The 114,114-nt window shown below is 51.0% G+C and overlaps 15 protein-coding genes and 1 pseudogene across 15 annotated transcripts; 11 read left to right on the top strand and 5 right to left on the bottom strand.

Moving 5' to 3' along the window:
* Positions 1-3,647: 3,647 nt before the first annotated feature.
* On the top strand, positions 3,648-15,813 carry LOC34622708 (myosin-8). The gene is made up of 25 exons (XM_026335137.1): positions 3,648-3,834; positions 4,048-4,335; positions 4,513-4,743; positions 5,020-5,214; positions 5,467-5,603; positions 5,861-5,947; positions 6,283-6,472; positions 6,934-7,155; positions 7,388-7,499; positions 7,759-7,976; positions 8,674-8,839; positions 9,010-9,099; positions 9,347-9,556; positions 9,807-9,929; positions 10,238-10,343; positions 10,536-10,634; positions 10,907-11,182; positions 11,681-11,777; positions 11,948-12,083; positions 12,402-12,750; positions 12,895-13,497; positions 13,857-13,970; positions 14,360-14,508; positions 14,794-15,000; positions 15,285-15,813. The coding sequence occupies exons 1-25, from the start codon at positions 3,648-3,650 to the stop codon at positions 15,811-15,813; spliced, it is 5,121 nt and encodes a 1,706-aa protein (XP_026190922.1).
* A 2,362-nt stretch (positions 15,814-18,175) lies between these two features.
* On the bottom strand, positions 18,176-21,582 carry LOC34622707 (homeobox protein engrailed-1). Its single transcript, XM_026335138.1, has 9 exons — positions 21,460-21,582; positions 20,671-21,336; positions 19,894-20,479; positions 19,584-19,648; positions 19,341-19,418; positions 18,937-19,020; positions 18,648-18,725; positions 18,432-18,500; positions 18,176-18,280 (listed from the first exon to the last, which is right to left on the bottom strand). The coding sequence occupies exons 1-9, from the start codon at positions 21,580-21,582 to the stop codon at positions 18,176-18,178; spliced, it is 1,854 nt and encodes a 617-aa protein (XP_026190923.1).
* Positions 21,583-22,383: 801 nt separating this feature from the next.
* LOC34620915 (putative ribosome biogenesis protein C8F11.04) lies at positions 22,384-24,113 on the top strand. The gene is made up of 3 exons (XM_026335139.1): positions 22,384-22,865; positions 22,962-23,231; positions 23,591-24,113. The coding sequence occupies exons 1-3, from the start codon at positions 22,384-22,386 to the stop codon at positions 24,111-24,113; spliced, it is 1,275 nt and encodes a 424-aa protein (XP_026190924.1).
* Positions 24,114-25,073: 960 nt separating this feature from the next.
* Positions 25,074-29,984, top strand: LOC34620916 (acyl-coenzyme A oxidase 4, peroxisomal). Its single transcript, XM_026335140.1, is given in 10 exon segments — positions 25,074-25,260; positions 25,380-25,580; positions 25,723-25,883; positions 26,088-26,297; positions 26,442-26,646; positions 26,768-26,880; positions 27,052-27,243; positions 27,440-27,511; positions 28,601-28,627; positions 29,514-29,984. Coding segments are annotated over 10 exon segments (1,839 nt in total).
* Positions 29,985-31,813: 1,829 nt separating this feature from the next.
* LOC113146780 (RNA polymerase II degradation factor 1-like) lies at positions 31,814-35,753 on the top strand. Its single transcript, XM_026335141.1, has 7 exons — positions 31,814-32,010; positions 32,194-32,294; positions 32,433-32,521; positions 32,576-32,624; positions 32,949-33,259; positions 35,225-35,551; positions 35,652-35,753. The coding sequence occupies exons 1-7, from the start codon at positions 31,814-31,816 to the stop codon at positions 35,751-35,753; spliced, it is 1,176 nt and encodes a 391-aa protein (XP_026190926.1).
* Positions 35,754-38,021: 2,268 nt separating this feature from the next.
* On the top strand, positions 38,022-41,300 carry LOC34620920. The gene is made up of 7 exons (XM_026335142.1): positions 38,022-38,123; positions 38,247-38,499; positions 38,801-38,971; positions 39,370-39,639; positions 40,032-40,525; positions 40,704-40,796; positions 41,031-41,300. The coding sequence occupies exons 1-7, from the start codon at positions 38,022-38,024 to the stop codon at positions 41,298-41,300; spliced, it is 1,653 nt and encodes a 550-aa protein (XP_026190927.1).
* A 1,334-nt stretch (positions 41,301-42,634) lies between these two features.
* On the top strand, positions 42,635-55,261 carry LOC34620921. The gene is made up of 19 exons (XM_026335143.1): positions 42,635-43,931; positions 44,034-44,417; positions 44,973-45,164; positions 45,355-47,439; positions 47,773-48,176; positions 48,357-48,632; positions 48,994-49,148; positions 50,175-50,363; positions 50,545-50,685; positions 50,963-51,213; positions 51,444-51,571; positions 51,853-52,237; positions 52,487-52,605; positions 53,043-53,276; positions 53,469-53,783; positions 53,940-54,182; positions 54,396-54,593; positions 54,781-54,986; positions 55,213-55,261. The coding sequence occupies exons 1-19, from the start codon at positions 42,635-42,637 to the stop codon at positions 55,259-55,261; spliced, it is 7,251 nt and encodes a 2,416-aa protein (XP_026190928.1).
* Positions 55,262-56,224: 963 nt separating this feature from the next.
* On the bottom strand, positions 56,225-59,183 carry LOC34620922 (replication factor C subunit 2). The gene is made up of 12 exons (XM_026335144.1): positions 59,140-59,183; positions 58,933-59,011; positions 58,695-58,774; positions 58,470-58,522; positions 58,271-58,352; positions 58,037-58,174; positions 57,848-57,896; positions 57,457-57,591; positions 57,268-57,324; positions 57,073-57,132; positions 56,792-56,854; positions 56,225-56,353 (listed from the first exon to the last, which is right to left on the bottom strand). The coding sequence occupies exons 1-12, from the start codon at positions 59,181-59,183 to the stop codon at positions 56,225-56,227; spliced, it is 969 nt and encodes a 322-aa protein (XP_026190929.1).
* Positions 59,184-62,880: 3,697 nt separating this feature from the next.
* Positions 62,881-63,970, top strand: LOC113146781 (zinc finger AN1 and C2H2 domain-containing stress-associated protein 11-like). Its single transcript, XM_026335145.1, has 4 exons — positions 62,881-62,976; positions 63,152-63,256; positions 63,376-63,498; positions 63,701-63,970. Exons 1-4 carry the CDS (start codon positions 62,881-62,883, stop codon positions 63,968-63,970), a joined length of 594 nt encoding a protein of 197 aa, XP_026190930.1.
* Positions 63,971-64,723: 753 nt separating this feature from the next.
* On the bottom strand, positions 64,724-67,314 carry LOC34620923 (elongation factor 2). Its single transcript, XM_026335157.1, has 2 exons — positions 66,430-67,314; positions 64,724-66,328 (listed from the first exon to the last, which is right to left on the bottom strand). The coding sequence occupies exons 1-2, from the start codon at positions 67,297-67,299 to the stop codon at positions 64,724-64,726; spliced, it is 2,475 nt and encodes an 824-aa protein (XP_026190942.1). The 5' UTR covers positions 67,300-67,314.
* A 7,057-nt stretch (positions 67,315-74,371) lies between these two features.
* On the top strand, positions 74,372-78,946 carry LOC34620924 (myosin-A). The gene is made up of 15 exons (XM_026335146.1): positions 74,372-74,434; positions 74,627-74,794; positions 74,961-75,422; positions 75,574-75,717; positions 75,848-75,980; positions 76,137-76,268; positions 76,442-76,579; positions 76,787-76,939; positions 77,038-77,123; positions 77,283-77,448; positions 77,543-77,736; positions 77,887-78,038; positions 78,198-78,333; positions 78,524-78,626; positions 78,729-78,946. Exons 1-15 carry the CDS (start codon positions 74,372-74,374, stop codon positions 78,944-78,946), a joined length of 2,448 nt encoding a protein of 815 aa, XP_026190931.1.
* Positions 78,947-80,330: 1,384 nt separating this feature from the next.
* LOC34620925 lies at positions 80,331-82,820 on the bottom strand. Its single transcript, XM_026335147.1, has 5 exons — positions 82,323-82,820; positions 81,542-82,146; positions 81,151-81,398; positions 80,678-80,889; positions 80,331-80,537 (listed from the first exon to the last, which is right to left on the bottom strand). Exons 1-5 carry the CDS (start codon positions 82,818-82,820, stop codon positions 80,331-80,333), a joined length of 1,770 nt encoding a protein of 589 aa, XP_026190932.1.
* A 3,416-nt stretch (positions 82,821-86,236) lies between these two features.
* On the bottom strand, positions 86,237-91,747 carry LOC34620926. Its single transcript, XM_026335148.1, has 6 exons — positions 88,989-91,747; positions 88,443-88,865; positions 87,980-88,066; positions 87,104-87,768; positions 86,862-86,962; positions 86,237-86,386 (listed from the first exon to the last, which is right to left on the bottom strand). The coding sequence occupies exons 1-6, from the start codon at positions 91,745-91,747 to the stop codon at positions 86,237-86,239; spliced, it is 4,185 nt and encodes a 1,394-aa protein (XP_026190933.1).
* Positions 91,748-95,718: 3,971 nt separating this feature from the next.
* LOC34620927 lies at positions 95,719-98,341 on the top strand (annotated as a pseudogene).
* Positions 98,342-100,564: 2,223 nt separating this feature from the next.
* LOC34620928 lies at positions 100,565-103,006 on the top strand. Its single transcript, XM_026335149.1, has 4 exons — positions 100,565-101,729; positions 101,884-102,206; positions 102,534-102,707; positions 102,812-103,006. Exons 1-4 carry the CDS (start codon positions 100,565-100,567, stop codon positions 103,004-103,006), a joined length of 1,857 nt encoding a protein of 618 aa, XP_026190934.1.
* Positions 103,007-105,299: 2,293 nt separating this feature from the next.
* On the top strand, positions 105,300-108,656 carry LOC34620929. Its single transcript, XM_026335150.1, has 2 exons — positions 105,300-105,426; positions 105,523-108,656. The coding sequence occupies exons 1-2, from the start codon at positions 105,300-105,302 to the stop codon at positions 108,654-108,656; spliced, it is 3,261 nt and encodes a 1,086-aa protein (XP_026190935.1).
* Positions 108,657-114,114: the final 5,458 nt, after the last annotated feature.

Below are 114,114 nucleotides of genomic sequence, written 5' to 3' on the forward strand. Positions count from 1 at the left end.
CAATCCAATTGCATGGCTTGATTTCTTCCTTGTGCTCAGTCGGTTTGTACTGCCCCAGCACTCTCGTCTACCCGTAGCTCTTCCCCATCTTTTTGAAGCTAAGTCGCTTCTTTCCCATCCTGGATTGGGCCTGGTTGTCAACGGTCTACCGCCTCCCTTATCAACGGCGGGATTGAATGAACGGCTGGTCCGTGCACGCAAACGTAGGAGGACATATCGAACTATACAAGCTTAGAGTAATAAAAATCAGTGGTTTGTCGTGCTTTTCAAGCCTGGAAATCGGTCCTGGTGGCTCAGCAGGTTCTACGAGATGCACCAGACGGTTATCAAAAACACATGCTTGCGACCAGGCGGCTATAACCGTTTGCAGCTCTCTTGTGAACCAATGCTTTCTCGTTCTACCGATTTTCCCCCCAAAGTTGGAAGCGCCAGATAAGTATCAATTCTGGCTTCATACAAACGTTTGAAAGTTGCCTGAGTTTTCAGAGGCTTTTGCCGAGCAGGCTAGTAATCCGTGTGGAGGCGAAAGACCCACAGAACGACGTAGAAGCGCTGCCCTCCAGGCCTATTGAACGCTTAGGCTGCACTAGGTGAGAGGCTCTCTTAAAATGAGCTGAGCAACTTAGATGAATGATCAGTTGCAGGTTTCATTGGGTGCGGAAGGATTTTGGGCTATGCTTGGTATGCATAGTTGGTAGCCATGCGTAGTGTTCCTCACGTTCCTTAGTATTCTCCTTCCACAGCGCAAGCTGCGGCTGAAACAGCCGGCGGTGACCCATGGTTATCGCTCCAAAAGTGCCGATAACTATTGCAGAGGCGTGATGTACACGGATATGTATGCGCATGCACTCGCAGGAGTGATACTCCTAGATTCTTCCTCAAGGCTCTTTTGGGGCAATGGTTTCGACTGCGCTGCATGCGCCGTGTGTTTTTCATGCACCTGCTGCTTTCTGAAGAGTGGTTATGCTGTCTATCTTGATATCCTTGAAACATTGTACGTACCTTCTGTTTTCGCGAAGCAGAAGGTTCACATATTTCACTGATCTGACAACAGCAAGCCCTTGCGCTGCCGCAATGGTGTTCATTCGGCCCCCAACTCGTTGTTGGCCAGTTCATGTGACGTTTTTGCCGTCAAGTTCACCTTAGCAGCCGATGTACGAATTTGCTTTTCCGTCTGCACAGTTTTCGCATATCTTTGTCTTGGAGTGGCGAAAGAGTGGGAACTGTCCCATTGTCCTGCATGCAGCTGATCTCGACGCAGGTGTATGGAACATGAAGGCGCCCTTCTGAAAAGAGGAGGACGCTGTAGCGGGCAAAGGTACACATAAACACCTATTAGACCAATTATATTAACCTCAGACTCAACCAGCGATCAGTTACTTGGTTTCTGTGTTCGTATATTGATTGTTGCAGTATACTGTTAGCTCAATAAATGCACGCAACGGTTTGTGCATGTCTGCTTGGTGCCATGTGCGGCTACCTACACGACAAGTGGCAAATGCTGCATGGATGTCCGCTAGGTGCGATGTGCAATCCACCGCGAATGCTTGGAGTGTAGGTAGGTGCAGCAGCACGAATCCTAGCTGTTTGTTTTCCCCTATATCTCTAAAATACTTATGGGAGCGGGCAGGGGAAGGCAGGAATCCTACAAGGGCAGTACTCTACGAATTCCTCGTAAGTTTGTGTTGAACCTAGTGTTCTGTATCTCCATGTGCAAATCGTTAATCATGGGTTGCAGTCCCCATATGAGGGGAATGGTTAAGTTAGGTTGCGCAATGCTGCGTCCGCTAAGCACTCCAAGCATTCACGGCGAATCGCACATCGCACCTAGCGGACACCCATGCAACATTTGCGCCTTCTTGTGTAGGGAGAAGCGCTCTGAAGGAGAGTAGATGGTACAAGCGGACAGATAAGCTAGTTGATTGCTTACTAAATCTTTTCTGTATATCAAGTGTAGTAGGGCGTTCATAACTGTAACTTTGCTTGCAGCACTTCCTCTTTCGCACCTTGCCGTGTTTCGCGACGCCATAGTTGGGCACACGCGCTTACGGTACAATGACATGTCACATGCTTTACACAGACCCTGCACTCTACCCAGCTCTATTCAAAAGCTTCACGTTAGCCCGATGGCAAACAAAGTTTTGCCAATCTTGACATGGACGATAGTAGGCGCAGCTTGCTGAGTTCCTTGTACACCACGTGCAACTTGGGTGTCTCCAACCCATGGATGGACCTGCATATATCCGAGACCACAATGCTCTTTGGCTACTAGTCCTTCGGGATAGCACGTAGTGTAGCCTGCATAGCTTGCATACTATTTATGGCCAGTTTATCCAGACATGTAGGCGAATTTCACTGTTCAGCAAGAGCCAATCTAGGACAACGGTACACCTAGTAAGCGATGAAGTTATTTTCCGCACAATATGCTCTAAGATCATTTGTATTAGCTCTTAGCTCTGCCTGAATGGGCATCTTGAAAACCAAAGGAGTCTCGATCCTTTAAGCCCCGCGATGGGCCCTTCCGTGTGAACAACCGATGAAGAGGGACGCTCGAGAGCCCGGTTTAGCTGCAACATCTCAAGTTAAAGCAATGACTGCAACAGTACATTGAATACAATGATTTTAGTTTTGTCTAATGCTAAAATACGACACAAAACTTTCAATTTACCTCCCGCGTTACACCCTGCTGGGGGCCCCCTTCACAGAGCAGTCAAGGGCCATCCAACGACAGCTGTTCAACGCACTGTAAGGCGACCAAACCCGGAACAAGAAGCGATATAGCCTTGGTTAAATCATTCGTTCAAGAGGTAGCACATATCACTAAGTGTGCAATTCCTTCGAGGCCTTTCGCTGTTAACCAATGACTGCACGCTTTGACGCGGTCCCGGGACCAGATCACCTCATCCTTTGCGAGTTGACTGGAAGCAAAGGAAACCTGGACCCTTTAGGCGCTTACATCACTTACGGCGTGCAAGGAAAGCACTACTTTAACGAGGAGTCGTAAAGTTTTGGGAAAAGCTGCTAGCCTGGCATTTCCGAGCTTGAAATTCCATCTATCTTTCGCCTGGAGAACATCGAAAAGTCCCTCATTGCTTCACCGAACTGCAGACCTACCTTCACTGTGGCTGCTTTTCTTGAGCCACGGGAGACAACTGGAAGCAAGAAGACTGCCTCAGCATTCCCTGATCGAGGGCCTTGTCACATTGCTTACCCAGTGAGATGAACCTCACACACCTGTAAAAGCCGAAACAAGGTGCTGGCTAGGACCCCTTCAGGAAAAAGGGGGCGCTGCAGGCAGCTAGAATCCGCATGATGGTCCCCGCATGAACATTGAATTGCCACATCGATTCGTTTGGCCCTTGGAAGGCCACACAGATGGGGGCGTGCGACGGGATTACATATGGCTGTTTACGACAGTTTGACACACGTTTGTTGCCCTAGGTAGGAAAGGCAACGGACAGATCCTCTTCACGAGTCTCCTGACTGTTGCCGCCAATCTCCTCTCCAGGTGGGCGACTGGATCAGCCCGTTCAACAAGCGATAACAGTCCGGCAATCGAGAATATGTAGTCTCCGCTGAACAGCATCATATCTCAGTATAAGGGTTTTGTCGTCAAGAGCTCTGCTGCTGCGGGAGCCTGTGGAGCGATGGCACAGCAATTCTGGGTTCCGCACCCCACCGAGGTGTGGGGGGTGGCGATAGAGGCCTCAGGCGGCAGCTACAAACTCTGGAAGGTTTTCGACTCAGCAACAGATCCAAACAACCTTACTTTTACTGTTGATCCAAAAAACAAATCCCGAATCAATCCGATCGTAGACCCTAAAGGACTTCAAGGCACGTTACACATCACTATCCGCAAGCGGAGTTTCAACAGAGCACCATGAAGAAAGGGGGAGTTGTTACGCCTTCTGCTTCCTGCCTGCAGTAAGGTAGTGCATCTAGAAATATTGAGTCTGTGGGGCTAAGACTACAGCCGTCGTAGGGCGGGTTGCAGGAAACTGTTGCGACTATATGCACTGGTTCAAAAAGTAGTTGTGGGTCTTGCAGGCAAAGAGAATATTTGCGACCTTTCGGACGTATCAGAAGCGTCTCTGCTGCAGACGCTTCGACAGCGGTATAAGGAGTGTCAGATATACACCAATGTTGGGCGCATCGTGCTGTCTCTGAATCCATTTGAATATCTCCCCCTCTATGGAGAGTCAATCATCTCTCAATACTTTCTCTCGGATGACCCGTACAGCCTGCAGCCACACGTCTATCAAGTGTCCGCTGCTGCTTTACAAAATCTAAGGGAGGAAGGGAAGCCCCAGGCAGCGCTAATAACAGGCGAATCAGGCACGTGCCCTAGGATGTTCTGACCATCTAAAGCTGCATATCCTATTCGGTCCAGCACCTGGCAGATCTACTGCTCATGTAGTGAGATGGCTGTGCTCTGGTCTCTAAATAAGCTTCTGCTCTTAGGGAGAAGCCCCCAGCCAAAAGTATGCCCCTTTGCTTTGACACTTTTTGCAGGAGCTGGGAAAACAGAGACCACAAAGCTCATTTTGCAGTTCCTGGCTGTTGCGGGAGGCAGTGAAGGAAGTGCTGGGGTAAACGCAGAGACCGGATCCATACAGCAAAGAGTCTTGGAGGCAAACCCTGTGCTAGAAGCTTTTGGAAATGCCAGCACCAGCAGAAACCCGAACAGCAGCAGATTTGGCAAATGGATCGAAGTCATTTTCAACGATAAATACAGCGTTGTTGGTTAGTATAAGAACTAGGAACAGAATGACTTCACGGGCCTTTGAACTACCATCAATCCTGTCTGCCTACACGCCTTTGCTGAGTCTCCGTTGTTCCTCATTATATTCATTTATGCTTTCTTTCAAAGTTTAAATCACAGTGTTGCAAAAAGAAAGGGATAGTCTGCCATTTCCAGTGCCCTCACAACCTTTGTGTAGCTGGTCGCGGTCTGCTTTTCTGTCAGGGGCCTCGGCACTGCGTCAGCCTAAGCTTTCAATTTTTTTTATCATTCTGCAGGTGCCCGCGTGACTTCGTACTTGTTGGAGGTACCCCGAGTAGTTGGTCACACTGAAGGCGAGAGGTGTTACCACGTGTTTTACCAGATCTTAGAAGGGCTGAAAGACAGTCTTAAGGGACTGCAAGGACAGTATCAGCTTGGAACAGACCCAACGGCGTTCAGCTATTTAGAGCCATATATTCCGAGCAAGACGAGTATGCATACAGTATATCAACAGCTATACTTTAGAGTGCATTGTTTTCCGTTTGCTATGTTAATTTTTCGATACTTGAATCATATACCGGTCCATTAAATGCTCTCTAGAGGCTTTTCTTCCCATATCACCGATATCGCACCTCCAGAAAATACCTATATTACATCACTTAGAGCCGTATTTTTTCCATTGTTCTCTTAGTTCCTCCCTTCGTGTATGCACTGAATCCTTTTTGCTGCCTTTATTTGAACAGTTAAGGACTCAGAAGCCTTAGAGGAGCTGAAGCACGCACTTCAAACTTTGGGGTTCAGCGCTTCGCAACAGAACAACCTCTTCTCCATCGTTGCCGCGATATTGCACCTAGGGAATGTGAAATTCATCGCACACGGGGTGTGGCTAGCAACGACAGTGCTCCAGGCGCCATTAGACGACTGGCTGGGGCTTTTACCTTAATGTGCACCTGGACTGCGTAGGCTGGGCTTAGGTTCACACCGAGATCGTTTTTTCTACACATTGTTTGAACTCGTGGCTGACTAAGTTGGATTTAAAAGTATGGTGCCTGCCTCATTATTCTTTATGCCTTGAGTAGTACTGCGACTTGGATTTGTGGCTAAGGATTCACAGCATTAGTGTTCCGTGTATTGCAGGCTGGCGGTGGAGAAGGCAGTGCGCCAGACCCAAGTACAAAAACTCACATATCGAGTTCATCTTCTCTTTTGGGCGTTTCAGAAGAGGTAATTTCTGTGAAGTAGGACCCACAAGACTCTCTAGCGATGCGAATTAAGAAAACATGCCAAGAAGGATCTGTGTTCTCGTCGCTTCGACGTGCAATTAGAAGCAACTAGCCTTTTTATCGGAACAGAGGCTTTGTGATATAGAATCAGCAACATTTTTCGTGAAGCAAAGGTAGCGTCTTGAGGTGGTTCCTTTCGAGTACTGCACTTCAATCTATAAAAACGGCTACATGCTTATTTGCAGGTGTTCATCCCCTGTTTTTTCTCATACTACATCAAATCTGTGGTTTTAAGACTACAGGCTCTGTGGTATGGTGCTTGTCGTGCTGTTACAGGGTCTGGTGAATCTCTTCATTTACCGCTCCCTGAAAACGGGAAATGAAGTAATAAGAATGGTGCTGAGTCCGGAGAAAGCTCAGGCTGCGCGCGATGGCATTGCCCAGCTTGTCTACAGCTGTCTTTTCTCGTGGCTTATTGCCAGAGTAAATGAAAGTCTGCAGCCAGCACAAGAAACGCTGGTGAGTCGCCTATGAGGTTGGCTAGGCTGAACGGGCACACCTCCTTCGAGTTCTGAGTTTTTAGTTAACTGCAAGAACGGATGAACAGGAAGTGGTAGATAACCGGAAAACACCCTTTGCAACACATTCTTGGGAGTTGGATGGATTAATAATATGACGAGCGGCGCAGACGCCTCACAAGTACAACATATCTCAAAGTCAGCAATAGTGGGCAGAGTCTTATGCATAAAGTTGCCTCAGGAACATTACTTTTTTCTACACGAGAAATGTGACTCTAAAAAGGCAAAAGATGAAACTTCTGATGAAAGAAAAAAATTCGTTATCGAACTTTTTCTCATGGCCAGTGATAATCCCTTTGCTCATTTATGGCCACATCTTACTTATTTTGTGAGCATGTTACGATTGGACTTGTGCTATCCTTCCTTGTTCCTTTACACATCAACATGCGCCTTACACAGAGCAACAAAGGGAACATTGTTGGCATTTTGGATATTGCGGGCTTCGAGAGCTTCAAAACGAACGGCTTCGAGCAGCTCTGTATAAATCTAAGCAACGAGAAATTGCAGCATCACTTCAACCAGGATATTTTCTTGAATGAAATGGAAGATTACCAGAAAGATGGGCTCAAGGACCTTAAAATTGATTTCGTTGACAATGAAGATATTCTCGACCTAATCGAAGGGAAAGGAGGTGGGGAAGGCACTTGGCTGCCTTGAAAGCCCACCGTACTTTTACTCTGTGAACTGCACATTATCAAAACTTTTCTTTCCTTGGGAAGCCTGACTTCCTTCTATGTTCGACTTTTGAAATTACATTATTCCGTTAAAGTTTTTACCAATTTTTATGCCTGTCTCAATTTTTAATTTCCTCTTATCCAATCCCTAAGTGCGGAGTCTTCTTATTCTCCACCTTATGCCTTTAGGAATTTTTGCGGTTTTGGACGAAGAGTTGTTTGTGCCCAAGGGTTCGGAGCAAGGATTCGTGGCGAAACTAGCAAAGAACCGGGCGAGCGACAAGCGCCTAATTCCCAGCAAGTAAACTTAAAAGCATCAGCAACCACCGATTGACACGTGCTCGGCAAAAACTGAGAATTTTGTGTTCGCTTGACTATGCAATATACCCTGAGTACATTTCTCCGAGCAGCAGGATTGCACTTAAGGGGTGCCGATGAAATAGTATTTCAGGAAGCCAAGCAGGTTCATAGTCGCTTATAGGCTAGTTTTATCAAAGCCATGCCTGAATCGATATTTTTACAAGCTAAAAGCTGTGAACACTTCAATTGTGTCTCGTTAGGGCTTCAGGAGCGCTAGCATTTAGTGTGAATCATTATGCTGGGACGGTAACGTACAACGCGGGGTGTTGGCTTCAAAAGAACCAGAGCGCGCTTCCTGCAGAAGCAGTACAGCTGCTGCAGGCTTCTTACAATGAGATAATGGCACAAGCTGTTGGACTTGTGAGTGCGAACAATGCAAGCCAAGCAGGTGGAAAGGGAAAGAGCAGAAGTACTGTAGGTATGCCATTATCAGGAAAGAAACATATACCTGAAAAATGTCTGCGTGAAGAATTACAGCACACGTAATCTGCATTCCTGGACTGGTGGGAGTGTTTTCTGCATCAGTTGTTCGTACAAGCGGTGTTCTAGGCCGTACTGAGCGAGAATTGTTGATTTCTCTCCTTTTGCTATGTGCGCTGTAGCTCTTGAATTCAAGCGCCAGCTAAAGGATTTGATGGGGCGCATTGAGACGACCACTACACATTACGTCAGATGCATAAAACCTAACAAGCAACACCTGCCCCTTAATGTTTGTTCAGAGGATATTCTCAACCAGCTTATTTGCTCAGGTGATCTATTGATATTTTTAAGTGTGAAAATATGTTCTATTTTACCGGTCGTTTCTTCCTCCATACTTTTTCTCCTTGATGCACCAATAGTTATTGCATCCTTTGAATATGACAGCAGAAATGCACAACAACGCTCTAGTATTCCACCCCTTGCAGTGCCCGCTCCACGCTTAACTTTTTATCTGCACCCAATATACATCGATGGTGCTTTTCACTGAGAGATTATGCTACTAGCGCGATACGTGGTAGCGAGGACTGACACTTCCCTGTCGTTACACAGTTTGCTCTGGCCCTGCGCCGATGCAACAATTGAGCTCTATGCGACTCATTATTGGCAGGGATGTCTGTTGTCCTGCATTCTATCAGGTGTCATGGAGGCGGTACGCATAAGAAAGGCGGGATTCGCGCTGCGGTTGCCACATTCGGAATTCGTCTCACGTTACGGAGTGCTGATGGGCAGGCAGGCAAAGACTCTTAAGAATATGCAGCCCAAGCAAGCTGCAGAGGCGCTGGTGAGCCATCGTAGGCATTCGTATCTCTTTTGCATGGTCAGGGTTCAGTTTGCTCTGCAGTTTGCACCAGAAACCCACACACGGTCAAATTAACCCAATTCATTTTTTGGCGGCCCGTCATCAGATAGTAGCAGGAAGCACACTGGTCTTTCTGCCTCGCTGTTTACGCTCAGCTTAACTACATCAAGAGCTCCATGGGGCTGACGAGCGACAGTTGTTTGGCTGGCAATTCAAAAGTTTTCTGCAAAGACACAGTGCAGGAGGCACTCGAGTCTAACCGGTGACAGCTCCTGTTTCTTGCACTCTTATAAAAAATTCGAAAAAATCAATTCCTTGTCTAGCTGTTTAATGTTTACACTTTTGAACGGACGGAAGTACCTACAGAATTCGTCGTTTTCAGCCAGTCACAGCTTATTAAAAGTAGCGACTTATTTACTTTCGGGGACCTTGGTGTTCTATGCTAGGCTTTTAATTTGGTATTTCAATGGGCATATTTGTGTTCACTCACGTGATCCTGTATGCTGCAGGCGAATTTGTTTGGCTTCTCCGGCCATTTTGATCCAATGTCATGTCAGAGGTTTCCTTGCGCGTCGACGGGTGGTGGCTGTGCTGAACCTCAGCCGGCAGTTGCGGCCATTTGGTGAGGCCCTTGGGATTGCCAAACAGCAGGGCGGGTCATTTCTGTCGCCTTCCGCTGTCTTCCCCGATGCACCCGATGCGCTACGGCTTAAACAGAAGTGAGGATAATGAAATGACCCAGCTTTGCAGCAAGCACCGTTGGTGGCAGGCTACGGATATTCCCCAACTGACCAGAAACTCGCATTGTGCTAAGCCGCTTTGTTTTCCCCATTCGATGTTCTTGTGTGGGTGCTTCTGCCCCTCTTTGGTTTTCCTGTTTGCTTTTTTCTCTAGATGTCGCTGCGTGGCCATGTATAGTTGCCTCTATGTTTTGGCTTTTACGGATTCCAAACTATGGGTTTGCCACAGAGCAGCCGAGCTTCTCTCTCTCGTGACACAATGTGAATCTCTTGGTTCGTCCTTGGAACCACCGGCATTAGCTACAGCCAAGCGGGCTTTGAACAAAATGACCGTCGAGGCATCCCTGACGCTGTGAGGCCCTCAGAGAAGACGATCAAAAGTCTTCGTTGTCATGCGCAGATTGCGAAACAGTCATGGGTCACACATGCGCATCAATATAAGCTTGATAGCTGTCTGTGCTGCTCCAGAGCTTATAAAGAAGCATCATGCCCGCGACTCTTACCCTTGGGTGCTTCGTCTTTTTCCCACAGAACACATCCCGACTGAGCAGCCAATGGTATTTGCGTTATTTGCTCTCCACATTCGTGTATTCGATAGCAGCACAGTTTCGTCGGGGCTCCTTATTGTTTGTTCGCGCTGCTTTTGGGCTCGGCTCGCAGGAAACTGGAATCGGAGCTCCAAAGCCTCGTAGAGGACACTAGCCCGCTGGGCGAGCTGCTCATTCAGACACAGGCCAAGGGCATCAATAACACAACTGTAGAATACGTGCGACGCCCAACTTGGTGTCCCTTATCTCCTTCTTGTCATGTTAAATCTTTTCTCAGTCATCCAAAACAATGCCCAGTCATGCGTGGAGACCGCCGCAGTTACCGTCCTTTTTTCACTGGCCATTTGCCTTCCAAGGACTGTTGCTGTTTATATTGTGCTTTTTTACTGTCTGTCCAAATTCTGCTGCAGGCGGAACAGGTCTTCAGCCGCATACAGGCTGAACAGGAGCTGCTGACCGCGCTGGCGCCCGCCATGGAGAGCCGCGACGTTGCATCATTGAGTCAGCTTGTATCTAAAGCGGAGCAGCTAAAGGTACGCACAAGCAGCAGTCTCATAGCGGTTCCTGTGTGAATATCCCCCCGTAGAACCCCTAGAGAGTTTTTGCCTTCTCACATTTCCTTTATTCTGCACTTTCTCCATTCTGCACCGTGTCTTCTCCCAAGCCTTACCCCACCAGTTTGTCAGCTAGCAAGCAGCTCAGTAAGTATCCACACTGGCACTCCTGCATCTTCAGAGATCTCTCCGCTTCCGCCATTGCTGCGTCAACTCTTTGTGCACAGAGCCAAGAGGCACTGCGCGTTAGCGGGCTTAGCGAGTTAGTAGACTGCGCAGTCCAGTTCCTTGCTGCACTCGCTTCAGACAGTGAGAAGGGCCGCGCCCCAAGCCTCTCGACAGTAGAAGTGGAGGCATTTTTGACTAAGATTAGCGATAAGCAAAAACTGCAAACAGCCCGAAGTGCGCAGAGAGAAATTTTGAAACAGGTAAAACCTCAAATATCAAGCCACAGCGGCGAGGAGTTACTGCCTTGTGGGACGCCTCCAACCACCCCAAGTAGAGTTCCTCTCAATTGTTATCCTAAACCAACGTAGACTTCTACTTACGCGACACACAGCTACATACCCAAGAGGAAGGCAGAGGGAGCAGAGGCATGCTGCTACTTCTTTCGTTTTTCCTCTCCTTTGACAGGCTTGGATGTTTGCTTCATTGTGTAAGCTGCTGTTTACTGCCATCAGACTGTGGAGAGCTGTGCCCCGTTGGACGCGCGAATACGAACTTCAAGGATGCGCTCACTGATGCAAGGTAGAGAGTCCGTCAGTGAAAAAGGTACGATTGTTGTGCCATGTATAAACTCGCTTTCACCTACTTATCTTCGACGCGGTTTTTACCTCTGTCTCTAGTTCTTGAGTTCACAAGGCTTACAAGATGTGCAGCCAAGACGTACGCGGTTTAGTCAGCTCCAAAGTGCCACATGAACTGCTTTCCTGATTCCGTTGCGCCTACTATCGCACCTGCATGAGTACTGTTCACACTTCTGTGCAGACAAGGCATCCAAGCCAGTTCGCGTTCGCCCTTGTTTTGAATCTTTAGCTACCTCCGAGTGGACGGAAAGCGAGAGCGAAGAGGAAACTGAGTATCTTCAATTCCTTTTAGGTACGCGAATCAATCATTTGTAACAAGACTCCTCGTCTTCCTGTATTTTGATGGTTCATTGAAGTTTAGCTGTATGCTTAATGCCTTGTCTGCACCTGACATCTAATACATGTTGTCTCTTACGCATTTCTTTCTGCCCATTCTTTCCACCTTGCTCACACTTGCACAAGGGGACAGACAAGCGGAAGCGGGAGTAACTGGACAAGAAGTTTGGCCACAGGCTGTTTACGCAAAAAAGTTCTTGGAGGAATTGACGCAGGCCTCGGCACAATGCGATGCGGAGGCACTACAATTTCTCTTATCCAGGTAAATAGCCGTACAGCAGTGATTCTTTGTAGGTGACGCCGTCGCCAACTGTTGCAGAGAAAAGAGGGAGGACAAGGAGGGCACCAGAGTCACTGTAGCATAAAAGATTTGCAAATAGGGGAAAGTCGTGCGGGTTGTGTACAGAAATCACAGCCACGGTGGAAAATTACCGGGGGTTACAGACCTTGTCCCTCAAAACATGCTGTTGCGCTGGACTCCCTCCATTGGGAGGAGAAGAAAGAGGCAGTAATTCCGGATCTGCTTCCTATTTACACTCCGTCTCCACTTTCCATGTGTGTTTGTGGTGTATCTGCAAAGAGCAAGCGAGGCTGGCATATCTCCTGGTCAACGAGAGGTGCTGATAGCTCACCAACAGTTAAGAAATTTCTCAGATCCCCAGTGGCTTGAGTGCGAGCTGAAGGAGTGTGTCATCCTTCTTTCATGGGGAACCATTTCCCGAGGCGACATCACCCGTTTAACCAACCTCATAGAGCTAGCAAAAACAACTCCAGGAGTTAAGCAGGAGGCTCTGTTGTCTGCTGAGGCAACGCAAAAAGCAGTCACAGAAAATGATATTGGGGGCGTCGTTCAGGATGAGGCCGCAGGATTCAACTCCATCGAAAACTACCCCGAGCTCAGTATCAACATGGAAATCAAAAAGGTCAAGGTAAGAAATCGTTCGATGCTTTCGATCATAAGTAGCAGCCAGTCTCGGGTGACACAACTCCAAGCAGGTAGAAGCACCCGGTCCCTTTCATTTTCCCACAGCCTCAAAGTTCAAGTTGCGTTTTTGATGTACACGATCCCGCAGGGTCAGGGGAAGCTAGAGCGTCTGCTACTCCAACGTGATGTTATACTATCATTTCAGACCGAGGGTCTTACTGAACCCTTGCTGCCCCTCCCATCGCCATTAGACAAGGAGGCCCTCTTGATATTTAAGAAGCTGCAGTGTCTAATGGGGGACAGGTTCTCAATCGGGCATAGTTACGGGGATGAAATTATAAGAACGGTCTTGGCCTGTGAAGAGCTCAAAGATGAGGTCTACGTTCAAGTTTTAAAACAGCTTAGGGGGAATACCAACAGCAAGAGCGTTCTAAAAGGATACAGCTTTCTTGCTACACTCTGCCGGGACTGCCCGCCCTCACTATCTCTTGAGCGCTATGTCCGACAAGCGCTGGAGGCGCATCTCGGTAGGCCTAGGTCTCCAGGATTGCTTTTTCCCTTGGACGAAGATAGTAGGTACACGCATCCAATACCAGCGGCCCCAGAGCATACACCCGCATACCAAAAGCAAGATTCAGAACTTCAAAAGTTTTGCGCTGACGGGCTGAGGGCATTAGAGGCGAATTCGAGCAGCGCCCGACTGCAGCAACCACCTCAGAAAAAGTACAGGAAATCCGTGTTCGAATTTCAGGTGAGGGCATTTGTTTGGTTCGCTAGCCCTCGTTTCCTGCCTGTTTCTCTTTTCCCGTCTTCCTTTCTGCATTCGTTGTGCGTCCATTTAATCTCTGAAGGGCTGTATCCCGAGCGCTTGCTTGTCCATCGTGCATTGGTTCCCATCAGCATTCGCAGCTTTGCATCCCATTAAAAATCACTTCTCGTTACCTCAAATTGCAGTTTTACACCCCTGAGGAATCTTCCCTATGTATGTAGTAACGACTTTGGTCTTCCAATTAACCTTTCAAGCAAGGGAATCGCCTTTGTCAGCTTCTCCATACTTACTTCCGTTCTCTCACGACGTTTCGCGGGTTGCTCCTCCCTGTGCCTTTTTAGGTGCTTCTGTCCGATGGATCAAGACGTCGCGTGCCGCTAGGCCTTCAGGCGAGCGCTGCAGCTCTGTGTTCGGCCACTGCCGCCATGTTGAACATCCATAATGCTGACGAATGGGTATGTCGTGTTTGGAATTATTGGTGAGGTTGTTGCTGTATTTTCGTGTATGTTGGTCTTGACCGAATACGATACGGGGGGCTGTAAACTGATGCATTTGTGGTGACGCGAAGTACAATGTTAATGGAGATTTGCATGTGGATCTAAATCCATAGGCGATCGAAGAGCTGGTGCCGTCATATCTTTTAAGGCCCCTCAAGAATGGAGGGAAAATTGGACCCTATTATAGACTTTTGCACCAAGAAGAACTTGTACTTCCTCTTATTGAAAGTGTAAACAGAGAGGTATGCGTTTCCTTAAGCACTTCTGAGTGCACTGCAGATTGCTGGGCTGTATATGTAACCGATTGGTGTCGCACCATATGTCGGCGTTGGCTGTATGACCTTCAGATCTCCTTGGTATTCCGCCGTCCATATCTCCGTTTGAGAGAGAACATCGCACCGCATCCCCTCCATAGCCGGTTGACCTGTTGTCAGGCCGTTGCTGATTTCCTCAACTACCCACTGGAAGAGCCTCCAGAAATTATCGCGGAGATTGCGTAAGTTCTATAGTTTTACTGGCCCACGATAAGGTTTTTGCTTCCACCGGTTGTATCCACGGTATATGCAAGTTAGCGTGCTAAAGAAGCGTTAACAAGATAATTTTCTGGGAAATGACGCTGCTGGTTGCCCTGCTGTGGGACAAAAATCCATTGACTAACTACAGGATCGATTTAGCGTGCACGTTTGAGCATAGCACATCCTAGCACGTCCTGAACAAAACAAGCAAAACCCCCACAAAAATTTCAGGACCTTTGCTTCCAAATGGGCTGGCGTCTCTGTAGGGCCAAGATTGGTTGGTGCCGTGCCTCCTCTCAGTTGCCAACAGGCCCACCAACAACATCACCAACCGCAGCGGCGACAGGAAGTAAATGGGTAAAATCTATCAAAGAAAACATACCCATCAGGCTGCAGCAACTGCTACCTCCACACCGCTGGGTTGCGCTGTACGAACAGCACGCGGCGGAGCTCGACCCAGACGAAAGCGAATTTCTAAGGATGAGCTCTCTCCTTTCTTCTCTCAAAAAGTTAAAGGCAGGAAAACACTACCTGCAACCCGGCACAGGAAGCACAACGGGGGCAAGCAGCAGGGAGGGAAGCATAAAGCAGAAGAATATGAAGCAGCTACCGTGTACACAGCAGTGTCCAGCACAGGAAATATCTGATGACTTTGATAGTGTTCCCTTTCTAACACATCTACAACAGAGCGAGAAGAGGCTAGATGGAAGCAAAGAGCGCTTCAAAACAGCAGCTTGCCGTGCGTGTGTCATTTTCAGGTATTTGGAGGCCCATTCTTTCTCTGCGATCCTTTAAAGCTGTCTCTGCAGCACTTGTTGTCCGTCCCCCGAGTTTTTAGTGAAATATCTGCGGTAGCTTTTGGATGCACAGAGGAAGATGGGCCATCAGCTGCTGACAATACCGAAGCAAGGCAAGAAGGCCTCGAGGCCTTGATAGATAACAGCCTGCACTGGGCATTCGTTGGGCAGCAACAAACATCCAAAGGGACTGCTACGTTAATTCCCAGACTCCTTTGCCCCTGCTCTAACAGAGCAAAAGCCAGACATAGACGGAGAACTAGAAGGGATAAGAAGAGGAATGGGTTGTATGGTGGGAAGACGAAAACAACCCCAATCGAGGGAATCTGTTGGCTCGGATTTGGGGAGGGGCAGATTGTGCTAGAAGCAGAAAGCGCATTTATTGAAGACGACGGCGATACTGGGCGAGTTACTCAGATGGATGGTCTCGCAAGAAGCATAAGGGGGAAAACCCTCTTTACAATGCCTGAAGAGGTAATAAGCAAGTGATATGGCGAATCTGCTGCTTTTAATTTGCCTGTAGAAACGAAATGGGGAGGCAGACCGAGGACATATGAGATATGTACATATGGAGTGCTCGGAATAATGAGTCAGAAAACATGCAAAAAATAAGATCTACTGCTTTGAGTGACATCTTTTTCCTACTTTCATCGGAAGATAACACCTGTTTCAATTTACGCGTGAATCGTAATGCCATGCGTCTCCAGCGTTGTTCAAATACGCATTATTCAATTTGAAGATTGGCCCGACGCATTTTTATGTGCATAAACTAGAAATAGTTTAAATGTCGCGATAATGTACGTTCATGGTTGGGCAGACGTACAGTCACGTGGAATGTTTAATTCCAATCGGCTCTCGGGGCTAACTGGGAAATTCACACCTAGTCCGTCTCTATCTGTGTGTGCGCGCTCGCTCGATTGTGTGTTTGGTTTCCTTTCCAGTTGACTGGCGCTTTTGCGTTGGATTCCGTCTCTTCTTCATTTGCTGATGTGCTAATTCTGATGCTAAGGACTGCAGCTCAGGGCCCCCGGCTCTGTGCATTCACCACTCAGGTGCGTCCGCCGTGGCCCTGACAAGATATACAATGATTTATGCCTATGTTTCCTCCCCTTGCAGGAGAATGCATGCATTTTGGTGAGTAGTTTCCTCGCAGCGCGAGCCAGATAAAGTGGATTGGCAGGTGCTTCGTTTTGCATGGGTCTCGTGCTATCGTGGGACCACGCCTCTGAAGGGCAGTTCATCTGAGGAAGTACACTTTGGAGCGGTTTTTGCGTGGCCGTTAATCTCAAGCCTGCCTCGCTTTTTGCAAATACATTTGAGATGCACTGTCTCTTTTTGTTTCTCTCTCAGGATGATGCACGCAACGTGCTACAGTACCTACGCACGCTATATCCTCGAATTGCTGCTCCTGCAGAACAGCTACTCCCTCCCACTTCCGCCCTCGCCCCTCCTACTCATTGAAAAAGCACAGTTCGCAAATCGCCTTGAAGATATACCCGTCTTTCGTTTTATCTCGTCTTCCTTTTGCACAAATCGTTTCATGGTCCGCACACAGCAAGAAGGAATACCCACAGTTAAATTGCTTAGCGTGGTCAGACAGATACCGTCTGTACGCTTCATGGCAACGCCCTTCGTAAAGCCGGTGGCGGGCGTAGGAGGCCACATGAAATCCCATAAAAGAGCACAGTAAATGAAGGGAGGCACAGCTCCCTTTATTGCCCCCAATCGGGAGACCCAACAAAAGAGGAGGGGCTTCACGCTAAGGCGTGGGCCCGTCGCGTAGCGTCAACACCCGCTGCACTGCAGCAACAACAGCGTTCATTGCTTGTGTTGAGAGTTCCATAAGGGATATAAGTTGGCTAGTATCTCTGTGATACTGGTTTTTCGTACTCTTCTGATTGCCTCACTATCCCTATGCCAGAAGCGGATTGAACCCCTCATGTACCGCTGGCCCAGAGTCCTCTGAAAAGGAAGGAAACGTGGATGAAGACAAGGACGGGCACGAGGGGGAGCTTTCAGTTGCAATCGATTCTAGAGCTGCAACGACAATCGAGAGACACAGCAGTAATTAGGCAGCTGCAGTTTTGTTACCCCCACAGATCACCCGCTACGAGAACACTTCCTCAGCATTTACAATCTCGATCAGGTTTTGATGCAGCTTTCTTCCCTCAAACCAACAGGAACACGAAGAGCAGAACACCCCATCTCTTCAAAATCACACCTACCCTCCAGTCCATATCCTTCTTCGAAAGGCTCTGGCTCTGATTCGTCGATACCGTCTGCCTTCGCAATGCGCCTGGCCCGGCCCCTACACCAGGCGGCCTCCCGCTGCTTGCGTGCGAGCTGAGCCGCAGCGAAGCTCGCATCCAACCGACTCAATTCTGCAACGCGTTCTCTGCGCAGAGAACACATCATAAAAAAAACCGCCCTAATACCGCCACAGCAGCATTGGAAATTATACGCATCGAGTGTGTGGTCTGCAGTGCCAAGAATCGCCCCTGGATCAAGAGAACTCCTGCCCTCTCCGCAAGGGTCCACATGCATCATGCTAATATATATGTTCTATTGTGTGCGTGCCTCTTTTTGGCAATTCTTTGTTGCTTCCGGCCCCCCGAACTTTGCATGCGAACAGGCAGGACCGCAGTGAGCGCTTCTGTCCAGTCTTTATTCCTTGAGAAAACGACCAGGGCCTCTAGAACTGAATTGATGTTCAACACCACGCGCGATTTCCCTGGCAAGAAGGTCTGACGCGCAAACGCCGACACACACACACATACACACACACACCATCAAACACCCATCGCGGATCTCACAGTTGCAACAATGCCTAAGCGGAGCACCCGAAGGCCCCCTAGCCACCGGAAAGGGGTCGATTCAGAAGAGCCCAACGTTCTGGATTGCAGTCTGCACACACCTTGAAAGGGAGCCGTCTGCAAGTTAGGCCATGCTCCACTGCCTGGGATAAACTCAGACCCTACAGCAACCAACAGGCAGTAACACTACGCATTCTCCAGCAGAGCAGCACTTCATGCGCCCGCAGTCACTACCGCTAGCTCTAACGACGGATGGGGAGCGGTCAAGCGAGCTGCGGGAAAAGCGAAACGAACTTTGGTGACAGTTCGATCAACAAGCCCGCCAATAACAAAGGTCTTGGACGAATCCACATCCAGCAGCTCCTACACAGCCAAACCACCAGCCCTGGCCTTTTGCATGCGTAACACATATGCCTGCACCTTTGGTGCGGCAAACGACAGATCCGCAACTGCCGCTATTTAGGGGGGGCGGGGGCCTAGCATGCACCCTCTACGGACGGCAGCACACACCTCCTCAGCATCCGGCGACAGTACAACGATTTCTTTTGGATTAAAGCACTGCCAGTAAGGCTCCTCGTGCCGATGTACCTTCACACACCACCCAACACACGTATACACATACATCCATTCACACACACCCCAAGCCCTCATTGCGTATTCATCTACCTCTCGCCAAGGCTGTTCTGTTCGCGCCCTGTCGGCCTTTGGGCGAAGCTACGCAATACAGCTCTACGGAAAAACCTCATCGCGGCAACAACAGCAGCACCAGCTGGAGCAGCCACTGCGCAGATTTACGAACCAGCCAAGAAGCTCCAGAGAAGAGCTGCTCGCACGCAACTCGGCACCGGCTGCCCTCGGCGAAGGACGCCAGGTGTATCTGCACCTGCAGCAGAAAAGCAGCAACAAACTCGAGCTCAGCACGCCTACACGCGAGGTGCTGCTGCATGGACTTGTGCAAGGAAGAAGAAAGGCGCCTGAAATTCCAGCCCGACCTTAACATCCGTCGACTTCTTCACAAAGTGGTAGCTCAAGAATAACTGCTTCGCGAGACTTCGTATTTCCTGCAGCAAAAGTATCTCGAATACTCGCGAAGCAACTCGGCAACGGACTTCTCACCGTACAAATTTGCTGAAGGGCCCCCATTCCTGTATGAGCAGCAGCAACACCTATCGCAGCATGCATGCAGAAGCAGCCACTACGCACCTTGTCTTGCATGTTTTCATCGAAAGAGCAGTTGAAACACACGCGAATGCCTTCGCGCATGCATTCCTCCAGATGTGCCTAAACAAACACAGACAACAAAAAACCATACCACCGAACTTCAAGAGCAGCAGCACGGCCGCAATCATAAAACTGCACACGCGCACTCACTCCATTCCTCTTGACACGGCACAAAATATACAAAGCCAAGTTTCACGATCTGCGAACTACGGGTCTAAGACTCACCAAATGTGCCTTTCTCTGCTCCTGCAACTGGTCTTTGTGGGCTTTCATAGCGGCCGTCTTCTCTTCTGCGGAGAAACAACACCCATCAACTGCTGCACAGTTTCTCGAGCCCCAGCGCTGCTCTCTGTGTCTTGCAGCTGCCCTGCCCAAGGTGCTTCCGAGCTGGCGCAAGCGGGGGGAGGGCTGCAAGGCAGCTTAAGAGACCGCTAGCCTGTTTACACCGACTCCACAGGAGGAAAATCTTCAAGCGCGTCCTGTGAGGCGAGCTTATGACTACCTCAAGGAGGATTTACACGAGTCAGGCACTTACCAGAAGTGTGCAAACCTTCAAAGAGTTCTGCTTTCTTCTTCCGTCTTCTTTCCCGCCTCTCTTCTGGTCGTTTTTGCCTCTTCTTCTGACGGTAGCTTTCCCTGGACAGGAGCTTCTTCTGCGAGCGTGGAAGACGGTCTTGACTCGGCTGCTGCTGTGGCCTCTCTTCGTCTTCCTCTGGGTGCTCCTCGTGTGCTTGCTGTGCCTGGCAGCTGCTGGGAAGGGCCTCTTCTTTGCCGAGGACGGCGGAGCCAGCCGCTCCCGCTGAAGCTACAAATTCTTCCTGGGGTCTATGCACGCCCCATTCCACGCCTCCAGCGCTGCTGCTGCCGCAGCCGTGTCTTGCTGCTGCTGCTGCAGATGCAGCTGCTGCTGCAGCCGAATCTGCTGCTGCAGCTGCTCCTGCATCTGCTGCTGGGCAGGCGACGCAGCATACCACAGTTGCTGCTGCTGCTGTTGCTGCTGCTGCAGCAGGGGGTGATAGCAGGGCGTCTGCATCATCGGATCGATGTAGGCTCCGCTCGCTGCAGTCGGCCATATGTTGTTGCCGTGTAGCAGCAGGAGCTGTTGCTGCTGCTGCTGCTGCGCAGCCGCCACCTCCCACATGGAGCTCTGCAGCTGCATCGCTGCGGCAGCCTGCTGCGGCATGTGGGCCCCCGTGGCTGCCACTGCGGCTGCCACTGCAGCAGCCGCTGTGTTCTCCTGCTGCTGCAGCAGCAGCTGCTGCTGCTGCGGCTGCTGCGGGGTGGGGGGCCAAGACATGAGCGGCTGCTTCGCTGACGCAGGCGCAGGCGTGGGGGCCGTTTTGGGGGCTGCCGGCTGTTCCGGGGGGGGCGGCGGAGGCGGGGGGGGGGCCCCCATGCGGGGCCCCCCAGGAGTGGGGAGGAGAGGGGGCAGCGACCCCGGGGGCGCCGGGGCAGAGGGGGCCCCCGCCCGTGGCATCACGGGGGGCGGCGGGGGGGCGCTCGGAGGCGCTGGCGGGGGGGGCCTCGGGGGCCCCATGAAGTGTTTGGGGGCGGGGCCCATGAGGGAGGGCTTCTTGGAGGCTACCTGCGCTGCTATGGAGGGAGGGAGGGGCCTCCCTCGGCTGCGGGGACTGGGGGGCGCCTGGGGGGGGCCCCCCGTCTCCGCACTGCCGCTCAGAGCTGTGGGGTGAACCGGCAGAGCCCTCGGACGCTCCAGGAGAGGCGGCAGGGAGGTGTCGCCCTTGCTCTTGCCTGGGTGTTGCGGAGCTTGCGGCTGCTGCTGCTGCTGCTGCTGCTGCTGCGCTAATGCGTAAGGATGCAGCAGCGGCCCCGACGGGAGCGGCAAGAGCGGCGGAAGATCCGAGGGGCTGTGTGGAGTCGTCCGCGTGGCTCCCTTGCCTTCCTGTGGTTTCTGGTACTCTGCCTGAGCCGATGCACTCTGACAAGTGGCCATCTTCTTCAGCGGAGGGGCCCCCTCCTCTGGGGAGGGGCCCAGGGAGGCCCCCGATTTGTGCGTCGCTTTCGGGGGGGGGCGGGGGGCCCCCGAGGTGGCAGCTGAGGAGGCCCCCAGCTGCGCCTCCCGCCCTCCTTCCTGGCAGGCCTGTTGCCATTCGGCCCTCTCCTCGTCGGCTGCGTCTTCGCAGGAGGGGCCCCCAACAGGAAAGAGAGGATCTAGAGGGGGGTTATCGCTTAGTAACTCGGAGGTGAGGGAGAGAGGCAGCATTGGATCTTCTTGAGGCTCTCAAGACATTCCCTGGCCTTGTCTTTCCGACCCTTGAATAATCCCCGGATGTTGAAAAAACACCACGCAGAGGGAGTCAGCAACAGCGGGGTGTGAAAAGCCGTAACAACAGGCACAGTCGACGAGACGCTACTCGGCTCACGGTTCAGGCTCTCCGTGAAGTTCTGCGCCCTTGCAACCCGAGTGCTGTCTGGTTATGGTATTGCGAGGCTTGCCCGCTGGAGGTTCCGAGCAGCTGCCGCAGTTTTATAGGTGTGGCGCAGGAAGCACAGGGATGCAAGCGCCTCAATCGGGGAGCGAGTCGCCCCCCTACAAGAAACGAATGGTAGGATGGAGGAAATATAGGCAGTGCGAGCCTGGCGGCGCGAAACAAACGCGCCCAAGAGAATTCCCACCCGAAACTCGCGGCACAACTCCGGCGGAGTTCAGGGTATCAGCTTGTCACTAAAGTAACAGCACTGTCAGAATTAGGAGTCGAAGTTTTCTTTTTTAGCCGGCCAGGCGCGATGGGCTGCTATTACCCTCTGCTGCGCATTGGGGCTGGGAGCTCACCGACGGCCCCACCCCGCAGCGCATGCAGCGGAAAATGATGCTGTGGGCTGCAGTTGAAGATGTGGAAGGCAAAATCTGTGACATTTGTGGGCCAACCGCATGTAGAAGACCGCAGCAGACGACGCGTTGGGTGTCCGTACACCTGGGCCCCGGGCCGCTGCACAGTAGGGTTGGAGGAAGAGGATACAATTCAGGGTGAAGTCGGTTGCTTAGGTCAGGACGTGCGATAAAATGGTCAGTTTAAAAAAGAAGCAGCACGTTCAACCCGTGGCGAAGTCTCCCAACAATGAGGCCGAAGGGCAGCACAAGCAGGGGAAGCGGTCCCTCCCTGGGAACCCAGCCGCAACACCAGCGAATTCTCGGCCGAAGAAGAAGCATAAATCGGGCGCCTCGACAGCAGCGGCTCGTGTTGCTACCGGCACCGTAAGCGAGCTGGCAACATCGGCCACTCCGCGTTCTCCCTCCTCAGCCGCTCTCCCCGCAGCACCGACTTGTGCTTCTTCGGGTGCAGCTGGTCGTATTCAAATAGGAGGCGGCTTCGTGGATTGCGCAGGCCTCGATAAGGCGCTTAGGGCGCTGTGTCGCCATGTACAAAAACGCCATAACCAAGATCAAAGCACCGATCTGCTAGCGGGTGGCTTTGGCCCCACCGTCTGCCTGATGTTTTCCCTCCAAAATATCCCCGAAAGGCAAAAGCTTATTCCACACCTCATGTAAGAATCTGGGGTCAAGGGCATGCGGTTCGCGCTCAAGGTTGGAAACCTTAAGTTTTAAGGCTTACGTGTGTGCTTGTGGTACTGCCTGTTCAGCGAGTTGCCGCACAGCCCGCTTGATCAGGGCTCAGAAGCCTGCCTGATCGTTCGCGATCCGCAGCGCAAGTGGAAGGATGTGGTGGCTTCATCAGCATCTTTGTCAAGCTCTATCACAAAAGTGATTTCTTGTAAAAAGCTCCCCAAGAAGTACCCGCAGTTCCAGGATAAGAGGGCCCTAGCTGCGGCTTTCGACTTGTTTCTGGTGGATACCTCCGTGAAGGAGAAGGCGTATAACGCACTGGGGAAGGCTTTTCACAGCGCCAACAGGTTAGGCTTGTTTTGGGCGGATAGGGGGCCTTTTAGCGCAGGCTGTCGCTTCTGTGGTTGGTTCTGTCTTGCGCGCGTCACCTAAGAGAGATACGCCTCCTCTTGTGTCGTGAACTACAGAGTGCAGCAAGTATTGTGCGTGTTTATATGTTGGGACGCTTATTCCGTGCCTCTTTAGCCTCCCCGTCCGTGCCCCCAGTTCTAGAGCCAGCATGCCGCAGTACAGTGTAGTCTTATGAGCGCAACACGCGTTGTCACTGCTTCCGCTGTTTCCATGGCCAGTTGCCTCTTTGCCTCAAGGTGTTACAAGTCTCCAGCTGCAGCAGTCTTTGCCTTTTTGCTTGCATCTCTGTCTGCAGGTTACCCCTTCCGATTCGTGTGGGAGTTAGCACGCTAGAGAGAGAAGTGGAAAAGGCTCTGCGTTGTACCTCCTTGGTCCTAAGAAGGGGCCCCTCTGTGGCCGTGCGCATTGGTCGGGCCCTGGGCTCCCCTGAGCATTTGTATGCTAATGCTATTGCTACCATAAATGGAGTTTCGTCATTTTTCAAGGAAAATCACAAGTGGAAGAATACGATTACCACCATTCACGTTCAAGCCACCGACAGTCCCGCCCTTCCGGTGTACATTCATCCGAAGTACAAGGAGGCAGCAGAGTTCTACAGAACCAACAAGCCCCCAAGTTTGGACGCAACGGAAAAGGGAAAGGAGGGGAAGAACGACGAGACGAAGAAAAAGGGAACACCTGACGCAGGGAATGCCATCACCGATTGCCGGAAGATCAAACGGGGGAAAAACGCTAAGCCGAATGAGCGAAAGGATAAGGAAAGCAAGAAACCAAAGAAACATGCACTTACGGAAAAAGCGGGAAAACAAAAAAATTGATTTGTGCTTTGTGAACTAACATCCAACTTGGAAAACATTTGGGGGCTATCAATTTCTTAGTGTCATACAGACTTTGTTTGTTGCCTTGTGAACTGAGGAGGGACATTTAGCAGCAGCTTTACGGGTAGGCGCATAGGAAGAAGGAAGAAAGGGGTAGAGAGGCCTATAGGTGGAGGGTGCAAATACATCCATACACATGCGTGCATATTTCGATACACACATACAAAGGTACTTATTTAGATACACATGCAAGTACATATCTCATATACATACTTCAGTAAGCACATACGTACATACACACATACATGCTCACATACACATATACATACATACAAATCTAAACAGAGAAGACATGCCTTGGCGCCTTGCAAGGTTCTACGTGTGGCGCCCCCCAGAGTGAATGCTCATTAAATCCTCTCAGTGTTGCTGCTATAGTTCGACTTCGATGAACGCTCCCTGCATAGGGTTTTTGTGAGAAGTACTTCATGCAGTGGATGCGAAAGGCGAATATCAGTTGTTGAAAGTGACAACGCGGCGCGTACGCGTGCTCGAATGTTGAGACAGAAAGCATAAAGAATGCGCTTTTGGATGGCTTTCCGTCGTAAAGCAATGAAAAGTGCACAAATAGATTAACTGCTGTGATTTCCGGTTTTTATGGGGGGAACTGCGAAGGCCAGATCTGATGGTCCCTTGTCAGGTGGTCAGTGACTGGTCCATCATCGCGCTAGGAGGGGCTGGTCATTTGGCTCCACCCAAGTTGGGAATGTTCCGCCGGATCATCTCCGAAATTGCGATGTTAATACCCCCACAACAAAGTTTTCGCTCACTTTTACTATTGGCATTACAGCGCAAAGCTGTCACACACTCAATTGTCGCCTTGTCGGGCCTAGCACTGCTCCGCCTCAGTCTGCCCTAATCCTTTCTTCACCATCCATTGTCTTTGTCCTTTCACTTCCAACGATGGCTGCTAACACGCAGCGTACACCGGCTTCCAGGACCGAGGTGACGAGGGCTCAGCATAAGGGTGAGAAAAGGTCACAGGCAGACACAGTTGCGACTGATGAGATGCTTTTCAGAGGGGAAAACGGCTGTAGAACGCAAGACTGTAAACACAACACCTACTTACAATCCAAATGCAACAGAGATCGCTCGCAGCCTGCCGGATTTCCGCAAGTCTTATGTCTATTGCGTACATCCCTCCCCTGTCAATCCTTAGGTTAAACGGCGAATTCATTCCGCTTACCCGCATTGTTCTTTTTCGCTCAGTCCTCGACGGCTTCTCCTTTCTCGAGCTTCATACCGACCTCAATCCATCAGAAGAGAAGCTCCGGCGTCACATTAGAAGCATCTGCGAAGCGCAGATCCGCCCCTTCGCCGCTCGCATTTGGGATGCGGCTATTTTTGATCGTCGAGTACTTGGTGCATGCAAAGATATGGGGCCGGCGGGCCTGCAGATCAAAGGATTTGGTGAGTCACATCGGAGCCATCGAGGAGGCCACTTTTCGCTCTTGCACTACTTCGCTGCAGGGGAGGCTGGGTAGGGCCGCCCTCATGGGGAAACAAACACGTTGGTCTCGATTAAAGCTTCGAGTATGCGTTGCTTGCTCAGGATGCGCTGGTCTAAGCAACGTAGAAGCGTGTCTTTGTGTAATGGAAATGGCACGGGTTGACGCCTCTCTGGCAACTTTCGCCGTTGTGCATTCCGGCCTCGCGATGAAAGCGATTGCTGTGGCGGGGACTGAAGAGCAAAAGCGTTTCTGGCTGCCTCAGGCACGACCCTTTCGATCATTGGGCGCACTGTGCTCCCTCCTAGTGTCTGGTTTCCCTGGGGTCCTCGTGCTCTTTCTTCTTTCTCATTCCTACCCTTTTTCGTGCTTCCATGTAACGCGTGCGTTTTCAGTACCCATTCAAACTGCTTTGCCGCGGTACGGTCGGGAGCTCTGCTTCTGTCCCCGCTGGTGTGTTTTGCTGCAGATGGCTCGGTGGGATAAGATCGGCTGCTTCTGCCTAACGGAGGCGGAGCATGGAAGCGATGCTGCCGGCCTCGAGACTACTGCTAAACGGACCAAGGGGGGATTCTTGCTAAATGGAAACAAGCGATGGATCGGCAATGCTACGATTTGCGACGTTGCGGTAGTGTGGGCCAGAGAAGTGGAATCGGGAAAAGTAGAGGGCTTTCTTGTGGTATGTGGAATATGCTACGGAGGGAGGTGTGGCGTGCACGATGTGCGTGTTGTCCCCTGGCTGCATTAGAGCAGTACATGACTGTGGCACACATGACTGTCTCTTTACTGCGTCGAGCTCGCTGATTATCACTGCGATTTGCAGGAACGACACTTCCCAGGGTTCAAGGCTGAGGCTATTAAGGAGAAAGCTTCTCTGCGGGGAGTAGAGAATGCAGATATTTGGTTCAGCGACTGTTTTGTTCCAGATTCCCATAAAATGAAACCCGGAGGATTTTCAGGCAACACGAAACTGGTTCTTGAATCATCAAGAGCATTGGTTGCAGCGGCATGCTCCGGCTTGCTCATCGGTTAGACTCTCCGTCACAGGAGCTCTCTTTCCTCTAAATCCTGCTGCCCCTTCATAGATGATTCCTCTTTGCAAAAGACTTTGAAACACTCCCGCTTTGCGCATTCCTCTTGCGTCCTCAGGAGCTTATGACTCGGCTTTGGAGTACTGCAGCGCTAGGCAGCAGTTCGGCCGGCCCTTGACGGGTTTCCAGTTGGTACAGGAACGGCTCCTGAGGGCTCTGGGTCTTGCACATGTACAGTTTTTACCCCTGAAAGCATCACGTGATGAGCGCTTTAGGCAGCTTTCTCTTGCTCCCCGTAAAACAACAGCTGAATGCATGGAAACTGTGTGCACGAGAGGAGGTGCATGTAGCAGAAGGGGAGGCGAAGGAATCGGTGTCTAGCGTGTGGGACTGCATGCTCAGGGATGCTGCACGATGTCCATACAGCTGGCTCGACGAATGGATACGGGCAGAACCTCGATGCCCTTGATAGCTTTGGTGAAGGCAACGACTTCGCGACTGGCGCGAGAGGGCGCGCAGCTCTGCAGAGAAGTGATGGGTGGCAACGGTATCGTGCTGCATAACGGGGTGGCAAAGGCCCTGGCGGACGTAGAGGTAGGGGGAAAGGAAGGAACCAGAGAGCGCGGGGAAGCTCATTTCTTGGAAACTCAGCACCTCTTAAAATGACCATTATTTTCATAGCAGAAAGCTTGTGCTACCAGACATAGTGAAGGGGTAAGGTTGGATTTGCTATGCCACGGATTGCAGATTCCGTCGGTTGGTCTGATTTTGTTTGCTTCGAATCCACCAGGCGATGTACACCTACGAGGGCACGTACGACATCAACATGCTCATCGCCGCACGTGCTGCAACTGGCATAAACGCCATTACTTAAGCCTACAAATAAGCTTAGCTGGCCGTCTAGCCATCTAGGTAGTCAAGTGGATAATTGGCTAGCTGATAGGTCAGCCAAAACGTGCTGATGCCTCCACAGCCCCAAATTCCAAACTGTATATCAGATCCTCCGAAACTTTCGTACTGAATGATCTTGGCGAGAACTACAGCTTAATTACTCTGTCGCGTATGTGTAACCAGCTCTCTTTCTTGTGGTTGTTGAGCGCAAAGAAGCTGGGCTGCAGTGAACTTGGTTAGCTACAGCTGCTGAATAGCAACCCCTCTTTCGGTATCTACAATCCTTTTTTGACAGATTTTTTGTTTTACTTGCTAGCCAGTTCGCAGGGGATCACTTTTCTTTTAGGTTTAAGGGAAAGTGCTTTGAAATCATCGAGGTGCTGCTGCTTCTGGGGCTTTGCACTGTTAGAACCACGTCGCGTGATTAAGCAGATGAGTTGCACAGCACCAGCAATCCGTTTGGCAGAAAACAAAGATCCGGTATACGGAGTCCCAAAAGTATAGTGAAAGATAGACTGACTATCTAGAGCCAGTTTTCAGAGAGTAAACGTATACATTGGAGTTGCAGATGGCGCAGTGCATCTGTGCCGTACGAGCAGATTAGTTGTTCCCAAATGAGGCCCTCGTGTTCGCCGGAGGAATGGTTCATGGGATGATGTTGCTGCTCCCACTACATGAGATCTGTAGGATAGCTGTATTTGCAATCTCGGAAAAATGTAGTGTGACGGGAGGGACTTGCCTACAAGTTCTGGCTCAGGGTAGCCAAGGAGAAAGAAAGCCTTTGTGAACAAAGCCATCTCAGTGCCTAGGGAGAGGCACCTCAGCACTTTGCACAAGTGCTCCAAGGGAGAGTACTCGGCATGCAACTGACTAAAGCTGAGTTGGAAGTTCGCAAACGTGCGAAACACGGGCTATAGTTAAAGTTCCCAGCGGGGTTCCCGCATGCAATACCGCTGAAACCAGCAAAAATGGCTTTTTCAGAGCGTTCAAGAATATCGCTTCCTTCGATCCGTGGAGGTGAAAGCAAATATGCAGCCCGGAGCATTGCTAACCAGGGGAGATCGCCGAAGGGCTTTTGTTTAGTAGGGTCTGCTGCAAATTTAGAAGGAAGCACGCGAAACTGAATATGCTTTATCGATTCCGATCGGCTATAGCTCTATCTTCAAATCGCTGTTGCTACAAGCGAAAGGCGTCAAGTGTACGGCGTAAGGAGCCAGGTCTGGTGGTTCCGCGGAGCTGTCAAAATCCCAAAAGGCTGTTTTTTGCTAGAGCTAAAACCTGCGTAATCTCTACACAAAGTATTTACAAAATCACCTCCTGAGGAATAATCGGTGCTGTTCTCCTTTTCTCATTGATTTGCCGCTCTTGGACCACCGAGACTGGAGCCCTAGAGGGAGGCCAGAGGGCCCCAGTGGTGGTGAGTCGCTGCTTGCCATAGTAGCTGCGCATCATTTCATGTTTTTGTGGTTGTATTCTGTTTATAACACATTATCTTGTCGATCCCACTCCACAATAGCCAGTTTCTGCTCATTTCCCTCCAGGATGCCCGGCACTGACGTATTCTTGAATGTGTACAAAATAAATGGCTCTCCTGATTGGTGTGCCCCCTGCGGCCTCTACCACACAAGTGAGCCTCAAGCTCCCTCTCTCTCCTATATCAAGGCTTCTTCTACGGGTTCTGTGCGCACTCCCACTACCCGTCCCCCCGCCTCTCAGTTGTGGCTGGTCTGACTGTGGTCGCCGGTCCTCCTGGGGGAGTTGCTGTCAGCAGAACCCGCTGAAGCTCACTTTCGTACTTAGGGCACTACTCTTTCTGCTGATATATAGCGTTACCGATTGCCAGAGTCCCCCTTCCTACTCTCTGCATGACTGGCCGTTCTAGTTCTTTTCTCCCGTGGCCACGTACGCGTCTTACACAGCAGACCACCAGCGCCAAACATGCGTGCCCCTTCCACCATCACCATTCCTAACAGGTTCTCTTATTATGAACCTTTGATATCTCTCCGAGCTTCTCGTTCCCTGTTCGCACTGTTGGGTATGCTCTGATTTTGATTTCAGGTGTGCAGATTGGGGAGCTGGAGTATAGTTTTGGGGAAGGCGTTGGCGTCACTTATTCCACCCACAACCCACGGGTTGATGGCGTCCACGGATTCCTAGATGGAACATATGAATACAGCCTCCACATGGGTGTCAGTACACTGTCCGCTTTAGAGCTCTCCAATGTCATCTCCACTCTTCAACGGGTCTTCCAAGGCAATAAGTATGATCTCATCAACAGAAATTGCAACCACTTCAGCGACACCCTTCTTAAGGCCGTTGTAAACAAGGGGATTCCCAGCTACATCAACAGGGCGAGCCGATACGGAAACTGGCTCAGGTATGATGATGCAATGGGTGCCCTGTTGTTCACCTCTCACCGTTTGTCTTCCGTTTTTGCAAACTAGCCGCTCTCATTCTTGCCATTTCTGTATGCTGTTTGTCCCCATTTTCGTGAACTCTAATCTCCGAGGGCCTTACAGCCGCATCTCTTAATCCCTTGCTTGCAGCGCCCCTTCACCGGCCTGCGGGTGTCGTATGCGAACCACGTAAAAATGAAGCCCTTCTCGATGCGAGTTTTCAATAATCCTTCTCCCCCCTAGGGTTTTGCTGTCCTCTAAAGTTCCACTTCTGTATTCGTGCGTGTAATGGTATTCTGATGTGCACGTGAGAGCCAAAAGATGTCAGGTATTCCCTCTGTTTCGTTGCATTGGCGATTTATCCTATCCACCGATCTTCCTGACCAAGCTAGGAACCGAGCACTGTTGCTACGTTTGTCTTAATCCCAAGAACCTTTCCCGTTAACGGAGGTCAGCGTAACCCTGGAAGTCAACCCCTGGTGTCGAGACTCCTCCCCTTCATACTTTTTGTTCCTTGGCTGCCACGCTTCCTGGTGAATCTCTGCAGCTGTTTGTTGCCGGATGCCTGGAGGGGCCCCTCAGAAGAGGGGGGCCCACCGGCGAGCGACATGCCTTCTTCCATCTGCGGTGTGTTCGGCGGAAACGGACAGCGCCTGGGAGAAGGAAGGAGCGGAAGTGGCATCGGCGAGGCTGGATACAGGATATTGGGGCAGTTGCTCAAAATTTCTGATTGTTTGAAGCCGAGTACTCTTGTACGTGACGAAAGGATCATGGACGGTACGCTTGCAAATGGCATCCCAGTGGCTCGCGATGCCCTGTAGCTTTTGTTGCAGGAACTGTCAACATGATTTCTAGCAATGCTTTTTGTGGTTTTCCGACTACTTAGGGCATTGGCAACACAGATCTCTACTGTCACAGGCAGCTCAGGACAGGATCCAGCGTCAACTTTCCCAAAAGTCGCGCTCCTTTTGTTAGCGGTAGATTCTCAGCGATCAACGGAAACCACAATCGGAAAGAAGACAGTGGCATTCAACTTTGTCTGGCTTTCTTACGACTTCTCAAACGAAATTTTGTAGCAGAAAAACCAATGCAACAACACGCCTTGAGTGTGAGGGGGTCTCAACAGGCGCCTCCCCCGGTCTTTTTATGTGCCTGTAGACTTTATGCAGTGGGTTTGACAAAAGTTTTTTTTGAATCATAGATTGCGTGATGTCTGGCTGTTCAGTTCACCTTGATCACAACTGTAAAGAGCCGTCTCGAATATCTCGTGCAACGCGCTCCAAGTGCCGTTAGCGGAATAAAATGCAAAGACATCACACGAGGTGCAAGCCAAGTGGCTTGAGGACGCTGTCCTTAATCTTTTTCGTCGTTCCTGACACAGTTGAGCCACATTGAGCAGAGGGAAAGGTGCAACAAACGGCGAGGCCGTTTCCTGGTGTGATTTATCGGCCTAGACAGTGAATGAAGAGAACAAGAGAGTGGCAAACCGCATGTAGATCTTCCATGAACCATAGTGATTGCACGGATGCATATGTCAGCAGGATGCGGACAATTCATTGCACACATCTCTTGTTTTTTTCCATTTCTTGATGCTCCCACAAGAGAGTTTCTGTATTAGGAGAGCCCTGAAGCCATCTCTCCTGCACACGCTCTCGATGCACATTTGCAGCGGGTGCAAGCACTCACGAGCCAGGAGGTAGGAAGGCATTAAAGGGCAGGCCCACAAGCATTCAACCCATGTACCACGTGGATGTCTTATTGCAACTTCGCAAGTGGAGTCAGAGAGCAGCTTAGGCCGCTGCAAGGGGCGCTCCTTCTCCCAAGTCTCGGGGGAGCCGCCGAGGATGCCAATTCACTTAGGGTTTGAGATGGCCACGATGATTGAACAGTTTCGCCAAATTGCTTCCTTTCTTAAAGATTCATCCGCCTTACAAACTGTGCCGGCATTTTTTGTAGCGGCAGTTGCACCGAGTTCGGCGCCAAGTCCCCCCCAAGTTTTGCGCTTTACAATGACCCTTTACCGATATCCTGCCTTCAAAATAGCCGCAGGTGGGGGTTCTCCTGAGATATTTCAGTATTCCAGCGGCAGGTCTCTGAATTGAATGCTGCGGCAGCGAATCTGCATGCCTCTCTGCAAAACACCCAGCCTTTCGAGCGTGTGGCGGGAAAGTTGTGCGCGCTGGCTCTCAAAAGCTGTAAAAGTACTTTTTGAGGGCGAGAGTCGTCCATGAAAGAAGCATACTCAGTGGCAAAGAAGGCTTCAGGATCCAGGAAACCAGCCAGGGGGCCCCAAAAGGGTGCCGCGAGTTTTGGCACCAATGGGGCCTACGGGCAGTCTACGTGCTATGCTTTTGCTAGGCAAATATGATGAATACTTCTTCTTTTTGGAAGAATTCCTCTGGCAGTCATAGGCGCCCGGCTACTGCCGCAACCCTTTCTTCCCTTGGGGGCCCCTGCCACATGAGCTCTCTCTGAAGGTTTCAAGAAGCCTTCTAGTGCAGGGAGATCCTATGGCTTCCCTCCTAGCGGCAGCTCTGGCGCTGCGCGCTGCTGCTGGACAGGGATCATCTGGAGGAAAGCCTGATGCACACTCTCAGTTGCCACATCATCAGCACCAGAAGCAGCTCCAACCCCAGCAGCAGCACCAGAAGCAGCTCCAACCCCAGCAGCAACAACAGAAGTTTCAGGATCAATTGCAGCGGCAGCCAGTTTCGCAGCAGCTGCAACAGCGTCAACAACATGGCAGTGACAGTGCTTGCTCATCAGGCAACAGCCATCCTACTACCAGCAGTAGCGAGGGTCCTACTGCGAAAAAGCGCAAGCATCGGAAGCGGTCTCAAAGTCCAAGAGCCACACAAAGCGCAGAGGGCCCTCAAGCTGCCCTTCCACAAGATGCCAACGGGAAGAAAGGGATTTACGCGAATACGCCCCAAGCAGAGTTTTCAACGCAACAGGGGGAGCACCGCAACCAACACATGCACACATGGAAGGGACAGCAGGAGCCTTTGAAACAGCAGCAGCAGCAACGTCAAGAGGTTGCAAAGCAGCTAAAATCCCCGCAGCAGCAGCAACAACAGCCGAGACAACAGCAGCAACAACAACAGCCGAGACAACAGCAGCAACAACAGCCGAGACAACTGCAGCAACAACAACAGCCGAGACAACTGCAACAACAACAGCCGAGACAACTGCAGCAGCAACAACAGCCGAGACAACAGCAGCAACAACAACAGCCGAGACAACTGCAGCAACAACAACCACTCCAGCAAAGTCAACGCATGCAGCAAGTAGAGTACCAGAAGCAGCGCAAATCGCCACAGCAGGTAGATGCCCAACTGTTCAGCCCTGGAAACCTTCACTCCCAAAGTAACTTACCTCAGCAACTACAGCCGCAATTACAGCAGCAGGAGCAGCAGCAGGAGGCAGCGGTCGCCACTTGTTTGTTCACAAGTCATCAGGTAGCATCGCTGAGGGAAAGTCTGTGGCTGTTGCAACAAGAAGCGTCAGCAGCACCCACTGCAGCAGCCACTGCAGCAGCTCAAGCGAAGGCGACATCGCTGCTGCTGGGAGCGTCGGCGCGTCGCCTTGCTGCTGTGGCCCCTCGTGTGGCTGCAGCTTTCTCGTAGGTTCTGCAGCAGCAGTAACAACAGCATGTCTGAACGTTGAGAGCCGCTGCGTGTGGTATACGCTGCTGGCGAGACTGCGGTATTTGCTGTTTGCGAGTCGTTGTTTTTCCTCAGGCGACGCGCGTTGGATTGGGCACAAAAGCATGGCATAAGTTCGTTTTCTCGTTGCAGCTTCTTGCACTGTTGCCACCCACGCTGACGCTGCGTTCACAACAAGTCGTCCTGCGGCAGCAGCAGTAGAGGCAGCAGTAAATGTGCAGCAGCGTCTGCGGTTGCATTGCTTGCTCTTGCCACCATTAGGCGTATAAAGCACCGTCGCTATTGGTCCTGTCTTGCCTCGTGAAAGGCCGCCTTTCCCCTCAAAATTGTGTGGGGGGGGAAGCCGTGGCTGCCTTTGAAGGCCTCTTTGGATTGGCTAAGACGCGCAGTATGCATGCAGTTGCTCTGCGCTTGTTGCTGCAGCGGTGGATCAGAAGTCTTCACAGGGTCTGTGTCGTGGCTGTGGGGTGCCAGTGCTGCCCTTCTTGACGAGCGCCTTCCGTACGATGCCTCTCCGTTCTCGTGCCGCAAGAAGACGCGGTAAGTCCTCTTGACGGCGCTTATGGTGCATGGTGTTTGCGTGAATGATGCATGCGGTCCCCATGAAGCCTGTGGATGTGACCCTAACCAACTACTGCCTGTCTCTCCTCGCAAGATGTGCTGTCGATGCGCAGCTGGGTAGACTAACGTTTGGGCGGCTGCCCCTAGAATCCCCTTCCTGCCCATCTTCTGCCCTTGGTTTACTCGCGCACTCATGCATCTCATTATAGCCGCGCTTATGCACCCTCTGGCACAGCGTTTCGTGCATGAAAACGAATGAAGCCCCCTCTGAGGAGGCCTCTCCGTCCATTGGCCTCTCTGACTCCCGTGGCCTTTGAGTGTATTCATTTATGTGCATAGAGAATGTGTAGAGTGTGTATGTGTGTGTGTATGTGTATGTGTGTATGTGTATGTCTATGTGTGTATGTCTATGTGTGTATGTGTGTATGCGTGCGTGCATGCGGTTTAGTCGTAAAGCGCACCAAGCAGAAGCTGTTGACGCAGCAGCAGCACGCCGCTGCTCCTGGAGCAGCGCCTCGCTATCCACGTTCTCAGGACCTCCACGATTCGACGGTTTCAGCCTCTCTGGTGTGTCGTGCACTCGGTGGGGGTGCATGCCATACAGCGCATGCATTATGAGGCCTCGGGGCAAACGTGCGTGTCTGTGGGCGCCCAAGCGAAATCTAAGGGCCCCGCCTCGTGCCTCTGTGGGAGACTGCTGGGGCCCCTGGGGGCTTCTGTTGTACCACCGGAGATCCCCTGCGTGTGCAGTAGTGGCCTCTGTGCGATTCGCAGGTTGCAGTCTGCAAGCTCTGTGACCAGCGTTCCGAGATGGCTGTAGGGCCCTTGAGGCCGGCGCGATTGCAGGAGCGAAGGGCAGATTGCGCAAGAGGTTCAGCCTTCAACCGGCAGAAGCGTGCGCTGCAGGAGCAGAGACAGCAGCAACGGCAGGCTGTGGCTGCTCTCGCGTCTCAGCGGGGAGACTCCGTCTCCCGGGTGCCTTCTCTTGAGGCCTCGCTTTCTTCACCATTCCACGCTTCAGATGCTTTGAAGGGCGCGTCTCCCTCTACCGAGGGCAGCAAGGTGTTTCTGGACGCTGTGCCTGCTGCAGCAGCACAGGACCTTCCCCACGCCAATGCGCGTTCTGCTGCTGTCTGCTCAGGCCTTAAGCAAGGCGGAAAGCCCCTTGGTGGGGGAGGGGAGCCTTCTGCAGGCACTCGAGGGCCACAGGTGGCTCCCCCCCATTCAGGTGCCTGTTCTCCTCCCGTCCAGAGGCCAGGGGACGAAGGGGGCACTGAAGAAGGCGGCAGCAACGTTAGGGGCCCCGAGGTGGAAGGCCCCCCACACGGGCGGCCTTCATGGGGATCTTCTAGCGGCCAGAATGGGAGTGCTAACCAGATTTCCGGGAGTGTATATGCGCTTCTCGCGGATCTGGACTGCTGATTCTCAATAGACCCTAAATAGCGCTGGCATGGCAGAATGTGTTTGCGCTTTTCGGCTGTAATTCTAGGGGCCACGCTTGCATGTTGCTATCCCAGTGTGTGCTCCTGCTCGTGCGCGCCAACAGAAGGGCTCTAATAGCTCAGCGCCTCAGCGACCTCCCCAGGGTTGACACCTTGATGTGGGCGCTTTCGGTAGTCTGGCTGGCTGCGAGGAGAGCTGCACGCAGGAGGCAGTTCAGGCGTAAGCTGTGCAGCAGGCTAGCTGTTTATGCACTGTCCTGTCGCTTCCCCAAAGCTGGCGGGGTGCAGCTAGCTAGGCAGCCTAGAATGGGGATCAGGCCACAGTGACTGCCCCAGCTCAACGGCAAGTAGGAAAGGTTGCGCCGTGGGCTGGGGCGAGTGATCGGCATCCATTTTTTTGTAACGACCTCTCCATCGCGGGATTCTCAAGGAGCTGCTGCCTCTGCTCCTGGGCTTGCTTGGATAGCACATGCGCTTGCTCCTCAGGCCCAACACACTTTCCCAGGGCCTCTTCAGTACTACTCTGGCATCTACACTTTCATTATGACTGGCTGGGCTAGCGCCCAGCTGTGATCCGAGCGGAGTTTGGCTCAGTGGTAAAGCTTCGTACAGTGGCCCTTGTCTCCTGGGAGCCTCCCTGGGGAGAACTAGATTTTATGCCAGAATGAAGACGAGCCGCGAAGGCAACAAGACGACACCATGTGGCAAAGTCATAAAAAGCAAAAAATAGATGGGGATGTAACAAGCCTGGTACACAGCAATCCCAAAGAACTCTTCTAGTTTCTTTGGACAATTCCTGTCCTGTGTAGCGGGCTAAGTTACCCTCGAATAAGTTCTACTGCAAGCGTCATGTTTAACTTAGAAATAGTTTGGACTTGAGAAATTGGTTTGTGGCATAATTTATCTCCCTTGCTTTAGACAGGTCTTAGCGCAATAAAATGCAATATTGTGTGCGTGTGTTTCGAATGCTATTTGCAACTAGCTCTGGATGCTTGGATTGCATGGATTCAGCTGCACGCACCCCAGCTCTCTCTCTCCCATGATGTTGGTTAACGTCGAGGGCGCAAGCAGGAGACGGCAGAGCATTGCTGGAAAATACTGAAGAATTGCCTATTGAGTTTGAGCCTAGAGATACGCATCTCCCTACTGAGATCGTAGACGGGGTGGTACGAAACGCTGGTGGAGCAGCAGGCGTGGCATCAGCATTACACCAGCGCTTTTGTCATCTCATCCAAACAGACTGATCTGTAGTGCTTGCCTGTAAATCGTACCGTAGAGTAAAGTCTCAGGTCAGTACGTCACTCAGGAAATCAGCTACCAAATATTTCGCCGGATCTGCTTCATTGCACGGTGTTCCTCGCTGTTCGTCTTTTTCATGACAGTGTAATAGGCCATTGCTGCGCCGGCATATCTTTCCTGTTCGATACCACGGTAGCTGAAGAAGTTGCTGAATGCGGTGTATGTGCTAGTCCAGTGCACCCTTGACCTCCCCAGCCTGTGCGACATACTGACCCTGTCATTTTTTGCACACTCTTCTTCCCCTGTACTTCCTGCTCCCAAGTATCAGATTCCGAATTGAATAAACTTATGGAGAGAAGGAAGAAGAAAGGGGTGAAAACGGGGGAAAACAGTTGGGCACATTGAGCATGACTGCAAACTGTTGCATAGTATTGCTGCATATCTGACCCGCAGCAGCTCCCTCTTTGAAGTCCTTAGTCAAGGATCTGTTTTCCTTTAGATCCCTTCTTAAAGATAACAGGGAGATTTTTACATTTGATGGACAGAGTAGAAGTAGTAGGTGTAGGGGATTTTTGGCGGCCGTCGACAGTCAGGCACTGTCGGCCTAGGGGGCGTGCCACTGTTCGTCTCCAAGCAGTCTTTTTTGCGTGCACTATAGATAGCGTCATACCTATTTTTTAGAATCTTTGTACTTTATTTTATGGAAGAAAATTCAAATTTCTCACTGATTGCCTTAGTGGGGCACAATCGTCTCCCCAGTCACTTGATCTTCTGCTCGGCGATCGGTGCAACTCCGAAAACAAGTAAATTTGGGCGCGTCGCTCCTTTTATTACCTTCAGTATAGTTGTGTATTACGCAATATCACATCTTAACGCATTGGATTCCATGTCTTCGTGGCAGAGAAAAGACGAACACCTGTGTCAGCGCGGCTCAGGAGGAGGGAAGAGAAGCACATGGTGGCATGCTTTAAATCTTCCACGAGCCTTCCCATTCCAGAACTCCCAGGATATCTTTGAAATAGTTTATCAAGAAACTATGACCGCTCCAAAGGCCTGATACAATAGCAGTATCCCTACACATTCGGAGACAAAGGGAACCGAAGCACATCGCTGGGACCAGAGTAGCGAACCAAACGCACACACACACAGAGAGAGAGAGAAAAGTGTGTTTTTTCGCGATGTCAATGCACGAGTGCGAAGCGTATTGGCAGGAGTTCCTGCGGCGTCCCAAGGAACAGAAGGCCATTCGAGAAGAGCAAAAAAGGCTACAGAAAGAGTCGGTATGTCGTGACCATTCCCCTATTTCGCATGATCTACTCGATAAAATAGATAAAAATATGATCATCGCACCCATAATCATCGAGTAAGTAATACGGAGATCTATGTCCTTCGCAATTTTTCAGGCGGACCGAATGGCAGCGCTAAAAAATGCAAAAGTCAAAGAATTGCAAGAGGCCCTCAATGGATGCACATCCGAACAACAACAACTTCTCGGCCCCATTCTGAAAGCTCCTGGTCTTTTAGAGCTTTTGCATGACTGTTTGCTGCGTTGCGGTCGCGACTCCAGCATTTTCAGCAAGGAACTCAAAACGGATCAGTCCCTACTCACGAGGATCATGGAGAAAGCAGAAGAATACGAAAAAGATCCTGAAGCCTGTAGGGTTCGCTGCGAAGTGCACCGCCCTTACCAATAAGTTTAGTCTCGGGAGTCCAAATACCTCGGCACTTCAGAATACGATACAAAGGGCCTACTGCGCACGATACAGCAGGATTACATTGTTGCACAAGCTACCTGCACTAACACATTCTGTCAGCGAGCTTCCCGAGCTCGGCTTTGCAGTATCGCATCCGTGAACAAAAGGTTGACTGCAATATGGAACCATTTCTCTTCAAACTGTCCTCCCTCTAAATACTGCCCCTCACATGTGCGGTCCCCACCATGTTTTGTCATCCGCAGTTACCCGCCAGGAAGAGCAATTGAGAGCCTTGCATGTTGAGGCCTCACGTCCTCTCGACGCAGCAGATATGAACTATTTGAGAGAACGAACCTGGAAAGACCTACCACCCGCTGAGTTGGCCGAAAGAATGTCAAAGGGCGAAATCTGCCCGAGAGAAGAATGGATCCCTGGTAACAATAAAACGCGAGAACTGCCAGACACTGCACCCTCCACAACATTCCACGAGCATATTGCCATTTACAAAGCAACATTTTGCTGCCCTCATTCAACCTTCGCCTCCCCAGGCGATCTAGCGCTTATTCAAAATGACCAGCGATCAAATGAAGGGGTGAACCTCTCAAGGGAGGGACTGCTTCGGCATTATAATGAATTTCCTCCGTGTTGTTCAGTTGGAAACATAATTTTGTATGGCTTTTTGTACAATTTTTGTTGCCTGTCCTCCAACCTGGCAAAAGGAGTCTTTTCCTTTGTTTCTGGGTAGCGCCGATCCCCATGAGTGCTGCTTCCGGAGGTTGCACAATTCATCTCTCCTCAGCTGTAGAACAGGATCTGTCTGTCGGGCTTTCAGGCATATCCAAAGGAAAACGTCCACTGAATGCCAAGGCCCTAGAGGAGCATCTGGCCTTTGGGGAGCGTCTGGCGCGCGAGGGCAGAGAGGCTTACGCTGATCAGTTGTATGAAACTGCCTTCTTACGTTTCAAGCAGGGAGTGGAGCTTTTGAACTGGGTCGAGGCAAGGGATGCAATCAATCAAAGGTCTGTAGATGACATGTACTGCATGTTCCTGAGAAACGTCGCGCAGGCGGCCCTGCAACTTGAAAAATATCAGGAAGCGATCCGTAAGGACACACGGGGGATGCTGGTGGCTCAAAAAGGGAAATTATGGTCATTCGTATGATCCTAATGCTGGTGTCTCTGTTGCTTCTGTTGATGTTACTGGTCACCCGCCGGTAGCGTTGCGGGACGTGCTGCCACTTCCTCCGTTCGTGGCCCTCCATGCGCTTCAGAGATAACACTTGGGATGTGCTTACTCTCTCCGCTGCTGACGGGTTGCTCGTGCTGCTTTTCCAAGCCAGCTCCTGCCTCGCTCGACATGCGAGTCAAGCTGTGCTGGGATGCCTTCGTGAAGAGCTGTTGGGGGCCTTGTGCCGGATAGCCTCCCGAGGCATGAGAGCAAGCTTGAACGATGACGTAAATGTAATCTCGCTGCTGCGTTGCTGTGTGCGGTAAGGGGCCTGCACTACTATCATTCAAGAGCTCGATGAACACGACTCGAAAGCGCGCTACCGCAGGGGAAAGGCGTATCTTTTGCTGGGGATGGCGAAATGCGCCAAAGACGATTTTCTCTTTATTCTTAAGAGCCCCTATTCTACGCAAGAAGGCGTCCACGCAGCACGATTGGGGCTGAGGGAGCTTCGGCGTGTGGTAAGTCGAAGCGAAATAGATGCGAAGGAAAGCGTCTGCAAGGGACTCAGTGGGGGCCTTTTCTCGACTGGAAGAGCTAGATCGGGGCACTTTGTGTTGGGAGACAGATTCAGTGGGGAAACGGAATTGAAAACAGAGGAGCGAACTCCTGAACACGAAGTGGAAGCAGGCGATTTCAGACTTCCTCCGAGGCAAGCTGCTGCAGAGGACCCTAACTCGTATACGACCAGCAGCGAGGGAGACGCTAGTCGCCTCTCCTCGAAAGCCTGCGACGGCCTCAAGTGTCTCCACAGCTACCCTGTAAGCGCGAACACAGCCTAGGGCAACCAGTCACAAGCTTAGCCGCATTATGGTGCACCTGGTTTAGCAGCAAAAACGGCCTGCACGCCAACTCGTAAAGGCGAGCAAGCGAATGCAAAAAACGACCATTGGAGAGCTAGTTGTGTCACGCAAACTCCAGGAGTTTCCTTGCATTCAGGACAAGATGGGGAAAGAAGATGACTCTAAGCCTCCGCCCTTAGATCTCGAGGAGACGAGAAACATCCTCATAGATCTTCTTGATGCGTATACAGTAAGCACTCGTCAATCTTGTGAATCACGCTATCAGTTCTGCTTTTCTTCTCGTACCCCCTTTTGACTATACAGGGATATGCAAACATTCTCTTATTCAGGAGTTGAGGGCCTTGATTATTTCTAAATGAAGCAGAGGCGTGGGGCCTCGTGCCGCTGTTCTTGCTCCGTTTTTCGGGTTATTCCCAATGTCCTCTACGTTGGCTATATCGTGTTTCGCCTGCTGTTGCCTCAGTCTGCCTCTGCTGTCTCCCGCCTGAACGAGCTGCGTAGCCTAGCGGACTACGACTACAGGAGAGTTCTCATTAGGGCAAGGAAGTTTCTTCCTGAGTTGCAGGCCCCAGTGCTACAGCGACACGGAATCAAGGGGCAAAGCCACCGTAGCAAAATGCAGCAGGTTGAAAGGAGCGCAAGCTACTGGCGACATAGAGATACGGAGATCGCCGAGCTTACCAGAGAGTGCCTAGAGGCCATATTCGGGGATGTTGCCGATATAGACGGGTAAAGCGAAGGCGGGGGCTTTCCTCGTTTTGCTTGATAGATTACGCTCTGATGGTTGTGTAGTGTGTGCAATTAGCCACCAAAGAGAGAGAGAGGACAGATATGGAAGAAACAGAATGACCCTTTGGGCACTGCTATAAAGGCCGTAGGGGAAAGCGCGAAGCATTTGGCCCATAGGGGTAATCGCCTGCATTTATCCATATAACCTTTTCCCCTTCTTCTTCCTTTCCTTTTCTTTGCCTTTGCATTTTGGTATTCATAAGCTCCTCTGAAATTTGCCTTTTGATTCATTCTTGTTCATGTTGTGTACGTTGCCAATCTCCTTTGAGAACGAAAGGGGACCCAGGCCATGCACCGCCTCGCACTGCACCCAAAATAGAGCAGAGCAAATGCGTCGAGCCGGTGTTGCCTGATATGCTTTTCTGAATATGATTTGGCCCCAAACGCTTGAGGAGATGAGGTGATATCGCATAAGAGAACAGGCTGACTTGTGGACTTTGGAATTTTTTTCCAGCGTTGCTGAATGATTTGTCCGATAGCAGGGCGTCTTTTTTCATTGGCATGGCCTTGTTGTCCAGACTTCGTGGGCGCAACACGCCGCCTATGACGCCGTGATGGGCTCTAACTCGGAGGGTAATGGCTGTAGGTTTTGCATGGCCAACTTGATTACCCCGTAGCACTTCTCAGATAAACCTAAGCAAAGAAACATGTATATAATAGTGAAACTTGGACACTAAGTAATCTCTCTAAGTGCTATGCAATAAACGCTTAATACCAAAGAAACGGTGTCGTATGCGTTTTCGTGGGCACAGCACTTAGTGCTTAGGCTGTTCAATTTATGGAAGTGTATGAATATCTAGTCTTCGAAAATCTCAACAGACTTAGAAATTTCAAGTAATTCGACTAGCAAACGTCATAATGTTTGATTAATCCAACGGCACGATGCATGCAACACTACACCGCAACACGAAGCCCCGAACTCCCATACCGCCCACTTCTCTCTTCCGTTCCTGGTCTACCAAATCTCCACTCCCCATTATCCTTTTAAAGCTGTTTTCTTTTCCATTTTTTTGTGAGTTTTTGTCCCCCAGGGCCCCCGGTGTACCTACCACAGGGGGGCCCCCCTCAGCGGTTGTATAGAGCCAAAACTTCACTAAGGAGAAGCTTTCCTACACTCACTTTCATGCCGAACCCCCTGTCTTCGGTGCAAAATTTCTAGAGAGGGCATTACAGTAGTCTGGCGGAATCGTCGTGTTCGAGGTTCCCGGCTGCTCCTCCTATTTCGAGGCATCGGGGCCAGTGTTGGGGGGCCCTGGGGCCCCTACAGACGTTGTACCGATGAGCGCCTTCGCCTCTCCCGCCGAGACTGACCGCTTCCCCATCAGGAGCTCAACTTTCGCGGAGGCTCCCGTCCGTGCAGAAATGGAGGCTCATGTATTAATGAACCCACTCCTCCGGGGCGGTGTCACCCAAGCACCATATGCTTCCGCCTACCAGCAGGACACACAGTCGCAGATGCAACAACACCGTCGCTCCATAACGTCTGGCCCTCCCTATCCGTTCGCGGCAACCTTAGCACCTTCTTTAGCAGTCCCTGTGGGGGTTCCCTTAGGTCGTGAGGGCAGCGCTGAGGGCGTCGGAGCTTCCTCTCCAGGAGAGAAATTGGATGTTCTGGGAGAGGCTTCCGCACAGTTTGCCAAGGCGGCGATCCGCCTACTGTGGGGGGGCTTGCGAAGCGACGAGCTGCACCTTCATTTAGACAGTCCTGCGAGGGGCCCCTTCCTAGGGGTGGGCCCATGGGGCCGCCGAGTAGGAGGCCCCCTCTGCACCAAGGCGATGTACGAAGAAAATGGAAACGCTTTTGTTGTATCGGATCCTCAAGAGTGGCTGCCACTGCCGAACTGTTTCTCGCGCCTCCTCTGCACCTGCGGAGCAGCAGAAAACACCGGTGGCAGCAGTGGTAGCGTTTCGTGTTGCTGCACAGAAGCGCCTCCTTGTGGATTTATATCCGAGTTGAATAGCGTGTGGGTGGGAGGCGAGGGATTTCTGTATCTGTGGGAGGTGGGGTCCCCCGAGGACGCAGTGGAACAGCTCTCGGTGCCGGGTTCAGTTGAGTCTGTGGTGTACATACACCTGGATAGGGAGGTCCTTCCCCCAGCCCTTAGGGCTTCTTTTTGTTGGGATGACGCCGATCTGGCGGCCTTCTCTGTAACAGCCCATCTTGCGCCCTCCGGGTGTACAGATTCCCCACCTTTCAGCAGCATAAATGCCTCTCCCTTGCATTGCATTGCCGTGTCGCTAACGTCCTCTGTCCGCCTCTTTGCTATTTCGGCAAGGGCAGGGGCCCCCAGAAGGAACCTCATTTCGCATCTGCAGCACGGCAGGGGAGGGCCCCCAAGGAGCTCCCAAGCGGCCCCCGCCTCCGTCTGCTGCTGCGGCATGGAGTTCACGGAGATCGGAGTCGCCGATAAGCCGATGAGGGGCTTCAGTGGTGGGCCCCTGGAGCTGTCGCATGCAGTAGCGCACAAAGGCAGCAGCCACGTCTTCTTCGGCAGTACCAGCTCCCAGCAAGTTTTCCGTCTGGAGGTAGGGCCCCGAGCGGGGCCCCCGGGAGGGCCTCGATGGGGCCCGCCGGGTTCGCTCGCGAAGAAGCGTGCAAAGAGTGCTGATTTTCGTCCCCCACTCACGGGCGCTGCAGCGGAGAGAGAGGAGGAAGAACCCGCTGCCTTGCATGCAGTTGCACCTGCGGGGGCAGTCGAGGCTCAAGGGTTCAGGCTGTGGAGTCGGCGTACAGAGGGAGACGACGGGCTAGTTACGTGCCGCCTAGCTGCTCTCAACCCGAAGCTCTCTGACTGGCTTCGATCGAGCATTGCTCTCGGCGTTAGACGCTTCTTCGGGCTCGCCAGTACCCCCCACAATGGCAGCAGCAGCAGCAGCAGCAGATCAGGAGAAAATAATACGGGGGCTCATCGACAAGGGCTGCAACAGCTGCAGATGGATGAAGCGCGGGGAATTCTTTGGGCTTTAGGGAGCGACTCCTCAGTAAGCGCCTTTTTGTTGCCCACACTCTCAGCGGAACAACTGGCTTCAAAGGAAGAGGACCGCAACAGATATACAACGCGTAAGGTCAAGGCACCCCGTAGAGCAAGAGAGAGAAAGACGGACCTGTGGAACACACAAAAATATGCTGCACGCTGGCATCTCTCTTCATATATATCTCTCTTTCTTTATATATATATATATCTCTCTATATATATATATATCTGTCTCCATCTCTCTGTCTCTTCATCTCTCTATCTCTATTTATATTTCATCTCTCTATCTCTCTTTATCTCTGCATATATATATATATACATCTATCTCTATGTATATCTCATCTCTCTATCTCTCTCTGTCTGTATACATATGTCTTTCTCTCGTTTTATCTCTGTCTGTCTCTGTCTGTCTATACATATACATATACATCTACATATATATTTATATATGTATGTATATGTATATCTATAAGAAAGCGCCGCCCCCGACGTAGGCTCCCTCTATGCCGATAGGACTCATCGGTAACAGCTCCCGATTTCTTGTTCTTCGCTGTCTTTGCTTCTTCTTTCCTTCCTTCCTTCCTTCCACCACGCCTACCGTTTCGACACGGTTGTGTGTGTGCCTCTCTCTTCCTCTGCAGTCCGCATGACCTCTAAGGCCATAGAGGAGGGCCTTCGCAGCCTAGGAGCCTCTTGGCAGCGCTCTCCGCCTGCGGGCTGCGGAGGACTGCTGGGGCCCCTCCTGCGCACAGGGGGATTTGTGGCTGTATCGCTCTCCGTCATTCCTCCGCAGGAAGGTCACTCGCTCGCTGCTGTCATCGTGGATGCTTCGGGTATGCCGACTTGATCCTCCTTTGTGTTGGCGGGAGTCCTTAATTTCTCCCTGAAGGTTTCTCTCTATCGTGCGTCGGAAGTTTTTCGCGTTTACCCGTCGAAAAACTTCCGACGCACTCGCCTTTTGCCCATCCCTCTCTCTCTGTTCCGACGCTTTTCCTGTTTCTAGTCAAACGCTGCTGTGCGCAGGCGGTCGCACATTTCTTTCTCTCGCCGACCCTTACAGCAGCTCTGCTCCTGGTAGCGGAGCCTTCCCCCCCCCAAGGAACTACGCTGTCCGGAGGCCCTCGGCGGGGCCCCGGGGGCCCCCGCTGCGCTTAGTTGTTGGGGGCTATAGGGGCCCAATAGACCCTCTGCCCCCCTCTCTGGGGCCCCTGCGCTGTGCTGCCGTCGCCTCTTCCGTGTTCCTCTCTGCGCACGCGGCGAAGAAGGAGGCGGGCGGCGCCTGCGAGGAGGCAGCTGCTCCGCAGGCGGAGGAGGATCGGGGGGCCCCCCTGCTGCTTCCGCGGTGTGGGCCTTGCAGGAACTCGTGCTTCGTGGGGGCCCCCTGTGTCCTTTGCGCCGCATTCGGGAATGCGGGAGAGGGGGGCCCCGCTGGGGGCCTCTCAGGGGGCCTCCTTGATGTCCAAGAGCCGGAGCTTCCCTTCATCTACGAGCAGAGCAACGGCGGCAGCAGCGCCAGTGCAGCAGGCTCTCTGTGTTGTTGCTGCAAGGCCAGGCCTGCTATTGCGGAAGATGCTGCTAGCCCCAAGTGCACAGCTGCGAACAACGGCAGCAGCGACGTCCTTGTTGCTGCAGCCCCCGATCTGCGAGGCTTGGCAATGCTGCAGCAAGGGGGATGCTACAGCAACAACGGAGGCGTGGCTCCAGGCGTAACCCCTGCCTCGCCCCTTGCCAGCAACTTTTTCCCCTCGAAAACACACCTCCCGACAGCACAGGATCCGCTGCGCTCGCAAAGCAGTGGGAGGCCCCCCTCCCTCTCAAATGAATGGTTTTGCTGCTTCCGTCTACGAGAAGGGGCGGGGCGTGTGTTGCTGCTTTGTGAGCCACTACCTTCCCCAGCTTTTGGGGTTCTGCAGCAGTGCAGTTCCGTCTTTCCTTCTCCCTTTGACTCCAGAAAGCGGCAGCAGTGGCTCTCGCTCCCGTACGGAGGGGACCCCTTTTCTTCGGCTGAGTGGGAGAAGAGGGGCCTCGGCGGGGGGCCCCAGAGGGGCCTCAACGGGATGAGCAGCAAGGCGTCCATCTGCGCCTCCTTGCCGGCTGTCTGTGCGCCAAGTGCCCTCACGGACGCAGCGGCGGGGGTCCTCTGTGGGGCCCCCAAGCTGCTCGTAATTACCAGCAAATACGTGCTGCAAGTGCGACGCCAGACCATTGCGCAGATCTACGTTCGCAGCATCGAGAATCTCATGAGAGGGGGCCCAAGGCTGGCAGCCCTGGACGACCCAAGAGGCATTGCAAGTGCGTATGGGGGAGGCATACACCCGCAGCAGCAGCAGCAGCAGCAGCTACGCGACGGTCTGTTTGTCTCGGTGGGCCCCCAGCGTCATGCTCACTGGCGCTTGGGAACCCTTTTGACGGCGCACATGTGCGAAGAGGGGCAGTTTGGGGCTGATGCAGTGTTTGCTGCTTTTTGGCAGCTGATGACGGACAGTGCGTCTGCCCTTGCTGCATTTCATGCCACCCAGGCGAGCAGCAGCGGACGCCAACAAGGAGGAGGGTCCGAGGGGGGGCCCCCCAACACCACGAATCTGCTCGACAAACAGCGTGGCGCCCTCAGACTGAGCAGAGCGGGGGCCTACTTTCAGCCCCCCTCGGCTCCCCAGCTCATGCAAGGGGGGATTTCGGGGGGCCCCCTCGGCTTTTTTGAGACCCCTTTCGGCCTGGGCTACGTTCAAGACTCAGGGCGGCAGCAGCAGCAGGTTGTCGCTAGCGCTGCTGCTGCTGCTGCTGCTGCTGCCCGGGGGGGCCCCCCGGGAGGCCTCGGCAGCCCCCTTGGGGCCCCCTCTCTTGAAGCGGCTGCTGCAGGAAGGGAGGGAGACGGTAAAGCAATGGCGCTTGCCGTTGCCTGGCGCGCGCTCGTCGGACTGGAAGCCCGGAGGGAAGGTGGGCCCCCCCTGAACGCGGAGCTTCTTGGGGAGCAAATGAATCTTCCGTCTGCGCTGCAGGAGCAGCAGCAAACATGGGGGGGTAGAATCTTCGGGTACTCAGACCAGAAGCAGCTGCCGCAGCCACAGCCACCGAACCAGCAACAAGAAGGCTTCAGTCAAACGATAGGTAGGAAGAGAGCTGCTACCAGCTCCCTGAGACCTCCTCATAAGCGACGTTAACACGAGGGAGGGTTGCTCGGCTTACTTGTGAGAATTCTTTGGGGCCTTCTTGAGGTGCAACGCTCTTCTTTGCCGTGCATTTTTTGCTTCGCTATATATATATATGTATATATATATATATATATGTATATATATATAGAGAGAGAGAGAGGCTGCCTGCCATTGCGTCTTTCGTCGATTTATACCCCAGATGGGTTTCCCCTCGTTGCATGCAGTTGTCTTCGGAGGGGCCCCTTCGGAAATTTTTTGTGGGGGCTGCTTCTGGGTGCGCGTCTCTTAGGGGACCCTTTTCTGCAGCCTTTGCCGGGATCAACAAGTGCCTCGAGCATCCCTGCAGTGCAGAGCCTCCCTGCAGGCCTTAGTAACACCGCTCGCGGTCTCATACTGTACGCTTCAAGGCTGCTTCGGCCGATCCTGGGAACCCCCCTCGTGGAGGCAGCGCTCCTGCCATGCGGTTTAGCCCGTGCAGATCCCCGGAGCGCGCATCCGCAACAGCAGCAACAGCTGGGGCGACTTCGGGAGGAAGACGAGGGCACCAGGAAGAGAGGCAGGGGGGAGTTCGACTGGCAGCCGGAGGAACTAGAGGACGCAGTGCATAGGCGGCATCTCTGCGCCTGTCTTGTCGGAAGATTCTCTGCGGAGGCGGTCGATCGGCTCCTCTCGAAGATCGCGTGTCTCTATGAAGTACGATTCAACTTGCGAGCCCGTAGATGTGCCGCTGCTGACTCGGGGTCCATTTCGGGGGCCTCCTCCCTCTCTCCTCTTTCTGCTGCCTGCACTCTTTGCCTTCTACGGAGGCAGCACGGCTGCAGCAGCGCCGCATGCGCCTTGTGAGATGCGTCTCCGGGTGCTCTGCTCCCGCAGGTGCTGGATGCTGTCTACACAACGCTCTTCTTTTCTTTCGGCCAGAAGTCTTCGCTGCAGCAGCAGCAGCAGCAGCAGCTGGCGCAGGGGTCTCCGTGGGCCTTGTCTCTGCGAGGTTTGCCCCCACATTTCGCCGCGCTGCGCATGCCACGAGATATCCACGTAGACACTGCCGCTGCAACGCAAGAAGGCATCCCCTCGTCTGCCGAACTCGAACAACAGGAGGTCATCTGGGCCTCAATTTCTCTCGTTGAGGCTATCGAGCTGAGCGTGCTGGTGCGTTCGACCGTAGAGGCGCAGTGCCTTCTTTTCGCCTTTGTTGCTGCCGTGTGCTCCGGCTCTTCCGCGTGCTGTCTGTCTGTCTGTCTGTCTGTCTGTCTGTCTGGACTCTTCTGGATGCATCTGCTGCGCCAGCGACCTCCCCTCTGCTGTGGAGACTCCGTTGTTCGTGCTCCTTCTAGCCTCTGTGCATCTGCTTCTCTGCCTGAAGTGCCTGTGCGCGGTTCCTTCGCGCATGCACGCTGTAGACACGTCAAGCCACCCACCGCTCCTATAGGGCCTCGTATCTGCGACGTTCTGGAGCTTGCACGCGCCATCCAAGTCGTTTGCCCCCTTGCCTCGTGCCCGCTGTGCGCAGTATGGAATCAGCAAGGTTTTGATCACGGCTCACGAGATGCTGACAGCCTACCAGCTCCTGATGCAGCAAGCAGAGTACTCCGTCCAGATGGGCTGTAGCCGTTTTGTGCAGCCGCTGCTCTTCGACCGGCTCCTTTCCCTTAGCCTGACGGACTTGTAAGCACCCAACAGCAACGCATCCGCACGTGTGGCTGGCAAGCGAAATGCGTCATCGAGTTGACAGATTTCGCCAGCCTCCGCGCGGCACGATGCACCGTGAACTCGCATTGTAGAAAGCCGATCTGCGTGTGCCTTACAATATGCGTCGTCGTCCAGCTATTCCACCTCTTTTGGGGTTGCACAGAAATATGCGTCTTCGTTTCTGGTTCCTTGTCTCCCCTCTTTTCGCGTGTTTTGTTTTTATTCTGGCTGAGGCAGCATGTGTTGATTTTTTTTCTATTGCCCTCCAAGCGTGGTGCTCTTCAGCGCGATTGGCCTTTCAATGCATGCCACGTGGCCTGTGGTCGTCTTTCTTGGTGTCGTCTGTAGGGGCGGCTTTTCGTTGCGTAGTGTGGAAGCAGTCGTACCTATGGAGGCTTGCTTTCTGCAGAAACCCCCACGCCCTCCCATGTGCCGTCTTTTCTCGCACGTGTGTTGACTGCTGCGTGAGTCGGAGGGCCTGACTCACCTTTTCATCAAATGCGCTCAAGCGTGCTTTCTCCGCGCAGGTGTATGAGCGTGGAGGCGCGAGAAAATTTCAGGCAAATCGTGTTTGAGACAGCCGCCTTCGGCAACCCTCTGCTCTCCCGGCTCTGTACGGGGGCCCTCTTCACGTGAGTCAATTTCGAGGTTTGTTTTTGTTGGATCTGTGTAGATGATTGAGCGAGCACTGAGTGTTTTGCGCGTCCTTCAAGAGACGCTGGCTACGTGGTGATGACGCCTTCTTCCAGCGCTGTCACGCGGGCTTTCGCACGTACTTTGCTCTGGACGCCTCCTTAGCAGAGGAGCAGTCAAAGTTTGAGTGGAGCCATGAGGGGGGCAGGCAGAACTACTAGAGAATATCCCTGTGTCGTGTTTTGCAGACAACGGCTGGGCCGTCGCTCTGCATTGATTCCATGGTTCTGTGTGTTGCCACTATGGCGATGCGAAGCGCTGTCTTTGTGATTTGCGCGCTCAAAGCTTCGTGTCGCTGTTTCGCTGCAGGCGGGAAGAGTTGGAAGCGCAGATGCTGTATCTGCAGCTGCAACGCAAATTAACCGAACGTGTACATAGCGAGGCGGCCCCCACTCTCCCAGAGGTGCAAAACTTCGTCTTTTATCATTTGATGCCACGACTCCTCTTTTTGCCGCTCGAGGGTCTCGTCTCGCTGCTGGACAGCCTCAAGTTCTACCCGTAAGTACTGCTCTCAACGTGCTTGTCGAGTAATAAGTATCTGAGACTCCTCCCTGCCCCCGTCTTTGCGATCGTATGGCCAGTACTCAAGTCTTTGCTGCCAAATGCGGTTGAGAGGCCCCCGAACTGCGCGCTTCCACAAAGTCGTCTTCCCGCATTCTCGCCGTGTCCGCTTCTGCAGCCTCCTGGTAGATGTTGTCACTGCAAAGGCAGCGGAGCTGACTGCGAATTTCCGTCTCCTTACCGCAAGACGCCGAGCGAAGTGGCCCTCCCTAAACGCAGACTCTACGCACCAGAATCTCGCAGACTTGCAAAATCTGCTGTAAGACCCTCCGATTCACCGGCATCTGGTGGCATGATGCCAATCCCTAGCCGATGCACAAGAAGCCTCTAAACAGTCGGCGCAGGCAGCACAATTCGAGCGAGCATGGGCAAAAATATTCATGAAGCACTAATATATTATTTATATAAAGTATAATATATATATATGCATGCGCACCTGGCGGTGGAGCGGCGTCTTTGGAGAGGGGGCCTCATCGGCTTGGCATGCTCTGGAAACGCAGTGTGCTCACAGCTGCGTCTGCCTGCGGTCGTTGCAGCATTTCCAGCTGCTACCGTCATGTGGGGGAATGCCTTTCTTACCACTGCAAGAAACTTAAGGAGGCCGAGCAGGAGGCGCCTCCTGCAGACCACCAGCCTCATGAGCAGGAAGATGGAAAAAGCCACATTGACACAAGCGTGCAGCAAGAGAGCAAGGCCTGTGCAGCGGCGCTCGTTAATGCATGTCTCGGATGCAGCGACGAAAACATGCAGGCTTACGTGTTAGATTGGATAGCTACGCATGGAGGCAGTGAGGCCCTACTTAGCCTTTCAGAGCAAAGGATCCGGCTCCCTTTCCTCTTCTTCCCCTGAAACGTCCCTTACAGCCCATAGACTAACAGCAGAGGAGCACACGCCAGTGCGTGTCTGTGCCCTGGCGAAGAGGGCGTTGCATGTGCCGCCTTCTGCGTGTCAGCGGGGGCCTTAACGTACGAAGCTGCGTCTGTCAGTGAGCGCATCTGTTGTGATTTGCAACTGCAGAACACTTCCCCATAGCCATGCTTCAGCTGGATGGGCCTATGGCAGATCGGCTGCTCGCTCAAAGTAACGCTGCTGCCTTTGCTACGGACTTGGGGGAGTGCTACGCTGCTTCTGGGCTGTATGCTCAGGTAGGTCTTATGCACGTGAGGATGGCTCAACATTGAACTGGGGGGCTTGATTGCGTGTCTGTCTGTCTGGGTGTTCTACTGTGTACTGCAAGCGAAGCAGCTCGCTGATTCTTCACCCTGAGCCGGGCATTTCTTGAGATCTCGAAAGGACGGTGCCTCTCAGCGCACTCCATGAGAATTTGGCCTGTATGTATTCCTATTGTCTGCCGAGTTCCTTTGTCGCATGCGGAAAAAATGGGCGTCTTCTCGCTGTTCGTGTTGCCTCTCCTGGGGTTTCTCAGGCCGCCAAGTGCCACAGTCTGCAGGGGCTACGCCATTGGTCTGCCTCTGAGGGGCGCAGCCGCGTCTTTCAAGAAGTCTCGCAGGCGCATGCGCAGCAGCAGCTCAAGGCGGACGATTCGGGAAAGGGTGCAAATTCAATGGATGCCTCCGCCGTGTTGGTTTTTGACGAGCACACAGACGCATTCTGCTGTAGCCTGACAAGGCCCGTTTGGCAGTTCTTGTTTTCGTGGCTTAGGGAGCATGCACAGAAGCCTTCGCTCGATGAGCGGCTTCTCCACTTTGTCAAAGCAAAAGAAAGCGCACAAAATCTTCTCCAAAAGGCCAGCGGACTCTCCGGACAGGCTGGCTACGGTTTCCCTGACAAACCCGTAATGGGGCACTTTGGTGCGATCCAGCCCTAGAAAAATATTTTCTACCGCTTTTTGCTTTACACATCGGCTACTTTATGTTGTTTAGAATGCTTGCTCGCTGCGCATCATGATTGGTTTGGGGCGACAATAGTTGCAATCGGCTTGCGTATGTATGTATGTGTGTGTATGTACGTGTGTATGTACGTATGTATGTATGTGTGTATGAATGTATGCATGTATGTATGAATGTATGTATGTGTGTCTGCCACCATTTCTGTAGGAGAAAAATCCTCACTTCGGGTAGCTAAAGAATCGAACATAGCATTGGATGCTGGAGCAGATGGCTTGTCAAGCGCCTCTACTGAGCGCTCGCTACGGCAGATTGACCTGAACATACGAATGGTGAGGTGGATATGCGGCACTTTGCAGGGACCTCACGTGCATGCACGCCATGGTGAAACCGAAAAGCTGGGTGTTGCATCTCTTTATTTCGCGAGGATTGTATTTCTTTCATTTTTTATCTGAATCTCCTAGCGCCTCCCTGCCACGGGGCACGCATCTTTTCTTTCTGGAGTGCTCGTTCATTTTTCGTTCTCCCCCGTGATAAGGCTTTTATGGCTTAGGCTTTTATGGCTTAGGCTTTCATGGCGAGCCACATGCAGGGCCGCCTCGCCTAGGCTTGCTATTGCGCCTTTGCAGTTCCCCTCCAAAAGTGCATCTGCGTCTTAAAGGAGGCGGCAAGCAGGATGCGTTGTGGTCTTGCGCAGCAAGGCTGCTGATCGTCGTGCTTCTTCTGCATCCCTTCGCATTATTTCCATATTGTGTTGTTGCGTTCACAGGTCGGGATTCAAAGGGCTCTCCTCCGCGATGCTGCGCATTTATTTTGTTTCACGACCCTCAGCTGCATGCAAAACCATAAGCGAGAAAGAGCGCTGATCACTGGGCAGCCGCAGGCTTCTGTTGAGGCCGTCAGTGCAGCGGATGCTGAGGCTTTCTGTTGCAGAATTTCTGGTGGCTTTGGCAGCAGCATGAGCGAACACGCAGACCGATCGCAAGAGCCCGACAGCCGCACAGTAAGTCCTGCAAAGCTCGAGTGCCATGGACGTTTACGACTCTGGTTTCTTCGTAAAGGCCTCATTCCACTCATGCATTCTGCCCTGGAGTCTGTATTCGACCTAGTTAGACACGGCTGTGTAGCTCAGGGGCCGTCTATGGAGTGCGCGGCATGCACGTGACAGCCTTGCTGTTGTTATTGCTGCCTGCAGGACGGCTGCCGAGCGATCCTGGTGCTTATGATAGATCTCCAGCGTGAAGTGTATGCCCCTGCTGAGCTTTTGGAGCTTTTGACGGCACACATGAAAGATTCTGGACTTGCCGAGAGTCTGACGTCTCATTTCCCCTCCATTGCCGCACTTCGCCTCTATGGACAGCGTGTTGCGGCAGCCGCTGCAAAGCATCTGGCCTGGTCACAGGAACAGGATGCTGCACTTGCTGCGCTTGATGAGGCGTGCATGGCATTTTTATCCTTCGCAGAGGCCGCTTCACGCGCTTTGCATCAGCCGCGCATTGTCTCCGATGCTGTGAGCAGTGACGACGCACACGAATACGCCTCTCGTTCAGTAGCTGTCCTTAGCATTCTTTCTGGGAAGGGATTTGCGTATGGGAAGAGATTTTTCCTCAGTTCGAGCTTGTTCCTCGCAAACACTTTTCGTGTATTTTTCCCGTGTGTTGCACAGCTGCGAGATCTACTGGCGCTACCGGATGCTCCAGTTCGGGACAGCTGCAGCCGATCACTGAAGCGGCTTTGTGTAGTTCTGCATCTGCACGCTCAAAGCCAGTGGGGTGACCGCGACGTTGGCATGTTGAATGCCGAAGGCGAAATCGTTCACATTCCTGGGTTTCTCTGGCCAGCATGGCGCCTGGCGGAGTGTGGACAAAGCTTTCCCGCCCTCATAGATCTGTATTTGTCGTTTGAACAGGTGGGTGTGCGTGTTGTACATTCGACCGTGCTAACTTGCGTAATTACAGCATACACATGCACAGGGGCACCGATCGGGGGCCTCGCCGCCGTTTTTTTCCACTCATGCTCATTCCATCATTGAAAATATTTCAGGCCGTTGCATTTGGAATTTGCCTTGTCTTCTGCGGCGGCGTACTCTTTCTCACAGTCTTCTGCACTGTACCCGTTTCAGGACGAGTCAGCGAAGCACCATAGCCGGCTGCATGCCCTCAACCTACAGACTATCTTTTGTTGGATATTCGAGCAATGGCTGACAAGTCAAGATGACGTGGCCTGTTCTGGGACGTACGTTGGACTCTTGCACGAATTGAAGGAAGCTGGGGACCTGCCGTATTTTGGACCGCCAGTTAGCGTTCCCCTGTGGTCTCAGGTAAGGTGCTTCCTTGCTTGGCTCTCTTTGTCATACACAGTAGCTTTGACCCTTGTCTCTTATTCAACATGAAGGGATAATGTGCACCGCCAAATTGCGTCGTCAAGCACTCAGTAATCCTAATTTTCCTGTCACAGCCTTTCTGTTTGTGGAGGTTCGGACGTGAGATTCATGCTGTTTGCCTCAGCTGAATGAACAAGAACGTGCCCGAGCCGACACCGCGGCGCAGAGGCTAACGGATATGTTGTTGCAAATCGAGTTGGCAATGTCCGCCGCTACCCGGGCCAACCCCAATCTGAAGAGTGAACGGCATTTTATTGGGGTGCATTCCCGCTTGGCGATACTCAAGCAACAGGTTGCTGAATACCGCGCAGCGTTGCACAAACACGCCCGGCAGGAGCGTCTCCCTATGAGCTTCTGAGTGCTTAGCGCGGAAACACCTAGTGTCGATATGCTTGCATGCCAGTGACACCGATCTCGAATTTGCAAGGCAGCAAATGCACGGGAAGCTTCTTGAACTTGCACGTCCACAAACAACTTGCGAGGCGGTTACACCCTTCCAGTCTCTACATAGGGATTGTGAAGCCTTTTAATGGGCTATTGGCATTTTTTGTGGAAGGTTAGAAGTGGAACTCCTTGCTCAGTCAATGTTGCTGGCGCGTGTCTGACAAGGCATTCGTGGGCTGGCTGAGGCGAAAAAAATGGCACAATGGCAGAATATTCAATTCAAGTGAAGCGGCAGCTGGTGGTGAAGAGGAAATTTCTCTGTGGATTTCAAAACTGGTTACCCCTGCAGTTCTTTTGAGCGTTTTTCGTGTTGTAAAGTTGTTCAAGTTTTAACTCTAGTTTGGTATAGCCAGTGCTACTGAATATATCTTTTCGCATGCAGCCGAGGATGTGGTTATTCCCTGGGTGTTACTAATGTATTTTATGTCACATTGCCGTACTAGAAGGATCTCTTACGGACGTAAGGATGGCCCAAAATGTCGGGCACTGCCAAAACTAGGCAATTCTGGTAGTGCATCATACGGACACTTAGTTGCCATCGAGGCAGCTAAACTCGCTACCTCTGGCGTGTTACCGTGCCAGCTCTGCTGTGCTAGAAAATCCACGTGCCCTACGATCATCTGTTCCGCACGATGCTCCCGCGTCTTTGCACACTTATTACTATCACAGGGTGACTTGCAGATGAACCCCAGTGCTTGCGGAACGCAACCACTGGATATGGCCCATCACAAAGCCCTCTGCAGCAGTTATTGAAAGACAAAGGGATAGCCTGTGTAGAAGTCGTCTTTATGGAACTGGAGACGGTGATTGCAAAAACACCGCCTGGATCTTCAGACAAACCGAGAGAAGCTGCAATAGAGAATGTGCCCCTGAGGACCCAACACAGCAAAATTTCACAGCACTCTTACATGATAGCTTCGATATAAGCACGTCCTCATGGCGCAGACATAGATAGAACACATTTATATTGCGGCTGCTCTTTTACAGCCGCAGAATAGTTTGGAGAAATACCTCTAACTTACACTATTAGATGCCTGCTACCAGCGTTGCTGAAACGATAGAAATATTTGCAGCTGGGTCCGGTTTCTTCCTACTGCCTCGTGTTAAGACTTAAGCCGTTCAGCTTAGCTCATTGCAAGGGGCAGCAACTCCCTACCTTGCAAAACAGCGAACTCTGTAACACCGAGTTCATGGAGAATTGTGGCCTTCTGCAAATCGGAGAGATGATCTGACTTGACAACTTCCACAACCATCTGCACCCGCACGTGTTCCGAGAGAAAGAGCAACAAAGCTGGCTACGATTCAGAGTCGTAAATATGTAGACACGCAAGTGAGTAGCAGGAGGCAAAGCAGTCTAAAGCGGGTCAAACAGTGCAATACCGTTAAGGGTGACCGAAAGACATTGAACACCAATACGTTAAATAAAATGAGAAAAGGATAGCAAAAACCCAAAGGTCGAAAAGAAAGATATCGTACAACCTGTAGCCCCACCGTCACCGTTGCACCTTAGGTGCCTCGCCCAGAGTATTTCAAGGGCCAGACATCCATGTGTCAATCTTATTAATAATAAAATACGCGCTACTCCCCACAAGCGTGTAAACCTGAGTCTTTAGAACAGGCCAAGTTTCCAAAGAATTAGTTCGTTGCTATATGGAAGGTAAAAACCCAGATATGCGAAAATGGTGACATGCCTCTTGAAGTAGCAGCGCCACGTCCCAGCCCTGATTTGCAACTTCTTCTGCTATCTCGTTGACCTACGGAAGAGCGCATCTATTCAAAAATAGCATTTTCAACAGGCTACCAGATTATATTGATCCTACGTGCCCCGTGGGCGTCCATATGTTCGCTACGTGCCAGCAGTCTTGCGTGTGCATTCGAAAGCGAAACGAGTTAAGCAACGCCTGCCCTCTCAAGTAGCCTAAAGTGCTAATCACATTGCATTAGCAACAGCCCTTATTAGAAAGGCCCTTACAGCATCAGGAGAAGTCGCGCAGGCGCTCAGGACACTTTGGACGACGTATGAAGGGGGGTGCTGCAAAGACCGGAGACAGGCAGAACCGCGATCGACGGTATTACAGCGTAATGGCGGCTGCAGTCCATGCGCAACAAGCCATCAAAGTCAAACTATTGCTGAATTGACCTTTAAATGGGCAGATGATTGGCTTACAACGGCAACCTCTAGAATTGCATCCTCTGTGATTGTGCGGTGAATACCTGCTGCAGACTGCACAAGAGATACAAAGCTCAGAACGGAGGCTCCGAAGGTCTTCTTTTCAACGCCGAATAACAAAATTGGGGGTACTAGAGGAAAGCAGGTATACACGCTAAGTTCAAGCTCTACATAAAAGCGACCGACCTGTAAGAGATTGACGGCGCGGCGTAGATCGCCGCATGTGAGACTCATGAGGCGTTCGAGTGCTCGGCTCGCTACTGTCAAACTCTCTGCCTTGCAAATCATCTGAAGACGCTCGATTTGAGCCTCAGGAGACACCTGTGCATACGGCAGATAGGGGCACGACAGATTGTATCATAGCGCACAAGCACACTAGGACACTAAGCAAGGACCTCCGGTCAGCCGTAGTGTACTCACTAAATACTTTAGGAAAAACACTAGATTGCATTGCTTTGGGGAGTTGCAGTGATTCGAATGTCTTGTATATAGGGGAAACTTCAGTTTCTAAAAATGCGCCTTCTGGAGTATTTTAGTTTGTACAATGCCACAAGTACGTCGAGAGTTACAAACGTACGGGTTCAAACCGGTGAGGAGAACATCTGCTGAAAAGAGGATCAATTATTCTGCAAAAATGCAAAATACAAGGCTTCGACGATGCAAATTTAAATTTGCTCAGCTTATCGCGCCGTCGGCCAGCGGCAGTAGTCAACCTGTGCTGCAGTGTCGGAGCACAATGCATGGATTGATCTCTGGCATGACAGACTTGTGGACATAGTTGCATATGATAATAAATCGTGTGTTCCGCGCGAAGGCTTCCATGATTCGTCGTAAAGCTGCCTGCGCATCCGGTGTCATCATATCTGCTTCATCCAGCATCACGACCTTCCAAGGTGGCATTTCCCTGAGCACCAACTCTTGAATCAAATGACATCTGCTCAGCTGAACCCGAAGCAGCCGGATAACCGACATACCTGGGAGAGTATTGGATATTGCGCACCTGCCAGTTTCTGGGTTGATCTTTCCCTTCGGAGTGTTTGTTCGAGTGTATTTCTTGATCTTTTCACGAACAACTCGAATGCCTGCACGACAGCCGAAAGAACATCTCCATGATGCAACATGCCCTCCAAGTGAGGCCCAGTATAATGCCTCCCTCCGTATAACTTTCCAACATTGCAGATCGGGCGCAAAAACTTCACCTCTTTCGTCGGACGCATTGAGTTCTAACAGTCGCGTCTTAGCGTCTTCTCGCCTAAAAATCAGTCCACGAAACGCAAAGTTTGCGGTGCTGCCCTATTCATTCAGTATTATTGATGTGTGCGTTGTGGAGCTGAGCACTCCAGGGTATCACAAGCAAAAACAGTGGCCGGCACCTAGAGAAAACGCGACCCGTTCGTATGCAACGCAGGGGACTTTTACATTACCCGAAGAGCTCTTTGACAAGTGCCAAGGCTGCCGATGTTTTTCCGGATCCGGGAGGACCGAAGAATAGTAAATGTGGCATCTGTTTTCGAAAGTAAGCAAACAGTGTGAAGAATTGTATTAGCAGCACAGCTGTTTCCCCACGGCGCAGGTCGGTGAACGTGTATGCACTGAAAGTATTTTCGATAAGTAAGTATTTCCCACATTTAAAGCAGATTTAATGTGTGCGGGAGTGCCTACATTTCCTGTTTCAATTATGCGAGACAGAAGCCGCTTTGCTTCAACCTGCTGGGAGACCTCCGCAATCTTGCGCGGCCGGCTGAATACAGTAGACCGCAGCGGTTACCCAGTTACCCGCATATTTTAGCATATGCGCACGCGGCAAGTGCCTCTGGGAAAGTAAGAGCTGGACCCTAAACGTGGGAAGGGGAAACAAATAGGACCTACTACTTTTCCACCCATGGTCTCGAGTCGCTCGCCGTCTTGGACATTATGTCAAGTATATAGTATCTGTGTTCCTATCTCGATCCCGTTATTCAACAGTTGTGCATTGACTGGAGCACAGGCACTTTCTGCCTTCGGTTCCGAAGGCTGCTGGCTGGCCTAGGGCGTTCTCCCGCGGTGTACTCAGTTTACCGGAACATGCTACTTGGAGCAAAGAACAGCTCGCCTGCAGCAGATTCCTTTTTCTAGGCAGATGATGACTTAAGCAACCTCCTCCACCCCGCTGATCCCGAATTCCGTACAGTGTGTTCTCCAGACACTAGGGCGTGAGCTGAAGGGTGCGATTCACTGTGGTCTTCACCCCAACTTCTGTAGCTTATTCTTGTTAGAGCTGCACGTTATTATCTCAGAGTTGTAAATAAGGGGCTCGGTAAATCAACCTGCAGGGGGGTCACCAACCCTACGGGCTCAACCACACAGTAACCACCCGCGCCTGCATGCACTCGCGCCGTGAACCTAGAAGGCATTCTGCATATAACCCGATTACCAGTGGTGTTTCCCAGACACGACAACTATATAACAGTGAATTTATACCACTGAAACTGCTCCTCTGTGCAGGCTGCTCCTGGATGAGCAGGACTCACCTCCTCCGCCTACAAAATCACCACGTACCTACGAAAATCCGTTTCGAACCCTTTGCATAGCTCTACTGTGCGACACTCATGCAGCATTCAGCTCTGAGACCTTAGTAAATGCTCGATTTAAAGCTTTGTGAAGAGATTAGCTATGCATACTAGCTGTGCATTCGACATATTGTGCGCTTTCTTCCTGCTACCGTTTTAGTCTATGGATTTAGAAGAATTGTAGTAATCCCTTCTATCACATTCGTTCTCGTGCTTGCTCATTAACAACATAGTGACACGTCACCTTTGAAATGCTGTTTTCTGCTGGTGTTTTGACACCGCGCCAAAACACCATATTTTTTTCGGAAGATCACAGCCCTCAAACAACCGCGAAGTAGCCTACTTCCTATTGGAACTGTAGTCTACTGGGCAACCTGGTCTTGTTCTTGCTCAATACTGTTTTTCTTATATTTTTGAGAGGCAACAAAGCTAACCAAGTGCCCAACTTAGGTGTTATGATTGGAACGTGGCACTTGACCGCTGAGCACTGGACCAATTTAGGGCTACACAAGACGGGCACAGATGCGGGAAACTGCAGAGTTTTCACTTCTAATGTAAGTGGAGCTCAGCTTACACAGGGGAGCAGTGGCGAACTACGCTATACCTTAAACTTTTTCCTACAACACCACTTACATGAAACAAAAACTATTCTAGTATTAATTATAAGGTGTGTATATTCATATACCTCATTTATTTTAAAGAACTGTTAGCTGGATACAATAAGGAGCAATATTGAAATGCGCGTCTGTGGCAGATGCCCTGTACAACCAAACGTAGGTGCGGCTATGAACACTGTAGCTGTCATCTTTCCCCTCATAACCGAACTCGGAGGACATCGGGAAGGAAGAGAAGGCGGTGCTGTGGAATAAAATATAGTTTTTTATTGAACCTATATTTTAAAGCTGCGTGCCTCAAAAGGAGGCCCTAGCTGCAGCATTACAAACTCCCCCCGAAAGGGGGGCTTTCTGGCAAACTCAGCGTGCCGAAAAAGAGTACTTCATTGCAAACAGTGGCAAATGCTTTCGCCACATCCAACAGATTAACTGCGGGGATAATTCTTGTGTTATCCAAAGGGATTCTCGCCATTAATCCTGAGGCTAGAATTTGCTTATACAGAATTTTTCCACGCTGAGGACGCCTTCAGATGTTCTTTTGTTCTAAGCGGATTTTACATAGCAATGACTCGGAAGTAAGGCTAATAGCATTTCAAACCTGGAACATAATAACGTTGTATGATCCTGATAATTGCTCTACCTATGACAAAGCCGGCCAAGTGACAAAACATTTCATGTGAAAACAAACCTGTTTCAGGGATTGGGCCGACTTCTATCCTTCCTGAAGTTCCAGGTGCAAGATCATGCCGATAGAGTGGGTTTGTGGACCAAATTTCCTTGAAGTACAGTTGTTTTGCTTCCGAAGAAGGAATGATTTCTATCCAGAGGTGGGCATCTGTTGTAGTGAGCAATATCTTTTGCAGTATCTTGGTGCTTTCACTGGATTTACCCGGTTCGTTCGGAGCGTTTTCGTAAAAGAAGCTGGGCCGTTGGGTGGGTAGGAAGTGACTGAAGCGAAGATCACCCTGCCTGCCATCAAAAGCGATCTGCTTGCAACTCACCGGCTACAGGGATGCAGACAGACATTCTCGCCTGCACAAGCCTGACACGGTGAACGACATTTTTCCAGCTGCAATTATGTATTATTGTCGAGCTGGATCCACCTTGTTTGTGTGCCCAGGGCATGCTATGCGAGTCAACTCATTGTGAACTATAGGTTTCCCATCACAGAACGCATGCTGTAACACCACAGCAAGTGCAAGACAGCTTGCAAGTTTTGATCGCTCCATTCTCCAAGAATGCGTTGAATGGAGTACAAGGAATCGCCAAAATGAATTCCAGTGCCTAGTAGAAATCTCAGCGCTTAACGCAGCAGAATTCTACTATCGCTGCCCACGCATAGCAGGGTTTATGGGGTGTACATGCAGTACAGAAGAAATAGGCGCCATATGAAAGTGCCACATCTCGACAGTCGTTGCTTTTTCACGTGCCAATCAGTGTCTTTGCAAAAGTGCTCTAAGTAAATCTTCTCACCAATTAAGCACAAGACGAGATCACAACCTTCATCAGTTTTCATGCAAGGTAGTTTGGGAGCTGTGGCGTTAGGATAGCCTGTTCCAAAGCAAATTCAGTAGCCGACTCAAAAAAACCAGAGGAAAAGGTGTGGAAAACATCAATCCCTGTGTAAAATCTATTTCTTCTACAGGGTCCAAGTGAGCAAGATTAATTAGTGAAGTATGGCGCACATGTGTGTCAATGTTTGCTGCATACACGCAAGCAGTGACTTCGTGTCATGAACATCCATTGAGGGAGACCTTTAGTACTTATTTTCCGGCGTGCCATATTATAAATTTGCTCTGAATCACTCAGTAACGGTATAATACAGTGTTTAGGGGCAGTAACATACTTATGAATCGTTTACTCTGGAAGAACGGGCGCACTGGTGCTTAGGCAAGCGACTTTGCATGCCCCAGTGGTAGCTAATTGACCCAGGCCAGCATAGTTCCCAACGAAGGACAAAGAGGAGTCATCAAACTAATTTTTAAAGCCTTCACGCCAGCTTTCTTTATCTTGAAACAGCTACAATTGTCCTTGCTCGCGTCGTGGAATGTTCATTGAGTAATAACGTGTGGGCTAGCGGGTATGGTTTTGCTATGCAATATTGACCCTAGAATTTGCCCATGGATCGTACGGCTCCCACAACCCTCTTTTCCTGGTATATCACGGCAATCAGCGAGCCTGGAAATGCAGCATCTCGGGTGATTCCTCTGTGTAGCCTTCCTATTTAGGCAGTGCGTACAGGGCGCCTACACAGGGATGACTGGCCGTTTTTTATGAATTTCTTCAACAAATAGCCTTCCCAGTGCCGATGACCTTCTATCGTGCAAAGTCTTAATGCATTTTAGTTAGACCACAAGCAGCTGCGACAGTACATTAATCTGAGGCCACGACTGCCCAGGCATCCCTCCGCTTGGTATTGTAACCTGCATGTAGTCCAGGAGGCGAACATGGCAGTCTTGTCTGACAAAGGGTTGATATGCAGCAACTCTCTCTGTAGGCAGCGTGATTTCTTACCCTTCCGTTGCGAAAAGTGTGAGAACGTGGTGAGACGCTGTTGTAAAAGGGCTTGCTCGCCTGCAACATTCCAATAACGTACGCTGCACTGCCACTTGAAGTTTGCAGGGGAAACGGCTGCTCGCTAATGGCTCCAACGCTATCCGACATAGGACATCACATGTGCTGTATTATGCGGTTTCTTTGTGAACGTCTGCCCGCCAGTTTTGCCTGGAGCACTACCTGCCCGATGACCACTCCTGTCCCAAAAAGAATATTGGGAATCGGCGAGTTTACGTCTGTCCAGAATGTCAAGACGTTATCAGATTGGTGGGCCTCAGCCGGGTGTGCGGTTTGCCCTTGCCCTTTTTCCTGCATGCTCCAGGATGCCATTGGGAGAAACAGATTGACATATCTGACCCCCCAATTCATGTATCATTCTGACACAGATGGATCTGGAGACAGACGAAGATGGAGCACGACGCCATCGGAACGAATGCAAACCCGAACTACGGGCTCAGCGTGAACAAATGCGGAAGGGAAGGCACTGCCCTGTGAAGGGCTGCAAGGAAGTAGGCCTGAGAAAAATGACAAGCAGCATTTACCGTTGCAGTTGCTTGGTTCTGTTCTCCTTATAGTCACAATTTCTATGCAGTCTGACGAAAGGAGGAAAATTTCTGGGTGTATGCAGCGATTACTCTTTGCATTACCATTGTAAGAGTGCATATACCGAATGCCGAGTGAAAGCTGCTTTGTCCCTTGCTTTTTCGTCAGCGGCTCACAGCCGTATCGTCCATTAGATGCCCGCATTGTCAAATGGATGTATGCATTAGACATCGCCTGAAGGAAGACCACAATTGCGAGATTTTGAAGGCTCAGCATAAGGAACGAAGGCGAAGCTCTTTGCTTAGGCAAACGTCTAGTAACGCCATGAAGGCAGTTAAGACACTGTTACATCCTGCACCTCCGACATCAGGTGGGCCAAGCACTTATTTAAATGTGTGGTCGATACGTAAACGCTTGCCCCTTAGTCCAGTGACGTGATTCTTCTCGTCACAGCGTGCACCTAGATTCCATTTGACGCCATGTGCACACTGTACATGCCAACCATTAAGCGAAGGCAATGTCTGTGGTCTTGTTGCGTGCTGGCGGCCAGCAGACTCGAAGAATCGCAAGGTCCGTCATCACGGAATATTGTACAGCAACTAGAATATCAGGTAAGATTGCGCGTAAATGGTGCATGTCGCTGCGACGCTTGCGCTGCTCAGGACAAATCCACCAGCTTCTGCGCAATAATGTGACGTACTACGGTACTTTGAAACAAAGTCAAGTTTAAACGAAAGGCGTGGGACGATAATGGAGTCTTCAAGCTGTACTTTTCGGCACGCTGACTAGCCGCAAGCTCACATTTCCAGCCTAGAGCGCCACACAGCCTGCCTACTGGTACCCCAGGCCACTGTTCTAAGAAAGCATCAAAACTTGCCACATATATACTACGTACAGGCCCTAAATCTAGCCGCACTACTCAGCAAATGCTAGTCGTTACGGCCGAAAGATGCCTAATGAACCAACCAATTCCACTAAACGCCGAAACAGCAAATGAAAGAATACGGTCCCAAAGCGCCGCAATGGCAATCCTGCAGACCACGGCATAATCCCCGCCTGTGAGTCGAGCGTAATGCCGGATTCGGGGGATCCGCTAGTACTTAATGCAGTCTAAACTATATTCAATCATTCTGAAGGGTAGAGTGGCTAAACCGGCAGATGCCGAGTCTACCCATACAATTTCAATCACGCTTACAGCTTGTCGTAGTAGTGATCCAGAGGAGGGATTTCGGGTTTCAAGTGCTTCCTGGTGCGAATGCCGTGCACCAGAGTTTCCATCTTGCTTCCTTTTTCAAGAGGATCGCCAGAGAGGCAGCTCCAGTGATCGAAGACGCACTGAGGGAACGCCTGTCCAGACGTGGCAGCACGGAGAGCTGTGGTGAAACCAAAGGACTCGGCGACTGGGAGATACGCCCTGAGAACAACTAGAGGATTGCCAGGCTTGCTGTCCTCCTCAAAGACGTGGCCACGACGCATGAACAACACAGTGTCGATACCTTCCATGGAATCGCGAGGCACCGAGATGTCTACCAAGAACATGGGCTCCTGGAGGCGGGGTTGCGACACCAGCTGTGATGCGTACAGAACACGACGGCACGTAGGCATGATCTGACCGGCACCCCTGTGAATCGCATCCGCGTGCATCGTCACGTCCTTAAGGTTGAAGCGGATACCTCTCATGTTCTCCTCACAGAGCACACCTTCCTTAGAAGCCCACTGGAACGCAGAGTTGCAATGATCCTTGATTTCGTTGAGGTACTGAACACCAACTGTCATATCAACCAAGATGTTCGGCCCCGAGGTATCCGGGCCGAAGCACCAGATCTTCATGGCGTGGTTCTTGTCGAAATCGAACTTCTCGCTCAGTTCGGCAGCACGCTCCTTCGGGCCGTCCTTGGAGCTGATCTTACCGGACTCGATAGCTTCAGGCAGGCCTTCTGGAAGAGGCTCGGCAGTCATATATAGCCTGTTGTGCTTGTTTGGAGATTTGGACAGGCACGTCATGGAAGAAGGTGCAGTAACTGTTTCACGGTAGGACACGACTGGGTCAGACACAAGGATGTCGATCTGCGCGTACTCTTCCTTCAGATCCTTCAGGCAGATTTCAACGTGCAGCTCACCACAGCCAGCAATAATATGCTCGCCACTTTCTTCCGTCGTGCACACAACCAGTGGGTCAGACTTGGATAGACGCTTCAAACCTTCAACCAGCTTCGGAAGTTCCTTCATGTCCTTCGGTTTCACGGCAACGCGGACGACAGGAGAAACAGAGTACTTCATATCGGCAATGTTGTGGGCTTGGTCGTACGTAGTGAGGGTTCCAGATTTCAGCAAGAACTTGTCGACACCGACGAGGCAGCACGTGTTACCGCACGGCACGTCCTGCACCTGTTCGACGTATTTGCCCATCATGATGACGGTACGCTGGATGGTCTTGATTGTCAAATCTGTCTTCTCCCCCGGTACGTAGTACGGACCCTGGATACGAACCTTCTGGCCGGTGGCAACAGTCCCGGAAAACACACGGCCGAATGCATAGAAACGGCCCTTATCCGACGTCGGAACCATTTTGCTCACATACATCATCAGAGGAGCGTTAGGATCGCAGTTGCGGATACCATTCGCAGCCTCATCGTCTTTTGGCCCCTCATAGAGCGTATCCACACGGTACTTCTGCGCCTGCCATGGGGAGGGCAGGTGACGGACAATCATCTCCAGCAAGCAGTCACCAGCGGGCAACCAGAGCTGCATAACACGTTTCAGAAGTGCCTTGCCAGTTAGGTCCTTGTCTTCACCCTGAGCAGAACAACCAGCCAGCAAAGCGAAGCAGGATAATGCAACGTTTGCCATACTTCGAAATGCACACACACACACACTGCAAGAATTCCTTAACGAACCTTAAGTTCAATGCCGAGAGTAGAGAACATCTTCTCATATTTATCCTTTTGGTCATTCATAATGGATGAAAACAACTTGCAGATGGGATCCATAATGAACTGGCAGAATGCGCGCTGAGAACCGTCGGTCTGACTCCTGGTCCACTTCTTCTCCTTGGCATTATAAAAGTTGTTGCCCCACAGACGCTGCATCATCTTTTCCTTGGGCACGTCGAACTTCGCAGCGTAGAGTTTTGCGAACTTCTCGATTGTGAAGGCCCACCCGTGAAGACCAGAACCGAATGACACGGTACCTTTCTCGGGGAAGACTTGCATGTCACCAATATTCTCATCAGTGCAAGTGGAAATGATGACATTGACATTTTCAACGTTCCGCTCAAAGGTCAGATAGATTTCTTCCGGTTCCATTTGGAGCTCAAGGAGGGCACGATCCACCTTGTTGACGTGAAGCACAGGCTTAATACGCTCCTGAAGAGCCTGGCGCAAGACCGTCTTTGTTTGGACGCAGACGCCATCGACAGAGTCCACAACGACAAGGGCCCCATCAGTAACACGAAGAGCCGCCGTGACCTCGGAGCTGAAGTCAACGTGCCCCGGCGAATCAATCAGGTTAATGAGAAACTCCTGTTCACCCTTTCCGTCATCCAAATCTTGCTTGAAATACAGGGAAATACCTGTACTCTTGATCGTAATGCAGCGCTCCTGCTCATCAGCACGGGTATCGGTGAAACGCGCCGTTCCCGAGGCCTTCTCCGAGATGATACCCGCCTTGCACACCAGGGAGTCTGTCAGAGTACTCTTACCGTGATCGACGTGAGCAATGACGGACATATTCCTAATATTCTTAGGATTGCCCATAATTTCGCGCATCTGATCAACTGAAAAATTCACCTGAGACAGCAATTCGCATACCAGGTAGGTCTATCATGTTCCAGAAGGGTACTCAGGCCTACATCTGTCCTAAAACAAATCTAAGACCCATCAACTAAGCCGAATGCAGCACATGGTATGTCGACTGCCTTCGGCGGCCGCTCATGTGAAGGAGCCGAAAAACGCAGCAGGCCGAGATATGCAAACTAGCGGACAAGATGGAAAGCTGGTGGTATGATATGTATTGGCTTAGCCATTCACACCCACGGAAACCAGGAAAACAGGGACGCAGGAAGGGAATTCACAACTGTTAAAACCACCCCCACATAGCACGCCCTGGCCACAGCTGGGAACCCTACGCAATAGCTATACTGCGAATAAACGCAGATATTGCTTTATTCGAACACAATGCAGACCACTTGCTAAAAGACGACTTGTCCTTCGAAAAGTAGCAGCGGATACCATATGTAGATCACAGCTCCCGCAAAAGTTTCGCAGTAGCGTACCATTTTCGAAACCCTGAAAGTTGATGGGACGGCTAGAACCGGTGGTTGGGCTTGGAACGCAAATCCTAGGATACCAGTAAATCCCCTGGTAAGAAGAGTTTTTGAGACGGCAGTAAACAAGCCAGCAGATACATCGGTGCAGCAGCTCGGCGAAGGTGGGGATGGCTGTGCGGGCTGCTGAAGGCAGCGCAAGGGGGCTGCGGCGGGAGCAGAGGGTTTCAGAATGTTACCTTCCCACACATCCATGCTTTTTGCGGTTCAGTAGTCAAGCAATCGTTCATTAAGATCTTTTCCACCTTGTCTCGAACGTCATCTAGAATACAGTCTGCATCTTCAAATGCATGCCGCGGTGCCTTGTGGGGCGAGGAAGCTCATGTGACTCCGTCTTGTTTTCCCCTGTTGAAGAAGCCCCATGGAAAATCGAGTTGTTTCTTGTGGCCGCTTAGTTTTTGCAGGTCGTATATGAGCTTGTCTTCTGAGGCTACTTCATAGCGCCTCAATGTGGTGTATCATCTGTGGGTCCTCGTATACAGTACCGCATCCACCTCTTGACTGGTTTCCCCTTTCCCGCTCCTCCTTCTGATCTCTGTCGATAAAAGCTTGTTGTTTCATCTAGTTGAGCTGTTGAGAGCTATAAATGTTCCGTCTCGGTGTCTAGACGCTGACTGTTGTGGGCTAGGCTACAAGCAGTTCTGTTTGATTAAGAATCAGAAAGGAGTTGACCGTTTTGTTTGCGGGTTCTTAACACTTGTAAGTTGAGAGAAAGCTCTTAGCTTGATACAAGATACAGCAACTGTGTGTGTACATGTCCTAGCTGCTTCGTGCAACTAGCTGTGAGTGCTTGCATGGTGCGGCTCCGTGCACCACTACTGTTTCCTCATCCCTCACGTGGGTACCTCCAAGGGGTACAAGCAGGGAAAGGCCGGAAATTTCATGAAAGCACATGAACTTTCAGTTAGATATGTATCAATTCGGGATGCGACGTTCTATATAGGATCTCCGCTGAGACACTCGATCCCAGACACAGTACAAACCCTTTAGAAAGTTGGCTCCCAAGAGGCCCTCCTGCTTTCTTTGACCTCACCCCTCAGAGTCCTCATATGTACATGGACAGCTTGGGTGCGCCTAGCTGCACTCTGAGCTTTACGAGGGTTCTAACCAAGTGGCACATGGCATCTAGTGCATATGAATGGAACATTGCGTTCTCTTCCATCGAGCTGCGAGCCCGCTGCAAGTACCAAGAGATACGGATATTCAGTAAGCTTTGTCAATTGGGGACTAGCTCTTAGTCACCAATAACTGTTGTGGGAGATGTTCAAATGTGGACTAGCACTCCGCAGCTCTCCCCTATCTTAGAAATCCACACACACCTGTGCCTCGGGAGGAATAGGACGCAGGGCAAAGGTAACGTTCCCGCCCCTTTACAACTTCCCAAGCAGAACGAAATTCGAAAATAGTCAAACTAGTGTCGAGGTACCGACTCTACCAATCACACCACAGTTGAGATCACCGTCATTGGTGGGGACAGATGTTGCGTTTTACGTTTCCTGAGATACTAAGCTTCGCAACGAGTTGTTGTGGCCGCGTGCGTGGCTTCCACAGCGTCGACTACGGCATACCTAGATTTTCGTTATTGTGGAAGCTCCAGCATAGAGGTCACGAGCCATGCGGATAGCAACCAATTTTTGCGTTTAGGAGATATTTTACTGCAGCGGCCTTGTCAAACCCTCGGTTCTGACGCCTCTCAGCAGATCATAATCACAGCGACTGCGCTATCAAGTAAACAAGCAAGCAGCAATTTTTGAGCCATTGTCTTGAAAAACACATCCACTGCACAACCAGCGTCAAGTAGTGCTAGCAATGCTTGACCATTAATGTGAACTTTATCAGAGTGGAATTGACCTGCGGCCGATCCACAACTAAGGCTTTGCAGTAGTTGGCCCTTTAACTGCGCCAAAGCGTGCGTGGGGGTCTTGCGTTTCCTTAATGCGCCCTCTTGGATTGCCAAGCGGATTGCTTCCGCTGAGCTCAGTCTGCTAAAGTTCCTGTGCTTATTGTATGCGTTTGCATTTGCAGAGTACACAGCCCAATATCCCGCAATAGAAGCAGCTGCTCTATCGGGGGGCTGTCTGGGGCTGCACAGAGGCTCGGGTTCCCTCTGGGTCTCGCCTCTCGCTCACCGTAGCCTATACGCAAGCGCAGCCTGCCACAGCCTTGGCATCCATAGGTTCTAAGAAATGTCGCAAGCGCCCTCTTCTGCCCGTGCCCCTCGGAGTTAGTCGACTTGTTTGGTGTCAGCACGACTCGTGACTTCTATGCTGGACCGTCTGCAATGACGAAAGTTCTAGGAATGCCGTAGATGACGCTATGGAAGGCGAGCAGACGGTCGCAGCAACTCGCCATGGACCTTAGTATCCCACGAAACTATTGAAAGGCAATATCTGTTGTCATCAATAAGGGTCCTTTTAACTGTGGTGTGCGGGTCAGAATCGGCACCTCGAGACGGTGGGGCAGAGACTTGATGCGGGCGGGCCAGCAGGGAGGTACGAGAAGAAGGTTCTCAGCATGTCTCTTAATTTAAGGGCACTGCAAACGGTTCCTTCAAGAAACCTTGATTTTTTGGAACAGATGCAATGGGAAAGTATCAAGTGGAAGATCGCGGTGTGCAAACTCCTGATGAGCTGCCAGCAGGCTAGCCATATGCTGATCGCACACCTCACCGTATTGAGCGGATTCTGTGGATCAGTCCAACCTATGTTCCGCGGTATCAGCATCAAGATGAAATCGATAAGCAGAGAGATGAATCGTTAAAGATAGGCAAAGTGCAGGAGTCAAATATCGCCTTTGGGCATTGGCAGGCGGTGCCAGAAAAGGGGCAGAAGCTACCGCATATGCGTTGAGTTTAGGTCCACGAACAAGACTACTAAGAATCAGAAGTACAAAATATTCCATATTTGGCGAATCGCTCTTCACAATGCGCGGACCAATAGTTTACTCGACTGTTGACTTTACTTGGGCATTCTCACAATTCCCCGTTCACCCTGAAGACAGGCACAGACCGGCATGCTCGCGCCCGCGAACTCGGGTATGAGTCTGTACCGCTTCGACTTGCTGATACCCTGGCGTTTGCTTTTAACCCGCCTATACAGTGACAGTAGTATGACCAATGGTAAACACCCAGAGGCAATGGACAGGAAGATCGCCCCAACCGCGCTGTTCTGCAGTACTTGCGACTTTATGCTCACAAAAATTGGTGGCTTGGGTGATTGAATCCTTGTGTTGCATAAGTTTCTAATATGGCAGTACACTCGTCTACCTGTTGCTGTCCCGCACTCCTAGTGAATGCTGTGGTTTCCTTGCCAATGCGGGCCTGAGTCTGGTGGTCCGGGGTCAGCCGCCCCTCTTACCAGCGCAAGGACTCCGCGGACAGTTTGCTCGTGCACAAAAATGCGTGCACAACGCTCAAGAGAGACAAGCACGGAGGTATGATAAATAGCGGTTGGTTGTGTGTTTGGAGCCAGGAAATTTGGCCGTTGTGGATCGGCAGGGTTGCCGAGGTGCACCAGATGGGAGATAGATGAGGAGCCTTGAGCCCAGTTAGCTAGGATCATTGCCATTTTGTCAATAATTAATGCTCTTTCTTACTTTATTGATGTACGTTAAAGTTGGGGGTGCCACAGAACCACCAATATGCTCTATCTGAAGCAGTTTCCAGAGTCAAATTATTAGTGGACACTGACGCGCAGGAAAGCGACCTGCATGGAGGCGGAAGATTCTCATAAAGCGGTACAAGCGCTGGGTCAAAGGACTGTCGAGCGCCGAAGACACACTACACTGGACTGTCTAGTGAAATAGGGTCTGGAATGGCAACCTAAGTGGTTGACGGAAAAGCATCCACGGATTTTACCGCTTAGCAGAATCTGCACTCTGCTTCGCTAATAAGGCTACTCCCCATTGACAGTATTCCTCGCTTCCCGGTAGTTGTTCGACCCGGGGAGAAGCTTTGCCCAAAAGCGCTACCTTAACCCCGTAGATATTACTTGATCAATTCCCGATTTATCTTCGCTAGGCATCTTCTACACTCGGATTTGTGTGCAGTAACTGCCAGGCACAGTGTCTCTACTTGTCCCTTACGACTCGTTTGGGGCCCTGAAACTGACCACGCTGCATGCACCGGCTGTACGTGCATGCAGAGACTGCTCTATGCGGCGGGGAGGCACTGCTGCACTCTTGTGTCTTCTGATCACCCTTTGCCTTTAGCTTGTCGACGGTTTTCTCGTAGCATGGGGCTCGAACGTTTCAGTGCTCTGACGACAGCATGCCATAGCGCCGCCGTGCGCTCGTTGGTTTTGGTCCCTCGTTTGTTGTTGGCTAGTGTGTGTTTTCCTTCCCGTCGATTTCACATCAGCGGTCTACGCAAACATCTGCTTTTCTCAGTTGCATTGTTTTCGCCTTTCTTCCTGCATGGCGAATGATAGAGGGCGGAGACTTTTCCTTTTTCTTGCATGCAGTTGCTCCCGAAGTACAGGTGAGGAATATAAGGATGTGAAGTTTTCCCAAACAGGAGAAAGCCGTGGGGTGCTAGACTACAATTGAACAACTCCTACTACGATAGTTATAAATAACCAAGAATTGGTAACGCGTTGACTCGGGGGAGTAATATGTCCGTGCATCTTATTTATTGCAGAAAGCTCTCAGCTTCGATAGAAGTGGGCGCAATGTTCTGTTCTTGCGTGTTAAAAGCTACGTGACAGTAGCTACTAGTCCTTAGAAAGCTAAGAGTGCAGCTATGTGCACACTAGTTGTCTCTGTACTCCACGTGGGAACTCTGAGGGTTACGAAAGAGGAAGGCAGCAGCTTAAGGTGAAACACTTAATAACTTTTGAACAGGTTTGTAATAAGTCTGCGGTTCAGTGTCTCAAAAAGGAGACCTAAATGCGAGAGCTACGCAATGCAAAACTTGTAACACAGTTATTGAATGTCCTACCAAAAGGGCTCTCTTCTCTGTCCACGCTCATTCCTACGGTTCCAGCACAAGGGCGGGGGTACAACAAGGGCATGCATGTGTTTTCGCACTCTGTAAGCGCTCCAGACATTCGCAGCTAGCTGCACGTAGCAACTAGTCGAAAGGTAATAACAATCCATTTTATCGCCCTGATCTTAAATATACTCGGGAACCATGAAGGTATGCGAAAACGTAAACCAGCTTGTCAATTCTGTACAAGCACCTGATTAAATACAACTAGTGAAGGGAAAGTGCCGAAGTGTAGCATACCTGCTGTACGTTGCTTTTGCGCTACCCCTGTTCCACACCAGATGAACGAGTAGCAAAGCACATTTACAGTTTTTAGAAAGTTCCAAGAAAAGCTAAGTCAGTCCATTAGTTAATATCTATGAATAGCCCTGCCCTCTAAACATAGACCCAGTATTTTTCATACTCTACCCATCAGCAGGTAGTGATAAACAGAAAAGTGAAGTTGAGGATGCCAACACCTCCAAATCATCCTGTACTTCACAGCTAGATAGAATATGGAACTTTCTGCATTGAAGTGAATACACAACGCAAATTTCGGATACATCTGGTACACGGTAGAGTCCTATAATTGCGATGGCTAGCCAAAGGGCCGAACAAGATAGCTGCGCCATATTTGTCTTCTTTCAATGGAAAGCAGACTTGCAATGACATACAAAAAAACAATTGGCCAATTATTGCCCACACCGGGCGCTGTTATCAAATTATGCGGGGTATGTTTCACCGTGCCCCCCTGACTTTGCAAGTGGCGTCCTGAACGAGGCGAAGCTAGAACCGTTTTTAATTATGGTCCCTGTGTATGCACACATAAAGTGTGTATTTTCCACATTAGAGAAACAAGTGAATATGAGTGCTTCTTAGCGTTTCCATGCGACATGCACGACTAATGTCGATAGAGGCCACCGGTCTGCCACTGCAAAGCAGGGACTTCCTGAATCCTATACGCACCCGCAAAGCTATGGGTTAGCAGCATGGCTGGTTTTTAGGAAAGATTTTGGGTATGAACATTTTCTGGGCTCATTCTTTCTATTTGGGAGCCGGTGGGGTCAACTGCACAGAAGGCCAACGTGGGGCTGCCATTCCATCACGGCTTCAGCTGGCACGCTTGAATGCATTGGTTGAATGTGCAGCCCAAAATTCAGAATCCAGCTTTACAGATCTGGTAGGGCCCCAATTTAGGCCAACACCATCGAAGCAGGCTTGCCCCTGCTCCCTCGAAGTCCTTAAAACCACCCTAGCGGGAGCGGACAGTGAGTTAACTCGCAGATTATACCTGTTCATCTGGGCACGTGCAACATGCATTCATGCCACTGTCATAGAATTCGTAGAAAAGCTATTTTGGAATAGCTGATTGACTAACTGTCAACACTACGCAGTGGATGCCTCAAATTATTCAGCCCCAGCGTTTCGACTTTTGAATGATTAGTTTGCTGGGCGTTGTACCTTTAGTGACTACCGCTACCTGCTGCGTAGAGTGAGATACACATTGTGGTGAAGCAAGCTCGGATCACTGGCCTTTTAAGTCCGAGAGAGGATGACAGACAAGCAGGATACGGAGGCCAAGACGGCCAGCAAGCTCCTCAAAAGGGGATCAGCTGTGAGCACTGCACTTTTATGTTACCCCATTTCCACCTGCTTTAACAAGCCCACGTTAGAGCATTCCCTAACTCCAGAGCACTGATGTTGGCATTAAAGCTTGTATGTAGACTTCCTTCCTACGTAGCATCCAATTTTGCCAGTTTACTTCACGTTCCAACTGCCCTTGTACCATCCCATTGTGTTTCTACAGGTTGTCTGTTCACACGATGGAGCGGCGGTTGCGAACCTTCAAGTTTGGTGCACGTCGGCTCCGGCAGTCAAGAGCGATCCTGACATGATGTTTGCCTTATGTAGCGTTGAGCCTGGGTCCACTGAAGCCAAGTTCATACTGAAGCAGAAAGAACCACCAAGCAATCAGGTTAGCATCCAGCCTTTTCGCTCTAAGCTTTCTCTGTCCCACGGCTATCAAGAGAAAAGGAGCCGCATTAGTCAGCTGCCGTCTGAAGAATTCACATGTGCGTTCCTTTAAATATGCTCATCACTCTTGATTTAGGGTATTTTGCTTGGATGGTATTTTAATACAGTGCTTCGAGGCTCCTGTTGGTCAAGTATTCAACGCAAACACCAACTTGGACCCCATGGCATATAACGATATCGGAACAATACCTCATCAGAACATCCCGTGCGTCTTGGATTTTCTCCGGGTTCGCTATATGAACAAGGCGATGTATACCGCAGTCGAGCCGATGATGGTGGCAGTTAATCCCTTTCAGGATCTGCATAATGGGACTCCTGAGGTAATTGCCAAGTATCGCGATGCGCATGACTCTGACAAAATGCCGCCTCACATTTTCCAGCTCTCACGGCGGGCAGTGGATAACCTTCATGGAGTTAGGAAGAGCCAAACTATTGTAGTGTCTGGAGAATCTGGGGCTGGAAAGACGGAGACTACAAAGCAGCTTATGAAATACTTTGCGAGTGCAAGATCTGGAAATCTTGATACTCGTATCCAGCAGGCTATCATGGCGGCAAACCCTGTGCTGGAGGTCCGTTTTGAAGGCATTTCTTAGCATGCTGCAGAATCAGCCGAAGCCGTTTATGGGATATTGTGGGCTCGTCCTTAGAGACAACGCTTGTGCGATATTCTGGGCCAACGTCCGTGCGCTGCGGTTTTGTGCTTCATTTACATTTCCGCAGGCCTTTGGCAATGCTAAAACCGTTCGTAATAACAACAGCAGTCGATTCGGGCGCTTCATGCAGTTAGACGTAGCCAAAGAAGGTGGCATCCGCCACGGCTCAGTCCTGGCTTTCCTTTTGGAAAAGAGCCGTATCCTTACCCAAGTAAAAATATGGATGCGATACCTTGGTGTCTCGGCACATTAGGTGTGCCTGAGGTATGCAGCGAAGGCCGTTAGACGAAATCGGTTGTACGGTTGGAGAACTGTTCCATTTGTTTTGTTGTGATGGACAGGACCGAAACGAACGCTCGTATCACATCTTTTACCAAATGCTGAAAGCAAGCACCCCGCAAATGAAGGAGCGCTACAAGCTGCTAGATTGCAGCAAGTACCAGTTTCTTAATCCGTATTGCTGCGATGCTCCTGGTAGGCCAAATAAAGCGCCCCTCTTCAAGTTGGTAGTCGCATCGTACGTGAATGCTCGCCCTGCGTCTTGTTGACGTATTCTTGGCATCGGAGTGGATTATACGCTCACGAAATTGCATCTGAATAACTGTAAACTCCTGGCTGCCAATTTCCTAGGCGTTGATGACATCAGTGAATTCGAAGCAGTAGTGAAGGCATTTGAATTTATGGGCCTCAAGGAGGAGCAACGGCACACAATTTGGTCATTGGTTTCCGGCGTGTTGCTTCTCGGGAACGTGAAAACCGTAGGTGTGTTACTATGCAGTTTCGTCCATTTTATAATAACAAAAGTCTTATACTCAGGCACAGTTGACCACTACAGTCGAAATGCCCCTTGCCCAGTGCAACAGGTGGCGAAAGGGACCTGTACTTGCACCGCCAATATCTGAATATGATTGGCTTGCTCGCTTGATTCGTGTCAGGAAAGAAAGAAGGCGGAATCGACAACGCAGCTGGTATATCTGGAGAAAGCGCGAATATATTGAAGGACGCCTGCGATCTACTTTTCTTGGACAGTAGTCGTATTATGTCAGAATTGACAATCAAAGTTACTTACGCTGGTAAGACATCTTGATATTTATTGTCCTTACGCACTTGATTGCCATATTCTCAGGCTTCTGAATGCAGGAAATCACGCACGTATCTTTTCCGCGTGCAGTAGCACGGGCAATGCAGTCCCCTAGTCCAGCTCAGGAACATTGCTTTCAACTACTGTCCGCTACGATAATAAGACCCCGTGCGATTCCTGGTTCATTTGGTATCTGCAGGTAACAACAGGATCGAGGGCCGTTGGACAGTTGAGGACTCAGACATGCTCCGGGGCTCTCTCGCCAAAGCCATGTACGAGAAGCTGTTTCTGTGGATAATCCAAGCTCTCAACTCAAACATCGAGCCCAAAGGGGGATTCCAGACTTTTATGGGTAGGTATTTACATTTAAGTATGGTGGTGCCAGCTTATTGAGTTTTTAGAGCTGCAGACGGAATAGAAATGTTGTATTACTATTTGCTGGTCGGGCAGGGCTCCTCGACATCTTCGGCTTTGAGGTTTTCCAGAACAACTCCTTAGAACAACTATTTATCAACATAACAAATGAAATGCTTCAGGTTCGTAAAAAATATTTATCGCATTCTTTGTAGCAATGTGGTACCATTACAATAATAAATCGGGCTTTCCCGAGCAACCCTGGGTTGTCGAATAGTGTTGAAGTATGTGACAACACTATGGCAGTGGTTGCATAGCGCGTGTTTTGGGGTGTCCTTCAGAACACGTTTACCGACGTGGTTTTCGCCAGAGAGAGCGCGCTGTATAAAAGCGAAGGCATTACATCGAAGGACATAGAATTCACCAACAATAATGACATTATTAGCGTGCTAATTGACAAGGGCAACTCCGTGCTGAGTATTTTGGAGGACCAATGTCTGGCACCAGGTGAACACCCTAACAGTACACTAACTGTGTTTAATTCTTACTGACCCTTGGAGATCAGGCTACTGCGTATTGCTGTAATCCCGTTTGCGAGCAGGTGGCAGCGACGAAAAGCTCGTTAGCGCCTGTTCAACAAAGCTCAAGGCAAACGCAAAGTTTGTGCCGGCGAAACTGGACGCACAAAGCGCTTTCAATATCAACCACACTATCGGGTGTATCAAGTACAACGCACAAGGATTCATTTTCAAGAACAAAGATGTCTTACGGCCTGAGATGGTTGAAGTTGTACAGGTATGCTCCCTGCCCATGGAACGCATGCATCCCTAATATTCTTCGATAGGGCCTTCCAGTACACCCATGCCCGCTCGATAGCAACGCCTAAATTTTTTATTTAGTTTGGACTAACTATTCCAGCCCGTTGTGTGTACTTCGATTATACAGGGTTCAGGGAATCCGGTAGTACGAGCTCTGTTCGAAGGGGTAAAAGTGGAGAAAGGAAAGATGGCAAAGGGATCGCTTATCGGCTCTCAGTTCTTAGCTCAGCTTAACAAACTGATGACTCTTATTGGCTCAACCGAGGCACATTTTATCAGGTATGCTGCAACATTGTCTTTTCTTCGCCGAAAGGACAAGTTGACCGGACATTCGGTTTATCTGCACGCACACATACTTTCGCCACGAAAGCAGCGCGAAGTTTTTCACTGATGAAGCTTGCATGAGGTTAGAATTTTTGGAGTATTCTGCTTGTACAGGTGTGTTAAACCCAATGAGGAGAAAAAACCATTGGTGTGGGTACAAAGCAAGGTTCTAATCCAGTTGCACGCCCTCTCCATCATCGAGGCTCTACAACTACGTCAGCTTGGTTATTCATACAGGCGAACATTTGAAGTATGCATCGCACAATTAGTTGCGTCTAGAAGGTTCCTTACAATGCGTACCAATGCCTGTACAGTTCCGTGCACTCCTGGGTCTCAATCAATATGCAGCCCCGCTGCTGATAAAGCAAAATATCTTTTGTATACTACGAAGCTTAAAACGCTTGATCTGTGGCGGTAACAACGTGCATGCGCCTTTGCAGGAATTTGTTCAGCAGTTCCAGTTTATTGACTTGGCAGCTTCCCAAACGAAGGACCGAAAAGCAGCTGCTCAAGCATTAGTCGCTTCTGCCCAGTTAGAAAGTGGTACGGTGTGAAGTTGTTGTATTTGTTCCTCCACATGAAAATAGCAGGCAGCTTCCTTTAGCCCAGCACTACAGGTTTATTTTTGCGGCTGAATTTGTGCAGGCTCATATGCGTTTGGGAAAAGTATGATATTCTTGAAGCCCGAAAGCGCTAAATATCTCGTCCATTTGCAGCGCAGTCGGCTTTCCACCTGGGTTCCCCTTGTAGGAGTGATCGAAGCTATATGCGTGCAAAAAAAGCTGCAGATCAAGAAGCAATCCTTTTCAATATGCTCCAGAATTTGCGCTCATGCACGGAGAAAGCTTGTACAGCAAGCTTAACTGGCAAAGCAGCCTACTTGAGCGGCTGCCTATTGTGAGGCCAAGCGTGTTGCCCCTATACCAACAAATTAGAATATTTGCCACCTTCTCATTAGCTGTTGAGGACCGTTTTTGGTCATATTCAATGTACCATTTGTGACGTAGTGCTATAAGCAATGGACGGAAGTGCCACCAGATAGGCAAAATTGTCATATTTGCCGCAAGTATCAGCGTATTTTATACGAACACATAACCCTATTTCGTTTTTCGTCTTTAGATGGAACCAGTCAAGTTTTCATTTCATTGTGAAATCCGATTTGGAACTGTAGAGAAACGCCATCACAATGGAGCCTGTGCCAGATGCTCATAATTTAGGGGTCTGTGTGGGCGGCAGGCGTGACAACAGGTACTGCATACAAAAATATTATCGGGTGTGTAATCTACCAGATATGTTGTAGAAAGGAGGAATCAATAGGGTGAGATGAATATTATGGAACATGGGATGATTGTTTAGGCAGACTTGCTAACCTGTCTACCGAAGGTTTGTCGATTGCTCTCGTAGGCCTAGCAACAGCTTTTCCTACCGGCAATAAGCTTAATTTGGATTGATTCGCCGGGCATTGCCCTTCTCGCCCTTGCTTCAGGGGTCTGTTGAGGTGGAAAACAGAGGCTGTGATCGTTACAATTGCCACATTGACGCTTATACAGCTGCACTTCTATTGGTTTCTATGGCTGGACATGCCTGTGCGATAAAGAGTTCTGGATCTAGGTTGTAGATTCAACGAGTATATTACAGCGCTTCATCAAACATTATTTCATGCATTTAGTATTTTCAGTCCCCCTACGTTGGTAGGATACTACAGCATACTCTAAAACGTGCAAGAGGGCTGAGACCTCTACCTGCATTGGGCAGTGACAGATGCGCTGCGATCTTCCTCCGGGTTGTGCACTACGAGGTACATCCTGTCCCCTATTTCCATATTTTCGATACCATTGCACTTCACTCTTCTGAGCGTCACTTTTCAAGTCCCTGTGCCCTTAGCAGCTGTTCTGTTTGTCTACCTAACCTCACCGGTTCTCCTTGAATGTGGCAATGAAAAAACGCTAACAGTCCTCACCAGCCGGGAAGTACGCCGAAGGTCGATTGTTGAAGCAAGAACTCCAGCAAAATTATGTCCTGTCCATTTCCTTACGGTGCTTCAACGATGTATTGCATTCACTGCTGTCGCCACGTCTGAACGAGATTCACAAGTTCGCCTGCAACATCACCAGCTGTCGTAAAAGAGTTTGGGCTTCCTTGTTTTGACGTGGTAATCATTATACTGAGTACGTTTCCAATATTTGCAGCGTCGTCTGACGCCGGAGCTCTTGTGCTGCTCTACACGCACCTGTCATTCTCGGCCGACTAACTGCAGCACGGCTTTCTGGTTTGCTTGATAGTAATCTTTCCTGTAGAGCCCTCTGCTTTCTTGAGTAAACCCACTGTGGTGGACAGCCGTTTGGGTAAAGTCTGACAGGAACGTGTTGAGCATTGACGTTTCCACTTCAGTTCACTGGTTGCTACCTCCAGGGGTGTCAGGCCCCGGTTGCACTTTAAGTGGTAATCAGCACGCTGCGAAAGTGAAACAATGCATTAAAACGGATCAGTGGATGAGGACAATACTTGTGAGCTACGTGTACTAGGAAAAACAGTTGTGATACGGGCCTCTAAGGGATATTTGTGCAACATGTGGGTACTACAGATATTCTTACATGTTGAAGTAAGAGCCTCACGATTGGCGGTCGCTCAATTGCATCGAAGAGCGGTGTCTCTCCATTGTGGCGCTGCTGGTTGATCATACCTGGAACGTGTTCCAGCAACAATTCGATCACGTTCACGTGCCCCCCCTTCACTGCATGATGCAACGGCGTATCGCCTTCTTTATCACGTATCTCAAGGAACCGCCTTTGACTTTCGGCTCCACCTGCATCGCACACTCTCATGAGTGTAAAGTAATAAATGCTTAAGCATGCATCAATGCGCAAAGGTTGAGCGAAATATTCGGAAGCCTCAACAAACTCAGAGCCACCTACACCACGTAGAAGCGATCGGGGGGAACGACATGGATGGACGTTCTCGAAGGGCAGCTGCTTTCAAATTGAAAATACTTTACTGGGTAAGAAAGTTATATTTGCACAGCAGATATGGCATTCTTGTGTTGAAAATTTGGCAGCTGCTGATTCACCTGCTTGTTCGAGAATCCATTTAAGGCAGTTCACGTGGCCATAAGCAGCAGCGTAAAGTGCCAGAGTTTGGCCATTACGGCATTTAAAGGCGGTGAGCGATGGTAGGCGAACACGTTCCTTAAGCGGTTCATCTTCATATATGCACTTAAATAGCTCGAGGACTCGATCGTCGTCCTTGCTGGGATGGCGTAGCATGTGGTGGAACAAAGACATGCCCGAATTTTCGCTAGTAGCGAGAATGAGCTGTCTGAGCAAAAAGAGAAAATGCACTCTTATTGAGCCCGGTTCACAAGTGTCTGCGACTACTTCAAGGCACCAGAAAGGGCTTTCCTACGGAGGCCTTTGCCTGTTGAAAGCTAAAGGCGCTTGCCGAATGCCAGAGATACGTACGGGTCTTCCTTTAGTCGATTAAATATGTCGGGGCCTAGCATACTAACAACACATTCTGGCCAACCTTGATGCGGTGACTGTTTCCTGCTAGCGGCGATCCCAGAAGGCGAATCAACATGATTCTTTTTCTGTTTCTTGGGGGGCCTCCGACATTTTGCTGCAGTAACCTTCCTTCGCTGGTTACTGGACATGCTGCTGGACATTGGCACATCCCGTTTTCTCATGTTTGAGGGCAGGGATGCCCTCCCTACCCCCTTTCGAGCATCATCCTTTGCATGCGCTGACGGTGGCCCTTCGTCCACATCGGGTGTGCTCAATGCATTTCTGGCAGAATGAGCAAGTGCTAGCCGCGGTCCCTCTTCTGAATTTTCAGCGAAGGCTTCACAACGGATGTTGCTGAGTCCGTTACGCTTTTTCGGCTGACTTGTGCGGCTGCAATCGTGAGACCCACTTCTGCGTATGCAGCACGATGGCTGCAAGACCGCCACACGCTGCTTCTCTCTACGGGGCGCCGTTAAGTTTTTTCTCGTTACCTCTTCCTGTTCGATACAACAAGCCGCAGAGTCCTCGGAGCTAAATTTGCTGCTAGCTCCGTTGTGATTACACTATTTAGAACATTCCCTTACAGCCCAACAAGTGTGTTGAAATTCGGATGTTGCAATGCGCTCCATTACGCGGTGGCTGCGTCAACTAGAAGAAAACTCATCGGCGGGCGAGGTGAAAAGTAGCAGCTCAAAGCGTTGCTGACGGTTACTGTGCGTAAAGATAGAAATCATCTTACCAACGTATCTCTTCGACTGGCGTTTGCAACACATATTCCGAAATGGGAGTAGACTTTAGCTTGGGGTACCTCGAGCTTTGGCTCTGGGTAAATCTGCAGTTCATCGGATGTGGGGCTAGAACTGGTGTAGTCGTGGGAAGTTCCTGGTGTTGAAGTGACTTGGACTTCTTCTATTCTTGGATGGCACGTTTGCCTCAAAACTTTAGAACCAGAGTTTAGGGCTTTGCGTTTGTGGAAAATTTCCGAAAGCTCTGGAAGTCCCCACTGCCTCTTCCGAGGAGCGTGCCACAACTGAAATTGCAATGCAGCCCTCCTCGTGGAAGTGTGCTCTTGTTTCAACAATATCCGTAGTCGTTGTTTCATATTTAGGTCGGCCCTCCTTACCGCAAACCAGCGGCAAGGAAAGCCTGCAGCCCTGTCACTTGTAGGCGGGTCCATTTCTACAAGAACAGCCAGCCCACATGAGCTACGACTTCGTTGATTAGGGTCACCCTGCATGCAAAAGGTGGCGAAGCGGCGGAACTTGCTTAAGTCGAACTTTTAGACGTCTCAAAGGGATCGCCAGCGTTGCTGCTTCCAGGGTTCTTCTGTTAGAGAGACTCCAAATATGCGATCCATTAATATGAGCCTGCCGTTTTACCTTCTAGAAAACTGCGAATTCCAACGTCCTCGAAACAGGTACGAACGTCTGATCTACATTTAACACATCAGCTGGTGGCCTCTTTCCTTGCTTACACGTACATCAGATCGGCGTAGTACCGTGGCTCTCTGGGTATCCTTTGGATCCGGTGCACGTAGAGCCGCACAAGTTCCAACAGCTACATACACTGCGGCTGTGGAGAGCGATGCTTTCGTCTATTAGAATCGCTGCCACCAGATGGACATCAATGTCCGGGTGCACTACAGGGTTCGTCAGAATTTTTCACCAATGTTTTGAATGTGGTGATATTCTGTAGTTTTCTCACTGGTCCATCCAAGTACTCTCTTGGTGGCCCTTTACATCAAAGGGCCAGAAATTGGGGCATAATTCCAGAAACAAAATTGTGCAATATGTGGGCGTGTACCTGTAAATGGGCCGAGAAAACAGTCACTCTGTGTTTTTCAGCCCAGAACAAGCCCCCCAGTTAGTGGGCTTGGCGTTTACTCGCTGCCGGCCTTGCCATTGCATAGGGCTGCTGCAAAACGACTAGTGAAGCATTGTTGACTATCTGCTAGTCGAACATGCAACATTGGATAGCAGCGTAGATGGTGGACTGCCACCAAGCTGCAGGAGCTATGGTGTTACGCGGTGCAGGGGGTCGTGGAGGGGGGCAACGCGTAAAGGCACTCAGCACCGGATACACTTGCTTTTCCACAGGGGTCCTCAACAACGCCATGCATTTTTTGTTACCTGAAAAAGAAACGCGTCGTGTAGCAGCGCCACAGGGATTGCTAAATAGTGAACCCATGTTTCAGTTTGACTTGCTGCACACCAGTGGTCCTTAACGGGTGCTGCCAGAAGTGAAAGGCTACCCTTGTTGCTCACCTCTTAGCTACTTTTGCAACTTAATAGAGGAGCCCTACAAAAGCCTGTGGGATACATGTGAACAACAAAAAGCTAGGTTTCCTTCTACGATGGATTAATGTGTGATATGAAATGTGGGGAGGCCCGCTACAAACAATATTCCCCGGTGACGTGGAATGTGCATGCTGTAGCTGTTTGAGAGGGATCCGGTTCTGCCATAATAATACCTCAAAACAGGGACAAATATGATTAGTTTCCCTTCGATTTGGAAGCCTGATCTGGAAAAATTCTTGCACATCAGGTCTCATTACATGGCGTGTGCGTACTATCCTTGGATAGGTTTGTTGTGTTTGTGCACTACTGAGAGGGTTCACGGAACACCTTCTGTCGCCCTTCAGATAGCAAATGAAGACGCAGTGTCACGTGCTCCAGTCTCGTTCTTTACTACTGCCTTGCGTATTCCTCAGCCCCTTCAAGAGGCACCGGAGGGTAACGTTTGTACGCCAAACTGAATGTGTCTGCCTGCTATTTGCTTCTTGAAGTAGCTATTATTCAGAAATATCGATTTTTTAATAACCTGAAAATGCGCGGAGCTCGTATAGCCACGGTTGTCGCGGGGTTCAGCGGATGTTACACTATGACGTACTGCAACCCCGCTGTCTTTATGGAAATTTCGGCCCATGGTTTTCTTTAGCTCAAATATTGAGCTAAAGAAAACAGTTTAGCATGAAGGATGTGCACTTGCATTTGGAAGCCTGAATTGGAGTGGCTACGCGTGACTGAAATCCCCATTGCTTAGACTAACACCAGACACAAACAGCATGACAGAATAGCCTTTGGCTGTCTAGCTTAAAAATCACACAAGAAACCGTTGGAAACGCATTGCACTAAAAAGGTTTATTTCTTTGGAGCTCAAACGCACTCCACAGTGCCGAGACATTTCCTAGGTGGCAGCATCAACGCAAGCCACTTTAGAAAGGCCTAGGAGGGGAGTATAATAAATGAAGCAACGTAGGCGTAGCTTGTGCCTTTGCTGTGCCCTACTCAGCTAAATTTAGCAGGACTGTGCTAACCTGATACAAGCATCATTTGCACAGGTGTACCTCAACTGGAGCAAGAGACCTAGCCTAACTTTGCTCGTATAAGAGGCGTTAAGGGAAATAGAGCACAATGTAGCACGATGACCAGAAACTAGCAGTCTAAAGAAAGCACTGAACTGATCCTTGATATTCAGTAGGATGACTTCCACCAAGCGAAAAGGTGTTTAATGTAAGTTCATCCCTATTAGCACGACTCTCTCTCAGTGCAATAAGCTTCAAGGATTGGCCTGTGCTTATCATATTTCTGAGCTGTTGCATGGGAAATCAAGCTTGATTCTTCTGCAACTGAGTCGGTGCTAAGGTCATATAAAGCAATGACCGTCAACACATGTTGTTCACCAAATTTTCACGCAGATCTAGTTTACCTCTTTTTACTGGTAATTTTCTGTACCCACACGAGACTCGTAAAGGCGATATAAGCTCCACCTGCCTTATCAGCTCACAAACGAATAGTTCGCATACCGAGCACGCCGGTCTAGAGCTCAGTCTTCACCAACCACTACTACGTTGATTTGTTGTCTACTACTACAACTTTCTTATTGCTTGAGATCTTATGCTGAGCACAATGTAGTATTTATTGTCATGTGGTAGGTTTTCCAAGCACGTTGCCCGTATAGACTTCTCTTCCCTCAATCCACACTTCATCCAGAGCATCTTGCGTAATCCATCTGACACACACAGCATAATAGTCGCATGTGGCAATAGCCGGTAGTACAGATGGCGGCGTCAAGAATGAGTGCAGGTGTTGTAGGTTAGGTGACAAAAGCAGAAGCCTGCGTTCCTTGAACTTATTGGACTGACGTGGTCGCAGCTAGACCTCCAGCTCACACAGCCAGACAAGCTACTGAAAGAGATGCAGTTTCAGGATACCGAGCACCTCATTCTGATAAGTTTACTCATTCTTCCCATGAATGCACGATAAGTCTACTAGCAAATATTCCGCATCTGTATGGTGTGTGGCTCGATAATACCCCTACTGCTGTGCTCCATACAGCGATATATTAGCGTTCTAAACCAGAACCTCATAGCAGCGTGGAATAATTAGTCATGGCTTTAAAATTGATGCCTACCTATCAGCACCCCAAGAACTGAGGTTGATCGATACGCGATGATCATCTTAAGAGAACAAATATTTAGCAGTGCACCACCGCATTATCATGGCCCTTCACCAGTTCCGGCATCTTTTCTTCCAGCGTCCTCAATAAATGGACGCACAGCCACAGCCTTATCTGACCAGCCCTTTTAACCATGATGCTTCGATACATGTTCGACCTTCGAATCCTGCCAGCGGGGAAACAAGACAGAGATAACTACTCGGCCACCTCAAAGAAGCTTCCGCATTTTCGCCTTTTGAAGCAGTCGACAAACTTCTCTAAGAATAACGCCTTGCTCTTGGATGAGTGCACAAAGCATTTTAGCCTGCGTAACCAAAAGCCACTGCATTCTGGTGATACTGTACTCTAAGTGTGTCAGCAAACATATTGAAAGCTGTGTGAGTTTCATGTCAGGGCACTTATGAGTCTCAGTGTTGATCTTACGTCGCCGGGGCCGATGCATTCCCCGTGCAGCTTGTCTGTAAGTCGCTGTGAGCGTGTGAAGAGTGGCCCTGCGGAGCTGCATGGCAGTTTCAAGCCCTGCGGAGGCCGTACAGGCTCTCGTATCTGTTTTGCAGTCCTAACCTGGCATGAGGTGCTCCCTGAAGGCAACATAGGAAAACAATTCAGCGCACAAACCACAAACCAACAGAGTAAGTGGAGCCGTAGAAAAATATCGTACTCTATGTATCTGTTGACCTCAGCACGTTATCGCGCGTCAAGGCCTACAAACAAGTTTTTCAGACGTCAAGGGTTTAATGGCATCAGGTGGGAATGCACAGGGCTAGTGGGTAGCAAGACTTATGTCAATTGAAACTGAAGACAAGACCGCCATTTGGACCTTAGTGTAGCTACTATCTGCCACATCTTTGAAAGAAAAAGTCCTGACAGTCCCCTGCACGGCGCTCAGATAGACTACAGCAAATCGGCTACGCCTATAGCCTAAAAAGATAATAAGTGTCAGACGCCATATTTGGCATGAACAGCGTGCAGTAAGAAAGCCTCTCACGACAGTGCAATGGTGCTTGGGCCCACCTAATCTGGGATTTGCGCCGCCTGTCCGATCGCGCGCATGCGATGTACGCGTTAGTGGACCTCCATGTACTGCAACACTGAGACTAGTTTTATGATTGTGGGTCAAAACAGAGGCTAGCCACTCGTACAAGTCCATCAACAGAACTAGCTCCGGCGACGCTTTGCACTGGCGCACTAATGCCTCACGAGAGTTAGGGTGATGATCTGCTGAATGTAGAAGCTGCTGTTGCCTTCCATAAGCTATAAACTCTGATATAAACTCAGGAGGAATCTTCGACATCTTTAATTCCAATGAATCAACTACAGCAGGGCGGAGCACCAATGGAGCACTATATCCGACCCCAGCTCCAGCATTTTGCAATGCTGCTTCATGAAGTTTTGTACCACCGATGAGGGCCTCGGGAGGAATAAATGGCTGAGCAACTAGGCGTATCATTGGATTCCTGACAGGTGGCCAAGTCTGGTCAGCAACAAGGTGCATTGAATACCCTGAAATCCGAGCCATTTTCGCCCACAAGTAGCTGTCCGACCTGCTAGGCACGTCGACAGTTGAGGACGAGCGGCTCTTGGGAGAAAACAATTTTATCAGATCTTTCAGTGGGGGTGCAGAGAGTGCATTGCAGCAAACTTGGAATATGGCCCTCAGGAGCAACGCTGAAACGTCGAAGAGCCACGCTGGGTAAGCGGTAGAGGTTGCTCCAACAAGAGCTTGTCTGCAGTCGCAGCAGGGAAGACAGTATTCGGGTGAAAAAGCAAACGTACACAGACATGCGCAGCAAAGGGAGCTTTAGCCCGCAGTACTACACGTTCTACTGGTGGGTGTGCATGCAACATGCAATTTCCTTAGTTGCACCACACGTTCCACGCCTCACGTAAGGGCCCCTATCCCCCAGGCGATGCGTAGACATGAGATTCGCAGCTTACCGGAAAGCCTCATCATCATAATTCCATAACTTGAGAAAAGAATGCCGTACTCTGCGAAAGGTTGCTGGTTCTGCGGGACTGGATATGCTGGGCAACAGGAAGGCAGAAAAAAAAGGAAAGTGAAATCGCATTGACAATCTCAATTCCGCATCCTAATGATAAAATGAAAGCTACTGAGAGCACTTCCTCCAAGTGTCGCCTCCACTGCATAGAATATGGACAGGTGAAGCTGGAATACCCTCGGGAAGCATGGTAGTCAAAAGCACCAGCAGGATAAAAATCAAATAATCAAAACGCCTCCATCAGTGACACTTGCAGTATACATCACGTTCTTGAATACTTATGGATTGTCTTAGTACGCAAGTAGGTGGGCGGCGGGAAAGGGGGGAGGTGGGTTGCCCGACGCGCGAGGGCTAGAGGCCACAAAAAATACTGCGGTGTCGTCACCATGTGAGTGTCATACCTCTTATAAACTCCAGAAGCCAAGGGGGAAACTGTTGGACCTGCAGCTTCGTCGTATCCAAATGTTATTGCCCGCTCAAGCTGGTTTTGCTTTCCCAGCAAGCTTAAGCATGCCTCTTCTTTCGCTTGGTGCCTAGCGACGTGAGCATCGAGAAGCATGCGCTCTCTCAACTCGCGATCCTGCAGTGACCTCTCCAGGCATAATGATTGGCGGCTACCCCTAACTGCTGCCGTTGGCTCCGCTGCATTGATCGCTTGTTTGCCTGACGCCGGCAAAACTTTGTCCGTTTTGAACTGCTGCCCAGAAGCTCCTTTTCTACTTACTGGGTTCATTTCAGCTACCGCTTTACGGATGGAGGCGGCAACATCTTTCATACGCGGAGTTTCGGCTTCAGGTGGATGTGCAGGTGGTAGATTACCAGCCCTGAGAAAAAAAATGCGAGGCCGACCTGAATTTTCTTGACGGCACGCGAACAAACAACAAAACGTCTGCTCTGGGTTGCTGTATGAACGACGAACTTCTACCGGGTAGTATCTCAGAGCCTACTTGACGGCCTCAACTTCGCTTTCTTCGAGGTCCAGCAGCTGGATTAGCGCCTCTGCCGACAGGGGGCAATGCTGTCCATCCACTTCCTCCTGCTGGTATCCAGGAGACCCAGGGTGTTGGTGTAGCAGCATGTACAGGGACTTGTACAAAATGTTCCGCATGCGATACTGTGCTGCCTGCAGCCAAACTTTGCTGCAACGCCTCACGACCAGCAGCTTTGAGAGTGACAGAAACCTGCATATCTTCGACACAATGCGCGGCGACTCCCACACCATCGTACGTGGAGGAGGTACGCCCAACGCTTTATTCTGCTTTAACAAGCGTGATCTGGTGCTGGAAGCCATCGCCCGTGTACCATGTGCAGTGCTCCATCTCATCTGAGCTGTCCATTTTAACAAACGCGGGTCTCTGGAAATAACAGCTTTGCCAGCTTGCTCGGAGACTTCCGGAACAGCAGTGGGAGCATCGTGGGTCGCTGATCGAGCACGGCCACCCCCCTCCGCGATAGGTGGCTGTCTATTACGTGGAGGCTGACGAGGGCCTCTAGGGTAAGCCTGAGTATTCACGAGATCCGGCTGGAGCTTCAGCTGGTCTGCAGTACCTTTGCCATATGGGTGCTCGAGCGAGTTCAAGTCTGCAGCGGCAACCGGCGCGCTTCGCTCTCGTTCGCACGCCATATACGTGGCGCAAGCATCACAAAGAGACGCCGGACCATCCAGATCCGGAGCTCTCTGGCACAAAGGTATCTGTGCATTTGGTTCCGCTTGCGCGCTCACCCTTAACGATGCATCCTGCAATTTGCCACAGCGAGCGCACTGGTACTCAGTGTCTACAGCCCCAGCCGGCTCCCCAAGTGCATAAATCTCTTGTTGACCCTTCTTGTCTCCATATGAATCGCCAAGCCCGACGCGCCACGAGCAGCAACATGGACAGCAGCAACACGATGCGTCTAAAGCCTCTACGCCCGAGTTTGCTGCCCGCAAGCGGCAACATTGGCAGCCACAGCGGGATGAGTCTCGGATGCTCAAGCCAGCTTCGTTGGAAGGCCCTTGCCCCTTTGCAGTGGGCACATCAAGGCGGTTGTGGGAGCCCGCAGGCAATGAGTATCGCCGCAAAGTGTTGGACACACCATATGCTCGCATCCAAGAAGGAATTGACCATCCATGAGCTGCTTTTTGCCGCATGCGCGCATCGTCGGCCCGCTCTCCATGAACATTGACTTCCTCGCATTCATAGCCTGAGCAAGTAGCGGGTAGATGGGATACGGAAGCTCTCCTCGGATCTGTGTCCTTCCAGCCCTTCGCCGTTTTCTGTACATGAAGTCGCTGCTCCTTTAGCCTTAAGCTGGGCTGCTTTCTAAAGAACTGCAGTTCCCTGGGAGACAGCTGAACCCCTAATCCCCGAAGAGTTTCCTCGTCCTCGCTGATGGCGCCTCTGCTATTCACAAAGCTTGAGTTGTGGATCATATCGCGTTTGCTTGCGGTGCACCGTGACACGGCTAAAGGCTTGCTAAATCCTGCCCTCGGCGCATCCGACGAACGCAAGGACTGGCAAAACTCCCATGTCTCCAAAGCGTTCTGCGATGAAGGCTTTCCAGCAGCCAACTCGGTGATGCGGGGAGGCTGCTGCTTGTTGAACTGGTCAGATACTTGACAATCTGCTTGCCGAGGTGCCCACTGGTGGCAGCACTGCATGTGTTCAGCTGGCTGCTCCTCGGCTCGCCAGACACCGAAGCGGGTGTCTTTTGCGGCTGTCACGCGGCGGCTTCGAATGTCAGAGGGAGCCTCTGCACACGAGAGGACCGCGCATTGCTGCTCATGTTGCAAGAACTGCTGAGATAGCATGTTTTCTCCGTCGGATGGGGGATGGAGACTCGGGGGCAACGTCGACGGCACAGCAAATCCTGAAGGGTCCTGCAGACCTCCAACGGGGTCGTTCGCCGAAGTGCTCGCGCCGTGCTGCCGCAAACTGCTCCGCTGAGATGGGCGAAAAAGGCGTTCATTGCTTGAGGGCCTCTCCGTTGGTGAAGCCCCATAGGCTCCAAGGCCTGATGCTGCTGCTGCTTGCCACCGTCGTCGACTTTGCAGCCACTCCCCTTGTGTCCTCCTGCTTCCGCTGGGCATTCCAGCTGCTGGCATGTTGCGCGGACTCATGCGCGCCAGGTTCCGCTTCAGCGATCGAGATCCCGTCCCTCGACTGTCAACCGGGTTCGTTGCTGATCGCTGAGGACGTGGGAAGCCAGGTGGGAAGTCTTCATGTAGTCGTGAATCAAAGGTGTACGGGCTGGTCTCTTGGCTCTCGGGTGAGCCATGTGCTGCAGTTGCTCCTCCATATGGAGCAGGGCGCTGCATCAATTGCTGCTGTCTCAGAATGTGCTGCTGCCGCTCCTGTTGTTGCTGTAGCAGCTCACTCTGCCTGTGAGCAAGTGCTGCTGCCACACGGCTCGTTGGACGGCATTCACGCCTAAGAGGCTGCTGGCCCGGTCTGAGCTGTGGGTCATGGCTGTACCGAGGATATGGAACGGAAGACTCTGGTCTGGTTTCATACCCGTCACACGGATGCATTGAAACACTCTGGAGTCGTCTTTCTATGGGCCTCTGTGGGGGTGGAGGAGGAACTGGTCTGTCTTCCGAATATCCTAAAGGCCTCGTCCTTGATAGCCGTAGCAGCTCCGCACGCACCTGCTGCTCTTGCTGCCGCAGACATCGCTGCTGAAACATGAGTGCACCAAGGTCATAGTTCCCCAAAGCGTGCGTCATTTGCGTTTGGCGGCACTGGTGTTGAACCAGTCACCCCGGGCCAGTGCCAAGCGACAGTTAGCCCACGCAGTGCGCAAGTTGCTGCACAAAGCCGGCCTCAAAGACTGCATACATCGGGATACTCAAGCAAGCAGCTGCTGCAATGAGGATTCCGTGTTTCCAATTGAATCGCCCAGAAAACGAGCCTACTGAAGCCTCTTTGTGTGCATTTGTTAGCGCTAGTCTGATGGCTGCCATAGGCACTGGGAGGCACCAGATTTTCTTGGGGCCACAAGATCTAGTCTCCCAAGGCCAAAGCTGCACGGGGTCTGATAGTGCTACTGATGTACTGAACACCCTGCTCTCTTCTCCTCACTGATATTGTTCCTAATAGGCGTTGCTCCGCGCTCTCAGTCTACTAAAGGATAAATGAGTGCAGGTCTGTCGCCGCTTCGACGGCCGGAATTCGAGATATGCTGCGAGATCCCATAATTGAAGCCTCCGAAGGCAGCAAGTAGCATGTGCTGGGTGGCGTCTTCGCTGTCAATATAAACCTACAAGTGTATACACTTCAGGCTTTTGGGTAGCCGGTATACGGGGGTGGTTGCTTCTTGGATCTGGGTAGGCCAGGTGTGAGCTGTGGCCGCTGCCCAACGCGCTGGGTGATGCGAGAACAAAAAACGGGAAGGATGTACTTGTAGTTGTGTGATACCGCATACATTACCACTTCCTCCACGGAAAGTGCAATTCATGACCATACAGGGGCCGAGAAGCCTGTTTGATTCGTCTCGACACCCTGTCATTCTAGGCTGCGCTCGATTCTCGCGATCGCTGCCGACGGGCCTTGTTGACATCGGCTTGTTCAACATTGCGGTGCTGCACTTTTGATGGAATTGATTTAGATCAATAAAATTATGTTTGCTCAATGTTCTTGGCTTTAGTAATTGCCTCTCGTGCAGCAAAACTCTTTTGTCGAAAAGCTCTGGCACACGCATCACATTGACCTCCCAGCCACATCCTAGGAAGGTCACACACATGGGCGATCCCGCCACCCTAACTCCATGGTATGTGATTTCGGGACTCAGTCACCAGTGAATGAGTCATGCGACTACAGGGGAGTATCGGCGCCCAGATAAATCCGTCCACTTGCACGGTTGGCTGGTAGGTGCCGAATAATCGGGCAGAAGAAAATACGCAGGGGCACAAAAATGACTTGAGTGAGTGAGCGACTTTACTTGCTCAACTTCACACCTATAAATTGTAGGAGCGACCCATGTGGCACATAGTATTCCGCAGTCAAGGTAGTCAGCCACCTCATGTCATGGTGCCTGCAGTCGGCCTGCCAGAGTTGTTGCGGATCAGTCTACTAGTAAACGACTATTACCAGGTTCATTGCACATCATGTGGTCTTACTGAGTATTATTGGTTTGGCTCGTATGCACTTAAATCGTGTACGTTGCGAAACTCGGCTATTTCCGTACGGAATAGCTGATGCTCTGGACTGATACGCTACGCTACCGTGTTTGACCATGGTGAAAGCCAGCAGTGTATCATCAGACAACAAAACTATTCGAAGTGTGGTGGCACATCATTTTCATAGGCAGGGAATCTTATGAAGTGAGAGATGGAGAGGGAGAAACCTATCTAAATAGTATTAATTGGCTTTCCTCCATGTTTTGATGCATTTAGTTGGCTTATGGGATCATTTAGGAGTAATGCTGATGCCTAGGTGTAGTATCCTTTAAATATTCAGTAAGCTGAGTGGCTAAAATGCCTACTATCATATGGTTACACAGGTTTGATAATCATCCTATGTACAGGTCCGGCAAACACTCCAGCTAATTGTGGAATGTGCCAGCCTCCCACGCGGCAAAGGCAAGGTTTCCCAACAATTGTTCTAAAGCTTTTATAAAATGTGACCTCTTACACGGGCACATCACAAGTGCCCAATCAGCACAAATCCAGTCAACTTAGCTGGTGCTAGTAGCTTGATTCGCCATTTCAGTCATCCACTTTGCACCTATTCTCGGCCCATGTGAGATGCTTCTGCCCGCAGCAGTACCTAAATTTTCTTCTACTCAAACTAGAGTTTGCTAGCTTTCACTTTTGGAGTTTTGTGAATTTAGGGTCACGCTCCCCTAACGACTTTATAGGGAGAATCATAGCCCAAAAAACCGAAGGGACATTCGGTAGAAAGTTGACAAATGCCCCTCCGAAAGTGTTTAGTTCTCTACGCGCCCTCACTCCATAGGGCTTGCCTTAGGCGAGGCGGACACGAAGGGTAATATTGGTACGCACTATCTGCGCTCTAGAGCAAGCTCCCAAACCGAGCTACACATAGCAACTTGGTGCAGGGGCTCACTGCGTTAAGTTCTCTAGTATGGATCTATCTAACTTAATACATAACAAGCGGGACTGACAAAAAGGATAAGTAACTTGCGTGCACTTCGCCGATTCGTAGCATATTACAAACAAGGTTGAAAATAGTGCCTAAGAAGAGCTTGGCTAGATACGTTAACCTTCGTGCTGCCTAAAGTCCATATCCCTTTTACTGATTTCGCTTTCTTTATTATTCAAATCGTAGCATCATAGTGAACACTTATGTTACTCTGTTCATTTGCTGTAGCACTCTGCTAGCACTGCTGGCATGTTAACGCGCCACTCTGTTGATCCTCAGCTGAATGTTGGCTCACCAAGATGGCATACTGCCATCCCGATCGGCATACGCTCTTAGAGCTAGAAGCAGTCAATTGCTGACTAAGGCAAAGACAGTCATGCAGCGGGCCTCTGTCATCTTGTCAGCGGTGTGAGCTACGCCAAAACTGATTTCGCCTTTTAGCCTCCTCAATTATTGCTGTTCCAGAATATTTTGCCAACATTACGCGCAAAAGATCCACTGGCGTCGATTTCGGCACAGTATGGAACGGCCACATGCGAAGATGTGCGGGGTGATCTCCCAGTTCGGTAGTCATTCACAGTTGATAACGTATTGGGCAGGTAGCAGGGTGCAAATACTTAAACCTGGTTCCATACTGCAGGATTTATTCATTGAAATGCTCCTCTGGTTACCCTTATCATCATATCTGTGTGCCTAGTTGCGATCAAATCCTTACCTTACTAGTTAGTGCTATCGCGGTGGAACCCTAGTAAGGTAGGTGAGTGGCGCTAAGCATCACTCACACTGCCTAGTGTAAGAGGACCTGATACTGTGAGCTGATTCCAGTTAGTAGGAGGAACCCATGTATTACTGACAACGTAACATGAGGAAGCTCTAAGACATCAACTGACGGTTAGCTACAATGGGTGCCAAAACGTGATTCCTCAGTTAGAACAGCATTCGAAGTATTCAACCGCAGTGCTTATCTTAATATGCCAAAGCATCTTCCTCTCTTGAGCAGCTATACGCGCATGATAATGAAATTACACTTTCAAAGGCCTGCTTAGGTGATTCGCACTCACATATTGCTGAATTCTTGCTTGAGGAAGCAGGTGAGTATTGATATCTTGGTTGCATGTATTCACACCTCGGTAGAAAGTGCAACGCAATCGTGTTATGGCCTGGAGCAGTCAGGGCGGCCCAGTGGAAGCTCTTGTGTGAGGGTTCTAGTGGGCAACTACCTCTCCCTAGTACTAATGGCGTGTTAATCAAAGCTTGATTGAGTCACCTCAGATATGAGAAATGGCCAGCCTATCTTGTTCTTTGCAGCTATCACAAGAGCCAACTTGCCGCTAAGTCAAAAGTTTGACGCTTGATACGATGCACGCGAATCCCATCAACATTTAGTTTGCAAGCCTGCTCTCACCTCCTTCCTCCTAGATATACCGAGCTTGCAGTGTGATGAGCGGGATGGCAGAATTCATGGGAAATGTTCATCAACGAAATTGTTTACTGAGCAGCGCCGCATTGTGGTCCCTGTGCGCCAACACTGCTGCCATCCTTCGCTCGCTCTAGATATAATGAAAAACCTTACTTTTACTTGTCTCGCACTGCCATGAAATCCGAGCTGATTACAACTTTTTATGTTATCTTAGTTAGATATATTAGTATTTTAGATACAGGATTGTCGTCGATTCCTCTAGGAAGACTGACAGTTGTTGATGACCAAGCTAAATTGGAGGTGAAAAGGCTATAACACACACTAGTGTGACAAACTGTTGCATTTCGCTTTAAGCTAACTAAAGGAGTGTATCACTTAAGCTGATCGAAGCTAAATGTCCCGAGTTCAGGGATGGGCCTCTTAGGGCAGGTCTGCAAGCTTTAACTCACGTTAGGCAAGGCATTAATACTAGAAAAGCTCTTGGAGCTCAATGAACGACTACCTGCGGACGAAATGGAGAGCACACCTGCTAACTACCTGATCACCTGTTAGAGCTTCTGGAAAAGCGGGATCAAGGGGAGGAGTCCGAGTTCAATATTCATCCAGAAGCCCTTACTAATAATTCATCCATAAAAATACTTTCCCGTCACCAGCTACTGATTTGCTACATAATCACTCTCTCCGATTGAATATATCTTCGAGAGAGCCGAAGGACAGCTAGACCGGTTGAAATTGTCTTTTCACAATTAACAGTCTTCGAGTGGTTGGGTTTCATGTTACTATAGCAGCAGAGATTTTGAACCCCTGTAGCTTCCTCTTTGGGCTATTGTGGAAAAAAAATTTTGAGGAATGCTTTAGCTCTACCGTCCGGAGCGGCCCCAAGTCACAACCAGTTGGTGGAGGCACCAGCATATAGGGTCTTGAGCAAATTCTTGTGTAGCAAGTGCGAGCGTCCTACTACTGCTAGAACATACTCACCATCATCAAACCTCCTTGATCAAGTCCCCACTCCTGGCCTTGCAGAGGTCTGGTATGCATATTGATACCTAGTGAGGCATGCTTGAAGCCATATTTGTGCCAAATTTGGCTGCAACATATTTAAGCTAAGACATGCACTTTCCAGTGTCCTTAAAGGCACTACCTGAACTGCCAGTATAAATTCATGTTTCCCCCTGCATATCAATATAGCGACATAGAAACTTTAAGAGGAGGCGTTCGATATGTTTAAGTGTTGTTTTACGAGAGTTTCGGCTGCTGCTCGCGCCGGAGTGCCCCAAGAGTAGGCACCTCATTGTGCTGATCTGCGAGAGCAATGTGCAGTGTGAGCAACCTAAATAAAAGCCGCATAGTCTTCAAACAGTACTACAAGCGCCAATTATCAGTAGATGGTTCAGCAAGAGAGTTGCTGGGGATTGAGTAGGGACTGCGCGAGTACCAGGGACGCCCGTGGGGGCCCTCAGCTCTAAATTTAATCTTAGGGTTTTCGGCGAAGTCACTTACAGAGCATCTCTAAATGTACTTGTCCAACATCGCCACATTTGCTTTAGAGGGTTTGTAGCCTGTGAATCCCCTGGGCTATTATGCTATGGCTGATTCAGTGGCAAGCTGAATGAGGCCATCCTTCTCTTTGGAAGCCTAGCGTTAGTAGTCTCCCGAAGTATATGGTATTATGTGGCTATCAAAGAGCGGAGTAGAGCTCATGTTTGGACATCAAGACTTGGGTCTCCAGTGCATTGCTACCCCAGGGGCTTAGAGTTTACGGCGTGATTATTGCCCTGAGCGTGCATCTTCCTCCGGAAGCAGTACACGTAAAGGAGGCTCCAGAGAAAACAGCTGAAGGTCAAGCGGGGGAAGATGCTGAATTACCTGATGGTGAAGAGGATTCGGATCTTTTCGTGGATATCAAATTAAAGGAACATATAGATTTCGCCCAGAAGCTCCTCAAAGACCGGACACTCTTACCACCCCGTAGAAGGAAGGAGCGAAACCACCATAACCTCGTGCACCTTATTTGGGCAGCGACACTCTTGCATCTTACCCTGTTTCTGCGCCGGCTCCCCCGTTTCCCCAGAGGCAAAGCCTTGCACCGCATGACAGCAGGTGACCCCCTCTTATTCTGGAAGGTCAAGCAGCTAATTGGTGACAATGTAGAGGCGGGTGTCAAAGGCGCTTGCAAAAAATGCCTCACGTGGTAAAGAGCCTTCTGGACTTTATTCAGTTGTCAAAAGAAAGTTTGGACCAGAGGGATGAACAAGAAAAACGGATGCACTCGTACCAAGAGCAGCTAATCACCTCGCTGAACCCGTTGCTTCTCGCTACTGACCGCATGGAAGCTGTGCTAAAGCAGTATTTTCTACCGGCATTAGCTTTACCGGCAAGCCATGGCGAGCTGTGTTTACAGCTGCAGCTTCTCCAAGGTGAAGGAGCACGCTCATCGGATCAGAAAGCGTTGTTTTTGAACGAATGGGGCGCTGATCGGATGAGAAACGAGCTAGGATTTAACGAAGAGTTGATCACGGCTCTACTTAGTGTGATGGTAAAGGACTCAGCTTACACGAGGAAGAAGGCTGCTCTGCAGGAATTCCAGACGAGTGTAGTGCTACAAGCCACAAAGAGAGGTAGCATTGCCTCCGCTTTCACAGGTGATCTGCGTTCGAATGAGGAGGTGGTCCGCGACGCAGCCAGTGCTGTTGAGGAGAGAGCGACACATTGCATGTTCTTGCTTCCAGAGCGTCAGTGGATGCTATTGCTTTTCGTGGAGCACCTTCCACAGCAGGATCCCGAATCATCAGTGTAAAGTCACACATGCGGTTTGTGCCGCCAGGGTTATGACAACCCCTTCTTTTGTCAGCTCTTTGATTACGATTTCAGCCGTGCTTTCTTTTAGCAGGGCTAGAATATAGAGCTGGCTATCGTGGTATTTGATAGAGAGGATGCTTCCAGAACACCAAAAAATCAAGTACTGCATGGATTTAAATTCATGTGTTAAGCAGGTAGAGGCATCACGGGACTAGCGCAAAATTCAGCGCTTAGAAGAAGCCCTTGTTGGCAATGGACTGTGTGGTCGAGCCATGTTTTGCAGCAACGGTTGGAAATGGCGTCATAAAAGCCTTTGTGCCCACGGCAATTTTGCCCTTTTGGCAGCATCAACTCCCTCAGACCGGGCATGTAGTGAACTGTGTATACGCTTACAAGGCAGTGCAAGTACGTCGGCAAGAGCACATTGGCCAAGGACTACACCTCTTGGGGCGAACAAAACGTGAAGAGCCTTTAAAGCCAAATTTGTGATGACTACCATAGGAATGGAGTGCTTGCCGTACGACTTACACTAAATGCTACTTGGCATTTCCTGTACTGGAGGATACCCTATGAATACCCGAATTGTTGATCGATAGTAGCGATTCCGGTTGTTCGGGCAGCTGCATTGTTCACAAGTCGAGTTATAGCCTACAGCACAGCCAAATGCAACTGGGTAGGCTCTGCCTAGCACAGGAAGTAAAGCAGTTATCACGAGCGATTTTAACCTTCCGTTCCTGCATGTTCAAGTCTAGTGCTCGAAAGATACAGGGAGAAAAGAACTGTGCAAATTTTGATGGCGTAGACTCTTGTGCTTCGGCGGCCTGTAACATTGGTGATGCTCCAAGGTTGCAGCAGCAGGTGTCCGTGGGTAGCATAATCCCTCATGTAGCTTGAGCTCGTGTTCACCTTGCTGATCATGAGTACAAGTGATAAAAGTTTTTGCTCGCGTGGTTTCAAGTGACTACATCTGGTACATCTCGCCAGCTGCGGCACTGCCATGGAGTAGCAGCGTTGTGCTTATCCAGAAAATAAAGTCGACTACTCCCTCCTTATGCGCACGAGCTACATCGATAAATTTGTCACAGCAACGCAGTTTATTGTGCTGGCCCATTTTATTGGGTGAAGGTTGCTATGAAGGGGGCATACTTTCATGCATTTTGTTTAGCTTTTCTCGGTATTTTTGATGAGGAGGAGATCGCCAGAGAGACCCACTTAGCCACAGCTTCGAGGTTAGAAAAGGAAAGAGCGAATTTTCATGTGGAAGTTTTTCAGTGAATGCACTTTACGCGCAAGAGCAGTTCCTTGAGTAGATTTTATGGATTATAGCTAAGGAGAGCTTTGCAATACATTAACTTTTCCTTCTATGGTGGCGCTGCTTAAGCTGATCCACAGCCTCTACGATTGTTCCTGTGTCTCTGTGTGTGTTGATGCTGTGGAGAGCTCCTGTTCAAAATACCGGTGGTTTCTTGTGGCATCCGTCGTAAATATCGCCTGTTCTCGCTCCGCCGTAGAGAACGTAGAGCTATACCCTGAAAGGAACATATTCCCTGTAAATTCATGGAGCAATATATAGCTTAGAACAAAAATTAATTTCGATTCTCCCAATGATACCTTGACCAAATGCTATTTCACTTTGTGGGGCTTTCCATGGGCGATTGTCAAATCATTGGCCGGACTCGGGCCGCAGCGAAGCACCGTGCCAGATTTACATACCACTGACTTCGCCTCTTTCTTTCGGTCTATTTAATAGGGAAAACATGTAACTTCAGGATTACAGGCGTATTCTCCTCTCAACAGCATCTTGCTCCCCACGCGTTTGCATATACTTGCGCTTTTTTGTTTATCGACGTGCATCTCGAATCCCGAGCGCTGCGCAATTAGAGAAGGCTTCCACTGCGAGCCACGCCCATTAGATCCTGTGTCGCCTACAAGGCCGGCGCAACTCATGCACCACCGTTTGACTTTTCATTACAGCATTGGTGGTCATCTTGAGCTGCTGCCACACTTGCCGCACTTAGAGAGACAACAGCAAGACTATTGCATTCCCATAATCTCGCTGACTCATTGCACACCTATTTCAGACTCGGATATTCCAGGCTGCCGGTGTCCCCCATGAAATTTTACAGGGTTCCCGTCCAGTGCATCTTTAGCTTAAGTCACTGTACCCAATAGCCATCACGCTGTCACGCTGTGTTCCGGACGTTCGCGCCCCCCCATTGCAATGCTGCACAGTGACGCTCCGGCAGTGGCTGCACCCATCCCAAACTCACGAGGGTGTAGTCTTAAGGGTCCCAGTAGGCGTTCCATCAGCAGGTCCCACCGGCAACAAAAAGCAGACATCAACGAGGCCCAGCGTGAAGAACCGGCAGATATAAACACTTTAGAGAGTGCTGAATCACAGCAACAATGCTTACAGAAAGCACCGGAAAAGGCAGCAGCTCGCTGGACCACATTTCCGGCCGAGGCCGGCTGGACAAGTGCCGTTCAGCTTGAAGTGCCTCCAGCGGATAGCATTAGGCGCTCAGAGAAGCCAAGGGCAAAGCCTGGCACTGTCGCAACTGTGGTGGGCAGTAAGGCGATTGCAAAAGCTCATGTCGAGTATTCGTTCAATCGGCAGGAGCCCTCGAACAAGAACACACCAGCTTCGTTGCCGGAGGTGGAGGATGCCGCTGATCCTCAGTCTGTAGAGAGTGGTGCCTTCGTGCAGCGACATCGTCAAGTGCAGAGCAGTGAACCTCATGCTGCTGCAGTGCATTCCCATGCTCAACAGACTCCACCTCCCACGCGGCAGGGGTTCAACAACGAGCCTGGCAGAAGGAGGTCATCCGTAAATGGCCGACAGCGGAAGGCAGAATTTCCACACCCGCGAGGGGGATCTTTGGATCGATGGGCTTGGACTCTGGTGGCACTTGCTGCACTGTTGCTGCGCGCACTCAAGGAAGTCTTGGCTATCTGTCTATGGCAGGCGCTCCAAGGCTCTCTCCAGCTTATGAACCAGTTAGGTAGTCGATGCAGCGTTGGGCTACACTTGACCGCTGCAGGCTTATTCAGAAGAGCCAGATTAGGAAGGGGCAGAATGGTCATTGCCACAGATGCACTTGCACGGCTAACACAGAATTCAGGGGATCTCATAAAGCACGGTGCAGCTACTGCCTCTGCCGCGGCATCCCGCGCCGCGGCAGAGGCAGTAGCTGCACGTGTTGCCGCTGTAAACGCTGCAGCAACGGCGGGATCCACATGGAATAGCCTTGTGAGCGCTCTGTGGCATGCACCTACTCCGGCGACAAACGCATCTGAGCCTGCTGGGGCGGACTCGGAAACGACTGAGACGCTGCCAGAATCGCAGAGATATGTGCAGTTGACCCCAGAAGAAGCGCTTGCAACAGGTGCGTAAACCCCCACTGTGGCATGCTGCATGCATCACCAAAGAAACTACACAAAAGTCGGCTGCTGCAACGCGCGCAAACCGGAGGTAGAATTTGCGAATTTGGTAGGACGCGTGCAGGCAATGCCTTTACGGTGTATGTTGGGCTTGTGCAGCTTGCTCATTATGGGCCGCATTGCATAACGACGCTCCTTCGAGGCGCGTTGGAGTTCTGCAATTTCAGGATTTGCTCCGCCGACGCTTGGAAGCAAGAAACGGATTTTTGTACCTAATTCCTGCAGAAATGTGGGAGGAGCGTGACGGGCACCAAAGGCTGTTAACCGGTACACCCGAAGCAGCAGGGGTGCACTGGAAAGAGCAGAGGTGTGAAGAACCTGTCGAATGTGAGACTATTCAAGTGGGGATTGTGGCTCGCGCAACGCGTTGCGTCCGCTCAACGATCCGTTCTACGTTTAGCGCCTGTGCCACGCTACTCTCGGTGATCTGCGCCCCTCTTCAGCAGCGGTCACCACACCTGAAGCAACAGCACGAGGCTACGGCATCCCGACCCTCAGAGCGCAACAAGCCCGTGAAATCGGGTGTAAAGCTTGCGATGACAGCCATCATCTTTATCCGGGTATACTGCGTCCTCCTCCTTTGCTCTTTGCGCTGCTCAACAGTTCAGCGAGCCTTCGTGTGTGCCCGATAAGGTAGAAGGTGATTCGTTCATGGCAAAACCAAGCCTTCGCCATGGGAGAACATTAAAGTTGCTACCACACTCTTTTGAGGAGCCTGCCATTATGCCCTATGTGCCTCTTGTTTGCAGGTTCTGGCGCAAGAGCTTCACGCGGCTTGCTGGCTTGTTGTAGCTGAAGGCTACCGATTTGCCAAATTTTTAGGGAAGGCCACGACTTGGCAGCTTGTGTTTCTGACATCTCTCGCCCGATATATAGCTTGCGAGGCGACCAATAAGGCGAAGGCCATCGTCGCTTGGACCTCTGTAAGCTGTTTGATGTGCAACGAAGATTCCCAGAAATGCCATGAACGGGTGAACGGGGGGGTCGCTACGGTTTTTGCGACTTATTTCCATCTTGACTCATGAAGGAGCGTTCCGTTTTTGGCTGCGATCCTACTTCCTGCAGGACTCACTGCTCTAAAGAGTACAATGCTAAATGCTCAGTAGAGTACGACGGCCAATCTGATATTTCTCGCAGTACTGGCTCGTTGGAACACCCCCACTGGGCCTTCATTGACAGTTGCCTTCCATACTGCGACCCTATCCCCAATAGTGTGCAATAAAGAACGTGTGTGAAATCCTGCTATGATTTTTTGAGCCCAGGAGTCACTGTGGACACTTTCGGCCTCGTTGGCTGACGAACTCTTGCAGGGCAGCTCTCAGGGTTTTGGAGAACCCCGTACCATTAAAACCGAATCCTTGCTGAATGTCTGTTAAGGGAACGTCAGCGTTACAGAGTAACCTTCTTCAGTTTCTTTTTTTTGTGGGAAAGCATAATGGTAAAGGGTGGTAAACACAGCACAGTGGATAAAATGTGGCCTCTTCTGCGGATCCCTCGAGTTCTGCAGTGAATGAAGAGGAAAATTTCTTCGTGCCAGACCAGCAGTTTCTGACTCGCTTTTGGCGCTTGCCGGAGTAACTGCATTAAGTCTGCCTTAGCCTCAGCTGCTGAATTGGCTCCCAGCAGGAGCAGTGTCCCGAGACCAGTTCTCCAGAAAACAGGAGATATGCAAAAGCTCTAAGCCTCTGCAGTTCGTCGCAATACTATATTACTGTCATGAAGGTGTGAAGGTTAAGATAGCAACAACAATAGAGAGCTGAAAATCGTAGGGATTCAAGATGATAGAGACGGATTTGGTCCAACTGAGACAGGCTCTCTCTATGCAAGGGTTTACATTCAAATGTGTGAACAGGAAGCGCTGCAATTAGGCATACATGAATTGGAACTAAACCAGTGGGATTTAAAAGGCATTGCCAATCGATCAAAACGAATGTTTTCAAAAATGAGGAAATTGGATAGCTGAACTAGACACATATCCGTTGAATTTACGGATATATGAAAATACCTATTTGGAAAGGAGATAACACATGCAGCAAGAAAAGCACTGCCTATGAGGCTGAGCTCGGGAGAAAAGGTGAAACTGGTGCAGGGGATAGAGCTGCAATTGTACGCTACTTTCGCAACGAGCGTTTGCTGTATTATATCTCTTGAAGTTTGCCTTTAGCCATTTCATTTAGAAGAAGCCCAGGCCTCCATTGATCAAACCATTTTCAAAGCTCGTCCTACAAATGTTGACTGCCCTTAGGCGCGCCTTTCAGCGAAACGCCATTTCGTTACTAGCAGAGGCCTGGCGCAGTTCATGCTGATGCGGGGCATAGCCCCCACACCTTTCGGAAGAGGTCCTGCGCTGTGTATGTGGCCTTTACAGCGGTGGAGAGTCCCCTTAAGGCCCCTCCATGATTACTGGGCAAGTTCACGCCTTTAGAAGACCCCATACAGTTATACCGCAGCGAGGCATTTGCGACCGCAGGGCGTCAGTTACTGCTCTCCCCTACCTGCATAATCCAAACACGAGTTTATCTTAAATACGTACTTTCGACAAGGCTGGAATACTCCGATGTGCTACTGCGTAATGCACCCACACACCAGCGGCGACACAGACCAAGGTGGGTATATCAGGGGGTTCCTCGCGCACACCTGAATTACACGGTTGTTAGAGCGAGAGCCCTGATCCGTTTTTCTCCTCCACTTTATGTGAAAAAGAATGCATATCCTTGCCGTGAGGCCGTAAGGCTAAAGAAACGCGTGTTGATTTTCTTCTTGTAGCTTCAACAGCTGCGGAGCCCCAGCATCCTGGCTAAGCCTGGGGCAATTTAAGAACACGCAATATCAGTCCTTCTGGTCTTAGAGGCGCATTAGCTGCCGCGTGCAACTACCGTGGTGAAGCTGCATGCCCCCGCTTAGGGTTACGGCAGCTCGGACTCTTTGGAAACTAGCACTGGTGCAATCGGTGCGCTGCTGCTATTATCCTTCGCGGCTGACGCTCGCAACGGGCTGCTTCTTCCCTGTGTGATACAGGAAACACCGATTATATGTGCTCTCTGTAAGCTGCTTTTGTTGAGATTTCGACGTTTCGAGTCCTTCGTGTCCCCCCTCCTGGCATACCCTGCGCCGCCAGATGCCCCCTTCGGTGCAACCGCGAAAACTTAGGGCTCACAGCTGTAAGGCTTGCTATTTGTGGTTTTCCTGCTGCTTGTGCTGCTCCGACCACAGGTTTAGCATTTCTTGCTGATCTCGTTCGCGTGTCTTTTGGTCCGGCATCCGCTGTATCAACCTGTCTCATTCAGGCCACTGCCCCAACACCCGTGTGATTCGCGCTGCTGAGTTGGTTTCAGCAGCCAGCGCAGCGCTTCCTAGACCCTCATTCCCCTCGTGTAAGCCCCATCTACGGCGCAGTTTTGTGCGTGGAGGCACAGACTTTGCGAGAAATGCCGAGTGTGGCTGGAGTCAGCCCTTCCTGAAGTCAACAAACGCCCCCAGAGGAGCTTTTGCTTGCCTCTGCTACAGCCCCTAACATGGCCGCTATGGCGGCTGAGGCGAGCGCCTCTGCCCTTGGCGTCCCTGATGATTCTACCCAGACACCTGTCGCATCTGCATCCGTGGGGGATGCAGGTGCATCATCTCCCGTGGCGGGGGGAGGAGGCAGCAACAACGCTGTTGCTGCCTCCTCCCCCTCTCCCTCAGCCGCGTCTGCTGCTGCCGGTGGCTGTGGGGGCCCCACGGGGGCCTCGCTGACAGCCTTTGCAGCTGCGCCTCGGGGGCTGGGGGGGTCTCGGTCTATTCCAACTCGCCACGCTGTGTCCAGACAGTCGAGTGCTGCCTGTCGCGTGGCTGCTGGGAGCAGGACGAAGTCTTCGCGGCTGTCTGCTGCCCTCAGTGCCTCGGGGGAGCAGCCAAAAGAGGCGCCGGATACGCATGCAGACGCTGCCGAGACACCGCGCGGCAGACAGTACAGCTCCATCGCGCTTGGGACTAGCAGTGAAGCCTCGCCTCCAGGGAGGACAGGCCGAGGCACGCGGCACACTCGAGGCGGTCTGGAGGCTTCTGTTGCTGCATCCCCCGCAGTGCTAGCGGAAGACGCCGTCCTGAGTGGCAGCAGCAGCTCCTTCACCAAGGCTGTTCGTCGTGTGGCTGGCCACCCTGCAAGTGCTGCAGGGGCCGCATGCGCGGCGACTCCGCAAGCGGCACCACTCGCAGCAGCGGCAGAAGATTCGGCTGCGGCTGTGGATTTCCGTGGTCTGCGCCGTTCTCTTCGGCAAGCCCTCTTGGCGACTTCGGGGAAGGCGCAGTCTCCTTCGAATGGGGGCAGCTGCGTGCCTACGGGGGGCGAAGGCCCCATGGGAGGCAGCAGCTCCTCAATTGTTGCAGGGTGTGGTTCGGCAGGTGCTGCCTCGGGTGTGACGGCTGGCGCTTACGGCGTGGTGAGCACTAGCGTGGCTGGAGGACGACGGCGCATGCGGCAGACACATCGGCAGCTGCTGCAGAGCTACGTTGTGGGGCAGCAGCACCAGCAGGTCGGCCTTCAGGCAGACGAAAGAAGCGGCTGTCTAGCGGAGTGGCTGGATGTCGACAGCACAACGGCCTGCTGCTGCTGCGGCTCGAACTGTGCCTCTTGCAGCTCCAGCAACAGCGGCAGCAATGACACACTGGGGGCAGCATTGGGCTCTGCGTCTCGCACACGCAGCAGTGGGAGCTGCACTCGTGGCGCTCTCGAACTGCAAACAACTGCCCCTGCAACCAAGAAGGAGAAACGACAACAACAGCAACAACAGCAGCAACAACAGCAGCAACAACAGCAGCAACAACAGCAACAGCAACAGCAGCAGCAAGGTGAGGGTGCTGCTCCTTCCGGCGCACAGAAACAGCAAGGCGATTCAGAAAAGGGGATACTTGTTTGCCCTTCATGGTTTGAGGCGGCTGTCCCCGTGGCGTTGGAGGGGATTCCCCGTCATTCGACGTTACGGCCCTCATCTCCATCTCGCGCTGCAGCGTTTTCATCCCGCCAGGCGAAGTGGGAGGAGGAAGACACACGCGAGGCGGCTGAGCTCGCAGCAGCGACTGCTGGCACACCATGGCCGAAGGGCAGCACGAGCAGCAGCTTTGGTGGCTACGGCGCAGCAACGCGTAACGGCGGAGTTGTTCCTCTTTGTTGCTACTGCGGACTGCCCCTTAGGCCTCCAGCAGTAGGCGTGAGGGGGGGGGCTGAGTCTGGCTGCCCCTTGGTTGCAGCTGCAGCAGCTGCTGCTTCTCTGGGGTTCGATTGCAACACGCAGTGGTGCCGCTGCTGCACGCGGGTGTATGGGGACCTCCGGCTCCAGCACCAGCGAGACGCTGCGGGACTGCCTTTTGCCGCTTTTTCTTTTCCCAAAGCCCCTCTTCGATACATCCTGCTCCCCGCGGAAGGTGCAGGAGACACTCCAGGAGGAGCTGGCTCCGTTGCCGCTGCCCTAGCAGCGGCCGCAGCTGCAGACACTCGCCGCAATAGGCCTGCTGAGGAAAATGCTTGTGGCGCTGCCGTTGCAGACGGAGACACCGAGGCGGCTGCCGCTGCTGCTGCTGCTGCCTCTGCTGCCTCTGCTTCTGCTTCTAACGCCACCAGCAACGGCGCCGTCACAGCCTTAAGACGCACCCGCAGCGGCCACCACTTTGCGCGAGCTTCGGGGTCTCGCACGAGTGGTCGCAGCAGCAGCAACGCGTCTGACCTTGTGCGGTTCTTAGGTGCCTCTTGCTGCTGGCCTAGCTGCACCTCCAGCAGCTGCTTTGTGCAACCCATCGCGCGCCTGCAGCAGCAGATGACGCAGCTGCAGCAACAGTGCGCAGAGCTGCAGGCAAAACAGCAGCAGCAGCAGCTGTGGGGCACTGCCGATGGGGCACCTGCCACACCCGTGGCTCCGAGAACAGGGGCTGGTGTCAAGCCTTCCCTTGTCGGCGGGAGAGTTGCCACCAATCCATCGTCACCGCTAGCGGCGGAGAAGGGGGGAGCAACCCCAGCGCAAGAGACGACTGCAGCGGTTTCAGCCGAAGGGGCAGCAGGAGGAGGCCGACCAGTTGGTACACGCGCATCTGTCTGTAAGGGCGTGCCTCCTTCTGACATGACTCTCGCGGCAGAATCGAAAGCTGAAGTGTCGCTAATAGGCGCAAACACCGCATCGAAACGAGGCCTGGCAGCACCTGAGCTAACTGATGCAGCTGCTACACCCCCTCCAGTGGACTCCAAATCTCAGTTCAGCCCCAACAAATTGCAAGGGGGCGCTCAGACGCCTTCTGGAGCCCCTGAAGCGGCGGCCGCATCTAGAAGTCTCTCTACTTCTTTCGCCGTTCCAATGCGCACCGTTGTCGTTCCCCGGGTGTACCTCGAGAGTACCAGCAACTGTTATGTCGCGACGGCCTTTGACTCTTCGCGGCGACAGCTCCTTCAGAAGCGCTTCTGCTGTTCGATCCTAGGGGAGCAGCGCGCGCATGCATTGTCGTGCCAGTGGCTGCGGTGGGTGCACAGGAACATCGCCAGCCAACTACATGAAGGTCGTCTTTCCCGAGGACAGCAGTACAGTACTCTGGGTATGCCTACAGGTGCTGCAGCGACAGCAGTGCAGGGGTCTTGCGCTGACAGTGAAGCAGCAACAACTGCTGCTGTCTCCCCGGGACGCAAAACGGATGGTGGCGGGCCTTGTTCGCACCGTCGCGGCTCGCAGCGAGGCGATGGAGCCCCCGACATCCAGCCTCAGCAGGAACAATTGCGAGTTGATCGTACGTACAAGCGCAGGAGGCGTTGCGGGGACTTCCGTGAGGGTAGCGATACAGAGGAGGCGCCAGTACATAGCGGGCGGTGTGCGACTGATGCTTGTGGTTTGGAGACAGTGGCAAGGGCTTAACGGCGCAGTAGAGCCAAAAGCGTCCACATGGCTGGTGCGAACACACTGCCAGCATGACGGTATCGTAGTGCCCAGTTGCCTGCCTACACTGCGGTCAATGCGGCTCCAGCGTAGCAGTTGGGGTTCAAGTGAGGGTGCTTACTTGGCATGCTTTGCTGGCGTGTCTCAGTCGTACAGGGTACGTATGACGGCTCGAACTCCATATGGAAGGGGAGGGAAGGACTGCGTGTTTGGCTTTCATGCAAAGTAATTTTGGAAGAGACAGCGGCCTGTTAGATGCGGGGCTGCGTGCAGCCCGGCATCGCCTCCTGCCAGCTTCATCAAAGACAAGCAGAGAGAGCGAAGGCACTGGTGGATACATCCAGTACAACATCGAGAATCAAGTAGGTGCTTGAATTCTCTCCTGAATGTGGTTGTTTTAGGGTAGGAGCTGGCAGCAGCAGCTCAGACTGAGAACAGTGGGTACTCAGGTGCGTGACCTACAACTTCTCTTGAAATTCGTACGTGGTTTCCGAGATATATCAATTTCTTGATACAACGCTTTTATGGCGAGGCCCGGCAAAGTACATACGTGGGTCTAAGAAGGGCACTACGGCTATACCAAGCTGACCCTAATCTCTCGAACGCCGTTTGCCCATTGCAGCGCTGCGTCACATAAAACTGAGAGAGATACAGATGGAACTTGGAAAAAGCGAAAATTACGTGGAAACGTAGCCATCAGGGAGGTTTGCAGACCCCCACTCTGCAGCATTCAGAACGCATGAGACGAGAAACGCATCAGACTCGGTAATTCTATTGCTCGATGATCGACCTTAGTTCTTTGGATGCGCGAACGGCCGTGGATATAACATTCATCCTTGCACTCGCACGGAGGCTCCTCTCAAAAGTCGTTCTATGCTTGAGAGAATATTTTAGTTGCGCTCGCAAAGCAAACAGGTGTCCCTTTACCCTCAGCCGAGAGCCCGCTTGATACGGGAAGTAAAGGCAGTTGTAGTACAAGTAGCTGCTATTCACTTGAATTCTGGACGTTTCACGCACAGAAACTTCGCGCACAAACAGGGTGCTGCGATATGGAAAGGACCGCGTTCTTTGAAAATGGAGTGTAGGAGCAGACATTTCCTGGTCAGCGCTTGGTTAAATTATTACCACAATCAGAATGCCTGTAATGACTATGAATAGCCTGGAGCCCTACACAGCTGAGAGTTGGTTTTGTTTCGCTGCAACAAGGTGTGTGGTAGTGAGCCCAGCATGTTTGTCTATCAGCGGTCAAGTATTGTGTCTCTCTTTGACCTAGACGTGCTGCTGCAGCAGTCCGCTGAGACCGATGACCGAGTTGCGATGGAAAGTCCCTATAGCCGCACTGGAAAACAGGGAGTCAGTATAAACCTGTGATTTCCTGCCGTGCCGTAGGACGATTTATAGAGAATCTGGAGTCCGACTACCCGGTATTTTGACTAGCGGTCTCCTCTTCCACTGGAAGAATGACATAACTTTCCCATATCAAGGCAGGAGCCAGAAAGGTTAGGGATTCTCTAAGTCCCTGAACAGCTGCTAGCTGCCGTTGCTCTTCACACTACAATCGGCGTGGCGCATTGGGCACCTACTGCCCAAATAATTCACCTGCATAAAGGCAACATTGCTTTCAGCTTATAGCGGAAAGCTACACGTTGGCAGCAAAAGCCAAGGTGTGCCTCCCCATCGTCAAAGCAGGTAGTGATGCAAATGCCAAACACAGACCACCCATCCAGGCGTACTACCTGTATATCACACGAGGAGATGTGGGGAAAGATGCATCCATGTAACGTTGTGCCTCTTTTCCTCCCAGCTAACCGCTTGACACACACCAGTTCCCACCAAGAACAAGTGTAGAATTAAGGGCAGAAAACTGGAACACAGGCAAAAGCTGCGTGCCTTTGCTTAGTGCAGATTGCCCACACTGCCTTACGAGCCGCTGCTGACTTTCTCCAGACCTTCATGTATTGCATCCGTGAGACTGCTGACTGCCAACATGATGGTATTGAGACTCTCAGGGGGCACCGTACCCTCCAGGATCGCTCTTTCAGCATTCTCCACTGCGGCCTGGGCTTCTAACACAGCTGCGCTCATGGCTGCCTGAGCGACGGACTTCGGACTCGTGCCGAACGCTGCCAACATTGAACGGATAGCATCTTCTAGTTTATGCATTTTTTCCACTAGCTGTTTCGCCTTCGAAACCTTAGGATCATGAGAGTGGCCCGTTGCACCCTCTTGAGCACTCGGCATTGTGGGGGGTTTACTCGGAGCAGGTGGACTTGCACTAGGGGGAGTTGGAGTGGTCACTGTCGTGCTCGGTACAGCTTGTTTTCCAGTCAGAGACGCTTTAGTCTTGGATAGAAGCATTACTTGCTGCTGAAGAATTGCTTTCGCTAAGTCTTGCTTCTCTACAACGCTTTTAATACCAGCATCAAGCGCTTGCTTTGCAGTGGTGTGCAGAGGTAGGATCATTTCAGCCCGCAGCTTCACGCAGGATGCAACCAAGTTGTGTGCCATCACAACCGCCTTCTTCAACTTGGCACAATTTTCTGGAGATGGCGACTCTAAAAAATTAGCGATGACAAGCTGCAGACCCCTTGCTGCCAAGAGCAGCACCAGCAGGCGGTCCATTACCGGATGTGTAGGCTGTCCGGGCTGGAGCACTGCGCTGCTCACTTCAGCGGCTTGCAAGTCAAGAATCATTCCCGTTGCCTTGAGAATCGCTTGCTCGCATTCATCAAAAGCGCCCATCATCTCCACCAGAATTTCAGGCTGCAGAGTGTCTTGTTGCTGCTGACACATGCCCCTGATGGCAGACAGCTGAGAATTTGCAGCCTGACTTGCTTGCATGAGAAACCATAATTCACTCTTGCTAGCCTCCGTGCCGCTCGCTACAGATTTTTCTACATACTTCATCACCTCATAAAGGAGGTGCCGCAGTACCGATAACTTCACTTTGTGTGCTCTTACCCCATGTTCTGCTGTGGATGCCGATGACAGTGAGGCAAAGGTGGCAGAAAACCTCGGCGCCGCTGGTGACGTAACAGGGACGTCCGGTTGGGGCGCTCCGGCTCCTACGATGCTGGTAGATGTTCCTTCACCTGCTTCTTTTTGATCAGTCTCCTCGATATGTTTCGTCTTTGCTTTCTTTTTTTTCGGTGAAGATTCAGGAGGAGGTGGCGTTTGGTGCACATCGGAAGGATGTTGGGTAGACTCTTCAGCGCCCGGATGAGGCCGTTTTCCCCCCGATTTATCGGCATCCGATCCACCCTCTGCTGCAGTTTCCTGCTCACTTACGCCCTGTGGAGCCCCGCCCCCTGTGGTGCCTGGAACGGGTGTTTCTTTATGGGTGGTCTTCTGACCCTCGTCTGCATTTGCATTGTCATCGGAACCATCTTCGCCTGGAGGACCTGGGAAGCACGGCGTACTGGGTTCCTGTGCACCGTCACCTTCTGGGCCGCTGTTGCCTTTGTCGGACCCTGCAGTCCTTCGCCACGAGATTCCACCCGCTCCTCAGAAACTGATATGTCTAAAACAGATAAAGATGGAGAACACGAGGGTAGTGGTGACAGCCAAAAGGATCAAGCTGTACAATGGTGTCATATAGTCCCTCTTTCTGAGGCTTCTGTAGGCTCCGGAGCCATAGTGCACGCTCCCATAGAGTTTTGGGTGCTTCAACGATACCAACCCCGTGTTTGAAACATCCACGAATGACGGCGCAGCATAAAGCGCCATCATACATCGCCTTTACATCCCAACGTGCTTCTCTAGCTTTAATACATATACTGCAAGATGTCCGAAGCTGTCCTATGCTTCTGCTTACAAAGTCTCGATGACTCTCCCCTCTGCATCGAAGCTCCCTGCTAACTCAGGATCAGCCAAATATCCACTGAACTAGCCTGCCTGATGCGCAGGATCAAGTAAGATTAATAGTTTTGGAAGTAGAATAATAGTGTTCTAGCGATACAAGTTGGCAGCAACCGCTGCGCTCCCTATCTCGTGGGGAGCCAGCACTCAGTCCTGCTGCCACATCTGCCAGCCTCGATCTTGGATTGCGGTATGCGCAGGATTTGCATGCAGGGCTCCCAGCTTTTTTCCTTGGCTGAATTGAAATACAAATGCAGCATCGGAGCGTCTTTAGACGTGTTCTTGTTCCTTTGCTCCGTGCAGCACCCTCAAATTAACGTTTCTGTGATAGCAGCGAATGACGTCCAGATCGGGTACTTCGAAGGGGTAGGTTAAAGCCCATTACGCCTAAAGTGATTATGCACACTGCAATGTTTTCTTTAAACTATTGAAGGGGCTCTACTTTCTATCAGCAAAAGCCTCCGCTGGCTTAGTTGGGGCCTTAGTTTCTAAGCGTCGCTCGCAGTCCATCGGTCACATTTGAGGGTGCTGAATATAATTAACACTCCGCACAGCTCTAGCTGACGGAATTCGGGAGTGAAGTACTCACCTACATAAAGTCATCGAAGTACCCAAACGCGTACATTTGCCGCTGCACAAGGCGTGCAGATGCCCTAGATAGGGGCTAGTCAAGGGTGCCTGGAAGTTCGGCCACAATTGTTCACCCTGCTAACTGCTACGCACCAGGCTGGGAATACGCCGCTGGAGCCAAATTGTTGTATGTATAAAACAGAAGAATAGGGCATTCTGCGTTTTAAATCGAACCTGTAACGCTGCATCGAAGATATCCGTACGGAGGTGTTCAACTCCAAGACTCAAAAAAGTTCATAGAAGGTTATTGAGTGCGTCTCATATGAAGTCCTGCCTTCTCCTGCCCCAGCCTCCGCATCTTCGACATCTGGAGAGGACAGCTAGGGTGCGCGTAGCTGTCTGCACCCTCTCAGAACCTTGGTTCAGCCAGTTGCACAGAGCATCTAGGGCACACACACGCAGCTTCCATCGAGCTAAAGGTGCTGTGCACTATATAAAATCACCGAACAGACAAACGGGCTACTCAGTTCATAACGAGTTTTCAGTTCAATCAAACTATTGTAGTAGAAAGTGTATCAGGGTTGTACAGCCCGCTCAAACAGCTAGTCAGGCTCCTCAGCCAAGTAATTGTGGGTCGACAATTTTTATTCTGGCAGCGCGCTCAGCGACCGTTTTCAGATGTGCAAATACCTTCGGCAAGGATGATACAGTGCCACCGTTCATTTTACTTGGAACAAATTGGTAGGGCGCACCTGCAAGACTGTACTCAAAACTCTGGTTTGGGCAACAGTGGCGGAGCATCATTGTCTCTTCGTTGATTCACGAGGTAAATCTAAGAAACATCGGGATGCGTGTTCTGAAGTACCAGCGCACAGGTGCAGATGTGGAGCTGTTGAACTGAGATTTCCCGCTGGTGCCTCTCATTACGATTATAGGCAGTGAACGAAGTGGCAACGCAAAACAGCCTAGCAACCCTTTCAGATTCAGCCGCTACTGCCTACACTGACTA

The sequence above is a fragment of the Cyclospora cayetanensis genome, unplaced genomic scaffold (assembly GCF_002999335.1).
Source record: "Cyclospora cayetanensis isolate NF1_C8 unplaced genomic scaffold, CcayRef3 CcayRef3_contig_6, whole genome shotgun sequence".
Classification (NCBI taxonomy): Eukaryota; Apicomplexa; class Conoidasida; order Eucoccidiorida; family Eimeriidae; genus Cyclospora; species Cyclospora cayetanensis.

Coding starts and splice junctions, on each gene's coding strand:
- LOC34620924 (XM_026335146.1), top strand. CDS start 74,372: ATGACAGACAAGCAGGATACGGAGGCCAAGACGGCCAGCAAGCTCCTC. Junction 75,718..75,847: donor AGAGCCGTATCCTTACCCAA/GTAAAAATATGG, acceptor TGTGATGGACAG/GACCGAAACGAACGCTCGTA. Junction 77,737..77,886: donor AGATGGTTGAAGTTGTACAG/GTATGCTCCCTG, acceptor TCGATTATACAG/GGTTCAGGGAATCCGGTAGT.
- LOC34620921 (XM_026335143.1), top strand. CDS start 42,635: ATGAGCGCCTTCGCCTCTCCCGCCGAGACTGACCGCTTCCCCATCAGG. Junction 47,440..47,772: donor AGGCTTCAGTCAAACGATAG/GTAGGAAGAGAG, acceptor CGCGTCTCTTAG/GGGACCCTTTTCTGCAGCCT. Junction 54,987..55,212: donor GCGTTGCACAAACACGCCCG/GCAGGAGCGTCT, acceptor TTTTTGTGGAAG/GTTAGAAGTGGAACTCCTTG.
- LOC34620920 (XM_026335142.1), top strand. CDS start 38,022: ATGTCAATGCACGAGTGCGAAGCGTATTGGCAGGAGTTCCTGCGGCGT. Junction 38,972..39,369: donor GAGAGAAGAATGGATCCCTG/GTAACAATAAAA, acceptor TCGGGCTTTCAG/GCATATCCAAAGGAAAACGT. Junction 39,640..40,031: donor AAAATATCAGGAAGCGATCC/GTAAGGACACAC, acceptor GTGTGCGGTAAG/GGGCCTGCACTACTATCATT.
- LOC113146781 (XM_026335145.1), top strand. CDS start 62,881: ATGGCAGTCTTGTCTGACAAAGGGTTGATATGCAGCAACTCTCTCTGT. Junction 63,257..63,375: donor GTCAAGACGTTATCAGATTG/GTGGGCCTCAGC, acceptor ATTCTGACACAG/ATGGATCTGGAGACAGACGA. Junction 63,499..63,700: donor CTGTGAAGGGCTGCAAGGAA/GTAGGCCTGAGA, acceptor CTTTTTCGTCAG/CGGCTCACAGCCGTATCGTC.
- LOC34622707 (XM_026335138.1), bottom strand. CDS start 21,582: ATGCTGCCTCTCTCCCTCACCTCCGAGTTACTAAGCGATAACCCCCCT. Junction 21,337..21,459: donor AGAGGGCCGAATGGCAACAG/GCCTGCCAGGAA, acceptor CCCTCCCCAGAG/GAGGGGGCCCCTCCGCTGAA. Junction 19,649..19,893: donor TGAAGGTTTGCACACTTCTG/GTAAGTGCCTGA, acceptor GTTTCTCCGCAG/AAGAGAAGACGGCCGCTATG.
- LOC34620915 (XM_026335139.1), top strand. CDS start 22,384: ATGGTCAGTTTAAAAAAGAAGCAGCACGTTCAACCCGTGGCGAAGTCT. Junction 22,866..22,961: donor AAGCTTATTCCACACCTCAT/GTAAGAATCTGG, acceptor CTGCCTGTTCAG/CGAGTTGCCGCACAGCCCGC. Junction 23,232..23,590: donor GCTTTTCACAGCGCCAACAG/GTTAGGCTTGTT, acceptor CTCTGTCTGCAG/GTTACCCCTTCCGATTCGTG.
- LOC34622708 (XM_026335137.1), top strand. CDS start 3,648: ATGGCACAGCAATTCTGGGTTCCGCACCCCACCGAGGTGTGGGGGGTG. Junction 4,336..4,512: donor GCTAATAACAGGCGAATCAG/GCACGTGCCCTA, acceptor CACTTTTTGCAG/GAGCTGGGAAAACAGAGACC. Junction 9,930..10,237: donor GTCGAGGCATCCCTGACGCT/GTGAGGCCCTCA, acceptor CTCGGCTCGCAG/GAAACTGGAATCGGAGCTCC.
- LOC34620922 (XM_026335144.1), bottom strand. CDS start 59,183: ATGTCCAAGACGGCGAGCGACTCGAGACCATGGGTGGAAAAGTA. Junction 58,353..58,469: donor CAATGCGTCCGACGAAAGAG/GTGAAGTTTTTG, acceptor GCTGTCGTGCAG/GCATTCGAGTTGTTCGTGAA. Junction 58,175..58,270: donor ATCAACCCAGAAACTGGCAG/GTGCGCAATATC, acceptor GTTGGTGCTCAG/GGAAATGCCACCTTGGAAGG.
- LOC34620923 (XM_026335157.1), bottom strand. CDS start 67,299: ATGCGCGAAATTATGGGCAATCCTAAGAATATTAGGAATATGTCCGTC. Junction 66,329..66,429: donor CTCTCGGCATTGAACTTAAG/GTTCGTTAAGGA, acceptor TGTTCTGCTCAG/GGTGAAGACAAGGACCTAAC.
- LOC34620926 (XM_026335148.1), bottom strand. CDS start 91,747: ATGACGCACGCTTTGGGGAACTATGACCTTGGTGCACTCATGTTTCAG. Junction 87,769..87,979: donor TATGATGATGAGGCTTTCCG/GTAAGCTGCGAA, acceptor CTGCGACTGCAG/ACAAGCTCTTGTTGGAGCAA. Junction 86,963..87,103: donor ACATGGAGGTCCACTAACGC/GTACATCGCATG, acceptor TTATCTTTTTAG/GCTATAGGCGTAGCCGATTT.
- LOC34620925 (XM_026335147.1), bottom strand. CDS start 82,820: ATGCAGGGTGACCCTAATCAACGAAGTCGTAGCTCATGTGGGCTGGCT. Junction 81,399..81,541: donor AATCGACTAAAGGAAGACCC/GTACGTATCTCT, acceptor CTTTTTGCTCAG/ACAGCTCATTCTCGCTACTA. Junction 80,890..81,150: donor ATGGATTCTCGAACAAGCAG/GTGAATCAGCAG, acceptor TGTGCGATGCAG/GTGGAGCCGAAAGTCAAAGG.
- LOC34620928 (XM_026335149.1), top strand. CDS start 100,565: ATGCTGCACAGTGACGCTCCGGCAGTGGCTGCACCCATCCCAAACTCA. Junction 101,730..101,883: donor AGAAGAAGCGCTTGCAACAG/GTGCGTAAACCC, acceptor GGGCTTGTGCAG/CTTGCTCATTATGGGCCGCA. Junction 102,207..102,533: donor CCTGTGCCACGCTACTCTCG/GTGATCTGCGCC, acceptor TCTTGTTTGCAG/GTTCTGGCGCAAGAGCTTCA.
- LOC113146780 (XM_026335141.1), top strand. CDS start 31,814: ATGATTGAACAGTTTCGCCAAATTGCTTCCTTTCTTAAAGATTCATCC. Junction 32,522..32,575: donor CATCTGGAGGAAAGCCTGAT/GCACACTCTCAG, acceptor CAACCCCAGCAG/CAGCACCAGAAGCAGCTCCA. Junction 32,625..32,948: donor GCAACAACAGAAGTTTCAGG/ATCAATTGCAGC, acceptor AGCCTTTGAAAC/AGCAGCAGCAGCAACGTCAA.
- LOC34620929 (XM_026335150.1), top strand. CDS start 105,300: ATGGCCGCTATGGCGGCTGAGGCGAGCGCCTCTGCCCTTGGCGTCCCT. Junction 105,427..105,522: donor TCCCGTGGCGGGGGGAGGAG/GCAGCAACAACG, acceptor CCTCGCTGACAG/CCTTTGCAGCTGCGCCTCGG.